This window comes from Alligator mississippiensis, chromosome 3 (genome assembly GCF_030867095.1).
Source record: "Alligator mississippiensis isolate rAllMis1 chromosome 3, rAllMis1, whole genome shotgun sequence".
NCBI lineage: Eukaryota > Metazoa > Chordata > Crocodylia > Alligatoridae > Alligator > Alligator mississippiensis.
Genome location: NC_081826.1, coordinates 226,622,858 through 226,744,753, shown reverse-complemented (window position 1 = coordinate 226,744,753; position 121,896 = coordinate 226,622,858). Strand labels below are relative to the sequence as shown.

Genomic DNA, 121,896 nt, shown 5'->3' with positions numbered 1-121,896 from the left:
GGCCCAGCCTCACATCAAGTTGCCTGGCCTCTTATTGGAGGAGCTGGAAGCAGAGCTGGGAACCCCTCAGGTCCTTGCTCATATCCTTGCTGGAGCTGGGGAGCCTCTCCTGCTGGCTGCAGCCTCTCGTAGGGGATCCTGGAGCCCAGCGGGGAGCCTCTCCTGCCGGCTGCACGTTGCGCTGCTGAGGGTCCAGCTGCTGCCTGCAGGTCTTACTCCTTCAGGCTCTTCTGGGGCAACTGCTCCCACCCTGCTGGCTCAGCTCTTTGCCAGCTCTTTGAATCTCCTTCCTTGTGGTACCTCACTGGTCTCCCCTGAGTCAGCCACACTGCCCCTTTTATCCACCTCCTGGTGACCCAAGGGGCCAATCAGGGGACATGGAGGGTGAGTCTCTGGGGCCTGATTGGTGAGGAAAGGGAATCCCAAGTCCTCCAATCATCTTTTACCCCTTCAAAACCCCTGGGCCAAATCATTACCAGCTAGCCCGTCGCATGCGTCTTATATTTTGTGAACCCCCCACCTCAAGTCTGTTGTTGATTTGTCTCTGTTATACGTGTATGTTCACCAAAAATCCCTTTGACTCCACTCTGCTTCCCTGATTCGTGCCCCCTCCCGGGTGCCTGGAGGTGGGGTACCATTATCCCCCAAGATCCCCTTGCCTCCACATATGTGTTATATTCCATCCTGTTCTTTCCTTATTAAACCTGTATATGGTTAAGCTCCAATTGGTTTCGGCTCTACTGTATAGGGGATAGGAGGAGAGCTGCTCCCCCATATGTGGCAACCCTTCCCATACCGCATGAACACCTGCTAAATCCCTTCAATTGGAGGCGGGGTACCTCATCTGAGTACCAGCTGGGTTACAGCTCTGTGCTGTAGCCAGTAATCGCTACATGAGACTGCCGGTACGGCCACCCAGAGCGCAGAGCTTCCTGTTCTGCCCCACCCTGCCCCACCCAGAGCTTGGACCCAAGGCATGGCTGGGGGAAATGCCAGCAGCATGCTACTGGTGTAGCAGAAAGCCTCCTTTGTTCATTTCCCTTCTGGACATGGATATAACAGAAACCCCTTCTTGCCTGCATCCCCCATTTTGTTTATTTGTTTTCCTTCTAGTATTGGTGGGGACCTATTACACTGATTGCATGGTTGTGGTGAGGCTCAGAGGAAGCCAGAAAGCTGAAGTGGCTTTCTGTAGGAGAAACCTAGAAATTACATCTATATATCAATTTAGCTCCGTGTCACTAAAGAAAACTAAAATATCCACTGCAAAGACTGTAAATATATCTGTGTTAACCTAACTCACTTACTGTCCCCCATGAATGACCTGTGCCAGCTGCGGGGGCATGGCAGCAGTGGAAGCGAGGCGGTGGGAAGCAAGGAGTTCCTGCAGATACCGTTGGTGCTGTCAGCGGGGCTGGGCGTGGTGGTGAGCACCAACCAGGGAGATGCAACTACCTGCAACTACACTGGCAGCAGTGTTGGTGGTGGTCAGCGCTATCGCTGACCGCCTGCGGATGCCGCTGCTGGTAGGATGGTGAGCAGCGGCTGCCCGCAGGTGCTGCCAAGACTGTCGGGAGCACCTTTTTGTAGGGGGTGCACATGCAGCCGCATGCACCCCCTATGCATCGCCCCTGCTGTCCCTAGTAGCCTTTGATCCTCACTACCTCACAGTGCATTTTTATATTTCATCTGTCTCATCTTTATTATGGCATTCTGTATTTTACATGTTATACTTTTAAACCCTTAAGGAATGTACTTTCTGTAGAATAAAGTTACACCCTGGACCATTGTTAAAAAATGCAATGAAATTGTAACTGCAAAGTGATAAAATCTGCTGTATTGGGCAGTCCCTTGAATGAAAGCAAGTATGAATGACAAACCAAGTACCTCTGGCTGTTAATTGACAATAGCCTAGCCACTTACCATTACAGAACTCTACAAGCCATTTTAAACTAATCAAGCCAAGGACCTTATTCCTGAAACTGAGGACCCACCGGATGGACTATTCCTGTAACCCATGACAATACAGCCATTAAGTCAATAAGTCAAGGGTGGACTCCTTAAATTTCAGGTACCAGCAGGCAGACACCCCTGTGATTAAAAGCTGTCAAAACTGACATGAGACATCGATCTTTGGATTGGGTAGCCAAGATGATGCTGGGGGATCACACAAGTCTGCCAGAAAGGGTTAAAAGGCAGTGAAGCATGACCCTCAGGGGCACCCTCTTATCCAGCACCTGACCTACTGAGACAGGACAAGCATACCCCCTTCTGGATATGACATCACCTTGAAGGAAGCTGACCATCAACAGCAGACTCCAGGGCCTCAGATAGGTAGATATACTGACACCAGTGCTCTCACAATCACTACAGCAGCTACTATACACTATACTACATGGGTTTAAATGACATGCATTTGAATGAGTGAGCTCATGTGTGTATATTAAGGTGACCAGTACCCCTCATAACTCAAAGTTTTCATTTATGATTTTATTGTTAACTTCACATACCATCTAATAAACTAGAATTTATGATGATCTGAAGAGTTGGTCCTTTGTAGCCAATACTGGGGCCAGCAACGGCTGTGCTCCCTGTCCACAGATACTGCTTGGCTGCTGCCTCTGGCCTCCCTTCTTTCTGTACCCCAGGGGCAGCCCTCAGGGGGCAGGAGTGGTTGCAGCAGGGGTCTTGCGCAGTCAGCCTGCCATGCCCCCTCACTTGCTGCTACACCCTGTCCTTGCCCTGGTGGTGTCTGTGGCACAGAGCGAGGCCTGGCAGCGCAGGGCAGCCTCCCTGGAGCTGCATTTGGTGGGCAAATGTGGGCCCTGCAGGTGGGGGCTGGGAATCACTGGTGAACGGAGGTGCTCACAGGCAGCCTGAGCTCCCAGCCAGGGCCTGAGAGCAGCAAGGATGTGGCTTCAGTCTGTACCCAGGAGGTTTAGGTACTGGGCTGCCCTCACTGGGGCCACTGACAGATTGGCTGAGTGTGAGCTTCTGCTGCAGGGCCTGAGAGCAATCAATATAGCTTGAAAAGGGTGCCTAAGACATTTTTTTTTTGGAAAAATATATGTCTATATATATATGAGATTATATATATATCTACACTCTGAGTATCACTCCACAAAGAAAAACCATAATTCATTACAAAACTCACCTCTGCAGCACCTGCAGAAAGGCCTAGCTGGCCACCCAGACCTGTTACAACATCCACACTGCGTCCCATACACACACACAAACTCTGGTCTCTCAGGACCATAAGAATATCAGCCCTAGCCCCCAGCATACCTAGAGGACCAGTACTAACAGCTAGATGACAAGTCTTTAATTTTAACCCAGTTTTTATCTGCTCATGGACAGCCACAGTGAGCAATATAAAGCAAACAAGAAGACATATTTGCATGCCTACTTGCATATACACAGAATATGCCAATAAATATGCAAATGAGCCACCCCTCACTCCACATTGCTCATGTAACGCAGCAGAGCCTGACAAAGGGACTTTGATCCTGAAAGCTTACAGAAAGGGACAATTTTCTTGCCATTTTTCAGTTGGTCTAATAAAAGGTATAATTTTGGAACCAAGGATTCTAGTTTTTTGTATGTCTTTTTGTCTCAGACCAACAGGGCTACCAAGTACACCCCTGAAACATGGAAGATGCCGAATTTTAGCTGATTTTGGATTTTAAACTTCATTGCAGAACAACAAGGAAGTATTTTTACCTCCCTGCCTGGCATCTGACACCTCCAGGGAAGGAATTCTACCTGATAAACACATCAACAAGCTACTGAACACAGCTCACAAAGACACTCCCATGAACTCAGAGGGACAGCCTTCCATCTTCAGCTCCCTCTGTGCAAAAATGAAGTTTATTTCCTACCTATTGGTACTTTTTACCACCTTATACCATCTACGCTTTTCCCAGAGCCTGACGAAGGCACTTTGATCCCAAAAGCTTGCAGAAAAAGACAATTTTCTTGCCATTTTCCAGTTGGTCTAATAAAACGTATCATTTTGGAACCAAGAGTTCTAGTTTTTTTGTATGCCTTATTAGCTATAGGCAGACAAGGTTCCTTGGGTGAATCTGATATCTTTTATTAGACCAACCCAAATAGTTGGAAAATCATTTTTTAAAGACATATTTGTAAAAAGATCAAGAATCTATGGCAAGCAGATGGTGTGAAATATAGTTGGGGCTCCAACACCAGCTTATCTTTAAGATGTATGGCATTTATATAAGTCTAGTAAATCAAGTATCTGCTTCTCTGAAATATTTTATGAGTTCCTGTCTTAACCCCTATAGCAGATTAATCCCTGCTGAAATGGCATCGGTTAATTTGGGCTTCAGTCCTTAAAGTGCAGTTCTAGTCTGGAAAGGGACTATACAAGAATGAACCCTGCTTTGGGGAAATGATTAGAAATTATTATTCTGCTCTATTTGGCACCTTTGGGCGTATCCAGACAAGTGCGCACGTGCCTCTTGTAGCATCTCAAACCCCTTTGAGACACTGCAAGAGGCACATGTGGGAACAAAACAAGTGCAGTGTGGAGGCAAAATTAGACCCCTGGATATCCAAGGGTCAAAAAATACCCCAGTAGAAAAAAGCGGGACAGGCAACCAGAGGTTTGGTCCTCCACAGAGCTGCTCTGGTAGCCAGCCCTGGCCCTTGCTCAGGTGCTGAATCACTCTGCCTGCCTGTGTGGGGCAACCAGTGGTGCAGGCTGCAGGGACCTGGACCTGGCTTCATGGCAGGTAAGTAGGAGGTTGGGGGGGCTGGAGAAGGGGGGAAGGGAACCATGTGGAGGCCCTGCCTGGCCCCAGCCCCCCTGTGAGTTCCTCTTGCCCCCGCATTCATTCCCTCTGCCCTGTTCATTCCCTCAACTCCTTGTTCATTTCCCCCGCCCTGTTTGTTCACCCAACTCCCCGTTCATTCCCCCGCGCCCCCATACATTCCCCCAACTCCTTGTTCGTTCCCCCTGCCCCGTTTGTTCCCAACTCCCCATGTGTCCCCCCCACCCCCTGTGGAGACGAGCCCCTGGAGACAAGCTGATGTTCCGTTGCTCATCTCCAGCCTCCTCCTCGTTCCCCTGCTCATTTCCAGACAGCAGGGAAAATGAGGGGACAGCACGGGAACAAGCAGGAGGTTGGAGATGAGCAGGAGGCTGGAGACAAGCAGGGGAACGTTTCCAGCTTGTCTCTCCAGCCCCAGAGAGAGGGAAAGGAGGGAAGGCTCTGATTTTTTGTTTGTTTCTTTCTTTTAACAAATTAGATTAAGAGACATTCTAAACTTTGATGCTTTGGTCAGTTATTGTAGAGTCTGGAGGGATGTGGTTGGTCCTAGGCTGAAGAGGTAGCAGAGGCTTTTGGCCTGGGACCCTGGGTCTATTCCTGCCTCCCTCCACCAAAGAGGGAAATTCAGATAAGAAGGGGGAGGAGGCAGCAGGGAAGACTGTGGACGATCATCCCAGTCCTCAGGGCCAGGCCGGGCCGGCTCTTGCGGTTCCAGTGCTGCAGCCAGGAACTACGTGGTGCCAGGGCGGGGGACAGGAGGGTAGAGAGGAATGATGGCAGTGGGCAGAAAAGTGGGAAAGTGATAGGGGCTGGGGAGTGGCAGTGAGCAGGCACATGGGAATGCAGCAACAGCTAGGTGGTAGTGCAGGGCCCATGCTGGTGCACTGGGGCCAGCACCGGTGAGGGCCCAGAGCAGAGCATCAGGAGCACAGGGCCTAGGCTAGCAGGGGCTGCATGGAGCTGGGCTGGGCTGCACCAGCAGGAAGATGTGGGAGCCAGGCCAGCTGCCAGCCTGCACCCCACTCTGCCTGCTGCACTCCCGCCCAGCTGTCACTGTGCTCCCACATGCCTGCGTGCTGCCGCTGCCCTGCCACCTGCCCCCAGACAGCGGTGGCAGATGGGGGGAAGTGGCGGTGAGTGGAAACACAGGTCCCACACCAGTGCCCTGAGGTCAGGAGTGGCAGGAGCGCGGAGCCGGGGCTTGGAGAAGCACTGGCTGGGGCTCCACTTGCTGTGGGAGGGCTCTGGCCAAACCCTCCCCCTCCACACATGCTACAACCCTACCCAGCCACCCTCCCCCACAAACCCCATACCCACCCACACCACACACCCCATATGCACCCTTACCCCACATACTCACACTCCCATACCTATCCATCCCCTCACAAACCCCCCACACACCCCCACACCTCACATACCTACATACCCACAGCCCACCACAAACCTATACCCACTAACCCACAAGCCTATACCTCCCCACACCCCCAATATACAAAAGTAAAACTTAATTTTAAGCTATTATACAATCACCTCTTATGTATGCTACACAAACACATGTAAATCAGGGCAAAATATTTTTTTGAAATAAAATTAATGAATGCTGTAGTAGATATTTGATTTTTAGAATATAATTTGGAATTTTTATGGTTCCGAGATGGCAACCCCCCTTGCTGAAAGGAGTACTTCTTGGGGGCAAGGTGAGGGACTTCACGTGGCAAAGGTCAGGGGTTAGAAGGCGGGATTTCTGGCCCCAAGATAGTGACCAGGGGGCAGGGCACCTGTGAAGGGGCAGGGCTACCCTTGCGGCCCCCAACAGTTGCCAAAACTCGGTAAGTGGCCCTGCACCCAAAATAATTGCCTGCCCCGACTTAGGTAGAGTTTGTATGGTAAGGTATTTGGAAAATAGTATTACAATACAGGAAACTGAGAAAATATTACATAGAACCTTTGAGACAACGCAAACTTGGAACACCCCTGCCATTTTATGATCATTTCCCAGAACCCAGCTGTGCCAATCTGTAAGAGCCCCGGTACACATATCCCGGCCAGGTATTTGCTAGGTATTTGTGTCTGGGTCTCATGCACCCGTGTGTTCTTTAAATTCTCTAGTTCTGAGTATATTCCAGCACTGTCTCTTTCCTTGATCCTTTAAACACACTTCCTAGGCATAACCTCTCTCAGAAATGGGTCCTCTTAGCTGTATATAACAATAAAATACCGGTATGTATTTCCATGCTTCAATTTCCTCCCCATTCTTGAGCACTCTTTGGGTTGTCATGGTCTTGTAGGGTTTCATGATCATTCCTCTCATCCATGTGAGGTCTCTGGACTGTGGAGCCGCTCTCTCCCTAACTCTGGTGTTGTTACGTAGATCAGCTCAATGCCTCTGTTTCATAGTGCTGTTGGTGTGGTTTTGAGAGCTGCATTCTCTCATTTGCTTGTAGTTTTCATACGTACGTATGTAGTTGCAGGACCCATTTGTTGGGAATCAGAGCAGCGCCGGCAGCTGCTTTCTGACCCCCCCCACCGGAGCAGTAAAACTTTCACCTGACAGGCGGGTAGTGATGGATGGGGTGAAATTAACCAGGCACAGACGCGTGTTGGTTACAGGAGATTGTTTACTTACGTCGCCCAGATAGTGACATGCGACGCAGGCTGAGCCTTTGTTCCTGTTACAGTTGCATCGATTACAGTCAAACGTATATCAAGCAATGACGAACGAAGCGCACCGAGAACGGACTATTGAGCCTGCAGGGCTTTACTACGTCAAAATTAACGATGACGGGGAGAGATTGACAGCTGATCAGACTGTCAATCTACTCTGGTGATGGACTCAGGTCTCTCCTCAGAGGTTTCTCCGGGGTTCTCCACCTGGGCGGAAGTTGCTAAACTATTTATAGACAGAGGTGTCTGACGGAGATACCCAATGATGAACCGTTATGTGGAATCTTTAATTTTCTGGCAAGCAGCAGTTCTTTGTGCTCTCAGGTTGCTATCAGGTTACAAGGTAGTGGGTTAGGTTTTCTGCCTGTTATGTATGAGGTTATGATGAGGGGCTTACGCTTGTTTCTTGACCAATTGCAGGGATTTATGGCAGGGCTATCCCCTTTCACCCTGACCAGTCTTAAGTTTCGTTTCTTGTTTGTGACGTGGGCGTAAATTATATACAGCTCTCCGCCAGGATTTTGTTTCAGGAGTTTCTAGCAAGGATTTTTTTTTTTAACCCTTAGTTGACTACTTGAATGGTATCTCTTGCTAGTGGCATGGGCACTGATTCACTGGGTTGTGACACCATTCTGATCTAATTTTGACCTGCCTGCACTCCTGTACAGAATCTGAGACCATGGCAGGAGGACACTAATCATGGGGAGTAGTTGCTCCCATACCTTTGAAAGTCTATGTACATCAAATGTATGCAACAGAAACATTTTCTTGTAAAATAAATAGAGATTGCCTTCCAGTTTGATGCAATATGCCTGACAAAGGGTATTTATACCCGAAAGCTTGCAAAGAAAATGTTTTCCAACTATTTGAGTTGGTCTAATAAAAGATATCAGATTTACCCAAAGAACCTTGTCTGCCTATGTCCTTATGCCAAAAGAGCTACAACCCATACCCATGCAAAATGCTGTTCATTATTATATTTTCCAAGTATTACTTGTAGTGTTTTTCCTGTACAGCAGCAGTTCTCAAACCTTTTTGGCTCAAGGAACAAGTTGGAAAAGGCCAGCTTTTCGTTTTGAACCAGTGTGCTACTACGGGCATTCCCCATGCTTCTGGGCTTTGCTGGCTCCCCCACCCCCTCTTTCTGCCACACTGTCAAGTGATTTTTAAACCTCGCTCAGAGGCAATGGGAGTTTTGGCTGCAGCCAGGACCAGAGATTTTGACTGGGCTGTGCCAATGTTCCTGCTTGGATGCGAGTCAGAGGTTTGTGGCTAGAGGGTCTTGCACCCCTGCCCAGGGTCTGACCAACTGCCATAGTTGGGGGCAGGAAGGAATTTGACCCCGCGGCCAGACTGGTACGACTGTGGGGACTTTACCTTCCTCTAGCAGGCTGCAGCCCTCTGCCTAGGCTCTCTTGAGCACATACTGACGTGCCACAGAAGCAGAACGCTGGCTGTCCAGGGGCCCCCCGCTTTACGCGGGGCCGGTGAGGGCATTGGGACTGTGTCAAGGCTGAGGGCAACCTAGCGCAGAGCTGAGGCGAAGCCTGCTCCTGCCTCGGCCTTACAAGGGCAGCGGTCCCCCAAGGCCCCAAGGGTCACGTGACTCAGAGCCACAAGCTCAGCAGCTGCGAGCGGCGCCTTGCGCCTCCAACTCCCCGCATCCCAGCACCCCCCGCGGCAGCTGCTCCTACTCCGCCCCGCCCGCTGCCTGGCGACGGCGCCGCAGCCGCCTGCCCCGAACACGTGCTGACGTCAGAGCGCTGCCGCGTGGCCCCGCCCCTGCCTCCGCTCCCGGCTGCTTTCACTTTTCGGCCCCGTTGCAGCCCCGCGGTAGGATGTCGCGGCCCAGCAGCGAGTCCCCGCGGCCTGCGCCGGGCGGTGGTGGCCGCGGCCGGGCCAAGGGGCTGCGGGACATCCGTGTGGACGAGGAGGTGAAGATCGCCGTGAACTTGGCCCTGGAGCGGTTCCGATACGGCGACCAGCGAGGTGCTGGCCTGGGACCTGGCCCCACCCCCTCCCCCTCAGGCGCTGCCCACCCCCCCCATATTTATTCACTTTCATATATATTCATTAATACATAAGGCGAGGCCTGTGTGTACCTGTAGACTGGAGCCGCAGTCTAGAGGGGTGGGCCAATGAGGCAGCAGCACATATCCCTGTAGAGTGTTAGTGGTTGTCAAGCAAGTTGGCAGGCTGGATCCGGCCCATGGGGGCTCCTTCCCACGTGCAGCCCTGTATTCAAGGCCCCCACCTGTATTCAAGCCTCCCCCCCAAGTCCTGATTGGTTCCACCCCGGGAAGCAGAGAAACTGAGGGGTTTGCTGGGCCTCCATGAGAAGGTGATACGGCCCCAGCACTTGTGACAAAGATGGTGCAGACCAAACTTCCCTCAGTTACAGCTTTGCAAAGCCAATAAGCTGTAAAAATATGATAAACGATTGCCTTAAGTAGTTGTGTCTGTAAAACTAATAACATAATTTGGCCTTACACTAAAGTTGCATTTCATGGGGAGAAGAAGTTTGTTGAAACAGGACATTCCTTTTCCATTGTTCTCTTGACTTGCCAGTGCTATTAAATATAAAATGTAGAAAAGTATTATTTTGGTCACTGAAGTTAGAAGAAAGAGGGTGGCTCTGTTGTGTTGTTGTCTCTGACTTTTTTTTTCTTCTTAGAAATGGAATTTCCCTCTTCTTTGACTAGTACGGAACGAGCTTTTATTCACCGACTGAGTCAGTCCCTTGGCCTCATCTCCAAAAGCAAAGGGTAAGCCGTTACCTGATTAGCTCTCTTAGTCATTAGATGTGAACATCTGCCTATCAGTTAGATGATATTGTATCATTTTGGTGCGTTTTATATCATAGCCAAGGATTACCATTCTTTTCCATGGGAAAATCCCTGAGGGTAGAGGCATTGATAAGAAAAAGAAACAGAAGTTCCTCGTGGGTCTCTCCTAGCATTAGTCCTCTTCTTTTTTTAAATGTTTGTATTCTTTAATTGTTGAAGGAATTGGAGATCCGCGTGGTTTTGGAAGATGTGTTCTCTCACTAGCTTGTGGTTTATATATGTACATAAAGGAAGGTTCTTTTGTTGTAGTAGTGGGGCTTATTCTGGTCTAATAGTAGCATCTTCCGCCCGCACTCCTGTATGGGATCCAGGACCTTGGTATGGGACAGCATCATGGAAAACATCAGTTCCCATATCTAGAAATTTGGAGAGCAGGGCCTTCAGAAAGGAGTTTGTTGTAGGTGCATTCATATCTAGGAGATGGATTTACCCCATTCTCTTTCCCCTCTCTGATGCCCTAAGAAGGGAAGAGGAGCTCGATGGACAGAGGGCCCCTTTTATGTTCAGATAAAATGATGAACTGCATATACTTCTAATAAGCATCTCAGTATTGCCAAGTCTTCAAGGTTTAAAAATATTAAGGCAGTAGAGCGGGGAAAAAAGACAAAAACTGGTATCTGCAAGGCACACAAATCCCTAGATGTTATTGACTTAAGAAATAGGAAGCAGTTTCAGAAATGTTTCCCCTGTACATAGTCTCTTCTTTCTAACACAGCTTCTAGACAGGGGCCATCCTTGTTCAAAACTCTGATCATAGTTTGTTCTCATCACTCCAAACTACTTTTACTGAACAGCAAAATCAGTATTTCAAAACAAGTTGTAATATCACTACTGATGACAATGGTATTATTGGGTTGCTACTGTGACTTATCAGCACTTGATATTAGGGTATCATGCCAGGAATGTTTTGTATCCTCATTCTACTTTCATTGTTGGCCTCGATTAAAATAAAAAGGAACCTTGTGCTAAACCAGTGATTCTCAGGCTTTTAAGGATGCTATGGGGTGCTGTGCAATATTCGTGCTGTGTTAGATGTACACATTTCTAACACATGATTCAAAGTGACCCAGGCATTTCAAATAGGGATCCATAATGTCCAAAATATTTTGACCTGTTGTGGTCTTTCTAAGTTCTTTGCAGCAGAAGAATTGCTCTTTTGTTTTTTCCATAGTTAAGAAATGAGTAAAAGCTAAGGTCTGGCCTTTGTGAAGAGTGCTTTGAGTCTAAAAAGCTTGAGGACCACTGTGCTAAAACTCTTTAGAAACAAATGACTGAGTTTTACTTCAGTGCTGAGTTGAACACAGAGAATGAAGTGGATATAATCATCCACAATTCTAGCAAATATGTGCTTCTGTAGGTTGGTTAATGGATTGTGCTGCCTAGAAGCAAAGCAACTAGAGCTGTAACATACTAAAATAAACACTCCGGGAGAACTATTGGGCTCCTGAGATAAGTTTTAAAGCAAAAGAAAAATAATATTTAGTGTTGAAGTAACTTTTGACTGTGGATGCTTTAGCAGTGCATTGTAAACTTTTTATTTCCAATTCCAGAGCGCAACATATGCTATCTGACTGAATATGCTGAAGATTTGAAGTCTCTTGCATATGGACTCAATGTGTTTTATTTATTTTTTTCTTATGACTGCTAAATCATGAAAACATAGAAGACTCTTAAACCTACTCAGACCCCTAGGTTTATGGGGACATTGTAACAGAAATCTAGTGTGTACGGTGGAGAAAAAAAAGGAAACTTTGGAATGTTAATACATTTAAGAATCAGAGTGCTTTCTTCTTAGAGAAACGAATAAATTGAGAGAGGTGCTCATAGCTGGAGGGATATTTTGGTAGCATGCTAACTTTATTTATTGCATTGATTTATAGTGCACCTGTAAATTAGAATTATAAAAATGTTTTGCTCTCTGCTTAGATTTCTTTGCTGTGCTTCATGCATTAATCACTGATTATTTTTAAGTTAATGTGCTTCTTTTATCCTTTTTATTGTGGTATTTGAGGTCTTATTCTGAAGTTTCTGGAGTTACCTTTTTTATTATAAATCATGGTAATACAGTCTCAAAAGGAATTATGCCTTATGCAAAATGTAATTTATTTACTTTTTTTTAGGAAAGGAGCAAACAGATACCTAACTGTAAGGAAAAAAGATGGTTCAGAATTGGCACATACAGTAATGACTTGCAGTTTGATTCCCAATACAAAACATGCTATTAGGAGTCTAATTCAGAGATTTCCTGTCACCAATAAAGAACGCACTGAACTTTTGCCAAAAACAGAACGAGGAAATGTGTTTGCTGTCGAAGCTGGTATGTACATCGTATACTGATATTGGGTATTGTATCCATGCAATTTAAAGAAAAAAAAAAGAAAAAATGATAAAAAAAACAGGCTTTTCATTTTCTGATTGCATGATTTTAGTGTTGATTTTTTCCCCCTATAAAATAAGTTTATTTTTGTATTATGTTTTATTATTCTACTGGTGGGAATGATCCCTGGCTTTAAGAGTTTACATCTAGATTTCTTAAATCTTCATCAAATGAAAATAGCAGCTAAAAAGACCCATTTAATGAATTTCCTTATTGTACCAGGTTACTAATTATTTAGCAGAATTATGAAGGTATCAGTACTGTAAAGGCTTTTTGCTGCTATATAATATTTAGCGTGTTGAATAACAAACATATCAATGGGTATGCTCTTTTTCATTTGGGATCAAAGTGTTGTTATGATTACCTTCAACCTTTCTGAAGATAGTATGTAATAGGTTAAGTCTGAAACTTAACATAGAATTCTGAGCCAAGGTATCATAATACTATAACAATCCTTTAAAACAGGTGTGTATAATTTGATGTCGCAAAACTCATGTGTTTTGGGGTAGAGTAAAATCTTAAAAGTAGGCATATATTATAACGAGATGACTGGCTTCTCTGCAGATTATGGAAATGTGAGTCTGCAAGAGGGGCTTAGGCTAGAACGGTGCGACAGCCAGGACAGCTTCTTCCTCTCGCTTGCCATCTCTCTTTAGCTGCCTACATACCTTATAGTTAAAAATAATATTTTCCCGGTGGGGCTGAATCTTATATCTTTACATTGCTTTTAGCCTCTCTTGACTTTGTGAGTAAGATTTTGGGAAAGTCAGTCTTCTTATTTCAAAATGCCTATTAAACAACAAAAATACTTCAACTAGGATTCTGGAAAATGTTCCGTTTCTGTGTAGATCCAGTAGAATCTTTGCAAGATTAGGTTTCCAACCTTCCTGTGAAGAAGATGGAGTGTGAAGTAACCGGGGATCTACAAACCTAAGCTAAGCAGCTGCATTGGACTGCTGAGGACCTCCAACTGTTTGCTGCAGCTTTTATGTCAAAGGGTCCTGTCCCTATGTGATGCATGGGACTGGAGATGAACTCCAAATTACTTCAGCATGCTCTCTGAAGTAAACGCCACAGCAAACAGCTCAGTGGCTCATTCTCATTTCAGCAACCTACTGCACACAAAGCAGGTTTCAAAACCACTGGGAAACAAATGATTCTGGTTCCACTATACCCTACATTAAACAAAATGAAACAACTGCATATTTCATTGTAGAGAGGTTTCTAAAATTAAGATTGATCAGTTTTGCATAGCAGAAAATTTAATTTGGAGCATTTTGGAGAATGTATGTGGTATCAACAGATTAGTGGTACTTGGTTATTAATTCTGTCTTCTCTTAGAGAATCGAGAAATGAGCAAGACAAGTGGGAGACTTAACAATGGCATCCCTCAGATTCCAGTGAAAAGGGGAGAATCTGAATTTGATTCCTTCAGGCAATCTCTACCAGTTTTTGAGAAACAGGAAGAAATTGTCAGAATTATTAAAGAAAATAAAGTTATTTTGATTGTGGGAGAAACTGGATCAGGAAAAACGACTCAGGTGGGTTTTATTGCAATTAAACCAAAATAACTTAATTATTTCTTTTAAAAATGATGTTATTCCTTAAAATATTTACTATATTTACCTGAATCCAAGGTGACTTTGAATTTAAGATGGACTCTGCCCCTTAATAATTAGAATCTATTTATAGAAAGTTACAAATGTGTTAAAAAATTTCCATGTATAGAATTTAACTGTTGAAGGGTTGCCTTACGTTTATTTTACTCCCCTACCCCAAAACCCTCCATACTGCTGCAGTGGGGAAAGCAGGGCAGGGAGGGCAGGCGGCCTGGACCCTGCCTGCCTTGGTGCCACCTGTCTCTGCCTGCCACTTGCCCTCCCACCACCACTTGCCACCCCTCCCTGCTTCCCCTCACTATTGCCACTGACCCTGTGTGGCAGTTCTGGCTCTGACCTGGGGCATGGAGCACGCAGTGGCTCTGGCCCTGGCCCTGGCTAGGTGGTGGTGGTGGTAGCAGCATTCCTAGCCCCAGCCAGGTGGCCAGCACTTGACATATGTTGTGTGTATGAATGAATGAAAGCTGACTCTTTTAGTACTCTTATCATACATTTTGTTTATTATAGTAAAAATGTATATTTTTTAGTCTAAAACAATCTGCACTTTCTTACAGATTCCTCAGTTCCTTCTTGATGATTGTTATAAAAATGGAATTCCATGTCGCATATTTTGCACTCAGCCAAGACGTTTGGCAGCAATTGCTGTAGCTGAAAGGGTTGCTGCAGAAAGAAGAGAAAAGATTGGCCAGACAATTGGTTATCAGATCAGATTAGAAAGCAGGTATGAATGAGGCTTCTTTAATAACATAACCAAAAATGATCAAGTTGTGCAAATGTATGTAACTTAAGAAAAAAGGGAAGTTCCTCAGAGCAGAGGCTTTCTTTCTGTTGTCTACAAGATGCATACACATCTGTGATGCAGCATAATACATGATCAGAGACGCACTAATGGTTGACTGTGGTTATATGAAGGTGTGATGTTCCATGTGATCAGACCCTTGGCAATATAGAAAACAGCCTTTTGTTTGTATGGACTAAGCTTCCACTTAATAAATTAATTTTCTATTAATAAGCTGTGGTATCTTTAGCTTCATCTGGAAATAACATCATAACTCACAGATACACTTTGTTTTGTTCTGTCACAAAATCCACTGTTTTCAGTGAAAGTAGCAATGTTTTTTGGTATTCTTTGTGTACAGCTAAATGGTTTGTGGGCTTTGCAGGTAAAAAGGAAGAAACAAAAGAGTAAACAAATGATGGGTTTGAGTGTCTGCCTTGATCTTTTTGTGTTTCAGTTTTATTTCATTTCTTTTTTAACTTGGCATTTGATTTATTGTTAGCTAATGTACAGGAGGTTTGTAGGCCTTCTGATAGGCATGTTTTTGAAGTGAAACTGGGTAGAATTGCCAGTGAAGAGCTGGGAATGGGTTTCTGGAGCCATGGGGAAGGTGGCATGCAGATAAGTAGGAAGAAAAAAGTCATGGTGCAAATTACTTGCGTAGCTTGAAGTGAAGGGGGGAAAGAAGAGAAGAGTAAAAGGACAAGGGAGGCAACTTAAGTAAGGTTTTGAAGGTAAGTACAAAGCCAAATAAAGGGATTTTAAAGGTGCTGAAAATCGTAGTTACAGAAAAGATGAAAGATTGAAATGCAGTAGCATTGTGTTGCTCTGAATTAGGGCAAGATGAATGTGAGAAGGGTCAGATGGGAGGGGTTGCAGTACTCGAGAGAGAGAGGAGAGTCAGTCCTTGTTGAGAAAAGTAGCAGGCTACCCTTTGAACATACTGCATAAGAAAAGCAGTTAGGATTTTAGAGACTGTTTGAATATGAAGGAAGAATGTGTGCGGGCTGGGGGCAATCCGGGCCCGTCTTTGTGCACGCGGGCTGTGGCCAGCAGCCCGGGCATGCGGGGTCGGAGAAGACCAGGGGCGAGCTAGAATTAGTCACGGATGCATAGTGGTTGATTTAAAGATTGTTTACTTACACCAAAGATGGTCGTGGTGTAGGCTGGACAGTTTCCAGGTTCAGCTCCGCTTAAATCCTCGTTAGAGGACTACGACAAATTCATTCTTTTCCCTGGAGTTGTTGAAGCTCCACGGGTTTGGTAGTTTCTCGTACAGGAAGGGATACGTTTAGGAATTTATCGGCGACGGGGGGAGGCTAGAGGCTGTTCAGGCCTCTATTGCCTTTTAAGAAATGCTTTGGGTCCGTGAGGATCCATAGCGCTTAGAGATCTTCACTCTCTCCCTCTCATTCTCTCTCCAACTGATTTCTCTCCAACTTGGGCGGAAGCCACCCAAGCTCTTTATACGGCTAGCAAGCCAATCGCTAGCCGTCACGTGGTGCATATATTAGAATCGGCCAATAATGTGGCACGAATCTTCATACAAATGGGGGGAACTCCTTGCACCGTGCATTTCTTAGATGCAAAAGATATGCACCATGCAAAGAAAGCTTCAAATTGGCGGGAAATTCTCTGTTGCACCGGGGTTCTCTTCTGCAGCAGAAAACTCCACCGTGCAAAGAAGCTGCAATTTAGCGGAAAAAATAATTTAGCAGTGCTGAAGCGCACACAAACAAAAAATCACAACTTTGGGTTGTGACAGAATGGAGGACAGATTGGAAGACTAATGCAATTTTCAACAGTGTCTGACAGCAGGAAACATTCCTTAGCAATGAGGAATTAATTTTAATCTTATTGAATATTACATAGTTAAGGGTCAATTTAGGAAGGGTCACTTATGAGCATCTGAATAGTGAGGTAAGTAGGGGGAAGGAGCTAAACTATTTCTCGACTGGCTTCTTTAGGGGATTTTGACCTTGAGAACTCTCTGAGTAACTATGTGGCTACCAAACCTGGTTAACCTGTATATTTGCTTTTGTTATTAAGCTTACCTGCCTGCGAAGCTGTACAAGTCAAAGCTCAAATTGACGGTGGAAGGAAGTGTAGGCAAACTTAGCTCTGCCTACTTGGAGCACTAGTACAGATGTTAAATACCGATGTTATGTGGGCTCTGAAATTAAAGTTGAAATTCTTGGAAAACAAGATGGAAGATGGGGGTGGGGCGGGGGGGGAACACGGGACGGACGGACACGACACACGACTGGCTCGTTTGGCAGTTTCCTGTGACCGGTCTATTTCAAGCACTGTCAATTGCAGATACTTTGGCTAAGCTTGCTGGCAAATTACTGAGCCTGTTTTTACAAACCAAATTACACTATAGATTTTTCAGAAAAGTAAACAACCACAGACTGGTATACTTTTATATTTTCAAATTCTGGTATAGGCCCTGACTCTGACATTGCTTTAAAGAGTACACCCATGTGATTCTAGAGAAGGAAAAGTTTTGTCAGGTCACACATACTTTGGGGATAAGTTTTAAATTAGTACAGCTGCCAGTGGTTCTATTAAGTATATGCCTAGAAAGGAACTGGGGTATAATTTTATTTCTGTTGATCAGCAATTAAAATATTTTGTGGAACATTTTTAGTAAGCCTAACAAAGATGGCATACAAATTTTAAATACTGTATAATTATAAAATTGGAAGGGACTGAAACATCTATTTTGTAACTTCCTAACAGGGTTTCTCCGAAGACACTATTAACATTTTGCACTAATGGTGTTTTACTTCGCACACTAATGGCAGGAGATAGCACGCTATCAACAGTGACACATGTTATTGTGGTAAGAACCCTTGCATATTTCACATGAGGAACAGCTGTTCTGTATCTTTGGTGACTATAAAATCGGGACTTGTTTTTTCTCTTGTTAGCTTGCTATTTATTATGTTGTTTATATTCATATTTGTTCATTAGAGTATAAATGAAAATTATGGTATTTGCTCCTTTGGGTGGCCTGTACAATAGCGCATGTGTGTGTGTGTGTGTGTGTGTGTGTAGGTTTCTCTGTATTAAAGGGCTGCCTGTCAAGGTAAGGAATCAGTTTTTTTAGTCTATTAAAATTGCTAAGATTACAGCTTTAAATTATTTGCAACATCTTTAGAACCAACTAGATTGGGTCTTAAAACATCTCATGGAAATACTGGAGGGTCAGTTTCATTCTTCTTGTTAAGACTTGCATTTACTTAGGCAAAGTACTGAGGGTCTTGGTCTTGCAAGTTTCATAATCACATGCAATCCTTAAGCATTTGAGTCTCTGAAGAGTCATGTATTTGCAGTAAAGTGTGTATTAGAGTGGCTGCATCAGGCTCAAAATACTAATCTTCCAAGGTACTAAGCATTTTAGTTAGTTCAGAGAATATTACCTAAGAGTCATGGCAGTTTTAGTAGATTATTTGCTTACACGAATAAAAAAAGTAGGAGAGCTGTATCAAGTCTTAAATCCAAGGTTTTGGTTTATTTACCTCCCTTATCTGGAGTGGGTTTTAGTAGAAGCAGCAGCAAAATTAATGGTCCAGGGTGGCAACTAGGGTCTCAGAATGCTGAGCATAGTGAAAAAGTACAGAAAGGTCCCTGTTCTAAAGAGTTTACCATCTAAACCAACATATGTAAATTGCTCTAACAAACAAGAGGCGGACAAGGTAACCACTATGCAACCATTTGTTCATATAAAAGGTAGCTATCTGTACAGCTCGATGCTTGAGTTACTTGACTTTGATTTAAAAAAAGAAAAAGCATAAGATAAATCTCCAGCCAGCTGCCTACAGCTAAGATCCCCTCTACCCATTGCAGGTATTGTTCAGTTAACTGAGACCAGTTACACGTGTAAAGTACTTATGCCAAAAAAAGGTCCAACTCACTATAAAGTTAGACAAAAATGTGTATTAAGTTTATAACTGGTGGCTATCTAGCTTTAAGTTGCATGTGTAGTAGGACCCCTTGCAGCTAGGAGCAAGACAGTCTCTCCTTTCACACCGTTACGTAAATGCTAAAGGGGTCCAAATATCATGTGTGAAAAGTACCATGGTGTGATTTGTTGTTGCAGTTAGGGTCCGTGCTGTTTAACCTTGAAAATGGCCTTTATTGAAAATGACATTGGGGGGTTTTCTGGATTGCCTAAATGACTTCTGGATCAGCTCAAGTATCAATTACTTTATTTTATTTTTTAATGTTGTAACATTTTTGTTTAGTTTTTAGTTTTTTTTGTGTTTGTTTTTTGTAATAGTCTGAAAATTCACTCAGAATCCAAAAATCAAGCTATTTTTGTCTTATGCTTCACTGTTCCGAATTGTGCTGTGACAGGGTAAGTTTTCTTAATGGCTGTGATTGTGGAGTAGTGATTTTTACATGTTTTCTTTTTCTGCTTGTTATAGGATGAATTACATGAGAGGGATAGATTTAGTGATTTCTTGTTAATAAAACTGAGAGACATATTGCAAAAACAAGCAAATTTGAAACTGATTCTATCTAGTGCTGCCCTAGATGTGAATCTGTTTATCAGATATTTTGGAAGTTGCCCGGTAATTCACAGTAAGTAGAGATTCATATATATAACTAATAAGTGATGCAGATTTAAGGCATTTTAACTTATCCTTAATTGATATCTTTCTTATGAAACTAACAAATAATTTTGAATAAGAGCCCCCTGCCCAACCCCCTCCACCCCCCAAAAAAAAACCAACAAAAAAACCTACTGAGTTAAGTTAATCCAAGTTAAAACTGTGCTTACACGCTGTCCTTAAAATGCTTTTTGCCACCATTTTGGAAAAGTGAACTCATATTACCAGGAGTGTTTCTACATTCTCTTTTCAGTCATTGTCAATACTTGTCCTCACTGTAGGTATACAAGTGCTTTGAGCACTGGAGCATTTGATACTTTTTGCTTTAGCTTTCCCAGTATCCACAGATCATGCTGTGGCCCTGCTTTTCCTCACCTTGTTCAGTAACGAGTTTCACATTCCAGGGAAATGGTCCATATATAGATCATTTGCTGCCTGGGCAAGAAAGCATATGGTCCACGATCCTCGCATATGCCCTTTGCTGCCCATGCATATTATTATGTGGGTACTCAGCAAAGTGAGACCAGGATCAGTCCTGATGATCATCCTGTTTCTTATATGGCCAGGTCATTTCTGGTATCAAGCCCTGCTCATCTCAGTAAAGGATCCCATAGATCTGCCTCTGGTCCCAGGCCTTTTCAACTAGGACAGAAGGATGGTGTTTCATATATATCATCACTTTCATATAACATAGGGATGTCCAACTTCAGAGTGGGGGTAACCACATGGGCCCCCTGGTACTTTTTGGCACACCATGTGGGGGCCGTTCTCAATGCAGAGGGGCCCCCTGAGCCATGGGCTACCCTGCCTCCAGGTGCCAAAGGAGGATGGGGAGCCCAGAGACCCTAGCAGTAGCTACTGAAACAGTAGAGGGAGTGTTACCAAATTAAGCCTTTAAATTGGACAGACTTGATTTAAGATACTTCAGAACTGGCCATCTAGTAAGATCACACACTAGTCCAGGCTAATTAGTTGTGTTTCTCTTTTTTTATTATATTTTTGAAGACCCACCATTCTAATATAATAAAATACTTAGTCTGTCTGTCTGTCCCTAACACTTCATTTGCACTCTGATCAGTTGTCTCTGTAGCCAATCACAATGCTGACTGAAACAACCAATCAGAGTGCTTTGCACAGACAGACACACATGGCAGAGTACCTCCATAAGGGTGGGGACTGAGGTGCCAGAATGTGGGGGGCAAAGCCATTGGCACTGGCCTCTTTTTTCCCCCTTCCCCCCATCGCCCTGCTCCTTGGAGGCAGATGGCGGGGATGAAGCGGGACTGAGGGGTCAGAGTGGGGGGGTGAAGCCAGCAGCCCTGCTGGCCCCCTGCCCCATCACCCCCCGACCCTGGTCCTTGGAGGTGGCGGTGGTGTGAGGTGCTGGCAGCCCAGCTCTGGCCTCACGCCCCACTCCGGCCTCACCACCACATCCAAGGGGTGGCCACACCCCCCTCTGCAGGCAGACGGGAGTGGGGGATGGGGAGAGTGGGGGATGGGGGGTGTGGGGCCCATGGGGCTGGAGGCGGAGCGGAGCCACCGCGGGGCACTGGGTGGCGGTGCTCTGCCCCCACCTGCCCCCCCGCCCTGTCATTCATGAGGGGCAATTTGCTAGTAAACCATATATCAATCATGTGTTGGTCATTGACAATGAGCTAATTTGCATAATTGGACACAACAAAAACAGTTTTTTCCATTTTCATAAAGCTGTAAAGAACAACTTCCTGCTCATGCATTGTTTCCAGTTACCTTTCCATAAAGTTGAAGACATTAACCAGGCAAAAGTACCCCCTGAAATTTATTAAAAATCTTACATACATTCTATTCCATTACTCCATATTATCTTTGACATAAGGAGCTTATTTCATTATAGCTTTTAACAGAAAAAGCTTTTGGTTCTTTAACAAGTCTTTGGAATGTTGTGAAAATTGTTTTCTTTTGCATGCTAGAACATTAATTAATTTTGTGCATTAAACGCATTAATCTTTGTTAGAGTAACTAGTGGAGAAAAAGCAAATAAATAAAATATTTATATTTTCAGTACAAGGAAGACCATTTGAAGTTAAGGAGATGTTTTTAGAAGACATTTTACGAAGTACTGGATATACAAATAAAGAAATGATGAAATACAAAAAAGAAAAACAACGAGGTTAGTAGACTCACTTATTTGTCAGGGGAAAAAGAAACAGGGTTGCAACTGTAGTTGAGTAGTAAAATGTGTTAAACATTTTTGTTAAGTAATTCTTAATGTATTTGTAAATGCTTGCATCTTCAGGCTCTAAGTGTTTCATGACCTTAAGTAATATTTATAAAAAAAAAGAAATGATCTGCTGTCTTTTATGTATGTACTTTATCTTTCTTCTGGTGAATTTTGTTGATTGGTATCTTTTTCTAATGGGGCAGCATTAAAACTTGTTGCCTTCTAGCTGTTCACAAGGTAGTATCAGAAGTTACATTAATGCTTACCTCTGGGAACAGATATGTATCATAGTGGCATTTGTTTACATTGCAGAGAATTGGTGACTGTTGTTATATTATTTTTGTTTGCTTTCTCCAATAAAGATATTATTTTAAGATTATTTAAAATAAATATTAACCAATTTAAAAAACTCTGCATTTAGCCTAAATAGACATGGGTGTCCTGCCAAGTAAAGGAAATTTTAGTTCCTTTCCTTTCAGTTAAAAAAAAAATTTGTACTAACTATTAGCAAAACATCCTAAATCCTAAGCATTGACTTGTATCAAAGTGTCATTTGTGCAGTATGCATTGTTCTTGTTGCTCAGCTTAGCTGTAGAACACTGATTGTTATTGATGTGGAACAACTCCCACATTTCTTAGGAGTATTTGCTATTGCATTTACTCCTCTAAGAAATGTGGGAGTTGTTCCACATCAACAATCAGTGTTATGGCTTCCACAATGGTGGCCATAGTGGCTTCCATAATGGTGGTCAGCCCAGAAACTAGTCTGTTCTTTTTGCTTGATTGTTTCAAAATATTTCTGCTTATATAGAAGAAATAAATACGGTCCAGTTCTGTAGTATTTACTTGAACTTCCCTTCTGTTTTAGTCTGTTGGGAGTGCTGAGCATTTGCAGGTTTAAGCCTTCTGTATTTGGTGGCTTTGTGCCTTGCTCTGTGAGGAGGCTTGCAGTTATGCATTTAGAAGCTCTTTATTGATCATTATAGTTCTGTTGAAGTATAGCTAATGTTTTAACCAATGGGTGATACAGACAAAACCTTAAAATTCATATTTTATAATTTCAGAGAGATGTATGGTAAATTTCCCATAACGTAACCCTTAACTTCTGTAAATGAAATTTCTAGATAATAGAATATAACTGTATTTATGTTTTATTGAAATCATAAATGTTTTAGAAGAGAAACAGCAAACAACCCTCACAGAATGGTATTCTGCTCAAGACAGTAGTAGTAAACCAGAGGCTCAAAGACAAAGATCTGTCCCGAGTGTAGCTGAAGAATATGACCTGTTGGATGATGGTGGTGACACAGTATTCAGTCAGCTGGTACGTTTTCCATGGTCTCAGACTTTGTTTCATATATACTGTGTGTTAATATGTTGTCTCTCATAGAAAAGTAATTTTGTTAATCATAGAAATCATGGAAGGGACCTCTGGTGGTCACCTAGTCCAGCCTCCTACCTGAGGCAGGATTATCCCTAATCAAACCATCCCACACAAGGCCTTATCTAATCTATTAGTAAAGCTACACAATCAAGCCTGTCACACATCTACAAGACATAGTTCTCTAACCTGTTACAGATAAAACAGGGAACAACAGTGGTTAGTGCCCTGCTGCTGCAAGGGTTGCAAAAGCAGGTTTGAGAGAGAAAGGCAGGGGGCTATGGCCCTCACTACAGAGGAAGGCAAAAACCTCCATAATCCGTACCAGTGTGACCATGGAATAATATTCTTTCCTGGCCCCAAATACAGCTATTAGTCTGACTCTTAGTGAAAGGGCAAGACCCTCTAGCCAGGAACCTTTGGGTTTTAGTCCAAGCAGGAGCATTGGCACACCCAAATGAAAATCTTCAGCCTTGGCTGCAGGCAACACCCAGTGCTCCTGGGAAGGCACATAAAAACCCCTGACGTGTTGCAACAAGAGGGGAAAAAATTCCTTCCTGGGCACATGTGACCAGGAAGCATGGAAACTACCCGTAGTAGAACATAGACATAGTTACTCCAGATCAGTGATTCTCAACCTGTTTAGACTCGAGACACCCCTTGGATAGATTCAGAAAAGGCCAGCTTTTTGTTTTCACTTGTTTTTTTGACTACAGATAAAAGAGCGATTTTTCTTTTGCAAAGAACTCAAAAAAGACCACAACAGGTCAGAATGTTTTTAATACTATGGATTCCTATTTGAAATATCTAAGTTTCATAGTTTCATAGTTGGTAGGGTTGGAAGGGACCTGAGCAGATCATCAAGTCTGACCCCCTGCCATGGGCAGGAAAGAATGCTGGGGTCAAATGACCCCAGCTAGGTGATTATCTAGCCTCCTTTTGAAGACCCCCAAGGTAGGAGTGAGCACCACTTCCTTTGGAAGTTGGTTCCAGATCCTAGCCACCCTGACTGTGAAGTAGTGCTTCCTGATGTCTAGCCTGAACCTATGCTCAGTCAACTTGAGGCCATTATTCCTAGTTACTCCTGGTAGTGTTCAGGGGAACAGAGACTCCCTTTCCCCGCTGGTCCCCCTGGTAAGTTTATAGATGGCCACTAGATACCCTTGCAGCCTTCTCTTTTGAAGGCTGAACAGGTTCAGGTCCCATAGCCTCTCCTCGTAGGGCCTGTCCTGCTGCCCCCTGACCATGCGAGTGGCCCTCCTTTGGAACCTCTTAATGGTGTCCACATCCCTCCTGAAGTGCGATGCCCAGAACTGGATGAAGTACTCCAACTGTGGCCTGGCCAATGTCGCGTAGAGGGGGAGGATCACCTCCTTGAACCAGCTCGTGTTGCATCTGTGGATGCATGACAAGGTGCGGTTAGCCTTACTGACCGTGTCTTCACATTGGCGGCCCATGTTCATCTTGGAATCAGTAATGACTCCAAGATCCGTTTCTGCCTCTGTGCTGACAAGAACGGAGTTCCCCAGCCTGTAGGTATGCTGCTGGTTCTTTCTCCCTAGGTGCAGTACCTTGCACTTGTCAGTATTGAATGCCATCATACTCTCATCTGCACACCCCTGTAACCTGCCTCCAGATCTAGTTGTAGCCTGTCTCTCCCTTCTGTCGTGCCCACCTCTCCCCACATCTTAGTGTCATCTGTGAATTTGAACAAGGTGCTTTTCACCCTCTCATCCAAGTCGCTGATGAAGATGTTAAACAGTGCAGGCCTGTGGACCGATCCCTGGGGGACCCCACTGCCCACATCCCTCCAGGTCGAAAAAGACCCGTCCACCACCACTCTCTGGGTGCAGCCCTCCAGCCAATTTGCGACCCATCTGACTGTGTAGGCATTGACGCCACAGTCGCCTAATTTTTTAATGAAAATGGGGTGAGAGACAGTGTCGAAGGCCTTCCTAAAGTCCAGAAAGACTACATCCACTAACACCTGCGTCTGAGGATTTTGTGACCTGGTTGTAGGAGGCAACCAAGTTGGTCTGACAGGACTGGCCCCTAATGAACCCATGTTGGTTGCCCCTAAGCATAATCTCCCCTGCTGGTCCCTTGCAGATGTGCTCCTGGATAATTTTCTCAAAGCGCTTCGCCAGGACTGAGGTAAGACTAATGGGCCTATAGTTTCTCGAGTCCTCCTTTCTTCCTTCCCTTTTTGAAAATGGGGACCACATTGGCCCTTTTCCAGTCCTCTGACACCTCGCCAGAGCACTATGAGTGCTCATAAAGCCATGCCAGGGGTCCCGCAATGATCTCTGCCAATTCCCTCAGCACCCTGGGGTGGAAATCTGGACCTGCTGATTTGAACATGTCCAGCCCCACCAGAAGTTCCCTAACTAGGTCCTCTTTGACCCTAGGCCTGATTGTGCCTCTCCTGAGTCCATCTGGAATCCCAGTGTGGGGATGTCCCGGTCCCCGTTAAGAAAAATGGAGGCAAAGAATTTGTTAAAGAGGTCAGCTTTATTGTCTGGTGCAACCACCAGATTGCCAAGCGTGTCCTGCAGGGGCCCTACGTTACCCAATGCTTTCTTTTTACTCCCTATGCATTTAAAAAAGGACTTCTTGTAATCTTTGATCCTGGTTGCTAGTCCTAGTTCTGTCTCCGCCTTAGCCTTCCTGACAGCACCCCTACGGTCTCGAGCAATGGAGGTATAATTCTCCTTGGTGATGGCCCGTACTTCCATCGGGGGTATGTCTCCTTTTTAGCTTTCAGACGTTCCTGAATGCCTTTGGTGAGCCATGGGGGCTTTTGTGCACTCTTGCCCACTTTGACTCGTGTTGGGACTGTCACCCTTTGGGCTCGGAGGATTGTCTCCTTAAGGAACGACCACTCATCTTGGACTCACAACTCCCCTACCCTCTGGGACCTTAGTGTCTCCCCAACTAATCTCTTTAACTCATTGAAATCAGCCCTCCTGAAGTCAAGGGCTTCTGCCTTGCTGCAGGCCTTTAACACTCTGCGCTGGATGGTGAATTCCAGTAGGCGATGATTGCTATTGCCCAGGTGGGTGAGAACCTGCAGTCCCCTCATGAGGTCGTTGCCTGTGGCCAGGACCAGGTCCAGCAAGGCATTTCCCCTGGTGGGACTGTGCACCTCCTGTGTTAGGTGGAGGTCTTGTATCTTGGCTAGGAACCTACGTGAGCGGTCAGACCTGGCTGACTGCTCCTCCTAGCAGATGTCCGGGTAGTTTAGGTCACCCATGATGACCACGTCCCTTGACCTAACTGCCTCTGCAAGTTAACCTTAGAATTCCTGGTCCAGCTGTTCCCCCTGGTTGGGTGGTCGATAGTATAGTAGTCACCCACTGTTAAGTCCCTTTCCCTCTGACCCCCTTGTATTTTAACCTAGAGCACTTCAGTCTGCCCCTCCTCTGACCCTATGCTGTTTGTTGAGGACATGTATTGCTCTTTGACGTAGAGCGCCACACCCCCCTCATTTCCTCCCTGTTCTATCCTGTCTGAACAGTCTGTAGCCCAGTCATGGGTTGAATCCCACCAGGTTTCAGTGAGCCCCACTATGTCCGGGTTTGTGTTAGCAAGCAGGAGGGCAAGTTCCTCCTGCTTGTTCCCCATACTACGAGCATTAGTGTTTAAGGACTTCTGTGGGTGCATGCCTCTCCCCCCTGATCCCACGACTATCCGGACCCCTGTAAGCTTAAGGTGTGAATCATTTGCCCACCTAACAGTGCAGACAGTGTGTCACTTCCTGCAGTGCCCTTGAAAGGGTCTCAAGGTACACACCCTGGTTAAAAATTATCATCCTAAATCATCTGTGGCCAATGCTTGTCCAGTTTCTTTTTGAAGACCCCAAGTGATGGAGAGTCCACAACTTTCTTAGGTAGTCTGTTTCACTGCCTCACTGTTCTATCAGTGAAGAAATTTTTCCTGACATTAATCTAACACTATTTTTGCTGTAGCTTCAAGCCATTTGTTCACATCTTTTCCTCTGCAGCAAGATGAAAAGGTGATCTCCCCCTTCTTTACATATTTGAAGCTGATATCCCTTCAGATATTTGAAGACTGCTGTCATGTCCCTTCTATAATCACCTTTTCCACAAGCAGAGAAAGTCTTTTTCCTTCAACTGCTCCTCTTATGGCTTGCTATCCAAGCCCTTTATGATTTTTTGTTGCCTCTCTGCAGCTCTGTATACCCCTGGATGCTTTGCAAGTTCTCACCTGCGTGGGGAAGGAGGAAATTATGTCTCAAAGCCTGCTAAGTGGGCTTTACTGTTCATCAGAGTTGTAGCAGTGCTGCTCTGTGCCTGAGGCAGTGCTGGATCCAGCAGCAGTGCAAGCAGCCATCACAGTGGCAAGGAATGCCTCATTCCTCCTGCCCCAGTTACGCTATTGGTGTCTGTTATATTGAGTATGTTAACTTCACCTAAGTTATTGAAAGAATATACTTAATGGAAATAATGCAGACAGCAGCTGTAAAATGTTAACATTTTAAGGCAGTCCTAACCAATCTATGCGCATACAAATCAATTTTTCTATTAATATTTTGTACTGTCCCTTGATTACCATCTTTTTTATTTACTTACATTATTGCTATCTAGGTAAATTGGAACTCCTTGGGACAGTATTCCTTTTAAACAAGGGTATTTTAGATGAATTGTGTTAGAGGCAGGTAGCATGGTGAATTGTGGAGTGTCACACTATTGGAATAATAATTATCTTTAGCATAGGTGTGGAAATAATATAAATTGTCAGAGGAACAACAGCTCTTAGAAAAGATTTGTATAGGTTATTTTTCAAATCTAATATCTTTACTTTTTTTTTAATTTTAGACTGAAAAAGATGTGAACTGTCTTGAACCTTGGTTAATAAAAGAAATGGATTCCTGTCTCTCTGACATATGGTTGCATAAAGATGTTGATGCCTTTGCTCAGGTGTTTCACCTTATTTTAACTGAAAATGTCAGTGGTAGGTCTTTTATTTTAGTAAGCTTGTTTTTCTTGAGATGTAATTTGCTGCATAGTTTTTAGAAAAGAAAAATTATGAAACAAGCAAAGAAATTCTATGGATTTAACATTACTAGTTTCTTAAATATTACCTTTAAATAAAAATACTTGTTGGAAAATTTTCACTTAAGATTTTCAGGAATGATGGATTGTGTTCTTATTAATTATCATCACAGTCTTGAAGTGTGCATATTTGTGTGGAACCAATTTATATAATACAGTGTTAAATTTATGAGGATTGACAGGGAGGAGGGAATGAATGTTTTACTTTGCATCCAAAATTTAATTTCTTCTTGTATTGGTAGAATTTTGCGAGGCTTCAAATAGAACATTTGGAGGAATCAGTAATGCTATTCAAATGTTTTTGCACAAACGCTCATTGGTTTTTCTTTTTTTTTTTCTTTTTCCTTACTAGTTGATTATAGGCACAGTGAAACCAGTGCAACTGCGCTAATGGTTGCTTCAGGGAGAGGCTTCTTGAGTCAAGTAGAGCAGCTAGTCAGTATGGGAGCAAATGTGCACTGCAAATCATCCAATGGCTGGTAAAAATTGTATTGGACTTTTTAAAAATACAGATTTCTGTTTACATGTTTTAAGTAGATAACTTACTTTTTTTAAAAGAAAAAATATTCTTGGTTCTAATATTAGTGAGTAATCTTAATAAACTAAAACCAATAATCCTTTTCTGTTTTACTTTCTCTTTTCTCCCTACATTTCAAATGTCAAAAGCTGCACTCGCTAGCACCACAACCGGAAGAGACTTGGGGGTCATGACTGACCACAAGATGAACATGAGCCACCAATGTAATGCCACAGCTGGCAAAGCAAATAAAACTTAGGCTTGCATCTATTGATGCATCTCAAACAAGACCCAAAAAGTCATTCTCCCACTTTGCTCAGCCTTGGTGAGGCCGCAGCTGGAGTAATGCATCCAATTCTGGGCTCCACACTTTAGAAAGGACATGGAGAAGCATGAGAGAGTTCAGAGGAGAGCCACGTACATGATTAGAGGTCAAGAGAACTGGCCTTATGATGAGAGGCTGAGAGGCATTGGACTCTTCAGCCTGGAGAAGCGAAGGCTCAGGGGTGACTTGGTAGCAGCCTGTAAGTATATAAGGGATGTGCATCAGGATCTGGAGGGGAACGTCTGTTCACCAGGGCACCCCAAGGGAAGACAAGGCCTTGTGGTCACAAACTCCTCCAAGACCGTTTTAGACTGGACATAAGGAAAAACTTCTTTACTGTCTGAGTCTCCAGAGGCTGGAATAGACTCCCCACAGAAGTGTTGCAAGAACCTACTCGGGATGCCTTTAAGAAATGGTTGGATGCTTATCTTGCTGGAGTGATCTGACCCCAGCTGACTTCCTGCCCCTTGGGCAGGGGGCTGGACCCAGTGATCTCACAAGGTCACTTCTAGCCCTGATGTCTGTCAAAACTATGCAATTTTCAAGACATTTATATGTAAATCTTTGCTTTTCAAATTTATTGTAAGACCATCTCATTTTCTTGTCAATGGCACTGATTAATAGATATTAAAGCAAATATAAAGACAATGGAAAGATTCCTAAGCTTCAGATCATCCCCTAAATGTTTTGCCATTCATGAGTGATGCATGAACGTGTCTGAGAAGAGTGTGTTTTCTATTCTTAAGGCCTTTTTTTCTTTTCAGAACTAACTTGTACTACAACCACTGTAAATAATAGACCTATTATGGAAAATATCAATTTTTCAAACTTCTGTGACTTTAAATGCATTCTATACTAGTTTAGAAATGTTAACTTAAAATCCATAGTAGATCATTGTAAAATAAAGAAAGAGGCAAGAATTGGAGTGTGGTGGGGGCTGTTGCTATGGTGATTATGTTAAAAAAACTTGCAAAAGAGTTTTGTTTTAGTCAGTTGGAGAGGGGGCAGGGACCAATAACATTAGCTTTATAAGGACATCATGAACATAATTTCTGGGAAAACTTTTAAGTTAAAAATGCAAACCTTTATACATATGAATGTATTAGTTCAGAGGGAGTGCTACATGTGTGTCACTTCGGAACTCTTAAACGTTCTATATAAACAATGGTGAAGGAAAAGTACTAAGTGTTACTCAGTATTTTATGTAGTTTTTTCAAGTGAAATAAAGTGAAATAGTTGTTTTTTTACCCAACTTAATTGTACACTCTCCTGCATGAAACTGACATTTTTACTTGGGAAAGTATTACTGTATTTACCTGAATAGAAGATGACTCCGCCCAATAACTAGGTTCTATATATGGAAAATGTATACATTTGATATAATATTCCAGGTATAGAATCTGACAGTTTGCCTTGAATATGTCCCTCTTTCACTGCTACAGCAGTGGAAATAAATTGGTGCAGGATGGTTAGGTGTCTTTTCCTTTGTCTCCCCTTCTCCCCTCCCAGCTTTTACCTCCTGTAGGCCCCTTACCACCCTTCCTGACTGTAAGACCCCGCTTTCCCTGAGCACATGGAAGTGAGGGGCAAATCTGAAGACACTAACTTTGAAATAAATTACCTGCAGTAATTTGCATATAGTACCCCTAGGCTTAGTTCATCCAGAATCGATGCATTTTACCTCTTTTGAGACTGCTTCAAGTTTTAGCACAGGTACTCCATAAATTCACTTTTAAGCAGCACTTTTGTACCAAAGCGAAAAGGCTTATGATACACCACATAGCTCATTGAGCTGGGCCCCAGGAGAGTCAAGTGTTTCAAGCCATGGTGGTCCCACAGCTCAGCACTGCTCAGTAGGTGTGTGTTCTCCAGATACCACCTCCACCCTCCCCACCCAAAAGAACCGTGTGCTAATTTGCTTCCCACTCATAACTGGAACAGGGTGTTCTTGTCATGAGTTCTGGGATCTGCAAAAAATTATTTGTGGGTGAGGTGTAGGACAGCCTGATCTGCTATCTCATGTAGGTGGCATGCTAATCATTGGTGATAGGCTGAGAGAGGATTTGACAGAGGGATTCTGGGTGAACTGTTTGGGGCCCTGTTTGGTGATGTTTGCCAGACATTTAAAGCTCATGAAGAAACACGACAGGAATCACTGGAAATGAGCAAGTAAGGTGCAACTCAGCTGCAGGAGTGAAGAGGAAGTCCAAATATCAATGTAGTGGTTCACTGCCTTGAAAATGAGTCAGTGTTGAGGGGGACTGCATTCAGTGGGCACTACCATGTATCTTATTCAGATGGGCTGCATTAACTTATCTTTGTGGTAGTTTCTCAGCCTTTTGTGGGCTAAGATCAGGTATAGTCACTGCACTGGTCTAAGCCAAAATGCATTTAAAATGGTACTGTGTAGTGGAGGGTGCACCCCTATCCAGATGTGGACAGGACACCCTATGAGAGCCTCATAGTTTCCCACTGGCCAGCTTCCAGTGGGAGGATCTTGGCTATACACCACCTTTATGGATGGGTTGCTCCTGCGGCCATATGGCTGAGGGCAAGAAAAACTTGGGGGCATCCGAACCCCAAGCCTCTGGGCTTGGGCCTGCATGTAGGATGCCTGCCAAAGGATTTGGAAGTATCTGAAGTCCCAAGCTGAAAAGTCTGGGGTGGAGGATACTTGCCAGTAGCAGGGCCACATATGGTTTTTGAACAATTTAAATGGATTTGGAACTGATCTGGCTAATTTGACCTGGAACACGAAAATTTTTCCAAAATATAAAAAAAATATGATGGGTTCCCACCAGCATCTCTGTCTTTTGGCTAAGTTCAAGCACTTTTGGCACCAAGGGGGAGGGTATCAGGGCTGGCTCTCGCCCTCCTAGTACTGGTTTGGTGTTGCAGTACCTCCAAGCCTGGGGCTGGTTCTCTGTGGTGGGATCACCTGTTTGTTTGTTTTTTTTCCCTAAGGGCTTAAAAAAAAAAAAAAAAAAAAAAGGTGGGGGGGAGTGTCCCATGAGCATGTTTGCCCAGTGTGGACCATGTGTTTATAGTTATGCTCTGTGTTGGCTGTATTTAATCAGCTTCATAATTGGTTTGCATTGCTGAGCACAAGCTGTTTTTGGCAGCAGTGTAATGCTAGACAGTGTAGCTTTTTCCCTTGCTGATTGGAAGGGAAAAAAACCTCCTCTTGTATTTGAGTAAATATGATATGTACTGGGTGCATCCATTGTACACATATTCATTATTGTGCTAGTTTATATACTTGCAAATGTGAAACAGCTACACAGTATTTATGAAACCTGTGAGACACTAGAAATGGAGGGGAAAATGGTATACTTAAATCAGTAATTAAGAACATACAAAAGTATGGTGGCGCATGTAGTTCTAAATGAGAGATAGTAAAAAAACTGTCTTTATTTCAGGATGGCTTTGGATTGGGCTAAGCACTTTGGACAGACTGAGGTGGTTGACCTTCTGGAATCCTATAGGTAAAGTATCTCTGTTTTGCTAAAACAGGTATTTAACATGGTGAATGTCCGTGTTATTTCTTAGTAAAGTTTTAATGAGTATACTTTTTGGTTTTCTGTCTTTAAAAATCTAGCTTAAAACTTTTGGGTTCTCACTTTTTAAAAACAGACTTCCTAAAATAAAAGTAGGAAGTTAACATAATTGAAATCAAACATTTCTCCGTGTTCTTGATCATACCCACTACTTTATCAGTGAATGAGTCAACTCCTTGTAGAGGCCAGGACTGATTCTAGCACTTTGATAAGGAACCCTGAAACTGCAAGCCATTCAATGCTTTCTTTTTCTACCGAAACAGCAGGATAACTTGGTCAGGTTCTCCTAATACTGTTTAAAATCTCAATTGATGTCCCTTCCCTTCTACTCTGGGGCAGGGAGGTTGCTTTTTTAAATTGACCTTTTGCCTCTTTACCACTTGCATGGTAAGAATGTTTTTAGAACACTATATTATATCTTTGCATCTCATCTCTCAGCAGAGGGTTGTGTTACAGAAAAATCTAGTAATCTTCTGTCCTCAGTGCTTGAAAATTAAGCCCAAGATCTGTAAAACTGTATATAAGGCTGGGTTCCTGTAACTATATTAAGATACCTTAGTACATGCTTGTAAAAAGTGCTATCTAGTGCCATCATTAAAGAGCCAGTGCTGCTCTTCAAAACATTTAAGAGATCTTTAAGTTCCTGTAAAACATTTCTATTATTCCAGCAGTTCAGTTGCATAAAAAAAGCTCAAGAGATCCAATTCAGGCCATTCAGGAAATATACTTTCTCTCAGAATTATTTTGACACTGCTATAGAAGGAATTACAACTTTAGCATTTTAATCTATAAAAGAGAGAAATGAAGTTCTTTTTCACATAATTTGTAATTAACTTGTGGGACTCGTTGCCACAAGGTTTTGTAGAGGCTGATCATTTAACCAGATATTTCAAAAGAGGATTTGGACAAATTAATACAGAAACCAGCTCAGCATTGGATATTTAAACATGATAGGTTAGGGGTACAACCTCTAAATTAGAACTTTTTAGCCCTTTGAAAGTTGGAACCTGTAAGGAAGGAGGGGCAGGGTACAGGCTCAATCTGGATAGGCCCTGCATAAATACTTCCTCTTGGCATCCACTCTCTGTACTGTGCTATACAGGGTACTGGGTTAGATGGATCTATGGTCTGACCCAGTATGGCACTTCTTGCAATGTTTAAGAAAACATGCCCAAGTAAATACTTCCCATTCATCTTCAGCTAGTATGACAATTTCATTATGCTCTTTCAAGGGAGTTAAGAGTGGGGAGAGCAGGTGAAAGGAAAAAAATTAACGCTCTCTGTAAAACTTAATATTCTAAAGTTTGGCATCCCTAAAACTTAATTGCATGCAATTGGAAGCATTGTTTGCTGAAGATATGGCTTTTTTTTTTTAGACGAGGATAATATTTTCTCCTAAAGAGCTTGTAAATGAGACGGAAAGAGCTCTTAGGGAAGAGAGAGGGATACTGAAATATTCCTTCACGAGTTTCTATCTGTACCTTATTTGGCTAGAGTGCAAGTAGCAGTAAGTTAAACTAAACCACATAGAATTTCACAATAAAACTAAACCACATAGAATTTCATCAATAAAAACTTGCTCCATTATTTATTGCAGCATACCTCTAATGGGATTCCTTTAATATTGATTTTTATATCATACCCACTGCTACTGTATATGGCCTTATCAAATTCATTTGGAATTTGATCCACTGATTGTCAATTAAGACTTATTCTTTGATTCTTCAAATTTGTTTAATTGAAAGTGACAGAAAATGCCGAAAAATACAGCTGCTCCATTCCTAAAATACTGGATGTTATTTTCGAGGAGGAAATAGATTTTTCTGAACTGATCCGTAGTAAACACAGGTTTACCTTTAAACACCTTACAAGTGATTTATTTAAAAAATTACCCATGTCTGATTCAATTAGCTGAGCATAATGGGGATGTGTGTTTCAGGTTACCATTGAGATTTGTTGGCAGAAGGATTTGGGAAAACTTGCATTTCATTTTCTACTCTACCTGGCACTAGATAGTGTCCTCAGTTTTATAAGTGCCAAAATTTACATACAAACTAAGAAGGAAGTAATGCATGATAGCCTGCAACAATGCATTTTAAATTGTTATTGATTGTTTTAAGATAATGCTGTTTTATCTAGAATGAGCTGTTTCTAAAATGTAGTTTTAAATTTCTGTATTTAATAGTCTTTGACTATTAAAATTCTACCTGCAGGGAGTTTTCTTTCTTTGATTAATGCTGAGCTATCACACACAACCTTTTCTTCATGCAAGGGGAAAAAAAAAAGGATTTTAAGGCTAAAAAAAAATATTGTATATAAATGTTTACTTCCCATTCTTCCGAGAACTCATTGAGAGAATAACCACAGGACTTTTGTCTGCTTAGAATAACAAAACAACAAAACCATGGAAGTTTTTCTAGGGTATTTCTCTCAGTTTTTTTAAAATTACAACTTTTGAGTAGATTGGCATATTGAAGACAACCACTACATAGTCTCATTACGTGATTCCCAGTTTTGCGAGGTGGAAGAGTGATCCATTCTAAATTTTTAAAATTTGGTATTATCTTGTTTAACATAGTACAGAATGAGAGAGGCAGGAAAAGGAGTATAGGGAAACAGAGAATCAAACTGTATTTAATTTATTTTGTGGGGAAAATGTTATTAATACTATGATTCTAAAAGAGGGGCTAGGCATTCAGGTACAGAAAATCCTCAAACCCTGAAGTAGTTAAATAATACAGATTATTATAACAGTTAAATAGAAAATAGAACGTATAGTTAGCCATGTATTATTAATACTTAGACACAACTATCAATTCTCGCGTTAACTGCTTTCTGATGTATTGCTTCTCAGTGAAAATGTTTCACTTAGACGAAAAGAAGAGTTTGGTCATAAATGGGAAGTCTCTGTGCAATTATTAATACCAGTTCATTGTAATAATACAAATTAGCATGAACAAAGATTAGGAAGCAAGCTATTAGTCAGTAACAGTGATTGTCAAAACACCAAATAACTATTATTACATATCCTTTTAGTGAAATGGAATATGAATTTTAAACAATTCTTGATAATTTATTTGTTTTTTAGAATTTTACCACCATTCATATAGTATCTGGTAAACTAATATATTATCCATTCCAAAACTGCAGCAATGTGAATTAATTTTGATACACGTATGTTCTTTCTACGATTTTCCTATAAACAGGTTAAAGTGGATGATGTAGTTGGTACTTTCAGATGAGACTCTAAGTACAGTAAAATAAAACACCTTAAGCACAGGTGTGGTATTAAGCATGAGAGTTGCATGTTTGGTGGATTGGAGTTTGAATCACTAAAGCCAATATTGAGTAATACAGGCAGTGAAAATGCAATGTTACTATCTATGCCATTGCTAATATTTCATATTGACACCAGACCCAGAAATAGTGATAGCTCTTATCTGAGTTTGAGTTCACAGGTATAAGGAAGCATGGTGTTCTTGGATTCACTTCACCCTTTTTCATGATGAATAAGTTTATTTTTATATGATTGGATATTTTAGTGCTTCCTTGGAGTTTGGAAATCTGGATGAAAGTTCTCTGGTCCAGGCAAATGATGGTGACCTTAGTGCAGAAGACAGAGAGCTACTGAAAGCATACCATCACAGTTTTGATGATGAGAAAGTGGATCTGGACTTGATTATGCACCTACTTTACAACATCTGTCATAGTTGTGATGCTGGTAATTGTATATTTCTTTTATTATAATTTGTATATTGCAGATATAGTGTTCCTGATGTATCAGATCATCATTGCCTTCTCTGAATAGTAGTAGCTATATAAACTGCTGTACTGCATGTCAATCCTTTGCATCTGATATAAATACACAGTACTTAAGCATGTTCTTCTCAGATTAAATATAACTTCTGTATATAATTTTTTTTAAAGGAGCAATTTTAATTTTTCTACCTGGCTACGATGAAATAGTTAGCTTGAGGGATCGCATTCTGTTTGATGACAAGAGATTTGCTGATAATGTTCACAGGTAAAAGCTTTACTCTGTATTGTTGATTTCAGTTCTTCTTGCCTTCATATACCTTAGATTTTTACTATAACTTCTGTTTTGTCATCAGGTACCAGGTTTTTATGCTGCATTCAAATATGCAAACATCAGATCAGAAGAAGGTGCTGAAAACTCCACCCCCAGGCATCCGCAAAATAGCAAGTATCAAATAACTTTTAAAAGTTTCCTTTGATTCAGATTGTCTTCACTTGTGCAGTGATTACAGAATAATTTTATCGTTATAGATTCTTTCAACTAACATTGCAGAAACCAGCATTACAGTCAATGATGTTGTGTTTGTTATTGACTCTGGCAAGATGAAAGAGGTATGTTTTGGCTCAAACTCTCTATACACTAATACAGAGAAGTGGTACATACGTTAGCAGGTTTCTTGTTAGTATGTCTTGTTAACCATACATGTTTAAGGTCTCTAAACTATTAATAGTGGAAATTTTATTGAAACGAAATGTAAATATTTGGCTGTCACAACTCCAGTAGAGCTGGGGTTAGATCATTGGTACTTACCAAGAGATCTAATAAGCCAAGGGCTGGTACAGCTTTTTAAATATACAAAGGGCTGTTTGTATTTTCTTCTGAGACCCTGAACAAGTTAGAATGGGTTTTCAGAGGAAGCTTGGGCTAGAGAGAAGAAGAACGCTGAATGCTGGGGTCACTTATTTCATATAAGCTAATGCTTTCTTGTTCCATCCAGATGAGGTGTTGTCCATAGTTGGCTTCACTGGCTGTCAGTAGATTCAGATAACACTCCTTGGCTGCTTTGCACAGGGAATATGAGGCAGTGTGTAATAATAAGGAAGAGGACATAAGAATTGATGTCATAAAATCAAGCTGGAATTCACAATTTGTATATACACATTCTCCCAATTTGTTACACTGGTATTATTTTATTTTACATGCAAGCAGGCATTCTGGGAAGATATGACAATAAGTGACAGTTGTCACAAAGAATGAATAAAGCTTTATCAAGTACAATACTGAATATATTTTTACTTGTCCATGTGATAAAGCAAATGCAATTCATTTTCTTCACTATGCAAAGCATTATAAAAAAAACCCCCCAAAACCCTGATGTACAGAATATTATATGATGTAGATATTTTGCTAAGGAAGTGATATAAGATTAAATGCACTTAATTCTAGTTTTAAACCTATCCAGATTCCAGCATGCCATGGTTGTAATCATTGTGGTTGAATTTAGCTTAAATTAAGGTCAATGATCCGTGTCATTTATGTTATTTTTGTCTAATATACCATGGTAAATCCAAATTCTGTTTTCATGAAATGATTTTACCTTAACATTATAGAAATCCTTTGATGCATTGAACTGTGTTACAATGTTAAAAATGGTATGGATTTCAAAAGCTAGTGCCCTCCAGCGAAAAGGCAGGTAAATGCACATTTTCTGTTGCATTTTATTTTGCAAGCATCAGCTGTTGTACATATTAACCAAAGCATGCCTCTTTAGTAATAATGTGATGCTAATGGTTCATTCTGTGGAACATCACTTCTCTTGATTTGCAAGTGACACTTCTGTTAATATAGGCCAGTACGCTCTTGGCTTCTTTTGCAACAAGAGCAGACTGTTGACTTATTTAGCTTTTGGTCTGCGGTAACCCTTAGGTTCTTCTCTGCAGTACTGCAGCTTAGCCAGTCATTCCCCACTCTGCATTTGTGCATGGAATTATTCCATCCCAAGTGCAAAACTTTGCATTTGTCCTTGTTGAATCTCATCTGATTGATTGCAGACCGTTTCTCCAATCTATCCAGATCATTCTTGATAGCCTTTCTGGGCGACCTGGATGGACTGGAGAATTGTGGCTGTAGGGGACAGGACTAGGAGCAATGGCCTCAAGTTTCATCAGGGGAAATTTAGGTTGGAGATTAGAAGGAATTTTCTGACTGTGAGGGTGGTCAAGCATTGAAACAGGCTACCTAGAGAAATCATGGAGTCTCCATCCCTGGAAAATTTCAAGAGCAGGTGTAGGTTATACAGACATTTGGGTGGGATGATATAGTAAGGGATGTTCCTGCCTCAAGCAAGGGCCGGACTAGATGACCACATGAGGTCCTTCCCTATGATCCTATGACATCAGCCTGTTCCTTTAATCCACATGCAATTAAAATTATCTACTGTTGCTACTTACAGAAAAAAACGGGGTGTGTTTGATAGTGCTTAAGGTGTCTTGGCTATGGCTTGAGAGGGATGAGTTTCAGCCTCACTCTAGACTCATGCTAGAGGTTGACCCGAATTGATCTAATTAGTGATATAATCAGATACCTGATCTTTCAGGCTGGAGAGTCAAAGGTGCCCAGATATGTTCTTAGCACCTTATTCCTTTGTTTATACTGTTGGGTATAGAAATTGGCATATCTTAACCATGAATCCATAATTGACTGTTGGACCTTTGCCACAGGGGAAACATTTAAGCTTAAAATAATGTTAAAAGATTTGAGAAGCAAGGATTTCTTATGATGGTATGGTTTATTGGACCAACTGGATAGTTAGGATAAAGGTAGACAAGCTTTCACATGCAAGACATTCTTTGGCAAGCTATGAGATAATATGACTTTCCTGTTTTTGGTCTGAGAGTATGAAGATTTTTGCCTTAATCTACCCACTTACTATGCATGGATTTTATTTTCAAATTCCTAAGGTTGGTTTATTGATTTGATTGGCTGAAGATATTTGGGTCCAATTCTAACTGGTACACAAACATCAATTCACACCAACCTGGCAATGTAAAGAGGCCTTAAAATGGCAGACAACCTTGTCTGCTTATGTCCTTAAACCAACAGGGCTACAACCTACACCCCTGCTAAAATGGCAGGCAAGAATTTTAGGAATGTATTCCAGCATTCATACAGGCAGTTGGGCCAGATAACTCTCAAGGTCTCTTCCAACTCTACCATTGAGTGACATACTGCATATGCTTTAAAGCCTTTTCACAGGAGTAGTGTGGTATGAATTGACCTTATAAATGCAAATCGGATCCATTTGCGTTTTAAATTAAAGGCTCCTTCCTTATTGCCTTTCGTCTTCCCCTTTGTGGCAGTGAAGTCACTTCAGTTCTACTTCAGTTATTTCATTATTTTACTTCAGGAAGATTAGACTGGTTACTTGAAAATTTCAGTTCAGTATGTTTATAAAATATGGCCAATGTATCTTAATGTTATATAGGTTTCAGTGCATATCTTCTCTAGTGTCTAGGTTTACTTATTTTTACACATCTTGTGTAAGAGTCTCAGTTACCTTCTAAGTAATATTTTATGTCTAAGGGCTGGGCGCTGCCGGCCTGGAATCTGTTTCCGACTCTTCAGCAGGCTCCGATTTCAGAATATGTTGGAATTCCAGACTCCAGAACTTCTAAGAATGCCATTGCAGGTGCATATTTCTTTGGAAATAGTAATATTTTCCTGTTGTTACCCACCATATTGATTTATAAAGTCTGTGTAGAATTCTGCAAGTGTGTGATACATAAGTTAGCTTTTCTTAATTTAAAAAAAAAGTGAAGACAAAAGTTGTCATTTATGATAATTTGCTGTTGATATTCACTTGGCTTCTGCATAGTTTACTTTGTGCTGTGTTCAAACATTGGCAGTACTATGTATTTATATGAATAATGTAATTTTTTAGTGTCAAAGTGCAAATCATGACATTTAATTACTATTTTTACCTAGATCTATTATAAACAAACTTGAAGGATGCCTAAAATGAGAGCAGGATTACCCATTTTGCTTAGCTAGCCTAGGTGCTGAAGGCTTCTGGAATCTGGTGAATTTTATTTCAGATCACAGAAATCGTGCATCCTGCCAGACATTCATGGCAGGATATATAATTTTTGGGATCTGATAACATTTGTCAGATTCTATTGTACGTCTGTCAGCATGGGAAGCTGGGGATCAGGGAGCTGGATTCTAGGTTCCTTCTTCCCAGGATCTTCAAAGAGCACTGAAATAAGTGTGGTTTCCCTGGTGACCTTTTATCTTCCTGGAACATGGGGAGCCCAAGATCAGAGGGAGCAGCTCCTTTAAAAGGTTTTATGAAAAGTTCAGCATCACAGACCAGTTCGAGTACTGTCCTTTCTTGTCAGTGTGTAGGGAGTGTGAGATCATGCACTAAATGTAATGTAACGTTTGTTAACAGTCTAAGTGTTACATGAAATACTGCTATGTTTGCACCTTCTCCTTAGATTTCATAGATTCCATAGACATCAGGGCTGGAAGGGACCTCGTAAGATCATTGGGTCCAGCCCCATGTCCCAGGGGCAGGAAGTCAGCCAAGGTCAAAGGATCCCAGCAAGATAAGCATCCAGATATTTCTTGAAAGTGTCCAGAGTAGGTGCTGTCACCACCTCTAGGGGGGAGTCTGTTCCAGGCCTTGGGGGCTTGGACAGTAAAGAAGTTTTTCCTTACGTGCAGCCTAAAACGGTCTTGCAGGAGTTTGATCGTTGGACCTTGTTATCCCCTGAGGTGCTCTAGTGAACAGGTGTTTCCCCAGATCCTGATGCATACCTCTCATGTACTTATAGGCTTCTACCATGTCACCAAGTGGCACAGTTTATATTAATTCCCAACTGTGGAAGTTTAAATACAGTATTTTTTATGTTTGCTTTGTTTTATGTTTATTAAAACACTCATTAAGATTTGAATGTTTCCTGGTATGTGTGTGTTTGCCTTTTTTAGACCATATTTGAGATTTATACTTGTTATGAAATTGCAGAATTTTTTTTTTAATTTCCAGGAGCTTTGTTTGCACACAAAACTGTTGGCTCCAATTAACTGTCCTATTGCTGATTTTCTGATGAAAGCCCCAGATCCTCCACCAGGCTTAATTGTCAGAAATGCTGTTCAAATGCTTAAGGTAAGTGGATGAATAGACTTAAATTAATTTTTCTTTGTTGTTTTTATTTTCATGGTCTGGGCCTTTAACTTGGTAGTGTATCCATTGTGCAGCTACATAGTTGAGTTTAAACTCTCCATTTGTGTAGTCACCTAACAGAAGTCTTTTAGTTGAGTGATTTTTTTTTTTTAGGCTTCTGCTTTGTCATGTGTAGGCTAATACCTTATTATTAGGGGATGAGATAATCTCTTCTTCAGAAGAAACCGTTGTTTATCTAATTTTTTTTTTAGATTACATATATACATAAATGAAAACATAAATAAATAAATATGAATGTATATATATTTTTTATTATTGCCTGACATATTTCTCTGCCTACATTGCCCCTATAACTAGGGGTGTGTGAAGTGGGCTATATTTGTTATGGATTCTGCCCGATTTGGGGGACAGCGATTCGATTCGTTGATTCGGATCACTGTCCCGATTGGATTCAGCTGAATCTGAAGATTCCATACTGATTTTGGAGAATCAGCAATTCGGCCTTAGACAGAGCTTTAAATGTTTTTTCTACATACCTCAAGGTATCAGGCGCGGCTCGTGAACATTGAGATGGTGGAGCAGATGGAGTATCCCACAGAAGCGCGGGGGGCACCCCCGCGTCATCGGCAATGGACCCTTCCCCCAGCACCTCCTTGGCTCGGTGACTGGCCGTGGGGGAACCCCAGGTGCCTCCCCAGACCCAGGAGGCACCAGTCGCCAAGCTGCGGGTCAGGGCGCTTCTGGTCCACTTCTGGGTTCGCCGTTGAGCACGCTGGGGATCCCCCCGTGCTCTTGTGGGACGCTCCATCTGCCCCACCATCTCAGTATTCACAAGCCGCCTGGTACCTTGAGGTATGTAGAAAAAACGCTTAAAGCTGTGTCTCTGTCCAAATCATGAAATCTCCCTGAATCTCTCTGAATCAGTTTGGACAGATTAAAGGGTCTCCTGATTTGATTCGGAGATTTGGCTGCCGAATTGGGCAGAATCTCCACTAAATTGAATCAGCGACTGAAGCTTCACACAGCCTTACTAATATGTCCTAGAGCTTTGAATCTCCTTAACATTCCAGGGTGAATGTGGGGAGTAGAGAAGGCAAAGATTTCTTTGGAAGCTTGTGTTGAAATACAGGTGACCCTTGCCATTCACAGGGGATATGTTCTCGTATGCCCTGCAAATGGCGAAATCCGTGAATAAGGCACTGCATTCTTGAATACCATCTGTGTTCATGAACGCAGTGCCCCTGGCGGCTTGGCGGGGCATGGCTCCAGCAGTGAGAGCATGGTGGCAGCAAGCGTGGAGCTCCTGAGGAGCTCCTATAAGTGTATAAAGTGTATTTAAAATGAGGGTTCGACGTTTGTGAATATTTGAAACCGCGAATGCCAAACCCGCCAATAGCAAGGGTTTCCTGTATGTTGAAAGGTGTATGGTTTATTAATCCAGTCATCCAAATAGTATTTACTTTCTGCTTTTATAGTGAATGATAAATTTGCTTGCTTTTTTCTGTTTTTTTTTAAATTAGACAATAGATGCCATGGATACCTGGGAAGATCTCACGGAACTTGGTTATCATCTTGCTGACCTCCCAGTAGAGCCACACCTTGGTAAAATGGTGTTGTGTGCTGTTGTTTTGAAGTGCCTGGATCCTATTCTTACCATTGCTTGCACTCTTGCATATCGAGACCCTTTTGTCCTACCTACACAGGCCTCACAAAAACGTGCAGCTATGCTGTGTAGAAAACGTTTTACTGCGGGAACATTTAGTGACCATATGGCGCTTCTCAGGGCTTTTCAGGTATTTTCATCTACAGGAGGAGTACTGATAATAGATTACGTAAGAGAGAGTAATAGTGCACTTTAAGCTGGACTAGCTAGAATACAGTTGTCATTAGTAAATTGTCCTTGTATTGAACCCAATAGTAACTTTGAGTTACCAAATAGTAACTATTTGAGAACCAAATAGTTTGAGAATTATTTATTCTTTTCTTAGCATAATTTTGCTAAATTTATTCAATTCAGTGTTTCAACTAAGTATCATTTTAAGTTAAAAATATATCCAAGTTAAAATATATCTATATGTAAAATAGTATCATCTAAAAATACTACTTTGAAATGCATTATTTTGATATAGGGACATGTACACGAACAATTCTGTTTTATGTGAGAGAAAAAATGTCCAGTGATTTTGACACCTTAAGGCCTCTGCCTTAATTAAACTAAACTGAATATTACTATACTTAAAAAAAAAATAAAAAAATCTGGCAGTAGTAGTTTTGAATTGACTGTGTTCATAGGCATTTATAAAAATATATATATTTTTTATTTTTTTCCCTATAGGCATGGCAAAAGGCACGGAGTGATGGGTGGGAGAGAGCCTTCTGTGAGAAGAACTTTCTTTCCCAGGCTACAATGGAAATAATCATAGGGATGAGGACACAGTTACTTGGTCAGCTCAGAGCTTCAGGTAATTTGTTAAAAAATGCCGTTAAATATTACTCTGTCCAAGAAAAGATAGCAATGAACATATTCAAATTTTAACAGGACTAAAACTCACTGGTGCTACACTCCCATGTAATGTATAAAGTACTCTAGTATACGTGCTCAGAAAGCTACATTTGATAGTGAAAAGATGGCATTGTACAACATCAGTTTATTTAATATGAAACGGGAAGATGCATTGAGGATCATACCTAAGTTCAGCCATCCGTACCTAAGTTCATAGTTCAGGATTGAGAATGGAGACAAAGATAGTTTTAAAGCATGTTTCCATTTCCCTGATCCAAGTCTTGACTGCAGATTGAATCAGATTATGGCACAACTTCAAGTACCCCGAAGGGCTGTTTCAAAGTTACACTAGATGTTTATTTTAGGGTATGACCCAGTGTTGCTTTTTGAGTTTCATAGCCTATTAAATGTTTTATGTAAAACATTTTTTAATGGTAGACCATCGTTATTTTAACATGTCAAAGCCAGTTAAATTGAAGGATCTCAACCTAATTGCATTTTAAGTACGTACATAATATATACTATATTAACTAACATAAAAGTTATTAAAATGTAATTTTGGGGCTGGGGAAGGCATAAATATATTGTTTTGACCCAATGGAAATTTAAAAGCAATGTGTCCTTATAAAAAAAATACAAATATACAATCTTTTTTTTCCCTTCAGGTTTTGTGAGGGCTAGAGGTGGAGGTGATATTCGGGATGTTAACACCAACTCTGAAAACTGGGCTGTAGTTAAAGGTGCTCTAGTAGCTGGGATGTATCCAAACCTTGTCCATGTGGACAGAGAGAACCTTGTATTAACTGGACCAAAAGAGAAGAAAGTGCGATTTCACCCAACCTCTGTTCTTAGTCAGCCTCAGTATAAAAAGGTAAAATATTTCTCTGAATGTATAACTTCAAAAACTCCTTTTAGTTCTCATCCCTCTGAAATCAACGTGTATGTGTACAAGAGATCAGACTTCACTGTTGGCCAGATGAAGAACATGTTTAAAATTGCCTGCAAAAGTTGATGTCAGTCTATTTTAAAAACAACAGTTTTAACATACTTCTTTATCAGAAATTATCTGACCCTGGTCACCCTACCTAAGGGAATGGTGTCATGAAGTTGTTTACTGGTCTCCAGTGTGAATTGTGTTTTGGAATGAAGTAGCAACATGGAATCCACTTTGAAGTTCTGATCTGGGTTTTCCCTGTCTACTAACTATATAGATTATTTAACTGTAAAAGGACAGTATAAAACTTTAATAAATTAGAATTTTTAATATTACACTGTCCTACAGTCATGGCTGACTTCAGCATATATGTTGCGTTTATTCCTACATGGCTTGAGGAATAAATGCAGAAATAAATTTCTGTTCTTGTACTTAGAAAAGGTACAAGAACAGCCTAAAGCCTTTTTTGCTTTTGCTAACAGATTCCTCCAGCAAATGGCCAAGCTGCAGCTATTCAGGCGCTCCCCACAGATTGGCTAATATATGATGAAATGACTAGAGCACACAGAATAGCAAACATCCGATGCTGTTCTGCTGTGACACCTGTTACAGTGTGCCTCTTTTGTGGACCAGCAAGATTACCAAGTAATGCTTTACAGGAGCCCTCATCTTTCAGAGGTATAGTATGTTTGGAAATAAAAAATTTTCAATGTCTACCCATGTGAGTTAGCAACAAGACTTATTTTAAAGGAGTAGCTAATGTTCCTCTTGTGTGAATTGTGAAGATCTTGCAACCATAGTTCTTACGGCTACTGAAAAAGTCATTAAAGGTCCCAATGAAAGACATGTTATGCCTAGCTCCTGTATTTTAATATCCTTTTAAAGATTATTTAAAACACTGCTTTTTCATTGTTTAGAGATTAAATAGTAGAACAGGAATGGAAAATATGGGGAGAGGATCTTCTTTCAAAACAACATTTATAATGGATCACCACTCTGGGAATTTTATTCCAATGTTGTAAGGCTGTCTTCTGTAAAAGATCTAAAGCAATTAGCTGTAGCAGGGGCCACTACTTTTCCACGTAGCGGACAGAGTGACCTTCCTTACCTTGAGATGAGCACCCACAGCTATTTGCAGCCGCTTGATACACCAGTAGTCTGGGAGTGGATAGTCCTCTTGAAAACTTTATTCAAGTGTTGTCTCTTTTACCGCATCTGCTTTACTGTTTAGCTTTGAGTCATATCAAAAGATGTTTGAATCTTGTAATGACATAGGATTTTAAGGTCTAGGCTCTACTGCTTCTTTGGTATAGGTGTGTCTAAAGACACTTTTGCTCTTCATACACTTGGACTATTTTATTTTCTTTCTCATGCCTTTCCATTTGCAATTATTTTTCTTCATTGCTGATTCACTATATATACATTATTCTAGTAGATATAAATTGCTGCTTTTTCCCTCCATTTACCTGGGGATGGATCAAAAGCAAAGGGATCAGTCTTCACGTCCCAGAGACAGTGTATGAAGGTTCTTGTTTCTCTCTGTAGCCTGATAGCACTCTAGACTTTATGGCTAGCTGACACCTTGATATACAAAATTAAAAATATAAAATGTTAAATGTTATCGACATGGAGTTCTTTCAGCAGGACTCAAAGGCCAGAGCTTTAAGTGAGGAAGAGCTGAATGTCTCGCCTAAATTCACAGTATTTATCTTGCAGTTGAGTGGTTAAATTCTTTTGTTAGGTGAGTAGTACTTATCTCAAGTTGATGGGTAAGATAGTACTAAAAACTCATCCCATTTATTTTAAAAGATGGTATTTATTGTTTCATCTAAAGCTTGAAGAAAAACTAGGTTCCATAGCATTTAACATTGAAGGAGTCACAGCAGTGTCTGTGGCAGTCTTTCTCTGAAGCTGTCTTACCAAAATTACTTTGAGTCAGGTCTTTTTCTGTCTGTCTTGCAGTGCAAAAGGGGCTATTTAGGATATTACTGTGAGAGCTGCAGGTATTATAATTAGTTTCCCCCTCTCCTATGTCTCAGAGTAAGGTACGTAGGTATGTTACTGCTGTGTCCCCATGGCACACCATTGCTGCCCCCCGGCACCATAAGCAGCCAACATACTTTAGAGGAGCTTCAGGGCTGCTCTAAAACTATACCGAAAGAAGATATGGACCCAGGTTCTGGGTACTTCTAATAGTTCCTCTGCTGTTCTTCCCCTTTCCCTCTTCAGGTGTACCTAAGGCTTAATTGGGACACCTGAAGATTGAGGTTGTTCTGTCTAGCCCCTTTCAAGGCATAATGCATCTTTTTATCTTGACTTGCAGGTAATAATAGATATGCTTTTAATTGGAAAAGAAATTATGGTCCAGAGAGTAAGAGGTTGTATTGAGTTTTAGGCCACTTTAAATGTTGTTTAAAAAATAATATTCTTTAATAATTGTGCCATTAGGGGTACTCTGTTTCAGCAGTTCTCAACCTTTTTAGATTCAAGGCACCCCTTGGAAATCACCAGCTCTTAGTTTTTACTTGTTTATTGGCTACATAAAAGTAATAGCACACTTGCTCTTTTAAAAAAGAACTCAAAGACCACAGTAGATCAGAGTATTTTAACACTACAGATTCTTATTTTAAAATCTCTGGGTTTTTATTGTGCATCACGTTTGCATACCTAACAGTGCTAATGCTGTGTTGCACCCTGCAGCACCCTTGAAAAGATCTCAAGTCACCCCAGAGTACCCCTGCACCCTGGCTGAGAATCACTATTCTATTGAATGCAACATCTGGATTTCAATTTTCACTTTTAATTTTCAGTTGCTTAGGCAACTGGTTTTTTTTCTGGCATTCTTTTGGTATTTCTAATTGTTGCTTCTAAAACGAGTGTTTTATGGGGTTTCTTCTTTTTTTGTTTGTTTTTTTGTTGTTGTTTTGTTATTTTTTTCTTGACCTCTGTATAGCATTCAGTGAAGTAAATAAATGTTTCACAGTTTTCATAGACATTAGGGCTGGAAGAGACCTTGCGATATCATCGGGCCCAGCCCCCTGCCCTAGGAGCAGGAAGTCAGCTGGGGTCACATCACCCCAGCAAGTAAATAAATGTAATAAGTTTATAAATAGTCTTTTTGTAGAAAAGTTTTTAATGATGGTCTGTTTTCAGATAATGAGATTTTAATGGTTGACTGGATTGACAGCTATTAAATACCTAGCACACTTCTGACCTTTTAAAAGTAAAAAAATAAAATTATGTCTCTTTTGGCCTCCTGCATGCCACTTATTCCATCTCTTTGCTGGTCATCTATTACACTAATCCACTTCAGGGTTTTTTTTTCCCTAAGCTAGTTTCTTCAGGATATTTTCATCTTTACACTTCATATGACCAGAAGACCTACATTTGCACCTTATGATTTCCAAAAGTCAGCTTTCCTCCAGTGATGTTTCCAACATAAGTATTTGTCATCTTTTTCATTTTCAAGGTTTTAAGTTTCTGCCCATGAACAATAGTAATGGGCACTTAAAATAATTCTAACAAAGAAACTCTCAGAAATGCTGGTAGAGTAGAATGTTTGTATCTTTCACTAAATTAATATAAAAATATTTATTTGCCCACTCAATTTAAAAATAACATTCTTTCTGGAGAACCAGTTATTTGACAGCTTTGAATAATCCCTTTCAAAATTTTATATTACAACAATTTAGAAGCAGTGAGATTTTTGGAATGTAAGGATATCTTTCATTTCACCATTAGATTTCGAAAGACATTATGTAATATTAACTGATAAAATAAAATTAAAGGACTTTGCATTTTAATATTGAATAGTTAAAGTGAGCACCTTAAAATTCAAAGGAACATTTTCTATAGTAAATGTTACGAACTTGATACTAAGATAAAATCTGTTTTGTGTAATAAAACCAGTAATATTTGATTTAAACATTCTGATGTCAGCTTTGTCATTTCATTTCTACTCATGCAGACCTTATCCAGTCTTGCTAAGAAGTTTGGGACCCTCCAGATTAGAGTTACATTTACTAATGAAGCAATAGATTTAAAACACCGCTGAGAAATCTCCTATTCTGCAATTTAAAACTTTTTGTCCTGTCTGTGGACTCAGAGGACAGTTTTTAATTTTCCTCTTTGCAGTAGTTTTTCAAGTATTTTAAGACTTACCATGTCTCCACTCAGATTTCCTTTCTCTTGACTAATGAAACCTAATTCTTTCCTCATCATTCACATTTATTTGGACCTCTGATTATTTTGGTCTTTCTCCAGTTGGTTCACATCTTTTTTTCTTTTGAAATTCGTACTCAGAAGTGGCAACTGATCTCCAGCTGAGGCTTTATCAGTGCTGAGAAGAGTAAAAAGATTACTTCATATGTCTTAGATGCACTGTTCTTGTTTATACCTGTCTGTATGGTATTTGCTTTTTTTTAAACAAAAGCATTACTTTTGATTTCAGTGAAACAAATATTCGTGTGTTTAAGAGTATATAATGAAATAGTTTTGGTTTTTTTGTCTGCTCATGAAAACAATATAGAAGTGCTAATGTAACTTTTATTTTTCTGTGTTAATTTAGTGGATGGTGCACCTAATGATAGTAGTGATAGTGAGATGGAAGACAAAACAACTGCTAATCTGGCTGTATTGAAGCTAGATGAATGGCTGCATTTCAAACTAGATCCTGAGGTAGGTAAATGTATCATCTGAATTATTTTACTCAAGAAGCAAGTATTGTCTGCTTTCTTAATATTATCGCTTCATTATGATTTCTAAAGTATTTGGGTCTTAAAGAATTTCATTGAGAAATTGTAAATAAATGTATATCTTCTTCCTTTTTTATAAAAAGTCTTGGGATCTAAAGGGAAAATTATCGCTAAGAACTTGCCACTTGATTGGAATAAATTAGATTTTAGGTTTAGGATTAATACTGTCAGCAAAACTGTAAGTACATCATATGTTTACTTTCCCACAACTCATGTTAATCTTGTTCTAAATTATCAGATACTTACAAAAATATAAGTTCTTCTCCTGAATGAATCAAACGAAGTTGATTTCTTTAATATGTGGTTCTTTTTTCCTGCTTCAATAAATTAGTGGTTTAACAATGCATTGCGATTTATGAATGCTAGTTTTAGTACATGTGCAAACCCTGCTGAAATCCATTGAAAACTCACACCCCCATGCATATACATTTTTGAGATAATGAGACAGGATCAGAGACTAGTGTTTATAAACATGGCTTTAAAGATGAATCTCACTGATAAGATGGTGTAAAAAGAATGAGTGAGATATAGATATCTTTTTAATGTGGTATTTAGGGTGAGTGAGATATAGATATCTTTTTAATGTGGTATTTAGGGTGAGGAGTCATGTGTATAGAACAGACATCTAAAGCTTATCAGACGCAGCATGGAAAATAGTGTTTTCTATTTTAATGCTCTCTACAACATTTTTCTACTTTTCATTTTGGAAATCTTTGGTTTATGTCATGCACTAGCAATACAGAATCAGACCTACACAGTTCAATTTAGCTGAAATATATTTTAAGGGAAACGGGTCATTTAGAGCTATTCCACTTGCTTTATTGAAGAGTACATATATGGTGAAAAAAATTAAGACAGAAAAGGCAGAAGGTTAAAAAAAGATTAGATTAAATAAACATGAGGTTCTAAATAAAACTTAAGTTAGAGCTGGGAATTAGTAATATGTACAACTCAGAAAACTAGATTGTAGGAGCAACAATGAAAAAGTTTAGATGATGGAACTAAATAAAAAGTTGATTATTTTTTTTTAGAGAACAATTAAAGAAAAACTAGGAAAGCAAGACATTAAAATGGCTTTAAATGTAATTACTTTTTCAATTTGAAACAAATGCATTTAATAGTTCAGACATTTTAATGGGGTTTGATAACCAACAACCCACAGGCCAGATATGTGTTGTGAAGGTCTGATTCAAGGGGGGTGGGGGTGCCATGTTGAAGTGACCATTTAAGGCTTTCTGCTCAGTGCCTTCGCTGCTGAATTTAATGTTCCCTGTTGGTGCTTGCCACAGCTTACAATGGCACTTGGTAAGCAGAGGGGGACACAGAGCAGGGAGGGGATTGGAACAACAGGGGATTGGCAGCTTGTGGCCGCAGCCACATTAAGCACTTATCCCACTATAAACAGTTGTTCTAGAATGCTGCACATTGCCTAGTTAGTGAGATGAGAAAGTCAGAAGTAGGACGTTGTTACAGAGCTATTCAGAATTTCATCAGTCTTAATGGAGGTGACATTCATTATAGGCTTCCAGTCTGCTGTTACAACTCAGACAGAAATGGCACAGCTTATTTCTTCGCCGCATGAGAGCCCCTTCTAAACCTTGGTCTCAAGTTGATGAAGCAACTATAAGAGCAATCATAGCTGTTTTAAGTACTGAAGAGCAGTCTGCAGGTTTACAGCAGCCTTCAGGAATTGGACAAAGACCAAGACCAATGTCTTCTGAAGAGCTTCCCTTAGCATCTTCATGGAGATCAAATACCAGCAGAAAAAGCTCAGCAGAAACAGAATTCTCTGATGACTCTTCTAATGCTGAAAAGTAAGTTGGTTTGTAACTTTCCATACAATATCATCCCTTAAATTCCTGCTTGGGGCAAAATTATTACAGTTCAGCTGAGCCCTTCGATTGAAACTGTATAGATTTTAGTAGTATAAATTACAAAAGGTGAATCTCGCTCAAATTTTGAGTCTTCCAGAGGAAGGTGAAATTTTTCTAGTATGAAAAATTGCAGAGCAATAACTATGAATATTTTTTCTAATAGAAGGCAGTGTAATGCCTGAACTAGATCTTAAATAGGTTTGTATTATTATGAATATACTATTTTTTTCCATTTCTTTAAAGGTTTCTACAAAAAAATGGGTAGAAATAGACCTACTGTATTTATTTGCATAACACAAGCTTCCTGAAAAAACCCAGAAAACTTGTTTTGAGAAGGTACAATGAAAAAGAAAATATTTTTTTTTCCTTGAAAAATAAATAATTTAATATAACAAGTTTAAAATGCATACAACTGTTTTTGACTCGTGATAAGGTGTTTGCATTCAAGACTGACTCAGCAAGCATGGGGATATAGCCTGGGTATGCGACTAAGTTCTGGTAGGCCTTTGTGAAGCAATAATACCAGGTCACCTATTGATATGCCAAAAAATACTTTTAACCAAGCTTTATGGCAATCAGGTTCCTTAAGACAGGAATCTCAATCTTTGGTTGCTATTTTTTTTGGGAAAAGTGTGTAGTGTGCAAATAAATATGCTGATTATTAATTTAACTTTTTAATTATAGAAATGTAAATTTCAAACTTGTCACATGGTTGCTCTTACCTTGAATGGCTCATGCTGCTATGTACAAATCTTTTATGTAGAAATGAGAGCTTTTTGTTTCAAACCACCTTTAAAAACAGTAGAGCCAACTAAATATATTTTCTCTGAGGTATAGTATCTATATGATATTAGGTATCAAATTTAAGAGATTTGAAATTTAAGAGAGAAATGTAAACTTGGCTGTGCTCTCACATAGCTAGGTTCTAGCACAGACATTCATATAGTATATTGTGCTGGTATAACTCCCTTATTCCTTTCTTTACTGGGGGGGGGGGGGGAGTAGGGTGTGTGTGTGCGCACGCGCGTGTATCTATACTAATCATACCCTATAAGAATGTGAAATTTTCTAACTTTATTCAAATACTAAATTTTAGAAAGAAACTAGAGGTGCACCGATACATCTGTCCGATTATCGGATTAGTACTAATATAAAGAAAATAGCTTATATTGGATATCGGCCCAATTGGGCTGATAATTTGGCCGATAAACATCTGTGCTGCGCGCAGCTGCAGTGCAGCATGGAGCAGAGCCGGCAGTGTGGAGAGTTGCCTCCAGCTGGTAAGTCAGAAAGGGAGGGAAGGGGCGTGGGGGGCAGAGCAATGCCCCCCACTGTGAGGGAGGGGGCAGGGGCAAGCGTTACCCAGCTGGGGCAGGGAGGTGTGGTGTGGGATGGAGGAATGGCTTGTGGGGTGGGGGCAGCTTCTGCTGCCACTTGCACCCCAGGAGGGCAGTGGGGGGGGGGGTGCCCCCAGATCTGCACAGATGGCAGCTGTGTGGGGGAGCCGGCGCTGCGCGGGGCTCTTCTCACCCGGGGCTGGACTGGGAGTGGGCTCTGGTGGCACTGGGAGGAAGCTGCAGCCACCCCAGATTTTGCTGCAGCTTCACTTCCAGACCCGCGCCACTGTCCGGCACAGCCCCAGCTTTTCCCCCGTCCTTGGGTCAAGGCGGGGCATTCAGCTGGGGCAGCGGCAGGTGGTGGGCCTGGGAACAGAGCTGTGGCGAAATTTGGGGTGGCTGCAGCCTCCTTCCAGTGCTGCTGGAGCCCGCTCTGAGCCTAGCCCCTGGCAAGAAAAGCCCCATGCAGCACTGGCTTCACCCTGCAGTTCAGCCCACCCCATGCTGCACAGATCCGGGGGCACATGCCAGCCCTCCCCCCTGCCCTCCCAGGGTACAAGCAGCAGTGGGAGCTACCCCCACCCCACAAGTTGCACCTCTGTCCCGCGCCCCCTGCCCCAGCTGAGCAACGCCTGCCCCTGCCCCCCCCACCCACCCAGGGGGCATTGCTCTGCCCCCCCCTCGTCCCTTTCTTCTCCCCTCCCCTTCTACCACACTGGACTTGCAACCTGATGGCCCCTGTATTGGATATTGGATGGGTATTGGTCGATATGCCTCTTTAAATATCAGCGATTGGTATCAGCCCCCAAAATCTCTATTGGTGCAACCCTGAAAGAAACGCAGATTATTTTTAAATTTTTATTAGTTGCCATGAGTCCACTTAAAATTGAAGCTAGTTTGATCTGAATGAGAAATTTCTTAATAGCAGAAAGAAAACCAATCAATAGATAGTTTGGGTTGGGTATGAAACAATGCTATTTGTTCATGTCGTCTTTAAGGGGCAGCCTTCCTTGAATGCACCCTTCTCATAAAATTTGTCTTCTGGAAAGATGTAGCAAGTTAAGTGTCACTTTTTTCCCTCCGTCACAAAACCAAAACATACCTCATAGTTTCTCAGGATTGTAATACATGTAGTTGTACTCCAGACTCAGCGTTAATTGAAAGGTTTTTTTTTTTTTCTCCAAACTGTATGCTGTTTGGTATTTTATACTGTCCGACTGTTATATTTAAATAGTTCTAAGCTTTCACCTATCTTTCCACAGAGTCTTAATGAAATCTATATCGCCAGCATTTCACCAGCCACAGAAATACAAAGAAAGAGGTATCTTACATTCCAAACGAAGTTCAGAAGACAGGTCAGATCAGTCATCTGTGAAATCCACAGACAGTAGCAGTTATCCCAGCCCATGTGCCAGTCCTTCTCCTCCATTATCTGGAAAGGTAAAATATCACCTTATTTACGGATAATAACAAAAATATGAAAATGAAATAATCTACCTGACATTTCTTTTGTGATCAAAAGAACAAGAATATTTGTATGCAAAATAGTACCTGATGAAACTAACTAAGGGTTCGGTGTACAGTGTAAAATGCCATACAAACATAAATAATCCAGACCCTAAAGCAGGTGCGGGCAATTATTTCAGGTGGAGGGCTCCTTACTGAGTTTTGGCAAGCCATCGAGGGCCACATGACAAGCAGCCAGGGGCAGATAACAAATTTAGAAAATTAATAGCTAGGGGCCCCGTGGGCTGGATAGAATGGCCTGGCAAGCCCTCATTTTGCCCACCCCTGCCCTAAAGTGTTTAACTTCTAGACAGAATCATCTTAATACTTTTGTTCAAGAGCTGCACATCCTACCTGGTAGCTCTTGTCTGCAGATTTGTCTCAGTACTTCCAGATAGCTAGGTTAACTTGGGTCTCTTTTGCTTAAATTGAAAATGTAACACACAGCAAATCTAGTGACTGACTTAGGGGCCCCAGGCCTTGTGCCATAAATTGTGACATGCAACACATACACGCAATTTATGGCATGACACATTGGCAAACCAGCCACAGAGATGTTTTACATTTAATATTAACGTCTTTATGGCTGGTTTGTATCGTGTTTTTCCCCAAAGCTGGGCTGTCTAGTTAGTTTTTAAAGGTCGAGGCACTAGAGGGGAGCCTTGTATTGGGGACTGGGGCTCCCCTAACACTGTCAGTTCAGAGGGAACTGAGGAATTTTATCTCAGGTCCCAAAAGTCATGCATCATGCCATGCATGTCTGGCATGGCAGGATGTACGAATAATGTAATGAGGCATAAAATTCCTCTGATCCCATTGGGCCATTAAATTAACATATGCCAGGGCCTGGAGGTAAGGTACTAGAGCAGAATCTATAAGGTGGTGGAGGATGCAGTCTAGGTGGAGCAGAATGTCTCTCCTTGTGTATGTTAGCTGCCTGGATTTATTTAATAGGAATGAGGGAAGAAATCTATCCTGTTTGCATCAGGGAAATCGGTGCCAAAAGCAAGTGCCAAGAGGTCCTTTTCTTGGCAAACCTAGAATTCTAAGAGGACTTTTTGAAAAGATGCTTTACCAGATGGTTTTTGGTTTTTTGCACATGTAGTCTGCTTGATTTTTTTTGCAGGGCTCCAAGTCTCCTTCACCAAGACCAAATATGCCAGTTCGGTACTTCATAATGAAGAGCAGCAATCTGAGAAACCTTGATATTTCTCAGCAAAAGGGTATATGGTCTACAACCCCAAGCAATGAGCGGAAATTAAATCGAGCTTTCTGGGAGAGCAGTATAGTTTACTTGGTATTTTCAGTTCAAGGATCTGGACATTTTCAGGTAAGTCCTAAATTACAATTTAAATTGTCTACCTGGTGGTTGGGTAATAGCACAACAGATTACCATGCAAAGAAGAAAAGCTTTGTGTATTATTAAAGAACCATTTTAAGTAGTTTGTATTTGGTTGATAGAAAAAGAAGCATTTCATGTTTCTCTGAAGTTTTTTCTTCAGTCTGACTCAGGAAAGTTGTTCAGTCATTAGGACTGAATTGCATACAGAGCTCTTCAGTCCGGATAGCATTATGCTTTATGTGTGTGTCCTCTGGTTGAAAATCAAAGGGGAGGAAAGACATCAGACAGGTGTCTTAATTCTTTTCTTTCTCTGACTGCCAAAAATAAGTGTACCATTTATGATTTAATGGCAGCTTTTTGTAAAAGTCATGGAGGTTCACAAGTCTGGAGAGATGTCCGTTTCATAAAGAAAAATGCTAGGAGAGGTTATGGCTATGCGTACAGAGAGTTATTTCACCCTGAAAGTTATTTCACCTTGTAGCTTCAAAGTAAGGACCATAAGCATATCTTTTTAAAGGGGAAGCTAATCTCACATGGAAGAGAACCAACACCATCCCCAAATAAGTGTTGTTGGTGCAGAAGCCTTTCACAAAGTTCAAATTGACCAAGGTACCAGGAGGCTTTCTCAGCTTGTTACATAAAATTATCTATGAAAGTCTAGAAAAGTTGAAAACAGACTGAGTTAGTCTAGACTGGGCATGTCAAACATGCAGCTTGTGGGCAGGGTTTGGCCCATAGAGCCACTCTATCCTGCACACTGGACTACCAACAGGCCAGCAGAAATTGAGGGGGAGGGGGCATGAGGAGGCAGCAGCTTATCACGAACATGGCGATTGGCAGCAGAAGGCCAAGCAATAGCCTGTCACCCTCCAGCTGGTTCACCTGTCACTGCTGCCACATTTTTACCTTTCCGCTGTGGGCCCTGTGCTGGAGCTGCCACGACAGCACAGGATATGAGGTGGTGGCAGCTCCAGCTCTGAAATGGTGCATGTGGCAGGGGCTGGAGCTGCCACCGTGTGCTGCAGGTTGGAGCCAGAGCTGCTGCTGCTGCTTCATCATGCCCTGGGCTGGATCTAGTGTGCAAGGAGCTCTGTGGTTTGGATTTGGCCTGGGGTACAAGGTGAGTTTTGACACCCTGGGTTTAGATCAGAAGGATTATCAGTAAGACCCAAGGACTATAGTGAGATCATCTCTGGTAAACAAGAAGAGTTTGGAAGTCACTGGACCAGTATTGGTGTGTTGGAAAACTAGGTCTAATGGTGGACCAAGTAACGAAGGGATGCGGTAATTCCACCCATCAGACCTTTACGGGGTTTTTAATTTGACATTGATGTCAGGAAGAGGGTGGATTGAGAGGAGGAATGACCTTGACCATCTTTGCTGGCCCTACTACCATCCCTCATGTCTTTAGTGTTCACTGGGATGACACTAGATTTTCATAGCTCTGATGCCCTGACCTGACAGAGCCCTGCTTGAAGGGGACCCACATAATATTGTAACTTCCACTAGCTTCGATCAGATTGTGAACCCCACCTACACTCCAGCTGTCACCTTTTAATATGCCTTTTTCATTTCCTATTACATTATATTTAAGATGTTTTAACTGGTTTTCCTTCTTTTTCTGTATCTTAAACATTTTATTAAAGAGAGTCTTAAAATTTGCCAAAGGACTAAGCAGTCTGTGATGTCTGTACTCAAAACCCTGAACCCTGTTTAACCATTTACTTTTGTACAGTGACAAGATAATAACATATTTAATTCTTTGTTCATTTATCCTTTTGATTAAACATGGGTAAGAATTGATAGCTTGTCTTTGTTTATACCAACCATACAGTTGGTCTGATAAGAAAGATCATCCGCAAGATTTCTTGCCTGTTGTGCATTTCCTGGACCAACAACATAAGTTTAACACTACCGTTGAATAAATGTGGTATCAGTGCTTAATTAGCATGGCTTTTGGAAATAAGGCACGCATTGGTAGCCTGAATTTGCCTAGCCCTGGCTGTTAGCCTGTGGACCTTGTTTCGATTGCTAAATTAAAGACCCCTCAACTAGTAGGTACTGGACATAAAAGTTGGCTTTGAATCTTCTCTAAACAAAAAAATACTATGCTTCTTGTTTGAGGCTGTATTTTGTTGGCACATTAAAAATGTAATTAGAATGTAATTAGTGTTTTTTGTTGTTTTTTTTAAATTGTGCATTCCAGTTAAAGAATGGAAAGCCAAAATATCAGTGTTTCAACTTTCTATAAATTTGACTCTATATGCATTTACATATAAAATCATTTTAGTAAAAAAACCCCAAACTTATTTATTTATTTATTTATTTATTTATTTATTTTAAAGTAAGATATTGAGATATTAAAGTCACAATGTAAGCCTGCTCAGTGTTTTACATAAGGCTTCTATGGAAAATAATTGCTTCTTTACTTCAGTTTATTTCAAATGTCACATTGATATTTTAAAGTAGATTAAAAACACCTTGGTCTCTATATTCTTACTATCACTGTTCTCATGTTTTTAGGGAAGGACTTTGAAATTCTTTCATTAAAGATATATTCTAAAGATATATTCTAAACGGAAATGATTAATTTTATTCTAGGTTGCATGAGTATTATTTGTTTATACATAGTCTGGTTGGGTTTGTCCTACTAAAAACATGGTTTTTTTTGTTTGGTTTTTTTCTATTTTAAATTTTGTCACAGGGTTTTGCTAGAATGTCTTCAGAGATAGGACGTGAGAAAAGTCAGGAGTGGGGCTCCACAGGCTTAGGAGGAGTGTTTAAGGTGGAGTGGATCCGGAAAGAAAGTCTTCCCTTTCAATTTGCGCATCACTTACTCAACCCTTGGAACGACAATAAGAAAGTACAAATAAGCAGAGATGGCCAGGTAGCGCATATTCTCATTTAAAATCTTTACTCACTATTATATATACAGGATATTTAAAAGTTTATAGGCAAGTGTGGTTTTCTTGGCTTTACCTCTTCATTTTTCATTATAGTCTTGTAGTACAGAGAGCTTTATACCTCACTACTTTTAATCTTCTGCCAGCACTTGCCTTTCATATATCATGTGATTAGCTTTGATTGGATATTGGCATACTGTGTTATGTTGTTGTTCTACCATTAATTTATTTGAATCTTTGCCATACAGCAAGGTAGAATAGATAAAACAGAAGAAACATCATTTCTGGAGAAAGTTGACACTTGTATAACAGAAGACATACAGAACCAAATACAATTTTATAATTCTCCAGGGTATTTTAACCTATGTATTTAAAAACTATAGAAAATACTATCCCACAATGTGTTGTGTGCTGTAAAGCTTCTGTCCTTTGCTTTTAAAAGAAATATATTCTAGAGCAACAGAGGCCATATTTCTTCTTGTGTGAAATGGAATATGAATGTATTTTTGCTAGAGCTGTCAGTTAATTGCAGTTAACATACACAAATAACGCAAAACAAATTAACACATTAATTTTTATAATGAGCGTTCATAGATTCATAGATGTTAGGGTCGGAAGGGATCAATAGATCATCGAGTCCGACCCCCTGCATAGGCAGGAAAGAGTGCTGGGTTTAGATGACCCCAGCTAGATGCCTATCTAACCTCCTCTTGAAGACCCCCAGGGTAGGGGAGAGCACCACCTCCCTTGGGAGCCCGTTCCAGACCTTGGCTACTCTGACTGTGAAGAAGTTCTTCCTAATGTCCAGTCTAATTCTGCTGTCTGCTAGCTTATGGCAATTATTTCTTGTAACCCCCAAGGGCGCCTTGGTGAGTAAAGCCTCACCAATTCCCTTCTGTGCCCCCATGATGAACTTATAGGCAGCCACAAGATCGCCTCTCAACCTTCTCTTGCAGAGGCTGAAGAGGTCCAGGTGCCCCAGTCTCTCCTCATAGGGCTTGGTCTGCAAGGCCTCAACCATATGCGTGGCCCTTCTCTGGACCCTCTCCAGGTTATCCATATCCCTCTTGAAGTGCGGCGCCCAAAATTGAATGCAGTATTCCAACTGCAGTCTGACCAGCTCCTGATAGAGGGGAAGTATCACCTCCTTGGTTCTGTTCGTCATGCATCTGCTGATGCACGATAAAGTGCCATTAGCTTTTCTGATGACTTTGTCACACTGCTGACTCATGTTCATCTTGGAGTCCACTAGGACTCCAAGATCCCTTTCTGCTTCTGTGCCTCCAAACAGGTCATTTCCTAGGCAGTAGGTATGCTGGACATTTTTCCTCCCTAGGTGCAGCACTTTGCATTTCTCCTTGTTGAATTGCATTCTGTTGTTTTCCGCCCATATGTCCAACCTGTCCAGGTCTGCTTGTAGTTAATTGTACATGTCCATTTTGACCAGGGGTGGGCAAAGTCCAGCCTTCCCTGTGCCCTCTCTAGACTCGGCCTGGCAGAGTGGACCAGAGTGGACCAGCTCTGGACCAGGTGTAACCCGCGTGCGCAGCCCTGACCACCTGCCCATGCTGAGCAGTGGTAGCCAGGCATAAGCTGCTGCTCCTTCCCCTCACTGCTGCTGGGCCTTTTTTGCCATAGCTGCCTAGAGCCCATGCCCATGTCTGGGCTTCCCTGCAGCTTCTCTCCGCTGCTGTCACTGCTGCCTCCGGGCCGCACAGCAGGGAAAGGGTGGCAGTGCAAAGGAGCCTCAGGGCTGCAGCAAGAAGGGTCCGGCAGCGGCTAGGGAGAGGAGCTGCTTTTCCCCCCGCACGAGCAGCAGCTTCTGTCCAGCCACCGCCACTGCTGCTTAGCATGGGCGAGTGAATCTGGAGCAGGCACAGGGTGGGCTGAGGTTGGGGCTGTTTGTATGGGTTCCAGCTGATTTCTGCTGGCGGCACAAGTCTGGAGCGGGTGTGGAGTGAGCCGGGGTCAGGGCTGGGGCTGTGTGTTGGTGGTGGTGGGGTAGGAGCACACAGGCTCCAGGCTGTTGAGTGAGGGGGTACTGACTATTGTTTAACTGTGCAATCAATGCTGGGGCCTTGGTAGTACATTAGGGTGTCTTCTGCTTCCTTCTTGGGTTGACACTTGTTGACTGTATTTTTTAATTGGTGCTTTGGGGCTGTGTTGTGCAAGAGGGGGATGTTCTTGTGGACCCACTTTGGCCAAATATCTATTATAGGGATGCTTCTAGGATTTTACTGTAATTTGCTTTGCTTTTCCTTTACCTTTATGAACAATGTGGAGGAGATTCTTGTCAGAAATGGCTTGCTTAGTTTTAATCCAGGTGCAGAGTCCCATAAAATTCAAATAGTCTTTGTTTCATTTCAGAGCAATACAACAGATTCACACATATCCATAAAAGTCTTAGTTACTTGGAAATCAACTTGCTTTTCACAACATATAAATGCTCCCAAATATACATAACTGATCCAGACATGCTCAAAAATATATCAGCAAGGGTAGTCACTCTGAACTTTAAACTTTTAGTTTTTGCTATAACCTTAGGAAGGTGGTACCTTGAGAGATTTGTAAGATAGGGTTGGTGATAGGAAGGGGAATGGAGAAACACAGAGACTCTCGCCTGGATGGGAAGAAATTGTATAATGTCTGTGAAATAAAGGGGAGCAGAAGGGCAGCATACAGGGAGCTAGATAGACAGAACGGAGGAATTCATGGAATCCTGGGTATTTGCAATGTGCTAGACCTACACAGAGTGTGTTTCCTGTATGTTATGAAAATGTAATCTTTTTATTCTTCGAAAAGCCTTTTGTTAAAGGGGGAATGTAGTATATGTTGTAATACCCAAAGGTATCTCTTCAAACAGAACAAAAACGAAACTGCTAATTTTTTTGTAGCTCAGCCACTAGTGTGTTATGGCTTCTTTGTGTTATTACTAGTCTTGTAACATGTCTAAACGCAGCAGCAAAAATATGAATTTGCTATTTAAGATTGCTTTTATTTTTCTTCAGGAACTGGAACCACAGGTTGGAGAACAGTTGCTACAGCTTTGGGATCATATTCCTGTGGTTGGAAAAAACACAACTGATTGACGATACACAGAAATACACTTGAGGTATATTGTAAGACAGGGGCTTTCAACCTTTTTTAATAAGTGCAATATGAGGGAGGTGTCTGTCCAGCTGGGCAGTGCCTGTGTGGCCTGCAGCGGCGTGCCACTACCCTCGCCCCGCTCTGGCCCTGCTCCTGGGAGGTGGTGGCGCGGGGTTGTGGGTGGTTGCAGCCTTCCCAAGTACCCCCAAGGATAGCCCAGGGGTATCCCCAGTTGACAACCCCTGTTTTAGAATAATTATGATGTGTTGTTTTTTTTTTGAAGGAGACCACTGTGAATTTTCATTATTCCTTGCATTATGTTTTCACCATATTTTTTCTTATGAAGAATTGTAAATATTTTTATGGGGGGAGGTTGAATAATTTTGTCAGAGAAAATATAAGTTTGTTTTTAAAAAGTTGTTTTTTTTTTTTTTACAGCTATGGCTGCTAAGAACATCTGTTTAATAAGCACTGAGCCCTGCAGTGCATCTGCAAAAAAATAAATAAAAAGAAGGGGAGAAGTGTCGTAAGGCAACAGGCTCTTGGAATTACACCATTCCTTGATCATTAGCACTGAAACCCCCCCTCTCCCCCCGCCAGGAGGGTACCTTTTTAATTTTATTAAGAACTTATAGTAGCAAACATCAGAACAGTACTTACTAGTATGTTCTTGACAGAATGAAAATGATGTGTATTTTATAGTGTGACATATATGGCTTGTCTACACTGTTTCAGTACTGCTCCTGGGCATGAATGTTCAATTGAGCAAGTGTGTCCACTCCCTGCACAGTACCTCCCAAACTGAAATATTATAGCCACCTTAATGCCGTGCTGAGTGCGTATCTTTTGAGAGAACTGTGGGGAGAGCTTATTGGCAGGCACCAGCACTACTTAGGAGGCTATGTTTACTTCTTTTTCAGGTGACTGTGTTAGTGGAATGGCCATGGGGTGCCTCCTGCTAGTGCTCCCTTGTCTGGTACTGTTGTGGTGTGAACATGCCCTTAGTGTACAGTTTATTTTTGAGCATGTAGTTTTAAAGCTTCAAAATTAAATTTAAAACAATGGAGAAGACTGAAATTGCTGGTGAGTTTTAAATAGCATGGTAGGGAGTTACATATATCCTTTCAGTTCAGAACAACACAAAATTTTTAGAGCAATTATTGTTACATTAATCTTGCAACTTTTATTATTTAGACATTTTGAGAATATAGATTTCCAGTTATAGGTGAAGATTTCTTATAGTAGCCATCAAGCATCTAAATGTTGTGGTAGAGTAGGCTATGTACAGACAAATGACTTGGCAGAATGTACTCCTTGCAACTGATTTTTAAAAATTAAATGCTCTTATATTTATACCATGAATGGAAAGTGTATAGGCTTTTTTTTGTCTGAATGCTAGTTCAGAGGGTGTTTCTAAATCCCCATTATCCTTTTAAGTGAGGGTCACACTTTTTGTCCACAGACCTGTAACTGCCTCTTTAATGGATATTTCCATCATTAGTAAACAAAATAGCCTCTTTAAAGGTGCTGCCAAAGGGCAGTCTGCCAGGTCATGTAGCACTGGGCATTAAAAAAGAAGTAACTCTAAACACTTTCAAAACAGTTACCAGCAGCATTTTCTTTACCTTTACTGTTATCTTTATTTTCCTGTGTGTCTCCACAAAATTTATATACTTAATGGCTACTATAAGAAGTCTTCATCTATAACTGGAAATCTCCATCCTTGTCTTTTAATTTATTTTCTGTTTTCTCCTCTTGGGCATGTATTACTGCTGATATTCTGCTATTTTGGTCTTGTCTACTTGGGAAAAATACTGTGCTGTAAGTTACGATGTGTATTTACTGTGTATTAGCTATTCCACCCTGATCCTAACTTTCTACTGGGACACTTTTATGCTTGCAGGCTATATCTGTATTACACAATTATGTTGCTAGGTACTGTTACACTGAGAGATGCAATATTCACTTTGTACATGCTACCTTCCAAACTGGTAGCAGTTTAGCTAGCTGCCTTTAATGTACTGCTGTATATGTATTAATAAGCCCTCAGTGAAGGAGAATTTATTGGCATAAGTGTGGTGCTATGATTAAGGCAGCTACAGTAGTTTCAGGAGATAGCAAAAACAATGTATCTCTGTATGGGGCAGTTTCGGTGCCATAATTGAGCAATATCATCATACCCTCAAAGAGCCACTGTATGGAAAGTGACCTTGATCTTAATCCATACTAAATACCAAGATGTTCATGTAGAGTTAAGGTTGATTCATACCCTATCTTACTGTACAGTTGCTTCCCTGGGTAGACAAGCTCCCTTTTTCCTTGAGGGTAATTGCATTCTACCAAAAACTTTGGGTTCCAGAAAGTGGTGCGTTTTGAAGACCTAATTTTACTAATTCCTCTCTCCTAACTTGTGCATTTCCTTTTGTACCATAGTACATGAAGAGCCCCCTATTATATTACATGACTTTTAAGATGTGCATGAAGTCCCTTTAGAAATTTGAACAAGGTAAAGGGTTTGCAGTTCAGAGGAAACTTTTGTTACTGAACTGATAGTGCACATTTCCTTTCAAAACTAATGAACTTAGGAAAGTTTTGGAATGATTTGCAACCTAAACTCTTGAAAGGACTGCACATCTATGCTTGCACACTCAGAAGAGGAAAAATCATGAGTGGCCTTAAAAGAAAAAGGAGGAGAAATATTGAAAGAGAATCCATCTGTTTTCTCCAGGAAAAGTATTTTATATCGATACAGTGCATCAACTAAGATATTCAGAATGTCCACTGATTTTTATTTTATTTTTTTTTATTTCCCCTGCATACCCTCTTACTCCTTAAGTTTCATGTCTTTGTCACATATTGATGTGAAATCATTTGCAATTAAGGTTTTGCTGCACATCATTGTAGTTATATGTTTCCCCTGTTAAATTTTATTAGCAGTAACCTTAGATCCAGATTTCGTGTTTATCTGTTCTTTGTTTTTGGAGTTAGAAATAAGGAATTGCAGGAATAAAGTTTTTTTTTTCAGTTTTAGCTTTGTGATGTCTTGCAATTATTACTTTCTGTATATAGAGTAGATAAATTTAGTGAAAATATAATTTTGACCAAATTCGTTATTAATACTAGGAATATACATTTAAAAATGCAATATGTTATACAGGAATTAAACTGATTTAACAAATTCTTCTTAGTTTGAATAACAAAGTTTGGAGAGGTTACGAGCTAATTCTGACCTGAGATGTTATAAAAGCACAGTTTAAACTACTAAGCTTCTCTCATTGATAATGTTTTCATGGGGCCTGCGCTTCCTCCAGTTCTTTTCACTTTATGGAACAATCAAACAAATGGATTACAGAGTAAGTTTCTCAGGGTTTTGGACATTAGGATAAGTTTTATTTGGTCTTTGTTTATCATGCCAGATCTGTTAGTCCTGACAAACTACTATAATTCTGCACTGGTGGAGGGACTCAATTTTTTAGAGGAATTCTGATTAAAGTAGACAAATTCAGTGAGCCAGAACACACCTGCTTTGTTTTCTCTCTTCATTTTTTCTTTTTTTTTTTCTTGGAAGTAGCATGATTTTTTTTCCTGTTGCATGTTTAGAACTGCCACTGCTGGTGTCTTGGAGTAAAAGCTGAACTCCAGCTTCATGAAAGACAAAATTAAAAATGAGTAATGGCTTGAGAACAAAATGTTGGGTTATGAGTTAGGCTAGGTCACTATGGGTTTAGAAAGGTCCCCAGGAACTTAATGGGCTACTGAAGTAGCTGTTAATTGAGGATTCATAAAATTAATTCATGCAATTCCAAGGTCAGTGTTACAGTCTATCCATAATAAGAAATGCTTCCTAGTCTTTGATACGGCCACGTTCATAGGATATAAAATAATAAAATCTCATAGAGTTAGAAAATTGTTACTGTTCATCCTTTGGGATTTTTGGCGCACAGCTACAATAACTGGTGTTGTCTGTAGCAGTGTTTAATATCTCTTCAGCAATAGCAGTACGACTTGACCCAGGAACAGACTGCCGGTAATGTCTTCTAGTAGATTAAAAAACCTTCATTTTTTACCTTTGAAGAATTTAAGTTACTGGGAGAGTATTTTGAACTAAGGAACACTGACCATTGTGATGTGTGGTGTTCTTGTTTTCCCATGTATAAGTCACTTGCAGATATTTGTGTATCTCTAAATAAGAATAAAGGAACAGGTTTTATTAAGCTTGTGTCTATTGTGAATCTCTTTTTTTTCCTTTTTCTTTTCTGTAACCATTTTCTGAGGTCAGAACTCCTCAGCAGTTTTGTAACATAACCATACTGTATTTACTCGCATATCACATACACCTTTTCCTCCCAGATCAGATCTCCACAATCTAGTATCTTAAATGGGAAAGCTGATTTCCACCCCTTGGAATAGAAGCAGGGTAGAATAGAGCAAATGGATTCTGTGCATCATGGCCCCAAGATGGCTGCCACTTCTCCCTGGAGCTGCAAAGAGCAAGTTCAGAGTCCAGTGTTAACCTTTCCACAACTGCTGGTGAGGCAGTAGTTTTTGGCTACAGTGGCTAAAGTGTCACTGAGCTGGCTGAAGGTGAGTGAGCAGCTCTGTACTCTGTGGTATCTTGGTGAGGCTCGTGGAAACAACAATATTATTTACACAAACTTTTAAAGAAATAGCAGTCTTGCTATTGCTCTTGCAAGGGTCTGGGGCCTAGCTTTGTTGCTGTCTTGCCACATCAGGAAGTCCCTGCTTCCTCATCCAGACTGTCTGCTGGGATGCCACACTTCTCGGACAGTCAGTGTTTCCAGGAGGACTTACTCTGTCATACAGTTGGTCATGACTCTGGAAAAACTCTTCTTTTTTTTCCCCACCCTAAATTCTGCCTTCTGAAAACAAGGCATATATTTTATTCAAAGGTGCATGATGTGCAAGAAGTTATGGTATTTGAAGGTGTTACATTGCAAAATAATGATTTTTAACAAATGACCACAAAGAACTTTTGGATGAGTTTAGACTAATTGCCCTTGCATTCTGTTGGGTTTCCTTTTTAACCCTCAATTTAACATCAAGAGTCTGTCAACATCTAGGAGCAGTTCACAGTGTTGAACCTGGGCCTTCTGTCTGTATCCCTTAACTCTTGTCCCCACACATGTAGTCTTACCAAGAATTATACATGTGCATCCGCTGAAGTTACTCTTAGTTTCATCCACTGGGAAATACACTGATGTGTTAGCATGGAAAAATGCATTTCCAAAGTAACGGAATCTGTGCAAACAGTTGTCTTCCTATTGTCCCATTATGTTCCCCTTGTGTAACCAGGGTGCAAACAGACATCGTCCTCATGCCACCATAAAATCTTTTCTGGAGGCACAAGTTGCAAGTGAACAGGCATCCCCACCCTTTGTCTTGCGTCAGTTGTCCAAAAATGTTTGCCCAACCAAACCTAGTCACAGTTTTTGGTGCCTTATAGGGGAGGAAGTTTGTTTGCTTATTGCATGTCCTGGGAATCCCCCTGCAGAGGAAATGTACCCTATTTCCTTAAATCCAGTCCTCATCCAACATGGGGTGGGGAGAACCCCTTGTATTGGATTTGAGTGCTAGACCAGGCCAGGTGGCTGTTTTGGCTCTCATGCAGGGGAAGCCATGTGGTATGGGCAGGAACTCAGAGGAGATTGCATGGGGCAGGGCCCAGGGGGAGTGTGAGGGAGGAGTTGCACAGCCTCAGAGCGGTTGTGATAGGCAAAGGGCAGGGAAGATGGTGTATGAGGTGGGAGCATAGGGAGGATTATACAGCGGCAGAGGAGCTGGTATGGCTCTGGCCCTGACCCAGGCCCAAGGTCACAGCTGCAGCCATTGCCTGTCCTGGGATGGGGCTGGAGCTGAAGCTGCCACTGCTGATGATGCCTGGCTGGATCAGAGCTGGAGCAATATACATCTTCTGTAATCAAGATGGAATCAGAGAGGGGCCAAGCTGAGGTACTGTGGATTAGGGTACACGGGGGTCGAGAGGAACGGGACTTGGTAGTGGGGGTCTACTATAGACAGCCACACGAGGACGATGAGCTAGACCTGGAATTCTCAGGGCAGCTCTCGGAAGCTGTACAGTCAAGAGATACGGTTGTCATGGGTGACCTAAACTACCCTGACATCTGCTGGGAGGAGTAGTCAGCCAGAACTAATTGCTCACGTAGTTTCTTAACCTGCATACAGGACCTCCACCTAATGCAGGAGGTATACAGTCCCAGTAGGGGGAATGCCTTGTTGGACTTGGTGCTGGCTACGGGGGATGACCTGGTGGGGGATCTGCACGTACAAGGCAATCTAGGGGATAATGACCATCAATTGATTGAATTCACTATCAGGCGAGGGGTGGAAGAAGTAACCAGCAGGGCAGAAGTACTAGACTTCAGAAAGGCTGACTTTAGGGTGCTTAGGAGATTAGTCAGTGGGGCATTAAAGCTCAAGAGCATGGACAAAATGGGAGTCCAGGAAAGGTGGTCGTTCCTCAGAGAAGTGATCCTTAGGCCACAGAAGGAGGCAATCCCACTGCATAGAAAAGGGGAAAAAGGGGCCGAGAAACCCTCCTGGCTAAAAGGGAAATCCAGGAAAGCCTAAGGGCAAAAAAAGGGGCATGCAGGCTGTGGAAGCAGGGGGTAGCTACCAAGGAGGAGTATACCTCCTTGGCTCACACTTGCAGGGAATCAGGAAGGCCAAAGCAGCACTACAGCTCAGGCTGGTGACAAAAATTAAGGGCAACAAAAAGTCCTTCAGGTATATAGGAAGCAAAAAGAAGACGCAGGGCAGCATAGGACCCCTACAGTTTAGACAAAGGAAGTTGGGAACAGGAAGGACAAAGCAGAGCTCTTCGATGAGTTTTTTGCCTCTGTATTCTTGAACTTGGACCTAGACAAATCTCTCAGATGAATTACTGACAGAAGCAGGAGAAAGTGGACACGCCGGAGGGCAGGGAACAGCTGCAGGCAGACCTGGATAGGCTGGACAAGTGGGCAGAAAACAACAGGATGCAGTTCAACAAGGAGAAATGCAAAGTGCTGCACCTAGGGAGGAAAAATGTCCAGCACACCTACAGCCTAGGGAATGACCTACTGGGTGGCACGGAGGTGGAAAGGGATCTTGGAGTCCTAGTGGACTCCAAGTTGAACATGAGCCGGCAGTGTGACGAAGCCATCAGAAAAGCCAATGGCACTTTATCGTGCATCAGCAGATGCATGACAAATAGGTCCAGGGAGGTGATACTTCCCCTCTATAGGACGTTGGTCAGACCGCAGTTGGAGTACTGCGTGCAATTCTGGGCGCCGCACTTCAAGAAGGATGCGGATAACCTGGAGAGGGTACAGCGAAGGACAACTCGTATGGTCAAGGGCCTGCAGACCAAGCCCTACGAGGAGAGACTAGTGAAACTGGACCTTTTCAGCCTCCGCAAGAGAAGGTTGAGAGGCGACCTTGTGGCTGCCTATAAGTTCATCACGGGGGCACAGAAGGGAATTGGTGAGGATTTATTCACCAAGGCGCCCCCGGGGGTTACAAGAAACAATGGCCACAAGCTAGCAGAGAGCAGATTTAGACTGGACATTAGGAAGAACTTCTTCACAGTTCGAGTGGCCAAGGTCTGGAACGGGCTCCCAAGGGAGGTGGTGCTCTCCCCTACCCTGGGGGTCTTCAAGAGGAGGTTAGACGAGTATCTAGCTGGGGTCATTTAGACCCAGCACTCTAACATCTATGAATCTATGAAACACCAGACCACCAACTGTCAGCACTGACCTAGTATAGAGACACTTGGAGGGACTGAATGTGTTTAAATCAGCGGGACCAGATGAGCTCCATCCAAGGGTGCTGAAAGAATTAGCCAGTGTCATAACAGAGCTACTGGCATGGCTGCTTGAGTGCTCATGGTGCTCAGGTAAGGTCCCAGAGGACTGGAAAAGGGCCAATATGGTCCCTATTTTCAAGAAGGGGAGGAAGGAAGATCTGGGTAACTATAGACTAGTTAATCTCGCCTCCTCTATCCTTGGGAAAACCCTTGAAAAAATTATCAAGGATCACATTTGTAAGAGTCCAGCAGGTAATATAATGCTGAAGGGCAACCAGCATGGGTTCATAGCAGGTAGATCCTGTCTAACCTTGTTTCTTTCTATGACCAGGTCATTAAAAGCTTAGATGCAGGAGTTGAGGTAGATGTCATCTACTTGGACTTTAAGAAGGCCTTCGGCGTGGTATCCCCACCTATTCTTATAAACAAATGGAATAGCTGTGCTATAGACTATTACACAGTCATGTGGTTGGCAAATTGGCTTAAGGGTCATACCCAGAGAGTGGTGGTGGATGGGTTTGTATTGACCTCAAAAGATGTGGGCAGTGGGGTCTCCCAGGGCTCGGTCCTTGGGCCACTGCTGTTCAATATCTTCAGCAGCGACCTGGATGAGGGTATGGAAAGCACTCTGTCCAAATTCACAGATGACACCAAACTATGGGGTGAAGCAAATGCGCTGGTGAGAAGAAACCAAATCCAGGCAGACCTGGACAGGTTGGAGAAGTGGGCAGAGAACAATAGGATGCAGTTCAACAAGGACAAGTGCAAGGTGCTGCACCTAGGGAGAGGGAATCACCAGCACAGCTATAGGTTGGGGGATGACCTCAGCAGCACAGCGGCAGAAAGAGATCTCAGAGTTGTTGTCGACTCTTAAGATGAATACGAGTCGTCAATGTGGCGAAGTAATTAGCAGTGCTAACTGCACTTTATCATGCATTAGTTGGTGTATCACGAACAGGTCCAGGGAGGTGATGCTCCCCCTCTATGCAGCACTGGTCAGGACACACCGAGTACTGCGCCCAATTCTGGGTGCTGCAATTCAAGAAGGACGTGGATGACCTTGAGAGGGTCCAGAAGAGGGCCACTCATATGGCGAGAGGCCTGCTGGGAAAGCCTGATGAAGAAAGGCTAAGGGACTGGATCTTTTCAGCCTTGGTAAGAGGAGGCTGAGGAGGGATCCAGTGGCAATATACCAACTCACCCGGTGGGGGGAAGCAGGGAATAGGAGATGCTCTGTTTACCAGAGCACCCCTTGCAATAACCAGAAACAGTGGCCACAAACTGATAGCGAGTAGATTTAGTTTGGACATTAGAAAGAACTTCACGGTTGGGGTCGCCAGAATCTGGAACAGGCTTCCAAGGAAGGTGGTGCTCTCCCCTACCTTGGAGGTCTTCAAGAGGAGACTAAAGAAGCACCTGGCTGGGGTCAAATGCCCCCAGCACTTTTTCTTGCCACTGGCAGGGGGTTGGACTCAATCCTTTGAGGTCCCTTCTGACCCTAGCATCTCTGAATCTATGAAAGATTGCATAGCATATGATAAGAACTTCTTCCAGAATTTATCTCCAGGCTGCTGTGTCACCACCTCATGGAAGTGTCCTGCATGCCTGTTTCCGAGAGATGTATATGGGGCTGAGTCAGAAAGTGGCTGCAGTAGGTGGGGCACTCCTGTCTGCATTTAGTTTATTTCCAATGTTGTCCCAGGACTTTCAAACTCAACTATAGGCTTGGTTGACTTCTTGTTCCCCTCATGGAGAAATACAGGATTAAATAGTGCCCAAAGCTGACTTATAGTGCTTGAGCAAATAAGACGGTGTATAGCGACTGTGTGAGTGCTTTTCTGATCATCTGGAGGAACTAAAAAACAGTTCAATATTGAATAAAACAGCTTGTCACCCCAATTTTCTCTCTTGCCCAGTTCTATCTGTTATGCACTGTAGTTTTGAGAAAATTGAGAAAAGTGATAGAGGGGTGCCTTGAGTCAAAAAATAGAGAAGTGCTGCTTCAGGTCATACAGAAAGCTCTTTGTGCTTTGCCCTTTCTTCATTATTTTTGGTGGGACTTCCTGTAATACTTTATCCTGCCACCTTGTCTTGTCTTCTCTTTGGTTCTGTATGTCCCTTACCTTTTCCCAAGCAGAGGCTATATATGCATCTCTCTCTACTATGTCCCCCTCTTCACAAGGAGTCCCCTTTTTTCCCCTCTACCAATTTGTGAGGAACTAATAAGCAAGCAGTTATTTTATTTACCGTTTGCCCACCATTCTCCAATTATGTCTTTTTTTCTGCCTGGAACATGAGTCATTCAGGCTATCAACATACTAAACTTTCTGAAAGGATAACCAAAGCCAAGATGTGGGTGTTGTCATGCTAGAAGGTATTAATGGATTCCATCAGCCTTGTGTTTGATCTCTAGACAATTACAGAATTACCAGAAGTGCTAAACAGATGGCAGTTTCCTACAATATTCTACTTTAAAATGTCTTTTCCTGAATCAATCCAGTTCTGGCCAGTGATGCCTAGAATATTCCTCGAATTTTTGGAATTGATCAGAAAGAGTGTTCAAAAGTTAGTGTTTCTTGCGTAGATATGTATTAGCATGAATGTACATAGCCTTTGTGAACTCAACCAATTAAATATTGTAGATGACTACTTCCATAGCTACACAAGATCAGTTATAATTTTTAAGAGCTATGCACCCTTATGCTGGAGAAAAAAATTAACCACATTATTATGGGGATTCAGAAAACATATTTAGGTTATTCCACATTAGGCAAATGTGCAGTATCTTCTAGCTCCTTAATGTGTCTGGTATTGGCTACTGTAAAAAATAAATCATTGGATCTGCTCTGGTATGGCAGGTTCTGTGTTTGATGTTAAATTGATGGTGTGGATTGGTTTGCTCTTTGTTTTTGCAGTGAACAAATGGGTGTCTGAAGTTCAGCTCTAAGCTGTTGGAACAATAAGTTTTTGGATCCAGAGTTACATCCAGAGTTTCTAGAACAATATCTAGAATGTATTGGTATATCTGTTTTTGATCAATTGGAGATCTACCGAACAACATCAATGTTCTATCCTGCTCCAGTCTTCTTTAACTCTGTATCTTTTATCTCCTTAGCTGCTCTGTTTCTACCTTGTCTGGTAACAATGGTATTGGATAATATGAAGGGATCTAATCTCAGTTTTGGTACATTATTGGTATTAATTGCACCCCAAATGGTCAGCACTTGACACACAGGTAGAGGTCCTTGGTTATGAAAAATGTATCTTATTGCCCCACTCTTTTGGAAGTATAGCAGTTGGGATGAAAAAAGTTGGCAGGCTGATAAGTAGGTTCATTTCTCAGCTGGTATGTCTTGTGTAGAATTACTGTTTTTATACATTTGCAGGGTTACATGATGCAAAATAAGAGTCCTGGAAACTTTTTGACAGGGCCCAGTCTTGGGGTTCTATTTGAGAAAGCCCTGTTGACTGTGATGGAGCTGCTTACAGGAATTGGGGTGTAGGATCAGACTCTCCAATTCTGTACCACTTTTCTGCATTTGGCATCTACTGGGGATTATCAGTGAAGCACAGCAGAAATCAAATGGTATTATGTAGCAAAACAAACAGCTCTCATCTTGGATTATCCCAAACCCTGGCAGAAAAAGTGAAAGGTAAAAATCTTTTGTGTGACTTCTGTAAAAATGGAGATAATGTTTAATACCATACCCTTTTGTAAGGTGTTTGAGATCCTTGGCTGAAAGCAGCTGCCTACAGTAACTACTAGAGGTGTACCAATAGATCAGTCCCATATTGGATTTGCACCAGTATAAGGAAAATTGACATAATCGGCTTTTTTTGGTCGATGTGGCCAATAATATCACTGATAAATGCCCCGTGCATGTGCGCAGCCACAGCACAGCATGTAGGTGGCCAGGAGTACAACCTGGCAGCGTGGAGAATAGTTGGGTCCAGCTGGTAAGTCTGTTGTGAGGAAAGGAAGGGGGGGGGGCAGATCAAGCCTCTGTGGTGAGGGAGGAAGTGGGGCTGCAGCTGGGGCAGGTGCTACACAGCAAGAGCAGGGCGTGGGATGAAGCCGCGAACAGCCCTTCTGGGGGGGCGCAGGGAATGTGTGGTGGCTCCTGCTGCTACGCACAACCCAGGAGGGCATAGGGGGTGTATGCTCCTGGATCTATGCTCAGGGTGAGGTCTCACGCAGGGGTAGGTGGTGACTCTGGAAGGAGGGCTGCAGCAAATTTTGGGGTGCCTGCAGCCCCCTCCCCCACAGCCACCCTCCCAGTGCTGCCGCCGCCCAGCCCCCTGCCAGGAAGAGCCTAGCCCTGGCTCCAGCCTTCAGTAACAGCCCACCTTTGCCCTGCACACAGATCTGGGGGCACACACTCCCATGCCCATCTGGGGTATGCGTAGCAGTGGGAGCTGCTCCCCGCATCCTCCGGACAAGCTGCTTATGGCTCTGTCCTGTGCACTGCCCAGGTTGTGCATCGCCTGTCTCTGCCACAACCCCACTCCCTCCCTCACCACAGGGTTTCGATCTGCTCCCTCCCACAGTCCCTTTCCTTCCTCCTCCTCCTCCCCTCCTCCACAACAGACTTACCAGCCAGATGCTGCCCTCCAAGCTGCCGGGCTGCATATTGCCAATCAGATCAGTATCGGCTGATATAGCGCGTTAAAAATCGGCCATCGGTATCAGCCCAAAAAATCTCTATTGGTGCACCCCTAGTAACTACATAGAGGAAATTCTGTTCACCACAGCATGGCAAAATTATGTAAGTGGCTGACACACGGGATATTTCTTTTTTAAAACCCAACACTTGAATGCAAACTCCATCTGGAATGTTTCCTATGGGTTTTTTTTAATTGATGTCAACAATAAGATTATTGATGTTATGGAATATAGCCTATAGTTTAGCAATAAACAAGTGACCTTCATGTTACAAGAAACATCAAAACATATGCCATTCCTTGAAAGTAATGTGTTCTAATGTAGTGTATCCAGTGATTCTGCCACACATTTCTTCAGTGAAATTAATTTGCTTTAAATCTAATATGTTAAATAGTAGACTGATTTTTTTTAAAGGATCAAAACAGTCTGGCCATTTCTGAGTTGAACTGAAAGAATTTGCTGTCAGTCAGTACACATTCATTTACAAATGTGTTCTGATTAGAAGTATTCTAGGAATCTCTATTGCTGACTTTTGTAGAGGTAAACAAATAGTTCAAGATAACTTTGAGCAAACTGATTTCTGTAACAATAAAAAGCTACTTTTTTCAAACATTTAAGTGCACGCTGGCAGTAGAGCCCGTAACAATTCAGTATTAATAGCTGAAATTACATAGCCATCCATCTGTTGCTGCAAAAGAGAGGGTGCTCGTTTCTTCTGAACCTGTATTACTTTATTATTTCAGCACAGTCATATAGCCACCCACATGCCTGTGGAATAATCTGCCTTTTAATATTCTGCTACACTTTTTATTGCAGGGTTTCCTTTAGTCTTTTCACAGCAGTCCCTGAAGCCACTTCAGAATTCCTTATAAAAGGGAAAAAGGTAGAAAAAGCTTCAAAATTGCAGTGGCTGTAGCTTCAACATTTGCTGTGTGCTTTAGGATATGGATAGATGCAACAATTGCAATGTTTCCAAGTGAAACATTTCATAAAAGAAGCGTTTCACCCTGCGGACATGCATACAGCCCCTGTGCTTTCCCTGGGTGGAATGTTTCAAAATGCTGCAGCCTCCTCTAGCACCAGCTACAGGACTAGGAAATAGAGGAGATAGGGGAGCAGGGAGCAGAGAGGTAAGTGGGGGGTGGAGAAAGTAGGGGCTCCTAGGCCCTGTTGGCAGGACTTCTCAGAGGCATTTGAACTGCTTTAATTTTTATATCTGTCCACATGTTTAGCTACAGTTGCCTGGAACCCAGCGTCAAACAGGCTTTTTAACAAAGCCTCCATATTAGACTTCATGCTTCTAAAGTTTACCAAAGGGTATTTTTGTCAGCAATTAAGTGAAGCCTGCAGAGCAGCAGGCAACATCATCCTGAAGTCTGATCTCCAACCAGTGGGCGAGAGAGAAGGCTAGGGTAAAGTCTATCGGAAACTTGGGCCATAGTAAACTTACTTTTCTCCAGAGTGGTGATCTCAGGCATGTTCCACTGGTCCCAGGTGTCACAACCCAGTGATTTTGGTGCCTCGGCACGGTGGAATTTTCCCGCCACATGAGAGCCTCTTGCAAAGTAAAGGTTTTCTGTTGCAGCAGAAAACCCCTGGTGCAAGAGAGTTCCTGCCATTCGAATGCAAATTTGTGTCCTGCTATTGGCCAGCTCTAAATTATTCCTACATGGCGGCTAGTAATTGGCTTGCTAGCCGTTTAAAAATTAGCGCGACTTCCGCCCAAGTCGGAGAACTTTGAGCACACTGCAGAGTGCTTCTGAAGAGATCCGACTTGTGGCTGAGCTGATCGATAGACTGATCACCTATTGATTCTTCTCCCCGTCGCCGAGCGCAATCCCAGATGTATCCTTTTCCCTGCCGGCAAGATTTGTGGACGGACGTGCTGGCCTGAGCCCTGCCAGCTGGAACAACTAACGTAGTTGTTCAGACGACCAGACCATTTTCGTCGCAACCGCAAGCGACGTAAGTAAAGTTTTACAACCATAAAGCTTTCTTGGCCTCTCTATTCACCAGCCCGCCCCGACGAACGAGCAATTATCAAATCACCTCGAGTCGGCTTTGGGCGTCCGAGACACCAGGGAGTTGCCGTTTAAACCTGGAAGTATTGTACTTGCTCCCATGTGATGCTGCATGTAGGCTAATAAGCTAAAGGCAGACTAGTACACTCTTGCTTTAGTTAGTCTATAAGGTACAGATCTACCCTGGCTTCTGCTTGACTTCAGACTAACATGACTAACTACTGTGAATTCTCAGTGTCACACGTATGCTAATTAGCCCACTCAAGGACTGCATGGACACAGCTACACTACTTCTAGTTTAGGACATGCCCTGTAGAGAATGGTGCACTATGCTTGAGGATGCAGCTCTTAAGCATGGTATATTTATCTTATAGACAGGACTTTAGTTTCTCTCTTCTTTCTGTCCTGAATGTATAGGTTTTTCAGCTCTGTTTAGGTTATTTAACCAGAAGGGAAGCATGCAATTGCTTTAGTTGTAATGAGAACCCTAATACATTTTCTACATAACTGCAAAACATCCGACCACTTTGCATTGATTGAACAGTAACTGTAAGTCTATATTCTCTACTGGATATAAATTCCATTCATGTTAATGTGAGTTATGTGCACATGTTGCTAGGGAGATTTGTATCTTAGTGCACCTAGATATAGGCACTTGTAAAAGCACCAGCTAACTACTTCTGTGTGGCAACAGTTGATGGCATTTCCTACAGGTACCAGAATGTGCATGTCTGCCTAGTTTGTGTGTCTTACTTTCCAGGTTTGTGTGAGGGAAATAAAGGTAGAATTCAAGTGCTTTACATATCCATCAGTCCTTACATTTAGGTGCAATTAGCTACAAATGGATACTCACGTAGAGTCTTTAAAGATTCTGAAAATTGTTTCCCCAAGTCTCATTTTTCCAAAGCAACTTTGGCTTAGATTCTAAACTGAACAGGATTTTGGTAGAAATTGTATGTCTAAATACTGGAGAGTGCTAAGTACCTGAGAATAGGACTTACATTTCTAAACTTTTAGTATTTTTTTCAGTTTCTTGTCATGTCCCAAGTAGCAGAGTGTGGGTCAAGAAGCTGATTTAAATACAGAGAGGACAGCAGCCATACTGGGGTGGGAGAAGTAGCAGGCTGAGGCTGCTGACATATGTTAAGGCAGCTGTGCAGTAGGGGAGCCTGAGGAATTTGGGGGATGAGGCATAATATTTTCCAGGCCCCACTCACACAATTGCCGGTTGCCAGGGCTGCCCAATGCTGAACTTAATGATCAGCTGATCATCAGGATCAGGCACGGGCAGCCCCTGTCTGGGGTACTGGGGTACTACTGCCCTGATTCTTGAGGTCAGGCAGGGGGCAGCTGTGGGTCCCAAACCAAGACTTGGGGCTGCCACTCCTCTGATCCCAAGAACAGGACTCCCCATGACCCACCTTGCTAGTTAGATATGGCTAGAGAGTTCTGGAAAATTACTAGAGAGAAATACAGTCAGGAATTGTCATTAGGAGAGCCTTGAGTTTCCCAGCTACAGATCAGAAAAATACTGTACTAATGGTAGGACCCAGCTATCCCAGCATGTTCTAGCTATAGATTTATTTGAGTCACTAAGCCAGCAAGAGCTGATGCTATCTGAGATATAGTTTTGATAAGTAGGGAAGATATTATAGGAGATCTTGTCACAGAAAATAACCTTGAACCTAACGATCATAAATCAATTCAGGTTAGAGTTAAAGAAATGATAAACAAAATAGATCTATTGAAGACTGGCCTGGCACAAGGGTTATGGTAATTACATGGGCAGAGGTTTCTTAGGACTCTACAGTGCCAGGGGTCTATGATTTGATTGCACCTGAAAGGGTGAATCCCTCAGAGCAGGGGTCAGCAACCCCTGGCATGCATGCTGAGCATGGCACGCAAGGCTATTTTGCTCGGCATGCCACCACCAGCTCCAGACTCTAAGCAGCCATGGAGCCCAGGCTGCTCCCAGCAGGTGGCTGGGAGGCTGCAAGGCTTGCTGCAAGAAGACCTGGCTCCTTGGGCTGGTTCCAGCTGGGAGGCTGCAAACAGCTGCTCCGGGCTCTGGCATGTCCGCACTCTAGCACCTTCGAAGGTAGACATTGTGTTTTTTTCGGCTCTCCGGCCAAAAAATGTTGCCTACCCCTGCCTCAAAGTATTGGCCTGCGGCCTAGCCCCACCCTGAGGCCCACTACTGTTCATGAAGACAAACACCAAAGTAAGGGCTAATAAGCAAATCTGTATTATAAATCAAAGGTATCAACAATCCTAACAACATGAACTAATCAACAACTACTGAACATAACACTATATACACATATATACAGAGAGCAATACCGGCCTGTCACCAGCAGTGGCAGCCAAGGGGTTGCTGCTAGGTTCGTGTCGAATGGGATTTCCATCCTTTCCTCCACCAGTGAAATACTTGGAGACCTCTGAGGGGAAGGGGGATACTTTACCTGCCAAATTGGGGAAACGAAGGTAAGTATCTCTGGTGGAATTCAGGGGCATCTTGGTGGACTTGTCCTTGTCCCCACGCACACCGCTCGGCACCCACACTCCCGATCCTCCCCCGCCTTACATATGGGCACCACTCACTCCTACCACATCCCAGCAGATCCAGCACAACACAAATCTCTCAGGCTCTCCACCATGACGTCCAACACATACAGACACCCAGGCGTACAGCCAGTCATGCACTGTCAGTCACATCTACCTGCATATACACAGTTCCCATCACCTCTTGACGTATGTACTCCCCACCACGTGCACGCATGCACTCTGGCAACGGCCAAAACCTATTTTATGGTGGCCAACTCAGGCCACCTGTCAATCATGTCAGTGGTCCAATCACAACTCATTCCAATCAATCAGTAACATCACTTTTGTGGACCAATTGCATTAATTATTACCACGTAAACTTATTAACGTAATTTTCCTGCTCTGTTGTTATATGACAAGGTTTCAACTGCTCATGCCTCACTTTCCTAAGTAGGTCATAGTATCATCAAGGTCAGAAGTTTAGATGTTCCAGACTTCTAATCTCTAGCCATCCTACGCGTGCGTAATCACTATTATGACTAGGCCAGGACTCGCACTGTTTACACTATAACTAAGATTTTCAATTTCAAAAAATAGATTTTTGATAAATTTGGGAAATGGCAAAGACAACTGGATAGGGGAGCTTAGGGATTTGAATTTAGAGGAGGCCTGTAGCACAGGCTTGGAATGTCTTTCAAAGGTCCAGAAATTATGCAGTCTTGCATCCCAAGGTCAGATGAAAAACTGGTAAGGGGGAGCTCAGACCTAACAGGAAAACTATTAAAAAGGATAGAGACAGACAGCCCTAGGGAGTGGGGAAAAAAAAAGACTTATCTTTAAAGGAAGATATTGTAGAAGTCAAGAAGTGTTTCATAGTAGTTAGGGGTCAGAAGGGACCTGAATAGATCATCTAGTCTAACCCCCCGCCACTGGTTGGAGCACATGCTGGGATCACACGACCCCAGACAGGTGTTTATCCAACCACTTTTTTAATTTACCCAAGGTAGGAGCGAGGACCACTTCCCTAGGAAGTTGGTTCCAGATCCTGGCTACCCTGACCGTGAAATAGTGTCTCCTAATCTCTAACCTGAACCTATTCTCCAGCAGCTTCTGGGCATTGTTCCTCATCACCCCAGGTGTTGCTGGGGGGAATAGGACCCTTCCTATTTGCTGCTGATCTCCCCTAACGAGTTTGTAGGCAGCCACCAAATCCCCCCTCAGCCTCCGCTTGCTGAGGTTGAGCAGCTTCAGGTCCCTCAGCCTCTCCTCATAGGGCCTGCCCTGTTGCCCTCCAACCAAGTGGGTGGCCCTCCTCTGAACCCTCTCAAGGCAGGCCACATCCTTCTTAAAGTGCAGTGCCCAGAACTGGATGCAGTACTCCAATTGAGGCTGGACCAATGTCGTGTAGAGCGGGAGTATCACCTCTCTGGACCAGCTTGAGATGCATCTTTGGATGTACGACAAGGTGCAGTTGGCTTTGCTGGCTGCGGTCTGGCATTGGTGGCTTGTGTTCATCTTGGAGTCAATAATGACTCCAAGATTCCTTTCTGCCTCTGTGCTCTCAAGGGGGGAGCTCCCCATCTTGTATGTATGCTGTGGATTCCTTCTCCCCAGGTGCAGTACCCTGCATTTATCTACATTGAAGCCCATCCTATTACCATCCGCCCACTTCTGCAGTCTGTCTAAGTCTAATTGCAGCCTCTTTCTCCCTTTGAGTGTGCCTACCTCTCCCCACATGTTAGTGTCATTGGCAAACTTGGATGTGTTTTCCACCCCCTCGTCCAAGTCGCTGATGAAGATGTTGAACAGTGTAGGCCCCAGGACCGAGCCCTGGGGGACCCCACTGTTCACATCCCGCCAGGTCAAGTATGACCCATCCACCACCATTCTCTGGGTGCATCCCATCAGCCAATTTTTGACCCGTCCAACTGTGTAGGCATCAATGCCACAGTCGCTCAGTTTATTAATGAGAATGGGATGAGAGACAGTGTCAAAGGCCGCCTTAAAGTCCAGAAAGACTATGTCCACAGTGACACCATCATCCAGGGATTTAGTTATCTGGTCATAAAAGACCATCAGGTTGGTCTGGCAGGACCTGCCTTTGATGAACCCATGTTGATTTCCCCTGGGCATGATCTCCCCTGCTGGCCCCTCACAGATGTGCTCCTTGATAATTTTTTCAAGGATTTTCCCCAAGACCGAAGTGAGGCTTATGGGCCTATAGTTTCATGGGTCCTCCTTTCTCCCTTTCTTATAGATGGGGACCACACTAGCTAGTTTCCAGTCTCCGGGCACCTGGCCCATGGACCACGATCGCTCATACAGCCGGGTCAAGGGCACAGCAATGACCCCCGCCAGCTCCCTCAACACCCTTGGATGGAGGGCATCAGGGCCTGCAGATTTAAAAACATCCAGCCCTTCCAGAAGATATAGATATATGTTGAGATATAGTCCTGAGTCTAGTTGAATTAGACTTTGCAAAGGTAATTCCAACATATAGGAAAGAAGTAGGAGTATTCTTGTTGTGAGGATGAAATCAAGATTAAAGGTAATGGCTCCAATTGGAAATGAATACTTTGGCTCAATTTTCAGTAAGGGCAATGGTGTGTTGACCATTGGATCAAAAGCAGGAGCAATAGTGGGATGAGGTCATGGAATCACCAAATTCAAGGGGGAAGCAGAACACAAGATATTTCCTACAACTACATTTTGGGATGACTGACAAATCTCCATCCCAGAATACAGGAAGGGCAGTTGAAATTGCAGATGTGGGAGCTAGGGATGGTAAGATATATGACCAAACAATAGAAAACATAGTATTTATATTTGAGAAGGGAGTGTGGGTGGTTAGGGAATGATATGAGAACAACTGCAGGCCCAATATTTTGACCTGAGTAATGTGCAACCTCTTAGAATGAATTTTAAAGGAAAAATAAAGACATTAAAGACAAGGAGTTGAGATTGTGAGAAGCACCTCCTTTTCAAGTAAGATAAAAATGCCTCAAAAAATGTTATGGTACTGAAAATTCTTCCAGATGATGCTAGGTGGTGCAATTGGCTAGTGAACTATCTTTTCATGGCAGGAGACTTGTGTAACAGAGAGCAAGGGCTCCTGTTACTTTAATAAGGAAAAGGGAGCTCAGCAACCATCAGCTGCCAACAAGTAAGCAGCCGAAGAAGTGTAAAGGTAAGAGCTCCAAAGCTATAGGTGACTACTTGGGAGCAAGTGGATCTGCAATAAGAAATAAGCAGAACCCAGAGGCATGCCCAAAGGGAGATGCAGAGCTGGTAGACAGATGGCAGCAGATGAGAGCATTTGTGCCTGGTCAGGGAGGCATCTGACCAGAAGGGGTGAGGCTCAAGGAGTATAAACCCTGGCTCCTGGGCCAAAGCAGGCAATGACCCCTACAGGGGGTCTGACCCCTACAGGAAGAGATGCTTCTAGGTTGCTAGAAAAGAAGCTGCAGACCTGGAGAGTGTAACAGGCAGAGCTGACCACCAGGGAATGTCTGAATCTGAAGTTGGAGCCCTGAGTTTGCTACAACTCGGATAAAAAACGAAAAAAGAAAACAAGGCTTATTTGCACACACAAGCCAATTGTTATTTCATTCTCTGGAAGGGATTTCTCCAGAACACAAAACCACTACACAGTGCAACACTTGAAAGCACTCCAGTGAATCCTGAGCCCTCCTTGGAATCTTCTCGGTTGATTTGTTCGGTACATGCCCCAAGAGTAAGTCTTGGTCTTGCTACAAAGTCGTGCCAGAATAGCTGTGCTGGCCAGGAAGGGGGTATGAAAAGATCTGCCCCTCATTGATGCAGCTTAGCCAGCTAAACTCCCTATCTTGATGCAGCTCTACAAATGGGGTGAGCTTCTGCCACTAGAACTGTCATTCAGGGAGGCAGTGTAGTGAAGTAATTGGAAAACTTCTGCTACCATGTGCCACAACACTGGTAGGGTTCTGTGTTTCCTCAGCAAAGCCGTGGCAGCAGTAAACCTGAAAAGCAAACAAACCCTAACTGTGCATCTTGCGTTTCACAACACGTCTCCCTGAAGCTGTTCTCTGAGGCAGTGGAAGCTTGTTTCAGGCAATGGAGATTACAAGAGAGTCTGCTCTGAGTAGAGGGAAGGGGTGTTTGTTGGGGGAGTTAGGAAAATAATGGAAGGGAGTCTTCATGTTAAATAGGATGTAAGTATCTGCTATGTGTCCCAGCCCAAGGAGCTTGCAAAGAGGAAAAACCCTTCCTGTTTCCCAAGGGGTTCAGAATAATGCTCTAGACATGCATCTTAGTTTGTCCAGAGCAGTTGATCTTGTGCTCTTTGTAGCAGTGCAGAATGAGCAGTGAACGCCACTGCAGAGTTTTAGTCTGGCTCTTTCTTACAGAGTGGGGGCTCTGAAGTCCCTCTGTGACTACACTGACGCTGGCAGCGGGGGCTGAACTGGCCATGAGTCCCAGAACTGGAATTGCTGCATATCAAGAGTTAACTGTGTGTGTTTTCTCCCTCTGTCCATAGCTATCACTAGGGAGCTCCTACTCTTCTGAAGGGAAACTCCTTCCCTTGGCCGGCTACCAAATATTAATTCGAGTCATAGCGCAAAACCTTTAAAAGCTTTTTAAAGAGCAGTTTCTGTCTGCAGAGACCAAAACCAGTACAGGAGCAGAGTAGAAAGGATTATTTTAGTTTTTAAAGGTTTTAACCACCATTGCTTTTACTGTAAACATTATTATTGTCATAAAACACTATCTGCTTCCACAGAGTAGATTTAAAAAGAAAAGGCATATTGGAAATGTGGACATAAATGAGGACAGTGCTGCTTTAATTTTCTATGGAGGGAAGCCCTACAAACAGGGCTGGGAATAAGGAAATAATGACTTCTCCCAGCTTTGACCCTGGTTCTCTCTCTGACTTCGTATCAATTGCTTAAAGTGCCTTTTTTTGTGGCCATCTTATAATTAGAGAATGCTACTTGCTGGTGTTTTGTAGGAAATGGTTAATATTTATAAAGTACTTGGCAAATTCAATGTTTTGTGTAAGTGTTGTTTAATAATATTTTATTATTTATACTTCTGCTAGCATAGCTCCAAGTTCATCCACGTGCTGAGAGTACAGTTCTCAGTGGCAGTCAGGGAGTAGGGCATCTATATCTTTCACAAATAAAGATGTGCTGCACTTTTATTTTGCTACGTCTCATAGCTACCAACAGACTTTTCACAGAATGCCCCTTCCTTAACCCCAGCCCTGTTTGTAGTCTTGGAAAATATTTTAGTCTGTCTCTTTTCCTGTCTTTGTTTTTCTGTCTTACTGGATGCCTGGATGATAGCTGACTAGGTTTTTTGTCCACATCCCTTGCCAACTGCAACTCCAGTTGTGCTTTGGCCTTCCCAATTTCATCCCTGCATGCTCAAGCAATTTTCTTATACTCCTCCCTAGTCATCTGTCCAGGCTTCCACTTCTTGTGAGCTTCCTTTTTTGTGTCTAAGCTCACTGAAGAGTTCTCTGCTAAGCCAAGTGGGTCACCTGCCATATTTGCTGTTCTTCCTGCACATTGAGGTGGTTTGTTTCTGCACTCTCAGTAAGTTTTCTTTAAAATACAACCAGCTGTCCTGTAGACTGACAATGGGACCAGGGCTATTGGGCTGCAACTCCTGAGAAACCCTAGCTGCCCCACTGGCTGTGGATAACTTCTGCCCCTGCTCATTATGGCTAAGGCCTGGGCCCTGCTGCCCCTGGTGTGGACCTTTCCCCAAGTGCCACTGATTGTCCTCAACAGTAGCAATGGGCAGTGGTGTATCTGGTGGCACAGATTGTCTGAGGGACTTCCATTCTAGTGTCCCCTCTGTTGGTGCCCAAGGATTGTACTCTGTTCACCTACCCCCTAATTATACTACTGACCTTTTCAGTCTTTTATTGCTGCCATGAAGAGGATGCACAGAAGTCCTCTTGTGAAAGAAAGAATTCTGTCATCTTTTCATTGTTTAAGAGAACACAATGATACATTCTGGTGCTATTTGTTATAACTAAAAAAATAAAAGTCCAAGGGCTTAGATCAGGCGTAGGCAATTATTTTGGCTGGAGGTCCACTTAGCAGGTTTTGGTGAGCTGTTGAGGGTCACAAGGGTAGCCCTGCCCTTTGACAGGAGCCCTGCCTCCCTGGCCACCATCTTGGGACCAGATGTCCTGCCCCCTAACCTCTGACCCTTGCTACTGGAAGTCCCTCCCTTTGCCCCTCCCTTTGTCTCCTTTTGGGAGGGGGGGCTGCCATCTTGATACTGGAAAAAAATGGATCATATACTAAAAAATATCAACCATCTACTATAACATATTAATTTTATTTAAAATAATATTTGTCCTGATTTATATGCGTTTCATAGCATATCTAGAGGCAATTGCATAATAGCTCAGAATCTAGTCTTACTCTTGTGTGTGGGGTGGGTGGGGGTGGAGGGGTGTGAGTGTGGGGTATGTGGTTGGGGTGAGGGTGTGTGGGAAGGTATGGGTGTGGGTATAGTGCAGGGGTAGGAGTGTGTGGGGGCTGTGGAAGGGTGTGGGTGAACTTGGGGGTATGATGGGGGTGGGGTGGGTGGGAAGCTGTGGGGGGGGAGTGTGAGGAAGGGGGGTCCTTGAAGTCCCTGGAGTGTGTAAGTCATTGGATTTGCATATGGCTGCAGGGAGCAGGGCCAGCTTCACCTGGCCTGAAAGTGCTCCCACTTAAGTCCCTGGCCACACATGGTAGTAGGGTGCAGGGCCAGCTCCACCAGCCCATAGTGTGCAGCTCCCTTCCAAGTCCCCATCTGCAGGTGGCTGCAGCATGTGGGGCCAGCACCACCCAGCCCTGTAAGATGCAGCTCCTGCCCAAGTTCCTATCTGCACATGTTGGCAGCATGTGGGGCCACCCCCATCTGGTCCCATAGCATGCGGCTCCCATGCTCCCACCCCAATCCCTGGCTGCATGTGGTAGCAGTGTGTAAGCCCAGCCCCACGCAGCTCCATAGCACATGGCTCCCCATGCTCCCACCTCCTTTCCTTCAGAGGGAGTCCCTGGCCCCAGCCTGATGGGGTTTATAGCTGAATTTCCACACTTGCAAGCAGAGAGGCTGGAAACAGGCATGGGTGACCTGGCACAAGTTCTGTCAGGTGCAGGCTTCTTGTCTCTAGTGACCCCTGGCTCAGGTGTGGAGTGGGTAAGGCCAGGCTGGGATGGAGGGGTGGTTAGCAACCAGAGCCCCACCCCCTCCAGGGATGTACTGGCTTGCAGAGGGGCAGCCCAGGGCCAGGGCTTACGGAGGGGCCCTGCAGGCCAGATGGAATTGCCTTGCAGGCTGGATCTGGCCTGCAGCCTATATTTTGCCTGCCCCTGGCAAAATGTTAGACATTTCTGAGCATCTCATTTGGGGACTTTCAAAACAAACCATTGCTAGTAAGTAGCAGTGTAACCTGATACAGTAGCAATTAAAAATGAGGGGGAGAAAAGAGCAGGTTGTTAATGGTGAATCAGTGACAAAAAGGGCTCCAACCTAGCACCTTTTGCAGACACTGGAAAGATTTTCAAAGCTTCAGCGGTTCACTAGAGCAGTTTGTCAGTGAGAAAATTATCTTTTTAAAGTAAAATGGCTAAATAAAATTTTAAAGAGGAGGAGGTTTAGGCATGATGAGGGAGTCAAGGTAAGCCAACTTGGGTGTTATTTCTGGTTAGCCGCTCAAGTTAAAACCCACAGGGAAACTGGGGTGTAATTAAAACTTCTCATCCAAGTTAAAACCCCAAATGTCTCATCTTTGCTGCCATTTTAACATGAGTCAGTTAGCTTGGGCTAGGCTTTTTTTTTAAAGGTAGATTTACTCAAAGTTTTGCAATCTATTTAATTAGTTAGTATAAGTAGTGGAAGTGATCCACAAGACTCCAAGCTTTACTTGGACAGTATTCAAATTCTTGGCATGTTGCTTTTCTTTGCCAATCAAGGTTTAATCCTTTAAAAAATAGGCCCTTATCAATAGAGCAACCCTGCTCTGCACATTCAACTCCAATTTACAGTTCAGCTGAGGCAGCAGATAGTTTGAAAGTCAAAGGCAGCTCCTTAGCTTCACAGCCATGGTTATCTCCTAGAATCAGGAATGTGAAACTGGCTCCTTCAGTGGGGCAATCTTCTGTCAATTATTTGGACAAAAAGGTTTTTATGCAGGAATGGTTGTTGAGAATTTAAAAGTAGAAACAGGGAAGGAGCAAAAAAATAAACAGGAAATAAGTTTAGCTAAACCAAAGGAAAATAAAAGTTCATTGCATATGAGAATGCAAGTGTAGTCAGCTAAGGAAAATATATTCTAAATGGAAATGTGCAAAGTGTCTATAGAAAATAAAAAGGGTCTGACTGTGTCAAATAAGTGATGCGTTACACTGTATTTGCAAGGAAAAACCACATTAAGTACCCATTATATAAGAAATTGTATTAGTTTTTAGCAAGGGAGAGAGTGTAAAAGAGGAATTTTGGCAGGGCTTTCTGAATGACATAGAGGAAATCAATTTGAACCCATTTCTCAGGCTTCTCAACCCATTTTTACATAATGAAATGAGTACTCTTTACACAAATGAGGCTTTATTGATTTGCATTGGTGTAGTGCCCATGTCAGAAATGTCCAGGACCTGTGTGGGTCCTGACCAGTCAAATTGTGTTGTGGTTGTACTAGGGTACTCCAGATAGTATGTGCTTATGGAAATTATTTCAAATTTTGGTTTCTTTTTTTATAATGCTCCTTTGAAATGTGCTATGATTGCTCAGAAAGGCACTGACTGATCTGACTGCTGGAATTGTGTTTCATACTCAGACAGACTGAGCAGTTTTCCAGGATGCAAGACTCTTTCTCTTCTGTAGGTGAAGAAGTACTGTATGAAAACAGAAGGGAAATGACAGGACTCCTGACTTGCTCTTTCCCATCTGCTTCTGAAGGCTCAGAGGCCTTGACCTTCACCATTCCTTCCTCTTCACCTTACCACTTCACTGGAAACGAACTCACTTTTTTGGCCTTTGAATCTTCAGAATGACACCATCTGTCACCCTGTCTTCTCAGAGGGCAGAAGCAGCCTGACTCTCTTAAGGATTCAGCTTCTTTTTAAAGGAAAGTGAATAATGATTGCTATCATCTGGGGAGAACCACAATGTGACATTTGCAGAATGGTAATTAAGAGGAATCATGATAGATATTGGGATGGAAGGAAAGAAGCCATGCTGTTTCAAGCTGGCATTTCAGAAGTCCTCTTGTTCTCTAGGCTGCAAAGAAAGGGGAGATAGTAGCATTTTGTACTGAGATTCCCTTCATTAATTCTGAGACAGAGCCAGGCTTTTGTTGGTAACGTGTAAGAATATGTTTCTGTAAATTCTTTTCCACACATAATTTGGGGTTTTGTTTGGATCTAGGTGCAGGGCTGCATGGGAGAAGTGAAGCTGTCATTTGGAGCGGCTAACCAAAAATAAAACCCAAGCTGGCTTACCTTGACTCCCTCATCGTGCCTAAACCTCCTCCTCTTTAAAATTTTATTTATCAGAGGGCAGATGGGAGAGTTGCTTTTTGTCCCTGGTTTTGATTAAAATTGGTGAGCTACAATGTCTCTGATATGTTATTCCATAATGCTTTGTAATATCTACATTTATGGCTTAGGGGCTGCTTGCCAGCTTGTGCTTTTCCCTGTTCACCTCTTGGTCCTTCTGCCTTTCCTCTAGCATCTGCTCCCTGTATCTGCTTTGTTCCTTGTGCCCCAGGCTTAGACATCTTTAGGAGATCAGAGAATATGTTCTCTCTGGTCAGTTTCTTTCTTCTGATCAAAGTTGTTTTTTGGTTGGTTACTGAAACAACCAATTGGAGTGCTCCAAGAGTGTTTTGGTTACAAAGTTGGTTATTGAAACAACCAATCAAAGTGCTCCAAGAGAGTTCCAGACAGGAGGTGGCGGTGGTGGCGCGGCAGAGCGGGGGTGTGAGGCCCTGGTCCCTGGAGGAGGTGGCAACAGAGCAGACGGAGTGAGGGGGCGAGGCCCTGTTCCCTGGAGGTGGTGGTGCGGGGTGCTGGCTGAGGGGGACGGAGGGGATGGAGGGGTAAGTTTCGCCTCCCCCCTGCTCCTGGGAGGTGGTGGCTGTGCGGGGTGGTGGCACTCCATCCCTATCCCCAGCACCCGTCAATCCTGATGGGCAATTGGCTAGTATCTTTATAAAATATGAAGAGGTTCAGGCTTCTCCCGGGCTGTCCAGCAGCTTTCCAGCACGCCTATACAAGGGCACTTTGAGGGATGGAGGGAGAAACTATCAAATTCCCTGGATACTAAGTGTAGTGACACTGTAGTAAATATTACTAAGCCATGTAGGCAGTGGTGATGAATTGCTCATGAGAGTGCCAAAGGAACAAAGAAGTCATGTGCCTGAGGGGACTAGAGGTTGTATGCTGCCTATCTCTTTACATAATAATGTTACCAGTGCTCATTGCAGTTTTTTTGGGAAGGTGTCCTACCATGACAGGAGAAGACAGCTCTTCCTAGAAAGGTGTGGTAAAAGCTTAAGGAATACCCAAATAACACTTCTACCAAGTTTGTGCCAGAAGATAGAAAGGAAATCTGGACCAAGATCATCTGGAATTTCTTTAAGCAGAGAGAAATTTGGCTTCTGTCAGTTTGATCTGCAGGCCAGTTCAAAGCCTAGTCCCATGACCCAGCAATCAGTAGTCTCTTCCTCTGTATCTGTTCTTGAATCTAAGCACAACAGGCCAGTGATTTTGTTTCGGAGTTGAATTGTTTTGACTGGGCAAACCTGCACTTTTAATATTTTTTTGCATTCACTTTCAGTTTTATTCATGAAAATAATATAGTGTGAATGCTTGCAAGGATGGTTTTACATTTTCCACATATTTTATTTGTATATTCTCGTATAAGTCCAGGTGTGTTTCTTTTTTTCCATTTGCAGTAAATTGATTTAATGTTACTAGAAATTCTGTCTGCTACTGTGCCAAAAATATGCACTTGGGAATGTTTTGGGGTTGCTTATGGCATCCTTTTTCTTACTTCTTGCCTGCATCTGCCAGTGCATATTAAAATAAAGCAGCTTCAGAAAGCAAATCCTCTGCTCTTTCTTTGTGCATCTGCCATTTTGAGTGAGGGAGGAGGGAAAAGGTCTGAGGCCCCATTAAAAATGGGGGGCAGGGGAAAAGACAACATTGCAGTAATATTTCTTCCTGAGCTCCATTCTGTCTTTAGTGCATTCTGCTTATGGGTTTTGAAGAGCTCAGGGCTCTCTGCAGGATCTGCATCTTTCAATCTCTCTTCTGAATGAGCTTATTGTCTCTTTGCTCTTCTGGGATTCCTTCCTCTGAGTTTCATAGAGTTTGAGTTTATGGCCAGAAGGTCTGGGCTTCTGTGTAGCATAGATGATTACACAAAAGCTGTGTATAGACCATGCTGGCAGATGGATATGTATCCTCCCACAAAGATGCTAGAATAGGCGAGGATCACTCTGTGCAAGTGTGTTCTCCAGTGTATTTGATAGCAAATGTAATGTGTTCTCTTCTATGATACTCCTAGATTGGGAGTTGGAGTGAATTTTTGGATGTTGGTTGTTCTAGGCAGGAGATGCACTGAACAGTGATTATACACTTTGGAAGGAAGAAAATGTGACATGTAGTCCAATGCACATGAACACCATAGAGAAAAGCTGTATGTTTCTGCAAGACATAACTGTGGAGTATGATAATTGTTCAGACAGCTCTGAAACAAGCTGCAACTTGGGACCTCGTGGAGAAAAGATGGATATGGTTTAAGATTACAGGATATCCTCTGTGGCAAATGATCTATCTCTTGCTCCTGTCATTTTACATTCTTTACTTGATTTATGCACTCTTAAAGATTTATGTAGGACCAGGGGACTGGAAGGGATCCCTTCAGTCACTGAATCCATTCATCTGTGATTGAGGGCAACCACATAATAGATCAGGGCTGGCCAATGGTGTCCTACAGACCACTAGCATCCATCCCCCAAGGAGTTAACCTGCAGGTTCCAGCCTCCTGGGCTGGGTGCCACTCCCTCTTCAGCTGCTGTCACTGGACTTCCAAGCTCCCTTCCCTCCTCCAGCTTCTGCTGTCTGCCCCCACCTCTAAGGGTAGGTCCATGGGGTGCTGTGTGGGGACACCAGCATAACACAGCAAGGTGGGGGAGGATGCCAGCTCATGGCACAATGTGGCCTGAAACCTGAGTGGCATGTGACCCAGGGGAGCATGTGCAGTGTATGGCAGAGGCCTGGGGCTCCTGCCTACTCAGAAATTGAACAACCCTATATCAGATATTCAGTCTCAGAGGGTCCACAGTGACCCTCCCCCTAGCAGCCTGCCCCTTCTGCCATCTCTGCCTCCCCTTGTCTGCCTCTGCCACCCTTTCCTACCCACCCTGCTGCTTACCCTCTGGTTCAGGCAAAGCCCCAGCCATGGAGCGTGTGTTAGCTCTGGCCCCAGTCCAGCCTGGTAGCAGCAGTAGTGGCAGTTCCAGCCCGAGCTCCAGAGCCTGGCTGGAGCTGGAGCAAATGTTCTCCATGCCTTGGACTAGAGTAGGGCTGGAGCCCTGCCAGAGCAAGGATGAGCGGTGAGGGCTGGGGAGGGAGAGGGTGGGTGTGCAGCAGTGGCAGTGGAGTGGGGCAGGCAACAGGTGCAGCTCCAGCTCCAACCCAGGGTTCGGCCCCGAGCTGGAGCTGTAGCAACTGCCTGTCCCCCTGCTGCCTCACCCTTGAATCTAAGATGAAGGGCTTTTCCTCCCATGTTAAATGGGGAAAGTAGTTTGGTCTTGGATTCAAGTAAATGCAGTATTACTTCTTTCATTTAAGCAGAAAAAAATTGTTTCAGTTGAACCTAAGACCAATTCTCCCACCCCCCTGCCACCCCCTCCGATTTTCTCCCTCACCCAGTTTGGTCCCAAATGGAAAAAATCCCATTACTATATTTACTTGAATATAATACAGGATTTCTCCCCCCCACCCTGCATCAGCATGGGGGAAGAAAGCCCCTCATCTTGTATTCTTATATGAAGTGGAAGGGGGAGCACATGGCTGCTGCAGTGCTGACTCTGGCCCTGAGCCTGGGCCGGGGCCAGAGTCAGACCCACAGCAGCCTCTACCCCCTGTTTATCCCCTGCTTCCCCTCTGCACATTCTGCCCACCCTGCCCACTCCCTTTCCCTCCCCTTTATTGTCACGCAGAGCTCAGCTCCAGCTCAGGTTGGCATCTCTCCTGGGCAGGAACACATGGAAACTCTTTCCCCTGCCTGGCCAATCAGCAGTGCTGGCACTGCTGCATGGGCAGGCAAGGGCTCAGCTTCCACGTGCTGTGCTATGGAAAGAACCAGGCTAAGCAGTATCTGACAGTAAGGGGACAGGGAGGAAGGTTGCAGGGAGGAAAGACGCAGAGACTTGTGGGAAGCTGGGGGTGGGAGGTGCAGGTGGCAGGGGGGGCAGGAAGCCCGCAATGGGAAGAAGTGGGTGGGGCAGAGGGCAAGGAAGCGACCTGACCTCCCCCCAACCACTGCTTTCCCTGTTATAGCAGTGGGAAGGCTTCAAGACAACCCTCCAATACTTAAATTCTGTACCTGGAAAATTATAACAAAATTTATAATTTTTCCATATATAGAATCTATTGGGGGAGATCATCTTATATTCAGGGTAGTCTTATATTTGAATACATATGGTAATTACCAAGTATTTAATTAAAGTTTATGGCACTTACAGAAGTAGATGCAGCCATAAATATACAGAATGTTGCAGAATTTATTTTGTACTATTAAAATGGTGATATGAGCTAATATTTGAATTATCTAAAGATATGTGAGAAGATGTAATATGTAATACTAATGACAAAATTGTAAGCAGATATTCCTAAAGGAGGATTGCCATTGCATTGTTATTTATCACAGCAGTAATTTATTTGTATTAAAACATATTTTGACTCAGAAGCTGCTTATTATCACATGACAAGTATATGCAACTGTTAACCCCATGCTCTCCTTTGTCCTCAAACTGTTATGTTCACTTGCCACATCTGGCCTTGCTTTAGATTGTAAGCTCTTAATGATTTTTTCCTACGCTTGTACAATGCCTAATATAATGTGGCCCTAATTCTGATTGGTGCCTTTGTAGGCTCTACAATGTAATAAGAGGTTTCCTTCACATGGCATCAGAAGGTGGTTTATGTGTGCGCCGGGTCTGACCCCGGGTCGCTTTCGTTGCTCTGCACGCGGGCTGTGGCCGGCAGCCCGGGCAGGCCGGGTCGGAGAGGACGGGCGCCGAGCTAGAATTAGGCACAGACACGTAACGGTTGATTTTAAGATTATTTTACTTACACCGAGATGGTCGTGGTGTAGGCTGAGAACTTGCTTGAGTTGTGGTTACAACAAAAAACACGAACACACGTGGAGGTTGCAAGGCTCCACGCAGACAGAACACGAACAATCACGTGGAGGTTGCTAGGCTCCACGCAGACAAACTCCGGATGTCCAGGACAAGCGCGCATTAAACTCGTCGTTACCTCTTATAGTAGGCTCCGTTCGAAGACGGGAAGAGGTGGGCGGTGGATCAGGCCGCCAAACCCCTCTGAGCGACACACAGGGTTTCTATTACCCTGCTGTGCACACCCAGAGTCCCCACGAGATGGATGCGGAGTCCTCTTCAGCTTGGGTGGAAACTGCTCAAGCCTCTTATACAGCTAGCAGGCCAATCGCTAGCCGCCACGTGTGAATAATTTAGAACTAGCCAATTGCGGGGCACGAATTTGCATACGACGAGCGGGAAACCTTTGCACCGTGCATTTCTGTGCTACAAAGGAAATGCACCCTGCAAAGATCACTGCAAGGTGGCGGGAACACTTCCCTGCATGCGGGTTCTCTGCGCAGCAGAACTCCTCCGTGCAACGAAGCTGTAAACCCACGGGGATAATTCTTAGTGCCGAAGAACACACAAAAAAAATCAGACCTCTGGGTCATGACAGTTTATAAAATGACTCCAATCTGCAGTATGTCTTTAGGTATGGAGGCAGCTTTATAGTTATTTTGGAAGACAAACCTGATGATTGAACATGGAAATTGGTATGCTTTACACCTGAAGCTGTATTGTATTTCTTTGTTGGTGGTAGGTGTTTACAATTTCCCGGTTTTCTATTTGGACAGGACTTTTGGGAGCTTTGGAATGGACCCCTGTTACTTTGTGATGATTTTCTCCTAGAAGTTTGACCTTAGCTGTTCAGGGTCTACTTAAACTTTAAGGACCATCTATGGAAAACACATGTTGTGTCTCCCTCCAGAAGCAGAATTTGACTCTGTGGTTTCCTGTTCTCTAGATGTCTGTAAATGAGTAACAACCCCAAAGAGGACAGTTGATTAAATGTCTCTCTGTGCTTTGTTATAGTTATTTCACTCTCGGTCTCTGTAAAGCGTAAAAAAGAATGTTCATAACTTCCCAAGCGACTTGCCTTGATGCCCATCTGTTAGACTATAAAAGAATGAAATAGACTCAAGGCCTTTGTGTCTCCCTTTTTGTATGTTCCTATATGCTGGCAGATGTACTCTAGAACATGGTGACCTCAAACAATTTCAAGAAGACTCTAGTTTAGAGTTTTACAGATATGATGCAGTTGAAATATTTGATTTAATTTGATATATGGATTATACAAATATCTAACACATGAGGCACCAAGATGATAAAGGATCAGAGTTTAAAATGCTTACTCTAGTTCAATGAAATGAAATGGAAACTGTACAACATGAAAAAAAAAGAAGCCAAACTCAACAGCGACATATATTTTCTAAGATTTTGCAAGAAACACAACTTCATTACCCGAGGACTAAACATCTACAATCCCCTGACTACTACACACAACTCAAAATATGCTTCACAGTTATGCAGAAGAACTTCAGAGAAAATTAGAAATCATCTACTTCACCTACTCTACTCCAAAAGAGACCAACTCAGGAAGGAGATCACCATATACTACAACAACTTAAAAGACAGAAATCCATGCATGTTCCCTGACAATATACAATGGATACAAAGAGACTACGAAAAACTGTCTACAGCATTCATCCTACATAAAAAGAAGAAATGGAACAAATTACTTCAAGAACAAGCTCCCCAGCCACAAAACAACCATCCGAGGAACAACACCAACACCTTACAACATTTCAACCTCAGACTTGATGAAACTGCAAGCAGCAACCAACCCACAAATATTATCAATCTCTCCACACACACGCTTACCAAAACTGAAAAATCTGTCCTTTCTAAAGGCCTAAATTTCTGTCCAGAAAAATACCCCAATAAAATACTTCAATGTGGAGAACTAGAAGAATTCTTCTGACGCCTACACCTCAAAGAATATTTCCACGACCAAACTTAAACCCACTCCCAACAAGAACTCATCCTCTGACAACATTCAGGAAAAGATCAACGCCAAAAAGGCCAAAAAAAATCAGATTGGACACCTCACAATGGATGAAACCCTAACCTTGACCGCTACATTGACTGCTTCAGGGAAAGAATGAACAATGAAATAATCAGCAACACATGCCACAACAACCTCTCTCTACCAGAGAGAAAGGCCATAGAATCTTTAAGATCTAACTACCAAATAGTAATAAAACCAGCAGATAAAGGAGGAGACATAGTCATCCTAAACCATGAGGATTACATAAAGGAAGCCAAGAGACAGCTCTCTGACACCACCTACTACAAAGAACTACAAGAAGATCCTACTCCCCTTTTCACCAAAAAACTCAACAATACCATCAAATCATTTCCATCAAGACTACAAGAAAAACTACAGACCTTGATCCTCCCACTACCTAACCCGGGGGCTTTTTACATGCTCCCTAAAATCCACAAACAAGGGAACCCTGGCAGACCTATCATATCCAACCATGGGACCCTAACTGAGGAAATATCAGGTTTCGTTGAATCAATCCTAAAACCACTCGTCACCCACAGAGCAAGTTTTGTACAAGACACTACAGACTTTCTACAGAAACTTAAAAACATAGACCACCTTCCCAGCAACACACTCCTAGCCACCGTGGACGTTACCAGCCTATATACCAACATCCCACACCAGGATGGCATCCAAGCCTGCCTTACATATCTACAGGAACAAGATTACAACCCAGAATACAGACCCAAAGATATTACTGACCTTATACACTTCATCCTCACACACAACAATTTCACTTTTAATAATCAACACTTCCTCCAGATGATGGGAACAGCTATGGGCACTAATATGGCACCACAGTATGCCAACTTTTTTATAAGCCACCTGGAAGAAGACTTCCTCAAGAACTGCACCATCAAACCCTTGCTATACTTAAGATATATCGATGACATCTTCATCATTTGGACTGAGAACCTACAATTTCTGATTGAGTTCCATCAGAAATTCAACAATCACCATCCCTCCATCCAACTTTCTCTAGAATACTCCAACACCAGCATCTCCTTTTTAGACACAATGATCAGTATCCAGAATGGTAAAATACAGACCACATTATACAAGAAACCCACAGACCAAGATACGTATCTGCACAGAACCAGCAATCACCCTAAACACACCAAAAAAGCTGTGATATACAGCCAAGCCCTCAGATACCACTGCATTTGCACTGAGGAGAGCACCCGGGATTGCCACCTCACCAATCTTAAAAAGGCTTTCACTCAACAAGGACACTCCTCCAGAGAGGTAGATCGCACATTTGAAAGAGCCACCCGGATACCATGTGAAGAACTGCTGCAGTACAGACACCCCCCCCCGACAAATCGCAAACCGCTGGTTATGACGTATCACCCCTCCCTTGAACCTGTATGAAAAATCCTCAAACAACTGCAACCCATACTAGAAAGAGACCCTATTCTTAAAAAGATCTTCCCAGAGCCACCCATCCTAGCCTTCAAACAAGCACCAAACCTCACCAACCTCATCTCCAGAAGCAAACTTCCTCAAGCCCAGAACACACCAAAAGGATCCAGACTGTGCTATGACAAGAAATGCAAAACCTGCCAACACATCTCCACCACCCCCACAATCACTACACCCCACAACAGAGCCATCAGCATCCCAGGATCTTACAGCTGCACCTCCAGAAATGTAATATATCTCATCCAATGCACCAAATGTCCTGATGGAAAATATGTAGGAGAGACCAAACAACAACTGCACACCAGAATGAATGCACACCGGAAATCTATCAAAGACAGAAATACCCAGTTACCGGTGGGGGCACATTTCTCACAGGAGGGCCACTCTCTCTCCAATCTCTCAGTCCTGATCCTCAAGGGAAACTTACACAACACTTCCCAGAGACGAGCCTATGAACTCCATTTCATCAACCTCCTGGATACTAGAGATCATGGACTAAATATAGACATTGGATTTTTGACACATTATAATCTGCCTGGCAGCTGCCTCCCCAGCCCAGCCCCTGGCTTGTTTACTTTTCATTCCATCCAGGAAGAGCACACACCAACTGCTGAAGCTTCCTTAGCCTGATGAAGGGTTTTTGAACCCAAAAGCTTGCTTTAATAACTATTCTCCAACTATTTGGGTTGGTCTAATAAAAGATATCAAATTCATCCAAGGAACCTTGTGTACTCTAGTTCAGTGATTCTCAACCTTTTTGGACATGAGGCACCTACCCATCCATAATTTTTGTCAACTGAGTAGCACTAATTAAGAAAAACTAATTTATATATTACAGTGCTTACCTCCTTGCAGAGGGGCTGGGCATTGTGGGTGGGGGATTGTCCAGGCCAGGACCAGTCTGAGGCTATGTTTATCTGCTTAGGTTATTTGCTTATCTCCTTGCACCTTGGGGCACCCATCAAAAGGGCCTTGGCATGCTCCTTGAGAAACACTGCTTTAGTTAGTAGCACCGTCAACCTGTGAGTAGTCTCACTGAATTAGAGTAAGGTGCTATTTAATCCAGGGCTGTCCAGCTTCTAGGTAAGTGGGGCCTTGGGCCTGCATGACACACTGCATGACCCCATCCCCCTGCTGCACTGCAAGCCCCAGCACCTCTGCACTGGATCATGCATCTCCCAGTATACTGTGTGTGCCCTCCTCCCCCCTGTCCCAGTGTCATTCCTGCTTCATTGGGTCCCCCACATTACTCTGTGCAGGTGGGTGCCTAGGCTGCAGGCTTCGCCAGCACTGCAAGTTATGCCATGCTGCATTGCTCCACCCCTGGGGTGGGGAAGAGGAAGTTGGAGGGACAGACAGCCTAGAGATACCACCTGCAGAAGCAGCTGGAACACCTGGGGAATAAATAAAATAATTTGCTAGTCTTATAGTTCATATCTGACAGAACACCACCAATGTCCTGACAGGGTTAGTGGAGAGCACTCACACAAGAGAATTTAAGTACTGGAGCAACAGGAGACTCTGAAATGAGAGTCAGTCAAGACTGAAATGTGTTCATTAAGCTTCCTGCTGCAGCTAGCATACAGCTTACCAGTAGATTTGACAGCAGTCAATACTGTGTAGTTTACTTTCTTAAGTACTAAAATCTGGCAGACTTTTAGATGAAAATCAGGGAAGATTTTCCCTGGCATAACTTGCTTAGTTATAGATTTATTTTTGCCAATTGCTGCCTAATAGTTTCAAGAACATTTTTACAGTTATTAATAGTAAGTGCTAATTTGGGGACTCAATGCCTCTGTACATTTAAAAGGGGATTGGCGCATTTTAATTCTGTTCAACTTTTTCATATGTATCCGGGACTGGCAATGAATGACTTCAAATTATCATCAACCAATGACCCTTTGTGGTATGAAATAGATTGGTGATCTGAGTTAAATACATAGCAAACAGAAAGCTTCAAACCATCTGAAAAAAACAAAACACCTGTCTGAAAAAATCTTGAATCTAGTCCCTTATAAATTAAGAAAACTAGCATCTTAATTTGGACTCCATTCTGTTCTCAGGTCAATGGCAAAGCATCTATTGGTTCAGAGAGAACATACTCAGGCCCTAGATTTTATTTGCTTATAGAATGTCCACATGACACTTTTATTTGTTTTGTATCTTGTAGTGTTTCTAGATAACTTGACACCTTGCTAAGATGTTTAGCTACAGTAAGGCATACCTGATTTTCCCTGGAAGTGTTTTTCCCCTGCTAGCCTTGGGAAAAAGGGTATGTATTCACCTTCTAATCCAAACCAGGAATAAAACTGTTGGAAGGACACAAATAGATGCTGATGCAATAAAACACTTCTGAAGCATGACAAAACTAGGGGGAAAAAGTGTCTTAGCCAACATCTTAAATGGGGAAAAATACATGACTGGTCTCATGGGGAGACCTAGCAAGTCAGAAAGGGGGGTATGGGAGATGCCACTGGTGCCACAAGGAAGGCTGTAGCTCCCTCCCACTCCATGGGCAGATTAAGTCAGGCAACAGCTGCTGGGGACTTTTTGGAGTCTCTGAAACAGGTAAGAACCCCTCCTTCCTCCACCACTTAGCATAATTTCCCTTCCCCTCCCATTCCTCTCTCACCCTCTTCAGTAAGGGTTGCTTTTGGGTGCAAGGAGTGGGGACGTGCCCACTGCTGCACTCTCCCCAACTCACGGGAACCCCAGGGATGCTCCTGCACTGCTTCAACTGATGCCTTTAGTAAATATTAGGGGTGGGCGAAGCAGGCCGTATTTGATTTGGATTCGGATTTGGCTCTAATCGGGGGCAGTGATTCGATTTGTTGATTCGGATCACTGTCCCTGATTCAATTCAGCTGAATCTGAATCTGAAGATTCAATGCTGATTCGGAGAATCAGCAATTCGGACATAGACACAGCTTTAAATGTTTTTTCTACATACCTTGAGGTACCAGCACAGCTTGTGAGCACTGTGATGCAGGGGTACATGGAGTGTCCCACAGCAGTGCGGGGGGGCCCTCCATATGCTTGCTGGCAAACCTGAAAGTGGACCAGAAGTACTTCTGGTCCACTTCTGGGTCTGCCAGAGAGCATGCTGGGGGGCCCCCCCATGCTTCCCCAGCTTGGCGATCAGCCACGGCGGACCCGGGGTGCCACCCCAGACACAGGAGGCACCAGTCGCTGAGGTGGGGGGGCCTCACAGCATGCTCCCTGGTGGACCTGTAAGTGGACCAAAAGTGCTTTTGGTCCACTTCCAGGTCTGCTGCCAAGTGTGCTGGGGAGCCTCCTGCACTCCTGTGGGATGCTCCATGTGCCCCAGCATTGCAGTATTCATGAGCTGCCTGGTACCTTGAGGTATGTAGAAAAAACATTTAAAGCTGTGTCTATGTCCGAATCCCCAAATCTCTCCGAATCACTTTGGAGGGTTCCAATTTGATTCAGAGAGATTAAAGGGTCTCCTGATTCAATTTGGATTCAGAGATTTGGTTGCCAAATTGGACTGAATCTCTGCTGAATCAAACCAGGGACCAAAGATTTGCACAGCCCTAGTAAACAGCAGTGTTGGGCTTGAGTGGGAACAGTAGTGGTAACAGTGGGTGGATCTCCCTTCCAGCGCCTGCTCCTGGACTGCAGGGGATATCGGGGCAGGGGGGGCGGGCGGGCAGGCAGGGAACAGAATTGCCTGAGGGAGTGGGGAATTGCTCATTAACACTACCATCCGCTGCCCCTCCCAGCACTCCACACAGCTGCTCTCTGTAGCTGGAGCCCCCAGGCCAGCAGGAAAAACGTAGTGGAGAGGGAAGGACCCCAAACTCAATGCAGCCATTCCCTAGAACCCTTGGCTGGAGTGGGGCAGGAGTGGTCCTGGGGCTTCCCCCACCCTCAGATCAACTAGGGACAGCAACAGCTGTTTTGTCCCTTGGGATATCTTGCTCCAACCCAGAGCTCTAGCTGTGCTTTGGACACCACCGGAGATGCAGGCAAAATGGAGCTGCTGGTATGTGACCTTCACCATGGAAGGAGGGTGCGACCATGCCATTGCACCTCCTCCCTGGATCTGCCCTTGATTGGTGTGTTAAAGTAAATTTTCTTTAAATTTGTTGAGGTGGATCTGATGCTACTGAATTCATTATTCTGGGATGAAGCTAACTGAGCTATAATTTCATTTCTGAATGCTCTTTCATGTTTAGTGCAGATACATGAGACCTTTCATGATGGTCAGACACATAAGTAAACTCTAAACATACTCTAAGCAACTCAGTGAGTATTCCCCTCTTAGGAAAAAAGGCGTTGTCTTACCATGAGTTAGCTAACATCTGGTAACTAATATGATGTGCCCCTTCTACAGTGTTCACTTCACTCTAAAGCCTGTGAAAACTACACCTGCCTTACCTTCAAGGATTTTACCTTGTGCTAGTTACTTTATGTTAATGAACATATGGCAAGATGACACCTTTTTTCCTAGTGAAGATAAGTCCTATATGTAAATTTGTGTAAGCTTGTCGCTTTGTCCTTGAAAGAGGTGAATGATCTATCCAGTTAGTCTTTGCATAGGAGTCCTTGGCTTGTTTTTTAAGTCTGGCAATGAGTAAAGAGATCATTTATGTGTATTTTGGTTTGAATAGTTGCTCTAGACATGAACAGAATAAAACTAGATAGGGACCACTTTAAGCATAACAAAAACATTTCATCTGGGAAATCCCTACCCTGAAACCACATTTCCATCCTGATTTCTCAATATCTTAATGAATAATGGAAATCAGAGCAGAAAAATATCTGCTGCAATATATATAGTAGCTGGCTCTCTTCTTAATGCAGGGGGTTTCTCTGTAGTTCAGTTTTAAAATTTCAGCTAGAAAAAAAAAATGCACCAAGCGGTGTAGGTCTAGCAGTTTTCTGTGAAAACGTTTTCACTGTCAAATGGATCTTGCTGCCAGAAAGGCTTTTCTGACCGTCAGCCTGTTTTTCCCTTGTTTATTTTCACTTGATCATTCCTAATTATACCCAGTTTCCACACAAAATTGATCTTACCTAGAGAGCTTCTAATCTTAACAAAATAAATATTATCTTTGAATCTCAGTTATTCAATTAAATATGCAAAAACGTGCAGTAAGTATATGCAGATTCTTAGAATATTCTGGGCTTTTTTCTTGATTTAATTATATTTTGAGTGAGAAAGAGAGAAAGTGTGTCAATACTTTCTATTCAAGGTCTACAAATCTGCTTCCTGGAAGCTCCCATGAGCACTCATTGTCACTAGGTGGTGATGTTTTGCTAAGGAAAAATTCAACAAAATGTTTAAAACAATAAATCCACAAATAATGAAAAGAGGGCATCTGCTGTAGGAGCACAAATGTTTTTTTTTCTTTGTGTGATTTTTTTTTTTAAGTACTGCAGCTTTTCCCATAATGTTTCATGAGGAAATATATCAAACTTACAGAAGGAAAATCCTAATTGCCTGTATTGAAAAATTTAAAATGGATAGATTTCATTTGGACCTGATGAATTTCTTTCTCCCATGCCAGTGTTTTAATTTTGGAATGCCTGTGTATCTACATCCACCAATGTCAAATAGGTTTAACATTATTGTGTGTGCACACCTAGCTGAATCTGGTAACTTTTGATGTTTGGCAAGGCAAAGCTAATGTTTAAAAAATGTGCTCAAAGCCACAGCAGTGAGAGAACACTGAATCTGATGTAAGGTGACCTGCAAAAGATTCTTCCTTAAATTTTATGTTTATGCTCTATTTTTCTTCTTTGATAAATGAACAGGATCTGAAAACATTTAAAATTCTGCTGTTTTTAAATATTAGGAATATATATAAACGCAAGTTTGCTGGAGGGCTTTGAGAATCTGAGGGTGTTTAGTATGCTTTCACGTTTTAAATGATCATGTTGGGGAATCTGAATTTTTAACAAAAATATAATTTCTCTTAGTTGTTCTCTTAATATCCTAATGCCTTGCAAATTAAGTAAATATTAACAAAAGCAAAATAAAAACTTCTGTTTTGTATTACAATTCCATTACTCCTCCAGTTGTCTCCCTAGTCTCCCATGTAGAAAAAGTTAGAATTTCTAAAAAGCAGGGTTTATTTATGTATAGTGTCTTATATAACTAAAAAAAAAAGGGACAAAACCATTCGCATTTACTGTCAGATCAGCTACTAACAATTTTCTGTATGGAGCCTCTGCAGGACCCAAGAATACCCAGTGACTAAGGTGATTTTTGTCTGGTTTTATCCATTTCTTTTTTATGATCATCATTACAACAAACACAAATACCATCACCCAGGTTCCTGACAATCTTAGACTCGCAGGGGCACTGCAAAGATTTTTTTTTTTCATATAGCAGGCTGATGAAACTGCCTTTGTGAAAGCATGTGAGGAAGTTCTAGATCTGACTTCTTGATACTTTTTCTTGCTAGGGCTAAAGAATTTAAATTAACAAAGTTCAAGTTCTGGAACACAAGGGGTGCTGACAGATGTTCACACCTCTGCTCTAACTTGTAGCGCTTTACATAATGTCCCATGAGTTAGAGTACTCCCCAACCCTACAGACTAGGGGTGGGCAAAATATGGCCCATGGGCCAGATCTAGCCTGCCAAGCACTTCCCTCTGGCATGCGCAGCCTCTTCAAAACCCAGGTAATGGCAGCTGCCTCTTTAAAAGTTGGCTGCAGTACCTCAGGCTGTTTCCTTGGGTTCTGGTTGCAAGGCAATCAACCCTGACCTCAACCTGATGCAGCTGGCCTTGCCCCTCCCCTGGCTCAGGCCATGTTTGCAGCTTGAGAGGGGCAGCGGGGTTGGGCCAGAACCTGTGGCGCTGGTGAGGGGAAAGAGTGTCTGGGTCAGCTTCTGCCTCCTGCATGGGACTAGAAAGGGCCTTGCCCTGCAGGTAAGCCCAGGGAAGTGGCTGCTGGGCAGGCTTTCCCCATGCCATGCCACTCAGGCCGTGCAGGGTCGGGCTGGGCGGGCACTGGGGAGGGGAAGCAGCAGCTGGGCTGCAGCTCTGGCTCAGTCAGCACCAGGGCAAAAAGGTGGCAGCAAGCGGAGCTGTGTGCTGCTTGGGATGGGATGGGATGAGCCTGGCTTGAGCAGCAGGAGCTCAGCTCCACTTTTCCCTACCTGCTCCGGTCAGTGCTGAGCAACATACAGCTCTACCGCTTGACAGGTGCCCTGCCCCCTGGTTGCCATCTTGCTACCAGAAGTCCCACCCCCTAACTTTTAACCTTTGCCACCAGAAGTCCCTCCCCTTGCCCCCAGAAGTACTTCTTTCAGCAAGGGTTTTTTGCCATCTTAGAACCAGAAAAATACCAAATGATATTCTGAAAATCAAATATCTACAACATTCACTAATTTGATTTCAAAAAATATTTTTGTCCTGATTTACATGTGTTGTGTAGTGTACACAGAGGTGACTGCACAATAGGTTAAAATGAAGTCTTACTCTTGTATATTGTGGAGGGTGGGTATAGGTTTGTGGGGTGTGTGGGTACATGGGGGAGGGAGCATGTGGGTGTGTGTGTGGATATGTGGGGTGTGGGTGGGTATGGGAGGCAGGTGGCTGGACTCACCCAATGAACACACACACACTCTGCCCCATGCTTGCAGACATGCACACACCCTGGCCCTGTGCCTGCAGATATACACACATGCTCTGCTCCGTGCCTGCTGACACACACATGCATACATGCACACACTCACACTCATTCACACACCCTCCAGCCCCCCACCAGCACAGTCTCGTGCTCCATGGTCCAGGGATGCAGCTGGGAGCCACAGTCACGTGGTGTCTGAGCGGGGGTGGGAGATGGGGCAGGAAAGCAAGGAATTGGCTGTGGGTAGGCAGGGCTGAGTTGCTTAAGCCTGCAAGCCTACTAAGGGCTTCCTTTGGGTCCTACTGCCCCTGTCTCCTGTCAGCTCTGACAGGGAGGCAGGGGTGAATAAATATTAATTTACTACATTTTTTAGGCACTCCACAGGCCAGATAGAATGGCCTGGAGTGCTGGATCTGGCTTGTGGGCCATATTTTGCCTGCCCCTGCTGTAGCCCCATCCTCCCCCTCCCATATCCAGTGCTGTCAGCAGGAAGAAGGGTGGAGGGGGAAGCCAGAAGCAGTGAGTTAACAGCTGAGGTTTGCCCAACCTGAGCTGGAGGGGTGGGGGTTGGGGAGGTCATGAGGCAGGGGGCTCTAATCCACCTGTCCCCCCTCCAGCTGAGTTTGGATAAACCCCTTGCTAGTTTACCCCTCCCCCCTTCTCCCTCCCTTATTGCTAACAGTCCCAAGGGTGGGGCTGGGCTGGACTGCATCAGCCCAGCACCAGTCATGTGACAAATTAGCCCTAGGACAGCATTTCTCAACTTATGGGTTCCGACCCAAAAGTGGGTCACAAGAATATATGAAAAGGTCTTGAACAAACTTAAATGGATCAACAACCTTTAAAAATGGATTCTCCTTTAAAGGAGAAAAGCATGGGAAACCCTGGCCTTTCCTTTGCAGGCTAGCAGAGTTCCTGCCTGTGGGGGGCTGCTTGGGGCCACCCCATAACCTGCACCTGCCCCTTGCCCTACACTCTGGGGGACTGAGGGCAGTGGGTTGGGAGTGAGGAGCACTGAGTCGGGACTGGCCATTGATGTTTACAAATGGGTCCTAGTACAAAAAAGGTAGAGAACCACTGCCCTGGGGAACACAAGTTCCCTAAGGCACTCTAAAGTACAATGCCTCATCTTATAGCTCGTTTGAGGAGGGTCAACTTTTTGTGCAATTGACCACTTTAAATGCACTCTGCAGCCATGCGTGTGTCCCCCAGTACAGCTGTAGAGCGCTTTCAGGAGGCCAGTCGTGCTAAAAATGTAACTTGTGTCTGTGCCCAAGATGGCAGGCTCCAGCGATAAGCACAATCTTGCTGAGCGAACATGAGCTGATTTAAAATTCAGCTCACTTCAAGTGCTGGGGGGATTGAGTGTGTCAGCCACAGTATTTCCGTTGTTTCCACCCAGGTGGATAGACTGTGACTAAGAATTCATCCTTCAGAGTGAATCTTTGTAGACTTGTTGTATTAAAAAAAATCAGGAAAGAGCTTCTCAGAGCACAAACACCCATGTGCTACAGTGGAGTATATAAATATGCTTTCATCAGCCAATATTGTAAAAGGTAGGTCATTTTTCAAAATAAAGGCTTGTCCTTCTGAGAAAGACAATAAGCTAGAATGGATAGCAAAAGACAGAGCACCTGTCAGACTAGGTTTGCACTAAAAAGCTTTTGCTGGTCTAGTAATGTCTGTTAAGGTGTGACATTTGTATTTAAATAAAACTTTTATGCCAGCAGAAGCCCTAAGGTAGAGGCAGTTATATCAGCAAAGAAACTATTTTGCCACAATAGTTTATTTAATTCAGGAAACCAGTTTAAGCTATATTGGCAGGACACTTGCTGTTGTAAGATGCATCTCCATTAGCAGGGTTTGCCAATCTAGCTAACCTTTCCCGGTGTGGATTGAGTCATACAGAACACTTTTTAGTATGCTTTCTGATATTGCAAAAGGGAGATCAGCGCTTGTGTAGCTTCTTTTTAACTTTTGTTTACCCATGCTGATACTTTGGCTTCTGTAAAAGTTAGACACTGTCTCATTGTACTGAGGCAGGACACTGATGTCCTTTACTGGATCTGTACAGAAGTGGAGATTATCAGTCAAAAATAAGGCACATTTGTTTATTCACTTTTAAATGATCTATACCAGGAAACATACTCCATACTATATAAAATAAAATTTCCTGCATGTGGACAGCTCTGAAGTTCCTAATATTTCCTCAGGGGGCTTCCTTATATGTACTTCCACCTTTGGTTCATGCTGTGTTAAACCACACTTCAGGAAGGAACCAAGCTTTCTAGATCAGAAAATACCAGGGCTCTGGTAATGGTTAGTCTTACAAGAAAAAGGAAACTATGAGGGAAGCGACAACTAGCCAAGAAGCTGACTGCCGATAGATGTAATATGAAACCCTTTCTTGGTTGAAGTCCTGTTTAGGTTTGACCCCCAAAACCAAAGGGCAGGTTTACCTAAAAGTTCTACTGTAATCAACCTGTTGTATTCTATTAATTCATAGCTTGCCCGTTGTATCCACTTGTCTTTCCTACTCACTTACCCAATCTGTGATCTAACCCAAATTGTAATCTTCAGTGACTACCTAGATATACTTAGGATGATGCCTTTTATTGGACCAACTGCACAGCTGGGATAGAGTTAGACAAACTTTTGAGTGTAAGACACGATGTCTTGAAAGTCTTGCATTCAAAAGTTTGTCTAACTCTATCCAATCTACGCAGTTGGTCTAATAGAAGATATCACCCTAAAAAATCCCTGCCGCTCATATTTTCTGGAACATCACAGCTACAAAATCACTCTTAAGTTAGCTAAATATTATAATTTTGAACCAGAAGCTGCCACTGACCAAAGCAAACCACTTCCTTTTACAGTGGTCACCTGAAGAGATCAGTTTATTCTACAGTTTTTCAAGCTCCTCTTATATTTTTTAGCTCATTCTGGGCAAGCACTAAATGAGCAACTGTCTTGTGAATAGTGTCATGCTATTGCTGTACTGCAAGTGCATGAGTGGGGAATCTGAAGATATTTTGCTAGTGATGATCAGGCTGTTGTGTTTAGTATGTAACTTCATTCACATTTAAAGACTCCTTAGAGATATTAAATGATCCATTAAAAACATCAAGCTATGGCAAGAAAGATTGCCTATAGCGAAGGAAAAGGACTGGAAATCAGAAAACTGGGCTTTCTGATGTCCTTAAGCACATCACTTAAGATCTGGGTTTTAAAGTAGAATGTACATAATCTTGAAAGCCAAAATAATTGGATAATTGGGTTTTATTCTGCATGTACAACTGGTGCACATGCATGTGAGATGATTATGTGAACAAGTGACTGGATCCAAATATTTGCAAATGCAGTAACCTGATTTGTCCCTAGTTACTTAATACACAGTTGCATGTGTTTGATTAAAAATCTCTTTTCACTCCCCATTTTGTCCATTTCTCTACAGGGGAGTAAAATTAGCTGTCTCAAGAGGGATACCAAGGCTAAATTAATATTTGTAGGTATGGCTGATATCCTTAGAAAATGCAGTTTTATTGTTAGAAATTATCAGTATTAGACAATGATAACTTCTGGTCAATAAATCAATCGCTTGTTGGATAGAAAAGGAACCCTATTAAAAGCCTTTCTTGACAATGATGTTAAGGCTATATCGGTTTTGAGTGATAAATCCACATACACTGAGCTATAGTCTGCACCTTTCCTGTTCAGTGGAGACGAACTGAACAGAGCCTGTAAGCTGCCTACCTTTTGGGTTTATTTTGCCAAGTGAGCGTATGGAATTAGAAAGAAGTACATTAACTCAGACATCTCTGTAAGTAAACAAGTTAAATCTATAGCCTGGTTCCATAAATACTTGATAATTTTGGATAACCTTTTACATGTCTCCATTTATAAAGGATGCTCTGTTATATTTCCATATAAAGACATTTTTGGCTGTTCTTTCCTTTTTTAAACAGGCTATGGTTGATAGAATATTATTTACATAGGAATTATCTTGCTGCCATAAGTGAGTGAATTCTGTAATATCTTTATAATTTTACAGCTTTTTAATATTGCCACTGTAACCCTGCAAATGCCAGATCTATACCAATAGCAAGGCAGGGTAAAACAATTCATATGATTATGGTAATTCTTTAGAACTCATTTTGTTTATTCTGGATAAAATAGCTTATTTTTATATGTTTAATTGCTTTTCTTTTTGTATTAATTATGGACAAATACAATGAAAGCTTGAGGTTTATGATATCTAACTTCAAGAAGAAAAGCAGAGCTGTTCAGTACCTACTCAGAATTAGGTTAAATAGTACCCATGTTGATCTATGTTTTATCACCAAGTCGTAAGAATTTTGAAGGCTGTTAGGTGCTTTGGAAGTATTTTTTGTGAGGAAACAGCCCTCAAAATTAAACTAACTGCATATACTTCCTCAATCTCAGGATAACCCTACTTCAAAGTGAAAAACAACTTTGGTAACCTAGTTAACCACAGATTTTGAGATAGATACCAGAAATGATGCATAGTTGTGGCATCCCACCAAATATCTGCTGCTGATTTTGTTTCTGTACTAGGTACAGTTGGTGAATATGACTCATCATGAGTTTCTTTTTCTGCTCTCAAATGAAATAAGGGGAATTATCATAATACCTATAATTGTAATATGAATATTATCATGTTATAATTTACACCATCACATTAATATTATCCCCAAAGTAAAATCATATTATAATACAGCAATTATCATAACAGGCCTTAGTTTTACATTAGTGCTTTAGAAACCTGATTGGTGGCTGCATTTCCTGAAAACTCTCTGTGGGTCTCATCTTAGAAAGGGGACCATGGGAACTAATCCTGATGTGAGGAGAAATCATTGCTGAATCCAGTGGGATCCCACATGGGCCTGAGTTGTCCTTTCCAGGAATGGGGACCTTCAGCTACAGAACAGGTTCATCATGAAGTGGCAGTGGGAGCTAAACAGCTTGACATCTACTGATGGGTTTTGAACTGACATAGAGGAAAACTACAACAGGAGCAATAGTGTTGAGCAGCCTCCAAGCTCATTCAGGACTTGGTCTTTATATAGTACTAGCTAATTGCCCGTTAAGAATGATGGATTTTAGGGAGTATTTACATGGCCCCCCTTTGCCTCCCACTCACCTTTCGGGGCTGGCTATGTAAAGACTCCCTCCGCCACTGCTGCCGCCTTCTCCATCCTCTGGCATGGGGCGTCCATCCCCCCACCTGCCTGCACCTCGCAGCAGGGCTCACCTCCCCTCTCCTCGCCTCCCCTCCCTGCTCCTTTCCCTCCCTCCCGGCCGCCTCCCCCTCCTTGCTGGCTGTTGCTGGGACCAGGCGGCAGGGGGGCACTGCCACCATGACCCCTCTCCCCTCCCTGATTCTCTCCCTTCCTCCCTCCCTTCCTTCCCTGCTGCCTGGCCCAAACAACCACCACCACCATGACCCCTCCCCATGCCAGCCTTCCTCCTTCCCTGCCGCCTCCCCCTCCCTGCCTGCTGTTGCTGGGGCCACCTTCCCGCTTCCTTCCTTCCCTCCCTCCCTGCTGCCTGGCTCCAACAACAGCTGCCACTGTGACCCCCCACCTTCACCTCCTTCCGCCCTGCTCCTCTCCCTTCCTCCCTCCCTGCCCGCTGCCTCCCCCTCCCTGCCAGCTGTTCTGGGGGTGTTGGGGATGGGTGGCGGGGGGACCCCATGACCCCACCTTCACCCTCCAGCAGGGAGGTGTGGGCAAGCAGCAGGGCATGTTCATTGCTGCCACAAACTTCCCTGGCAGTGGCTCAAACTTGGGCCTGCGCAGCCTGGGCCCATGCAGCCAAACGCTGCTTGCCCTCTTGACAGCACATCCTCAGTTGGCCAAAAGCATTATGGACAGACAGGCACACAGACAGACAGACAAAGCCCTTCATTATATGAGAATAAGGCAGAACAGGGTGGCACCTTATAGACTAGCTCAATCAGAGACATGGGAATTTGTGTAGGCTATAGCTAACTACCTCTCTTTGTATGGCAAGGTAAAACTATTTAATTTTAGTTTTGAGGAAGAATCCCTTGTCCTTTTGCAACTGGATTGAGACTACTAAATCATTTCACGCAATGGCTGTTATCAGATGATGATGTCTTTTTTATTGCTAATATGGGCCAGATTTGAACAGGTGAGTTAGAGGTCAAAGGATTTGTAGAACAAGGTCTGTTTTGGATCCCCCTGAGTCATTCCCTTTGTAGGTTTTTGCTTCTAATATGAAGTATGTTTCCGTTTCCCCAAGCTAAGCTTATTGCAGTTATTGGTGGAAAGTTTTTAAACATTAGGGCCATCTGTGTATACAGTAAGGCCATTTGTAAAAGAGATGAAGCTCATCCAGCTGTAATGAGGTAATGTTTTATAAGTATATTATAAATCAAGAAAAACATTTTATGAGTGAAAGGGTTAGATACTGGGGAGATCAGGAACTATATCACAATCATTTTTAATTTTGGATGGGGGGAGGAAAAAAAGCTGATAGCTTGATTTCTTTCTTTTTTTTCCTTCAAAATATAGGCTTTGTTCTTCTAAATTCTATATTGGCCAACAAACTAGAAGATGATGAAAGGTTGAAAAGCTAACTCCAGATATTCTTAGCTAGCCTTCATGGCTCTATGCATTAAAGAGAAAAAGGAGAAAAATTAAATAAAATGAGGACAGTAAAGACAGCTTTTGTGTTCAGGTCCCAAGGTACACTGGGAGTTCATACCTCAGAAACAAATTGTGTGTATATATGTGTGTGTGTGTGCATGTGTGTGTATATGCTGAATTAAAGGCTGAAGAATTGCTATGAATTTAAAGAGGCAACAGTTCTATTGGATAAATCCCACCACACTAAACATCATAATGTCCAAACATTTCCAGAGTACTGTTCCCAAATTAAAGTATTGTTCCCAGTACAGTTGGGGGTCTTAGATGAAGAGTGAATGCTAACTGGTGTTTTGAATTTTATAATGTACCTCGAAAAGCAATTGCATTGCATTGCCATGTACAGTAATGTAAGTTAAAGGCTCCTATGACATTATCTTTACTTGGTTATTGTGATGTTGCATTTATTTTTCTGAAGTGTTTTTCCCCCCTCAGTGAATTACTCCAGAGCAGTCATTTTGCCAATGAAAACAGTTTTATTCAATGGTATGCAAAATATTGAATTTGTAATGGAAAGGATTGTTGCAAGATTAGATCAACCTAAAAATACAATAAATCAGTGATTAAATTAATGTACACTGTCTTATTGAAAGCTTTAACTATTTGGGGATACTGATGAGTATTCCAGAATATTGCATCTCTTCTGGAATGACTCCCCATGTGAACCCTCTGTTTTAGAATAAAAACAACTTTATTCTGGAGTAATTTATTTACTCCCAGTATAAAATCACACCAGGTGCTGCCTCAAAAGAACCAAACTATTGGTTAATTCCTCATGCGTAGAAGAAGTGCAGCTTTTTAAAATTTTGTGCTTCAGTTTAGTCTGAGAACTGATGGCGCCTGTTACCTGGATATGTTTCAATGTGTAGTTCTCTCTGAAAAGAATGAACATTTAGACCAACTTTGTATTATATATTTGACATAAAACAACTAATTTCCATCAAAGTGAACTATACCTTTGTTTTATGAGTAAAAAATTGAAAGTAGTATCTCTAACTTTTTAAATAAATGTCATAAGTGAATCTCAACAAATTGATTTATGTTATTAAATTGCTGCATCTTTGGAGTTTGCCCCCCTTTCTGTTTGCTGCTGACATGTCACTGCTGGTTTCACTGCTGCACACTGGTGGTGATTTCTATGTCTGTATAGCGCTTTGGCTTTGTGAGTTTGCTGCATTAATTTAAATATCAGCTATGGTGAAAGTCTGGAAAACATGGTTTGAGTGTGTCCAAGCTGGTTTTGTGCCAGTTCTCAGCTATGTAACACAGCTATGGGGAGGGCAGCTTTTGGTTTGTTTCTATTATCTGTCCATTTCTCTTTTTGCTGGTTATTGGTGGTGTGTTGCCCTGGCTTTGTGTATTTTACTGTAATTACAGCCTAAATTATGTTGAGTATGAGTCTAAAACAGAGGAGGGCACATATAGCTGCTGTGCTTGACAAAAAGCCAAATCAAAAGATCTGTTCCTTTGCAAATATGTACCCAATGCCTTAGGGTGTTTTCTTGCAGTTGGTAGCAAGGGAGTGGGAGTCAAATGAGAAAGCAAGGAAACATGAATACGGAAATTAAAGTGGGTAGTACAGGCAGAACAAAATGGCTCCTGATGTATCACCTGTGTTCTTGCTGTAACTGTTTTGTTGTCAAATTTATTTTACTTGCTCAATTTATAACCCTCCTTCCTACCCCCAGAGAAGGCTTCGCAAACAACTTTAACTTGGGTCCTGATCGAAATGGGAGGCTGTCCCAGAGATCAGTAGACTGTGGAGAAAAGGAGGAAAGAAAAAGAAAAAAAAAGAATAAAACACAAAAGGAAGATGAAGAAGAAAGTGGAGGCCTAAGAGATTTCCTGTGAATTCCCATTTCAAGATGATCAGAATTTGAGTATGTTCATATCCCACACAGTGTTTTCACTAATGAAATCCTTGCATCTCAGTAATTTGGAGTTTTTACTATAACTTATGAATTGCATGTTTTAGTAAAGCATTTCTCTCTCATTGAAGGTTTTTGCCTTCTTTTAATAAAATTTATATTTAAATCCCCTAGATGACTGAAATTCAAGGTTTTTCAGTAGATAGAAACCATTAGTGAGGTGCAAATGCATACAATTCCAGTCTACTACAATAGCATTACAAAATACTGTAATACATGGCCATGGCCTCTTGGTATTTTTTCTGTCCTCTTCCAGCAGAAGTTAAAAACAAAGCCACTAAGAAAGGGAGAAAAGATTTACGATATGTCAGCAGTGGTTTCTGTGATACATGCTCTTCAAGGCAATTTCCAATTCAAGTGATTATTTATATATGAGTCTATGGCATGATTGGCATTTCCTCTGGTGAGCTGCAGGAGGTGAAAGTCACACTAAATATGACTGACACTACTGAATTACTAAATCAGTCAGGAGTGGTCCAGACGGATGCCATGAAACATTTTTTTTTTCCATTTAAGGTAAATTTCTGTAGGGGATTGCAAAACACATTCATTTTCAATGTTGCTATAATAAATTCCTTTTGTAAACTAAATTTCATGCCTTACAACAAACATTTCTAACCAGATCTTATAGAAATCAAATTTTGGAGTAAAAAATAATTGTAGATAATGAATATATTAACTTGAATGAAGTGCCTGACAGGGGAATCCCCCCTGCATTTCCTCCCTTTCTTGGTTCAGCATTCAAGACACTGAAGGGTAGAAAGCCTTCATCACCTAGTAACAGGCAATTGATAAAGGGTTGCCTGGGAAACCCTTGTGCCTGGAGATTTTCATTGTGCTGCATTATGCATTTGTAGGCATTCTTTATAATTAAAAAAATCCTCCCTAGGAATCAATGAAATGAAAGAGGGGGGAGGAGGGGACTGAATTTTATATTTAGGAACATCTAATACAATGTTCTCATTTGATTTTTAATAATCTCTAATAGCATGTTTAAAAAAATGCTTGAGGCAATTGAAATTCTGCTTGAAAAGGCAATATGGAAATATGACTGTAGCTGTTTTAAGTGCAGCTCACGTACAATGTGGTTTGCCTGCCAGTGGAAAAACCCCAGCAATCCTCCTGAGAGCTCCACTCTGATCAGTCTGAGTAGATTATTCCTTCAGCTTTAATAATTCAGACTCCCTGTCTGCCTTGCAGGGAGTTTTCCTCTCGCCTGGAAGACACATACTGCTGACTGGGGAGATCCCCAGTCTCTTGCTTGTATTTTTAACAAAAGGCTCATTCTTGCCACTATCTTCTCAGGAAAAAAAAATCAGTATTTTTACCTTGTCCTTTTTAACAAGGAATCCAGCTGGGATCTGAAAGATTTATGTGAGGTCCTAGACTCATGTTATTGTAGACATTGAATATTTTTCCTGTTGTTGGATGAAAAAGACAGCTTTGGCTAGTTTTACCCTGTACTAAAATAAGACAAACATGGTCTTAGTGCCATCCCTGCCTGGTTCCATCCAATTTAGTTTCCTTAGCTTCCATGTATCAGTGGGAACCTAAAATATTATAAAATGTGCCACAGTGCAGAAGATGCTGATATCCTACTTATCCATTTTAGAGGGAAGTGTGAACATTTTGCCAGTTCTGGTTTGCAGAAGTTGGCCATATTTGTAATTGGTTTCCATTGGGCTGGTTTCATGCTGCTTGATTTCAGCTAAACATTTATTCTTTCTTTCTTTCTTTTTTTAAAGAAAAACCATGTGAAACAATGAACATTTATCAAGTACTGTGTATTACCTATGGCCTCAGTCCTCTGCTGTCATAAAATTGCTCTGGGGTTTTAAAGTATAAAAGCTTGTAAAGCATGAACGACTCGATCCCCTGGTGGCTAAGGGGGCATGGCGGTAGAGGGAGTGTGGCTACTGTAATCAAAGGAGCTCCTGCAGACGCCGTTGGCACTGTTGGTGGCGGGGGTGGGGTGGCGAGTACTGACCAAGGGTTGGCAACCACCCACAGCCACCTCCGGCAGCGGCAGCCAGAGAGGATCATGGACCACCTGCAGATGCCATCAGCGGTGTCGATGGCGGGGTGATGAGCGGCGACTACCTGCAGGCACCGCTGACAGTGTCGGCAACACCTTTTTTAGGGGGTGCACCGCCATTCTCAGGGGTTGCACATGCACTCATGTGCACCACCTACACATTGCCCCTGTGCTAAAGTATAGCTGGCCATTGGGAGGTCAGAGCTGGCCATTCAGGAGGAACTTCTGTGGTGTGGCACAACTATAGTGGTTCCTTCTGCACCCACACCCTCTTATTTGAGGCTGGTGTAGTGGCAGTGGCTAGAGTCTCCTTATTACTCAGTACATTCCTTTAACACCCATTTTGGGTAAGTGACATCCCTCTGCTAAATTTTGGTAGATAAATTAGTGCTTTGGTGGTCCAAGACTAGAAGGTTCAGAGGCTGCTTAAAACCATCTCACTCTGCCATCTCCTGACACATGGCTGTACAAATCAGGCACAGCAAAGAATTGGAGCCTATGGTTTTTTTAATCAGAAAAAGTATGTTTGATAGCTCTTTTGGAAAACCTCATCTGTATCTGGGATACAGTTTGGATTAATTGGAAAAAGAAACTTGAAGCAACACATGAAGTGTGCTGGGAAGAGGTATGACCAGAGGATTCATATAACCAGCTAAAACATTAGAGCAAAATCAGCATGAGTAGAAAATTGGGGTTTCCACATTTCCTTTTGAGTTTTGCAAAATGGTCCACTGTGGAAATAAGATACGTATATAAAATTTTTACTCAAAACAACACTAATTTCTTGTAAAACCCACAAATCCTTTGAATTTCTAAATGCCTTAAAGGTGAAAATTGTCAACGTAGACAACTCGGAAACATAAAATCTTGAGTTTCACATCATTTGCTTGGGGAAAAAGGCTATTGTAAATAACAATGTTTCTGGGTTTGAGAAGGATTGAAACTAAAGAAGAGTAGTTTTTTTGCATGCAACCCTGAAAATTGTTGCAACTTTTGTGCAGGTGGGAGGGCAAATTCTATCTTTTCTTCTGCCATAACTTCACATGGAATGTAGCATGTGTGCTTCCCATGTGGAAGGGATGGCTGGGATTCTAGAGTCCAAGCACAGCTCCTTCTCTTTCTTCATACAACAAGATTTGAAGGGGTAGGGCAGGAAGGAAGCCTGGAGCTGCCATTTTGAGGGTATACCAGCCTTTTCCTTCCCTCCACTCCCTTACAGCAGTAGCACAATAGCATTTGGGACTGGTGCAGTTTTTGGTTTACAGTAGCAGGTGTGGAGTGATGAAATAAGACACCTGGGCATCCAGCCATTCTTCTGCATTTTCTAGCATTGGCATTATATTCTGGAACTTTAATAATGAAGAATATATAGCTTTATAACAGTATCACTCCAGAAAAGTGGATTATTATGTTTCTTTTTATTTGTCGGGGGAAGGAGGGAGGAGGGGAGGAAATGAGAGGGGGCATGAGAAGGCTGTCAATGCTACCATAAGGTGTAGAAGCAAACAGCAGGGTTACAAAGCAAATATGGAATATTTCCTTCTCTTCCTCCTTTCCTCTGTGAGGTCTTATTTTGTAACGTTGTCTTTGAGATCCTCTCTCTCTTCCAAGCCATTCCATTGTTTTCTTGCTGAGCATGGACAATTGTGTCTTTTAGCTTTGTTGTATGCAGGCAAGAAAACTTGGAGCATGGATTTTATTAACTGTACAATTGCAGAGACCATAACTGCTTACAGATAACTCTCAAGCCCAGTACTGTTGCTAAGCACCAATATAAATTCAGTTATATGGCTCTAGCTGTTCTAGCAAAGGAAATTATACAGCAATTTTTGAAAAAGTTCTTGATTGTACATATTCAGTGTTGCTAAGATTTTTGCATTCCTTGGCTGTAATAATATTCATTTATTTTCATAGACACTAGATTCATAGACACTAGGGCAGGAAGGGACCTCGGAAGATCATTGAGTCCAGTCCCCTGTACTATTTGATTAATACAGCAGCCTTTAGCCTTTCTGTAGTAGAGGACTGCATTCCAGTATCAAGAGAAATCATGGTAGGAGAATTACAAATTGGTACAGCATAGAAAATAATTTTAATGAGAGAGTTATTGAGAGGACTACTGCACTTAACACACATGCTACCTCCTTTGTCTTTCCATAGTATTATCTATCTCACTAAAGGACAACCTTTTTGGTAGACGTGTCACAAATTAACCTTGCATCCTCCCTGCCTGCCACTCCAGTCCCCTTTCTCTGCCCAGTCTGCTGCTCTGCTTTCTATTCCCTACCCTGTGCTCACTGGTGATCAACTGCTCTACTTTTTGTTTCTTTCCCTATCTGTTGCTGTGCTTCCTGCCCCTTCCCTGGTCTTCTGCATGCCACATACAGACTAAGGATAGACATTACACATAAACTGGTTTAAGTGATCAGAAACTGGTTTAAACCTGTAACAGAACAGATGTTCAGGACACATAAACCAATTTAAGAATGGCTGAAACTGGTTTGGGATAAATCTGGTTGAATGTAGCATCAGACTTAACTGATTTGGCTCAAACTGGTTTATGCAATGTCTGTCCCAGCCCCCTTGTTGGTTTAAGATAAACCAGACACCCTCAGCATGCTCTCTGGGCTGGGCGGGGCTCTCTGTTCCACAGCAGGGCTGGCCCCTCCCCTCTGCTTCCTGGCTGGAGCTCCAGAGGTTGGGGTTTCCTCCCTCCCCTCACCACTCCCTGCTAAGCAGGAATTCCCCCCTCTCCTCTGCCTTGCTGAGGAGGTGTCTGTGTATTAGCTAGCAGACCACGTGCTGGTTATGGTCTGGTCCATGCTGAATCAACAGGTAGAATCAACAGGCAAAATCAACAAGTAGTTGGTAATGTCCCTCTGTTGTTTTCTTAATTGGGTGATGAACACTGTTGTCAATTCTCTGCTGGGCTAATCAGAGCCCCTGCCAGAGCCTGGCCACTTGCCACTCAGCTCCATGCTGTGGAAGGAAAGGAGAGCTGCTGTAGCGCCCCCCCGGCTTCTAGCCTGGCATGTGCCTGCATTTTTGGGATGTCTGTCCAGTTACAAAACTGATTTAGCCTAGCCAGGTTAGACTAACCTGCAAAGATTGAAAAAAGCTAAAAGCAGCCTGCAGGGCTGTGAAATAGGGGGAGAGATCAGAAGTAGCTAACAGACAACAAAGTTGCCAAAACAAAGGATAACTTGATTAATGGAATGTCAAGAAGATTAAAAAGGAGAAACTAACTTCTTACAAGCTGAGGTTGCGGGTGTTTTTGGCACTCTGTCTAATCCATTCTAGAAGAGCAGATTATGACTGTAGCACCGACATCTGTTATACTAAGTGATTGGTTATATATTTCTGATGTAGAAGTGTTAGCTGATCACAGCAACTGTTGGGCAAAGTAGGAGAACTTTAACTGCTACATGCTAAAAGAGAGGTTGAAAGATAATGGGAAGACATAGAAAGATAGGAGGGAAAAGGAAATAAAAAAGAAAATATAGATGTTAGAAAGGCAAAGGTAAAAAGAAAGGAAAGAAGAGAACAATAAAAGCATAATGTAGGACTGTTTGGTGTAATTTAAAAACCTGTAATATTTTCACTGCCCAGTAGTTTTCCTCTTATGTGAAAAGACCTGGTAAGCTTAGGGTTTTGTACTGTTCCTGGAGATGTTTGTGGCCCAAATCCTTCAGTGAATTGTAGTTCTTTTGTTCTAAACTGGTGGTGCATACTAGACCTAAAACTAGTTGGCCACATGGGTGACTGGTGCCATCTTAGTCAGGGGGGGCATGTCCCACCCCCACTGACCAGTCAGCAACTGGAGGGGGGCTCCCCCCCAGGGCCAATCTTGCTGACCAGGGGGGAGGCTAATTTTGCTGGCCGGAGGCGGGGAGAAGTCCCCCTATGGCCAACCTTGTGGCTGATCAATTGCTGTGGCTTCTTCTGGAAGTGGCTGTGGCCGCTTCTGGAAGCATTGCTCCCTGGCTGGTGCTCACAGGGGGGGCACTGTCACTCTCACCTGCCCCCCCTGTCCATCTCCTAAACGATGAGCGTGGCCGGTCAGGGGGTGCACTGGCATTATCAGGGCTGGCCATAGGAGATTCACCTGAGTATAAAAGTTAGTGGTGTCAAGATTGCATATATATGTGAACAAATTAGAGGAGGTCTAGAACAGGCACCTTTGTATCCCCAGGGGGTTGTGATGTATGCTGAGGATGAAGGCCTGGTTTTGAAACCAGTCTTTGGTACAACATGCACTAGTGTTCACTAAGTAGCTGTAGTTCTGTAGAAGACTTAATCCAGGAACAGAGCTGGTTGATGTATTGACTTTGGAAAGTGTGTATCTGTGGGAAATTGTTTACATGAAAAATGTCCCAAGGCTGTTTCAACCCCTCATCTAGAAGTATTTTTGCAGGTAGTTCTTTTTCCTTAAATTGAGTGTCAGATCCTGTCTGTCTCAGTTTTCCATCTCTTATGTAAGTTGGAGAGCCAACATATCAGCTTGTGCCTTGATGAAGCTCCTGCAGGTATCACTATTTCCTTACCTTTTCTTAGGAATGCATTTCTTGTTCAAACATAAGCACAGTTCAGCCTTAGTCAGAATAATGTGCTGGTCAGTAATCACCGAGAGCCAAGGAATTAATCAGAAGACTGTTTCATTCAGTGTGGAATTCTAACTGATCAGTATAGCCTAAGGTAAATCTGCATTATGATTTGGTCTTACCAGACCATCTAAAAGAGATAATTCCCTACAATCAGGTGCTGCACTCTAGGCCGTCCAAAAGTAATACTTTAGTCAGTTTCTGCTGTTGCTTATGTAGCAGATGTTCTCAGGCAAGTCTTTCACCAAGGACGGAAAGCCCCTCTTGGATCCTTTCCATGATCCAGGATCTCCTGCAGCTCCCCTCTTGTATCCAGGTTGCCGTTCATTAGTTCAGCAGTCCTGACTTAGTTACAGTCTTCTATCACAGTATTCAAGAATTCATGCCCTTCATCTAGGAAGGTATGCTGAGAAGTGCACAAGCTTTGACTGAGCTTTAAATGGAAAACTTGCTTGGGGTAGTACAGTTTGTTGTCTCACTCAAAAGATTAATGAACAAACCTTTATTGTTAGCTAGCTGTAAAGCTGGACAAGACTCCATATTTGCTGAGTACTACCTATTTCTAAAAGAATGACAGCAGAGTGCCCTCTCTGCCATAGGTAAGATGGACATTGTCTCAATTTAAATGCCTAAGAACCTGAAAATCCACACCCTGACTTGGATTGTTTGGAAATCTGCTGTTTCTTGTGAGGATGTGGAGCAGGGTTAGTGGTCTAAATTTGGAGTCATTTGTCCAGAGTGTCATTGAGATTTGGGTTCCCTTTCCAAAACCAGCTTTTTTTACACTCACCTGGTTCTTTAAACCCTCTGTAAATACCTGAGGCTCAAACTGTTGCTCTGATCCACCCCAAACTGATCTGTCACTCAGTGTTTATTTTGGTTACTGCATGGCACCTGTTGTTCCTTCAAAGAAGTATTATTGGGTGGGGAAAAAAGAATAAGAGTAAAATATTAGGGATATTTGTTGTAGCTGTGTCAGTCTAGAGGCATAGGCAGACAAAACTTTTGGGGCAGAGGTGGTATCTTTTATTAAACCAACTAGATAGTTGCAAGAATGTTTTTTATTTGCAAGCTTTCTTATTTGCCCGAATACCCTTTGTCAGGCAAAGGAGAATTCAAAGACTGTAAAATTTCTCCCAGGTAGAATCAAAACTTCATATTGCACAGGAGAACTAAAAGTATGGTTCTCCTGGGTAGGAAAGTTCATTTGTAAAAAAGCTGCTCTGTGAGTATGCAAATTCAGCCTGTTGAACTTTACCACCTAGGAGAATCATGCCACCTTTTAGTTCTCCTCTGCAACATGAACAACTTAGCAAGAAGGAAGCAAAATTCAGCAACCTACATGCCATCGGACACCTGAGATAAACAAATTGCTACATCCTTTGTTTGAGCCTAAGTTGCATACTCGCAAAACAGCCTCTTTATGAATGAATTTCCCAGTCCAGGAGAACCTTTACCAGCTTTTAATTCTGTGAAATATAAAGTCTTGTTTCTACCTGGGAGAAATTTTACAATCTTTGAATTCTCCTTTGCCTGATGAAGGGCGTTTGGGCCCAAAAGGTTGCAAGTAGAAAAAAAAAATGTTTGCAACTATCTAGTTGGTCTGATAAAAGATATCACCTCTAGCCCAAGAATTTTGTCTGTCTAAGGTTAAAGTTTGTAACCCCAGGTCAGTGTGAGAGAGAGGGACGTTCCTAAAAGAATGAAATTCAATGTGTACAGCACACGTGTAGCAAGAACAGGTGATGCCAACAAGGCCAAAGGGTTTGCAGATACTCTGTTAAAAGTATCCATATGATTTGAAGTGACTAGTTGTAGGTCAAGAACATGAACCTGAGCCCTAGCCTTGGCAGCTTTCAGGAAATGTGCATTGTGAACATTTCTCACATTTTTTAGGGGCTCCTTTTGGAAGCTTGGACCTGAGAACAAATATCTAGCTTAAGAGTGATTCAAGTGGTCTAGAATCCCATCTGTAAGCACCAATTTTAATTTAGAAATATCGTCAAGGCTATTTATATTAATTAAACAGAGAGTAGACAAATGACTCCAGTAAGCAGTTAGCTTAATGTAATCATTCTCTGCACAGTAAGCTTGAGTGTGATCAAAGGAAAGCAACTCGCAGGGTCATCTGACTAAGAGGTT

At 42.6% G+C, this 121,896-nt stretch overlaps 1 protein-coding gene across 3 annotated transcripts; it reads left to right on the top strand.

Annotated features, from left to right (window-relative positions):
- Window positions 1-9,232: 9,232 nt before the first annotated feature.
- Window positions 9,233-66,147, top strand: YTHDC2 (YTH N6-methyladenosine RNA binding protein C2). 3 transcript variants are annotated; one of them, XM_006258928.4, is made up of 30 exons: window positions 9,233-9,443; window positions 10,129-10,219; window positions 12,421-12,617; window positions 14,019-14,218; window positions 14,851-15,017; window positions 17,817-17,919; window positions 19,508-19,664; window positions 21,735-21,842; window positions 23,069-23,217; window positions 28,113-28,248; window positions 28,702-28,828; window positions 32,611-32,676; window positions 36,291-36,469; window positions 36,676-36,772; window positions 36,861-36,948; window positions 37,036-37,116; window positions 38,116-38,198; window positions 40,088-40,193; window positions 41,553-41,672; window positions 43,211-43,483; window positions 44,026-44,152; window positions 44,859-45,064; window positions 45,610-45,805; window positions 49,695-49,804; window positions 51,403-51,695; window positions 54,355-54,532; window positions 55,725-55,928; window positions 58,645-58,827; window positions 61,852-61,955; window positions 62,372-66,147. In XM_006258928.4, the coding sequence occupies exons 1-29, from the start codon at window positions 9,293-9,295 to the stop codon at window positions 61,930-61,932; spliced, it is 4,257 nt and encodes a 1,418-aa protein (XP_006258990.1). In that variant the 5' UTR covers window positions 9,233-9,292; the 3' UTR covers window positions 61,933-61,955; window positions 62,372-66,147. The 3 variants fall into 3 exon arrangements, with proteins under 3 accessions (XP_006258990.1, XP_019340040.1, XP_019340043.1); XM_019484495.2 differs by having other exon boundaries at window positions 9,323-9,388; XM_019484498.2 differs by lacking the exons at window positions 9,233-9,443; window positions 10,129-10,219 and having other exon boundaries at window positions 12,499-12,617; window positions 14,021-14,218.
- The last annotated feature ends 55,749 nt before the right edge of the window (window positions 66,148-121,896 follow it).

Bases quoted from the DNA above. Each gene is read 5' to 3' on its own strand.
- YTHDC2 (XM_006258928.4), top strand. From the start codon at position 9,293: ATGTCGCGGCCCAGCAGCGAGTCCCCGCGGCCTGCGCCGGGCGGTGGT. The intron at 15,018-17,816 runs GTATGAATGAGG...ACTTCCTAACAG, and splicing joins CAGATCAGATTAGAAAGCAG to GGTTTCTCCGAAGACACTAT. The intron at 36,773-36,860 runs GTAAAAGCTTTA...TTTTGTCATCAG, and splicing joins TTTGCTGATAATGTTCACAG to GTACCAGGTTTTTATGCTGC.